The 144,179-nt window shown below is 39.6% G+C and overlaps 1 non-coding gene and 1 pseudogene across 1 annotated transcript; both read right to left on the bottom strand.

Moving 5' to 3' along the window:
• Positions 1-29,694: 29,694 nt before the first annotated feature.
• On the bottom strand, positions 29,695-133,612 carry LOC143389367 (short transient receptor potential channel 7-like; annotated as a pseudogene).
• Positions 46,890-46,992, bottom strand: LOC143389417 (U6 spliceosomal RNA). The gene has a single exon (XR_013090135.1). It is a non-coding gene; the product is annotated as a U6 spliceosomal RNA (small nuclear RNA).
• Positions 133,613-144,179: the final 10,567 nt, after the last annotated feature.

Here is a 144,179-nt window from a genome sequence, read left to right as displayed (position 1 = left end):
TTACTGTCATCTTTCTCATTTAAATATATTATCCTTTTTACTTCCTGAAGAAGGAAGAATCCTTTGATAATTATTGAATTCAGCCTTCATTGATGAGTTGCAGTTTTGGACCTATTTTAAGAACTCTTGATGTCTGGAGTATGAATATAAGTGTTCATTCTGATTTTTTTCATCAGCAAGATAAGCAAGTATCTTTTAAGGTGAGATAGTGTGGTGGTCTTAGAATTGTTTAATGGTTTTTATGGGAGTGAGTTTTCCTAAGTGATTTTCTCAGATATTAACTAAGACAGCTATTTTGAGGGTAATTTTTCTTTTGCTGCCTGTTCTCCCCAACAGCATTATTTGAACAATATTATTTTCTTCATTGATAGAGGTGAGATTCTTGAATGTACTTGCAAGGCATTTTTTTCCTCCCCTGCATAAACAAATCTTGCTGGAGAGAAATCTGGATAGTTCTTTAGAATTCACTGGATTGCAGTTTAGTATGTCCTGATTACAGGAGGTAAAAGTATTATAAAGCCTTTGTTAAACTGGATTATTGATAAAAGAAATTTGCTTTCCTGGCTGTGAATGGTGGTCAGTGGTAGACATTTGCTAGCATGTGGGAGACCCTGGATTAGATCAACCCATGGGTGGGTGGGGAGAAAAATACGATGAAACTCATCTCCAAAACAAAATACAACTGCATTATAATTGAAGCGACACTCTAAACTAAGTTGGTATATGCAAACTAATAATCAAGATTTAATATATTCTGGTTTTGTTTATTGTTATTTTGTAAGAGTACATGCTGTAATATTGTTGGTAGCATTTGCTGTAAAATAAGTAATGAGTTATTTTGTTGAAAATAGCAGGATCTTTGATCATGTCAGTGTTAAAAGGGTTTTATGGTTCTTGTCCATATACTCAGTTCTTAAAATTTCTAAAATAATCATGAACCATTATCATTTAAGGATTTATTTGAAGTTGCTGTAATTTTTAAAAGTTCAGAATTTTGTATAAATAAATCCCCACCCGCTATTGGTAGATATTGCCTGTCTTAAAACTAACTGGTGTTAGCTATAAGAGAACTCCAGTTAAGCCAAAGAATCCCAAGTGTTTTGTAAAAGAAAAAATCTTATAGTGTCAGATTTTTCTGTATAATACTATTGGAAATGATGTTGCTTTGACTTTACTAGAGGAACTCTTGAGGATGATGATTGGGCTAGAGATATTCTTTTTAACCTGGTTGTTTAAAGTTGCAATTCAAAATTCACTTATTTTAAATTCGGTTAAGATCATTGAAACTGAATGTATGTACTTACCTACACTCTGTTTAAAAAAGATCTTTCATATGTAAATGATAAAGACCAAACCAATGGCTGCACTGTAGGACTGTTTTTTATTTGTTCTTGTTCTGCTTCTGTTCATGTTATAGAAAACGAAATTATAGCATGATGCTTCAATTCTGCTATCCTTTTGATACTTATAAAAATATATTATGTTTTACTATACTGTGCATTTCAAAGCCATAACTCTTAAATTTGTTTTTGCATTTTGTTTGCTAATACTTTATTTTAATAAACCTCAAAATCTGCTTAATGTGTCTTTTTTTCTTTTGGTAATTTTTTCTGATTTATGTTCATTGAATGGAGTTATAGAAGAGGGATGGGATTATCGGTTGATACAACCTGCTGAATTATCTGTGTGCTAGTGATAGAAAATATGATATACCATGCCTTTTCACTAAGCGTGAGGGTTGCTCAGTATAATTGATTGTTTTTCTTTCTCTTTGTAAGGGAATTGATGTGTTTTTCTTTGTTATGTTTTGATAGAGGATTTGAACCTAGACTCTGGTTTTGTTTTGTTTTTTTTTTAGTTTAATCACTAAATTTCCCTTCTCTAGATGTCATTGTAAATGAGGGGGTTTGGCTGGGTGATTGGGAGGCAGAATAGGAAGACAGATTTTACAGAGCTGACTCTAGAATATGCATTTGAGTCCTGGGCTGCATACTTCTGTGCCCTTTTGCAGGTTGCTTTACGACTCTGCCTCAGTTTTCCTCATCTGTAAAACAAAAGTTCGCTTTATAGAAAAATGAAGTAATAACAATAAAAGTACTTAGAACAACCTGGCATGAAAGAACTCATTTAGAAATTAATATCTTTTACATTTCTATTATTTCTTTGATTTAGAGAAATTATTTCTGAGGCTGCTTGTCTTTGGTAGATCAACACTTGATTTTCCACTTTGTGAATTAGCTGTGCTTTTAGTTTCTGATTATCCTGTTTTGAAAAAATATGTAAATCATAGACTAGCTTTTTTATCTCCCTCACTGTGATGCATACTTTTACCACCCTCTGGATTACATACACAACAGGTACAAACTCATTCCAAGTGGCTGGGGGCAGGGAGTGGCATGCACCCTGACTAGAAAAGTAGAGAAAGCTAAACTAAATATTTTGACTCAAAAGAATAAATATGAAAGCTCTTATTCTTGTCTTTAGAGAAAAGACTTCATTACAAGAATCAATTATTGCAAATCAGTTCATTCTGTCATTTCCTTTGAAAGGCATTTAGTGAGGTACTTGGTAGCAACTTCATTGGCTATTTTAGAGGCATTCCTTAAAAAAAAAAACACTTTTCCTGGCAAAAGATTTCAGATTTAAGGTAATTAGTTTTCAAACTGCTGAAGCCCAAACATTCAGATGATGAGTACAGATGGTGAGACTCAATGACTATTACTATTCCCTATTAAAATCCAGAATGCAATTTTGGTGCACGTCTCTATTTTATAAACACTTATAAGAAGTCTGTCAGATTGGACAATGCCTATAAGAAAGTAATTATTTAAAGGTTATCATAGTCTATATATGGTTAGAGGGAGGAAGTATTTTTTAAAAACCTTCCCACAATTAACATTATAAAATATTACTGTGATTTTTGTTGTCAAATTTATAATTCTTCAATAAAGTTTAAAAAAAATTCAGCCTCAATCATTTTTATCACCATATTTTGAAGCTTAGGGTAGTGGGGCTATTGGGAAATTTTAAAGAGGAGCTTTTGGCCAGCTTGCTGAACCAGCTCCATCTTACAGTATGTCAGATGGGAGGTGGGAAAGGGGTGATTTTAATCTGGTGGTAAAGACTCTTAGAATCCATATTGTACCAAATTATGTGAATGTAATTCCTGGTGAGGCAGTTTATTCATGTTTGGGCATGGATTTTTGAAAACTCCTTAAACTTTCTTAATCTCTTATCCCTTCTACATACAATAAATCTCACCCATTAGCTCATTAAAAAAAATACTTTTATCTGAGATAAATGGTGAGGATTTAACAGAACAGAAAAGCATAAACTAAAACCTTTCTTCCAATAGCTAACCACTAGACATTTACAAATTTTGTTTGTTTTGTCAATACTGGGAATTGAGCTAGGGATATTTTACCACTGAACTACATCCTCGCCCTTTTTATTTTGAGTTGTGTTATCACTCACTAAGGATCTGAGAATCTTGCTAAGTGGCTGAGGCTAACCTTGAACTTGCAGTCTTCCTGCCTCAGCCTCCTGAGTCACTAAGTGACTGGTCACTGGTGTGTGCCATCATGCCTGAGTATGCACATTCCTTTCAAACCAGTTCTGGTAGTCTGCATTTGTTTGTTTGTTTGTTTGTTTGTTTTGCATTTGTTTTAATGTTCTTTAACAAATATATAGCCGATCATGGGTGGGGCTATTGCTCCTTAATTTGAAAGGATTCTCAGAGAAATTGGCTTGGTTTCCAAGTTTTTCCTCCTATATAACCAAGAGATCATTCTGCATAGCTTTTCTCACTATTTCACACATAAAATATATCTCTTTACCCTTTTGTCACCTCATGAGAACATAAGATCTAAGGACAGATCTTTGTCTCTGCTAGAGCAATTCCTGACACGTAGTTAGTCAGCACACCAGGACTTGTTGACTGAGCAGAGTGGGTTTTCCTTTTTAATAATATAATTCACTTTTTTAAATGTAATATGACAACTGCTAGTTTAATTGATTCTGGCTCAGTAATTTATTAGTTATTACCATAACTCATGAGAAAGCTGGAAATTCAACTAAAAAATTATAACACTCTTAAATTCTTTGTTTTTGAACTTTTGGGTCAGGTAATCAAGTTCCTGAATTTTTTGCTCAGAAAACATATAAAATTGCCAGTCGAGTTGGAGCTTTAACCTGTTGCCATTTAATATTTTTCAAGAAAAAGGAGAAAGGACAGTTTCTTCCATGTAGAAGACAACAGAAAATAACCCAAATGGTGCACTGTATTTCAGAGCTTACAGAGGTGAGGGTTTTAAAAAACAAACTTTTAGTTTGATTTTGTTGTCCTGGCCTAGGCCCCATAATGTTCTTCCCTGACTATTATATGTGATGGACAGGCCTGTTGCACTCAGGTGGGCCACTTTTGGGAATGCCTTTGAGAGAGAGAACATATGACAGACCAAATATGTGACTCATATTTTGCACTTGAGAATAAAAAATTATTTTTGCTGAAGAGTGTGTGTGGGTGATACAGGGGAAGAAAATTGGCAAGAAGAAAAGCACTGGGGTCTGGAGGGCTTTGACATATTTTACCCCCATCTACAGTTGTGTCAATATTAATTAAAAACATAGTTAATGGTAAACAGTCCCTTATTGCCTTTTCTTTTTACATAAACTGTGAAATGTGGTTTTCATTAACCTAGAGTTGTTTAGGCCAAGTTAGTGATGTCAGTGGATATGAAGATGATGAATGCAAGCAGAGATTTACAATATATAAATAGTTCAGAAATGATGTTTATATGAAAAGGCCCTTTATTGTGTGATAAACTGCTAGAAGTTTTACAAATCCCTGTTCACCCCTTCTTTAATTGTAGACCACCTACATTCATCTGGAAAACACATTTTTTCAGTCCTTGGGGCTTCGAGTTAGGTTAAGTCATATGCCTGAATTCTGACCACATGTGAATGAATTCTAGCCAATAGAATATAAGCAGAAATGATATGTGCCACTTCTGCTTGGAAGAGGAATGTTCTTTCTCCTTTACAATGGCTAGAAAGCAGATATGACTTTGGGAAGTAAAAGTGGATATGGAAGCCAAGGGATGAATATTTCAGAGTTTTGCTGCCCCTGGGAGGTTACTGTAAGAAAGGACCCCACAACCTTGCACCACAGTGATATTGTTTCAACTACTTAGACTATGAGCTAGTTGAAACTACTTACTCTTTCAGTTACTCTCATCGAACTGTCAAGTACTTTGTTCAAATCAAGCCTCATTCTAGATGGTACAGCTGGAGTTGAAGTTCCTGCCTCATTGAAAGCAAAGCTATAACATGGAGTATTTAATTCTTGGCTAGTTAGGGATTAATCTGATCAGTTTGGGAGGGTGCCCACAAAGGAGCACCCTCCTTTGTTGTGGAATATCTGTGGGTTTTGTTTTGTTTAACCCTGAGCAGTATCAGGTTGTATATTCATTCAGTTAATATTTGAGAGCTGTTAGATGTCAAGTTGAGGATAAATAGGATAAAACAAAAGCAATTTTCCTGATAGTTTTTTATTTTGGTTGATGGATATACCAAAAACGTAAATAACATGCATAGTAAATTTACTGGTGAATTCTAAGGAAAAGGAGATGTCAGGGTGAGAGAGGAGAGTAATTGCAATTTTAGGCATAGCACCCAGGGAAGATCTAATTAGAATCTAGTTTAAGTGCAGAAAAAGGTAAGTGATATGTGAAGTAGATTAAACAGATTTTTTGTTCAAGGCAATTGACAAGCATGTGAATGATATTGCTAAGGTCTGTGCTTTGCAATGGAAACAAGTATTTCATGCAGAAATAGCTAAAGGTACAAACTTTAAAAAATTGTATGTTCTTTAGTCTCTTCAGGAGATAACAGTAATACCTGAGGTGTTGCACAGATGGAGACAGGAAATGTTACTTGCTGACAACTTTTTGGATTACTGCCCCAGGAATCTGGCTACTTGGAAGACCAATAAGTAAGGAAGAGTTCAAGTCAATATTTTATCTGATAAAGTTTTTGTTTAAGGTGGAAAATCAAAGGAGATATGTTCAGATGAAGAATATACAGATAAAGCTCTAGCACTGTTTTCCCACCATGTTGCTTTCAACAAATACCAAGTACCTGTTTTGTGGTTAAAACATAGTTTCTCAATAAACAGTGAAAAGAAGATGTTGTCCCTGACTTCATATAATTTACATATTAGTAGGAAGAAAGTATGCTTATATAAGTATGCTTATAATTGCATTGTCATTTAATAGCTATGAATACAGAGATGATTTGGGGGCTATTAGAGATTTCAGGAAAGTCCTTTATGAGGAAGAAATATTTAAGTAGAGTTCTAAAGGATGAAAAGGCATTAACCGAAGGAAGGTGAAAGAAAATAACTTAGGCAAGGTAACTTAAGGACCAAGAAGGCCACTGTCACTGTAGCCTGGAGTACAAGAGGGATGTGAGGAGATGTGGGTGGGGCCAGATGATTCTAGGCCTCATAGGCTAAGATTAGGGTTTTGTATTTAATCACAAGTACTAGGAAAAACCATTAGAGTGGAGGCTGCTGGAGGCAGATATCATGATCAGATGTGTTTTGATTGGAGACGTAAAAGTGAATGTAGGGCTTTGAGCTAGGGTCGTGATCGTGGAGACTGTGTGGATTTGATGGGGTAGAATGGAGTGCAGGTGATGATTGCATATGGGAGGATGCAGAAGAGGTTGGTGTTAAGAATGACCCCCATGCTTTTTTTTTAAATCTCCTTTGGGCAGTCATATGTTGCAATTTATTGAAATTGAGAAGACTGAAGGAGCATCTAATTACAAAAGATGAAGAGTTTTAGACTTGTTGAGTCTGAGGTTTCCTGTGAGATAGCCAATAGAGATATTGAGTGGGCTTGTGTAGCAAGAGTCATCTGAAAAGCAACTGAAGCCATGAGAATGGATGAGATCCAGAAGAGATCTCCAACTCTGGGTACAGTGGCTGTGCAGTGGCAGACCTCTGTACTGTCTTGTGATAGCACATTCCTGAAAAAGGACTGCAAGTCACTGATAGAAAGCAGTTACTGTTTGTACTGATGCAAGCGCTTATAAATGATCATCCTATTTAATGATGATTGCTCACATTCAGAGCACTTCCTGTATATCAAACATGAGTTAACACTTCACCTACAATGTCTCACTCAGTGTTGAAAATCCTATGAGACAGTTAGTATTATTATCTCCATTTTACAGCTGAAGAAACAGGTTAGCAGAAATTCAGAAACATGATGGAGACCTAGAGTAGATGGTCAAGCTCAGGTCACCTAGTCCCAGGAATCAGCCTTTTGCCTCTCTCAAGTCTGCAGCTCAATTATAACGATAGCTTACACTAGTATCTACAATCACTTTGCTGTTCCAATTTCGAACCTCTCACCCACCCATCACTTATCAAAAGTGTCTTCTCCTTAACCCCCCTGCCTGCTTGTAGTGGCTGGTTTTACCAGAGGAGCCCAGATACCTATGGCAATTCTATTCCTATTCTTAACTTGCCATCCCCAACTGCATAAAGATGGTTCCAAGGCATCCTGGAATTATTAGGGTAGCAAAAGGCAGGAAAGTGTGTGTTCAGATCGATGTCACAGATAGCCATCTATCTTAACTTGAGTTGCCAGAAAAAAATACCATACACTGGGTGACTTAAACAACAGAAATTTAATTTTTACAGTTCTAGAAGCAAGTCTAAGATTACAATTCTAGATGATTCAGTTTCTGAGGGCCATTTTCCTGGTTTATGAATGGCCAACATCTCACTATGTTCTGTCCCACTATGTCCCAGGTTTCATAAGGACACTAATCCTATAGGATCATGGCCCCATCCTATGACAATATGTGACCTTAATTAATATAGTTGTTTTGGGAGTTGGGGTTTTAACATAGGAATTTTGGAAGAACATTTGTATTCTTTTGGTCTATAACATGGTCTGAATGTGTCATCACTATATTGTATTTAGTGGCAGACATGAACTTGCCATGTCACTTGTTTAGGGGAGAATCTAAGGCTGGATCCAATATGAGGAAAAACCCACTGCCACTCAGCTAGTCCAACACTATCCTAGAAAAGGAAATGAAGTTACTCAGGTTTATAGTGCTGGCAAACAGCACTCTTACAAAATCGGCTTGCTTTCTAGATTCAAGTTCTATGCAAGTTCAATTACCCAGGAATTTATTTCAGAAGAGTCTGTTTATTTGAAGTGGCCAAGCCTTTGCTTAGGTGTTGGGGTCACTGTAACCCAACAGAGATATCAAATACCTTCCAAATTGTATACATCTTAGCACTTTTTGGCTTACTTTAAGGAATCCCAAGAGTCTCCTGGATCACTCTGATTCTAGAGGATAATGGTCTAGGAACTACAAGGGATTTCTAAGCCATTGAAACCTTTCTCCCATGAAAGGACCAGCTCTTGCATTTGTTTGTGGTCACAAAAGGCAGTGGGCTTTTGTGAGACTGTATCATGTTTGGGGTTCAGCTTTTCCCATCAGTAGTGCTGCCTCAAGTCTGCAGCTCAATTATAACGATAGCTTACACTTGGGTGGTCGCTTTGTACAAGCATTGTGCTAGCATGTCACATTGGTCATACTACTTAATATTCAACCCTGTAGAACTAGACAGTATAATATCCATTTCACAGCTGAGGAAACAAGCTCAGGTTAAATAATTTGCTCAAGGTCACATAGCTATAGAGAGGTGAAGCTGGAATCTAAAGCTAGACGGTTAGACTCTAGAGCATGTCTTCTGAGCCATCTTTCATACTACCTTCAAGTCTGTGATATGGTGGAAGAACATCCTGTTCATACATTAGTCTCCTACCTCTCATAATCCCACATCAAGGCTGAAGGATCCCCCAGATCAACAGCATGTGCTTTTGGTACACCAGCCAGGGGATTGTATTTTGTACCTTTTTTCCCATCTAATCCTCTCTGCAACCAAAGTTGGTGCAAATGAACTGGGTCACCCTTACTGTAGACTGGGGAAATTTGGATATGGTTCCAAAGACTAAGTTATGATGCTCTGTAAGATGTCCGCAGAATTGGGGTTCTTGGTTTCTATTACACTTCTCCATTGCTTCCCAGAATAGGAACCCAGGGTCAATTTTATGCTGAGAAGTGGTGATGGGAGCCCTGGCTAGTCTTTTCTGCACCCCAAGCTTGGCCTTCAGGATGTTTCAATGTCTGTCAACCCTTATAAATGTTGCAGAATTGCATGGCTATATGCATCTTGCCAGGGACAAGAGTCCTTATCTTGTTCCAATTCTCAAAGCCCAGTGGCCCTAAATATTTTTGAATTACTGAATTAGATAATCTGTCATTTTTTTTTCAGTCCAAACTTCTCTAAGTTCTAGTGTCACATTGAGCCAGATGACTCCCAAAAATATTTAATAAAAAGAAAGACTCCTTAGAATAAGGCTAACTTTGAAACTGGTAGGTGCTGAGTGAGTGCTGCCGCAGCTCCGCACTGGACACAGAGTGCACCGAGGGAGGGTGGCACGGAGTCCTCAGGCTCTGGCGCCACCACCTTGGCAGCTATCAAGGCAGTCCTGCAATCCCGCGTTCTTGTCAAGACATCCCGGTGTGTGTGGCCAGCTTGTCCTCACTCCCTCTGCCTGCTTGGCTCCTGTTTGAGCTGGAGATAGCTCTGAGGCATCTCTGGGCGCTCTTTGGTGTGTGTGGGGGACGGGATTGGTGGTGGCTGCTCCCTGGGAGAAGCTGCAAACCAATGAGGGCAAGGGAGGACACGGCTGTGACTGCCCACTGCCCGCCTCACATCACTCAGGAACACAGAATACGGAAGAGCAAGAAAGCTGATCTGGGGCATGGGGGGGGGGGAAGGGTGTAGGGGGAGGGTTGGTACGGAGGGGGGGCTGGTATGGGGGGCAGGGGGATCCAGAGCAAGCTAGCAAGCACGCACATAGGGTCGCAGAAAGAGGGAGGGTCAAAGACATAGCTATAGACTTAGGAACAGAGCCACAGGGAAAACAGACAGTTGAGGGATGCAAACTCAGAAACAAGGTTTAGCAGAGCATGGACACCTGCTTTGTTCACTTGATGTCTTCTTTCCAGGCAGAGCCGGTTTGGGTGAAGCCCCCACTGGCTGCTGGATAGCTTAGGCAGGGCACACCTGAGTAAAGGCACAGACTTTTGTTCAAACTGGAGCCTGTGGGTACGTGTGCTTCTCCACCAGGAGCTCACTTGCTCAACAGCATTTGCAGCCCTGCTAAAAAATAGAGGGGTAAGAGGAGGACATGGTGCTGGCCATGACCCACCCACTTTGGGAACCCCTGGAAAGGACTGGTGGCCAGGACAGAGGTGAGCAGTCAGTTGGACTGGGAGTGGCTAAGTCCCCTTTTCCAGGACTCCAAACTCCTCACTTCCTGCTAGAAATCTTCCAACCCCCAAGCCAGAAGGTGAACCCTGCCCTGGTCCACCATGGATCCCGTGCTTCTTCTTTGTAAGTGCTGGAGATCATTGTCCAGCAAGATCAAAACTGGAGGCAGCAGGTAAGAAGCCTAAGGAACCAATCTAAAGGAGACTTGCTCTCAGGTTAATGCAAGGTCAGGGTCAGGAGCAGGCATCTCCTTCAGGTTTGCACCGTAGATGTCCCATGCCTCACTGTAATCATAGCCCTGTTGCCTGGTCACTAGTCTGAGACTCTCACTGAATCAGCCAAGTTCATATCTGTGTCTCTCTGCCCCTTTCTTCTTCCTCTAGGGAAAGTACCTGGGGAGAGCTTGGTGACATTCGCTGAATGATGAAGAGATGAATTACTTATTCCCCTCTCCCCTCTGCATTTTGTGCCTGGTCACCAGTACAGTAAGAACCACCAAGTTGTTCCAGGCCACAGCTCATCCTCACAAATCCCTGTGATACCCAGAAGATACCTCTGTGAACTCTTCATCTGTCTTTAAAACTATGGTCCCAAGTACTGACTTCAAAATGTTTGGCTGCTGAACAAGATGCAAAAAATTTGCTCTAAGAGGTTCTGTGTAGTGTTTTCCATTTAATTCCATGGGTAGGTCCCTGAGGGCCTCCCCAGCCAGGGGGGCATTGCAAGGAGGGCAGGACCCAGCAGAACTCAGCATGGTCCCATCTGCTCAGTCACCAACCCAGACAGAGCCTACCTTGGTCCTGAAAAGCTGCTGGCCCTACTCTTGGCTACTGCTTAGGTTAATACCTCATTTTTGTGATGGGAAAACTGGCTCTGAGAGGGGACAGGTCTTATTCTTATTATCACAGGACAGTTACCATGTAACACTGATGTGGTAGCAGCAATAGCTGTGAGAAGGAGTCGCTTTCTCTAAAGATCTGACCTATTTGGACACTCAAACAGCAGGATCCTACAGGAAATTTTGTAAAACCAGAGAAGGCCTCATTGGCTCTTTCAACTATGGGGAGCGACAGTATATGGACCATATATGGACAAGGATTACAAACTGTCAGTAACTTCTGGGTCCTAGTTTGAATGCAGAGCTTGAGTAGCTCAGTTTGGGGGTTGGCCTGGAATTTTTTCCTGGAGTCTATATGGGTAGTAACAAGGCCCTTTTCCCTACTTCTTTTCAACTCCATCCATGATACAAGATAAGAGGTGGGTGGCTCAGTTGAAAGGTCCATATGGAATCTGTGCAGGCCTCAACTCACTGGACTGTTGAACAAGGAGTGAAGGTAGTTGGCTTCCAGTCCTGCTCTGGAAACAAGCTGTGATCATCCAGGAAATGATTGTGGAACAGGAAGTCTGCAGAGGGTTTGGTATAGATGTGGTTGAAAGTTCCACTGGTGGCAGGACAATCTCTGAACCTGGGGGTTCCTAACACTGCTTATTTCTTCCCCAAAGCTGCTTTGAATCCCCACACTGCATCTAGGAATGGAGGAGCTGAGGCTTGAACCTGGGCTTCCCCAGTTCTGGAGTCCATGCACTTGACCACTATGACAAAACTTCCCATGAAGGAGCAGCTCTGGTAGATGCTATTCATGGCCCTTTTACCATAAGCAGAGCACCAGGCTTCAGAATTCATCTTTTCCCTTATAGCAGCCTGTGAAGGCACTGCTATCATTCCCACTTTCCCCAGGAGGAAGCTGGAACCCCAAGAAGTGGTGTTACTTGGCAAGCTCTTGGAGTTGGGTGGTGGAGCAAGCAAGCCACAAACTTGCATCCTGTGCTCAGTCACTCAGTCTTAGCTGCTTTTTCTCCTGAGGAAGAATGTGTGGTCAAAATGCCTTTCCTTTTGGCAAAGTTGGAGGAATTATATCCCCCCTTTGTGTGTGTGGGGTGTCTTTTGGTCCTGAAGTAGAGAGGGCACAATTTCTTTTTTGAAAGATGTTCAGAGCCATGAGAGGGCAGTCACATTCCCTGCACATGCCTGGCAGGAAATTAAACAAGGCCAGTACTGAGTAAATGCAGAGATGAAGTTTACACAACTTTTTATACAAACCAAGTGACCTTCCATTAAGGAAGAATTGTGTACTCATACATTTAAATCTTTGGAAAGATTATAAAAGGGGCTCAGAGGTCAGCTTTGACAGGTAGAGGTCACAGTACTGGGACCTTAGAGCCACCTCTTTCCCATTATGTAGTTGTTGAGTGACACACACGTGCCTTCCTGTTCTGCCTGTCTGAGAGAAGCCCAGGGAAGCAAGGCAAGGGCACTTTCCTGCCACATGAGAGCCATTTGGCAGCTGTTGAGTGGAAACTTTGGAGACAGACAGGGAGCATTGGAGCCCCAGGATTTTGTAAACTGTGCTTCACAGGCCTGTGGTATTCAGTACAGCCATTTCAGTTTCTTCCCCATGCTCTGGGAGTTAAACCACTAATTGTCACATAGAGGCTGGGACTGAAGGTCAAGCTTAAGAGTGACTATCTCAAGGCTGGAGTTGGATGCTGATGCATTTGGTGTCCCTGTGTATGGAGAGAGGGTGGGGTTAGACTGCTCTAAAATGGAATGACCCCTCCCTCTCTGTGAATGTTGCCAGTGCTCTTGTTTGCTGAAACTTTTTTTTTTAAAACCATCATCCCTGGCAATGGCTTTTCTCTTCCTCCTCCCCCTCCTCCTCCTCCTCCTCCTCCTCCTCCTCCTCCTCCTCCTCCTCCTCCTCCTCCTCCTCCTTCTGTTTTTACAGGTTACTTTGGCAATTGCCGTGGTTGGTGATTTAAGGTTATATTTTCGAATGGCCAATTTAAGAACTAAATAGCAAGTAGCCCAAGGCTAGATTCCAAAATGAAACTTTTCCCGATGAGAGTAGGCAATAAAGGATTTGGGAAATGGTAATGCTAGGTGTTCAAGGTGGCTGTAGTTTGGATAGTGAAGTGGGGCAATTGGAGAAAAGATGGGGTGTGAGGGAGAGATGGTACTACGAGGAGAGAAACCACAAAATGATGTAGTCTCCTATGTCAGAAACAGCATCTCTGGCTCTGTCATCCAGTCCATCAGTCTGTGGGTCTCTGGCTGATCAGATAGTGGGATGGAGAGTCAGTCTTGATATGAGTGACAGGGGCACTAAAAGAGGGCACAAAATTGGACTTGCAGGCCAAAGGTTTGGCTCTAACTCTTGTGATGGCTGTTACTGGGTGTGCAACTTTTTGGACTAAATCTCCCCACCTACTGGATATTTCCTCAACATTTTTCTTATTGGTTTGAATGACATGTGACCTTGCCTGCCTCTCTGGATCCCTTCAGATGTGTGGCTTCAAGCCAAATGGGTCCCAGTGATACGAGGCTTCCAGGTCACTGAGACTGAGAGTTGACTGATCATCACCAGCCAGAACCCCATCACCTCCCTTCTCAGGGATGGGTGGGGGTTTTGAAGGGTAGTGAAACTATACTTTCCCTCCAGCAGCCTGACCCAATCAGGGATGCTTGGGTGGAATCATGAATGGGATCACTGCACACTAAGAGACAGGCCACCACTCTGACCACTAATTAGGCAGTTGTCTGGAGCTGGGATAGAGCTAGCATGTGACAAAAGAAACGGGGGGACTTGGTAACAGGAGGGTTGTTTGGGATTAGTAGCTTGTCTCAGGGGAACCTAGTAGTCTAGTTTAAGTTCCCTGTCCCTATGCTCCTATGTGCCTGACTTGGGAGGTTCTGCTTGGAGGAGGCTGGGAGCCAGAGGAAGTTCTCCAACACAGAGACAGGTAGCAAGGAAGGGGAGAGTGGAGCTTAGTGGAGGAAGAGGCTCCTCCTCTCCGTGGCACTGAGGGAGAATGGCTTCAAGGACAGCTCTGAGGTCAGGTTGCAAGGCTGGGGCCAAAGAACTCATTGAGGAAATACCTGAAGCACCAGGCAACAGGGAGGCTTCAGACCATGGTGCTGATGGGAGGCTTTAGGAAAGGAGGGGAGGGGAGGACTTGCTAGGAAGAGCCTCAAGTTAAAAGTTTCTCTTCCTGGCCTACAGATGCTTTTAGTAATCCCCTGTCAGGCAGGATGTATGAAGCTGGTGGCAGCACTGGGCTCACTAATTCAGGGCAGGATTCTCTTTCCTCTGCTGAGGCTTGGGCTGGTGACTCTTTGCAGAAGGCTGTCCAGTCCTGGAGGAAGAGGCAAGTGCCAGGGGTTGAAGACTCAGCAAGACTCACCTCTCCTCAGAATTCTCCTCTCCCAGGCTCTGACCCCAGCTTACCCTTCCTTCCTCTCTTGGGCTGATTACATCTTGAGACAGTCCAAGCTGCCCTCTGCTGGATCTGACCATGTTCCTCAGATTCTGCATTCCTAGGCTTCCAGTCATAGGTTTGACCTCTAAGTCTGGGCTGAGGTCAGAGTCCAGGAGGTTTGCCAGCTCCCCCTTGAAGCCAGTGACTCACTGCTCTCTTAGGTGATGTGAAGCCCAGATATGTTGCAGGCTTCAGGTCCTTGCTGGCCTTATTTCTCTTCCTGCCATAAGTATTTCTACTGGTGCAGCTATTGCCAGGCCCAAAGTCCTGATACTGGATACTGAAAAGACAACAGTCTCCTGCCCTTTGCTCACTCCATGGTCCAACCTCAAGGGGATATCTGGGTTGTCTGTAGATTATTCTCAAAAGACCTCTAAGTTGTACAAGCTCAGAAGACTGTAGAATATTACTACAGAGAATAGACATAGAATGAGATTCCTGAATAAGGTTTTAAATTGAATACTTATTTAGTACAAGAAACAGAATCAAAATAAATTGAAAACATAAAAAATTGACAAAGATTCCAAATATAAAAGCGAACAAAACCACCATATCTGGATTGGCTTCCAGCCACCAAGGGAGGACTGGGAAAGGACATCTGACTCAACCTTCTTTAGGTTCCGAAACAACCCCCTGACTAGAAAGAGGAAAAACATCCAAGTTTCCAAAACTCAGAAGCACATTCCCCCAGGATTTCAAAATATATATCTGTTTTTTTCTCCCCAAAGTTATAAAACAACAACAACTGAGTTTCTCTCCCACAGAACTCCAGTCGGCCTTCTGTAGCTGCAGGTTCTGCATCAGGAGAGTCAACCAATTGCAGGTGGAAAACATCCCAAACCAAAAAACGGGGCCTGTATTGACAATGTTCAGGCATTTTTGTCCTTGTTATTCTATAAGAAATGTAGTCTTAACAATGATGTCCTTAGCATTTATAACAAATTAGGTATTTTAATTCATCTAGAGATGATTTCAAGCACATGAGAGGAGGCACATGGAGAGGTTACACACCTGTTTATATAAGAGACTTGAGCATGCAAGGATTTTGCTATGGGCGGGATGGGGGGGTGGGGGGTCCTGGAACCTATCACTTGGAGATATTGGGGGAATGACCAAAGATGGACTTCATCCTCCTGTGTTTGGATAAGACTACCTACTAACAGTCCCCTGCTGCAAACCTTCCCTTTGGCCACCATCTAAAGGAGCTCTCCTTTCTATCCTTGTTCTTCTTGTGCCAGGCTTATTTCTCCCTCTGGGAGTGGCAGGGCCATAACTGGTGGCCCTGAGGCCTGGGCAGAAGGGACTGTAGATGTGGGGAGGGGCAGATAAAGTCCCCTGACAAAGAAGCAGCTCATGATAAGCAAGAATCCAGAAACATGATCCCTTTTTCTTTGTTACTCCTTCATAGGGAGAGAGGGAGGGAGGAACCCAGAGGCCCGTGGCGTGATTCATGAGGAAATGTGAAAAAGTTTTGAGTGAGAGAACCAGAGCTGTCCTTTAAGTGGCATTTTAAAATCTAAATTGGAAACTACATTAGCATTGCCATTTTATGCAGAGGCTGTAGGAATCTATGGTGCTCCTCCTCTCAGGTCTAGAAGGGACCTTAGGTTGTCTCTTCCTCTGGTGAGGTACATGTGGTATTCTGTACCCCAGCTTTATTGGGGAAGGGGCCTCTCCCTCCCCTGTGGGCCCATGTCTGGGGGATGGAAGAAGTGGTCTGAATGACTTGGAGTCATCTGGCCCCTTCTTGGAAAAAGCCTTTAAGATCAAACTCCCCCAGGAATGGTACTGGGCCGCACCAGTGAGCGGGTGGAACCAAAGAAGACACTCGGGGGTTTTAAGGGCATTTCAAGATATGACAGGCTGCCATTCAGTCTCGCTATACTGTTCTTGAATTCACCTACCTAGGCGAGAAAGGCAGTGTCCTGCAGATCCCCCAATGGGTGCTGAAAGGCTGGGGCTAGCATTCTCCAGGGACTATCCCTAGTTTCTCCTCATGGGGCTTTCTGTACACTAGCTCCTTCAGATTATCTGTCATACTTTTTGAAACTCAGGTTTTTGTTCTGAACCTTAAGATCCAAACTCAGCATTTGGAGCTGTGAATGTGCTTTGCATTTGCAGTATGAACATATCCACTTGTGTGGGTGAGTATGAGACCGTCATAAACCAGGGTGTTCCTCCTGCATTTGCTGATACCTGTGATCCTTTCTTGCAGTCAGTCAGCAACAGCCAGACTGTTCAACAGTAATTGCCTCAGGGAATGCACAATGATGACTTGGAGTCATCTGGCCCCTTCTTGGAAAAAGCCTTAAAGATCGCACTCCCCCAGGAATGGCACTGGGCTGCACCAGTGAGCGGGTGGAACCAAAGACGACACTCGGGGGTGTTAAGGGCATTTGAAGATATTGCAACATTCAGCTAACAAATGAATCAAATTATTGGCATTTCAGAAGTCCAGGCTGAGGATTAGAACAACATTCACCCATGGGTGTCTAGTGCATATGACACCCATGGGTGAATTATAATTGGCTTCCTGTTGCATCCATTTTAGTCAGACATCTTTGCATGATGCACACACTGTTCAACCTTATGTGGCAGCCCTGAGTAGGGGCAAATATTTTCATCGCCGAAGTTATAAACTATCTCCTGCATCTTGGGACAGGTTAGAGTGGGAGGTAAGGAGAATTGATAGGGAGATAAGGAAACCTTAGCTCTAGGTGGATCTCTGGGAGGAGGCCAAGAGGTTCTCTGGCTGACCATGCACAGCCATGCTGAGAGGTCACATACTGGTCCACGTAGCAGCAGCCTGCAGGCCCAACCCTTAGGAAGCAGATTGGAAGAGGGGTATGATGATGCCAGTGTAGACATAGAGGCCAGTGGGTGGGAGGCAGTGACCATAGCCACGGAGGTTACAGCTGTGCTAGATATGCTGGGTGGGCTCTCCAGCCCTGCTGAGATTTTCCCCGTCTTGGAGGAATGGTGGGGGTGGGGGTGTGGGAGCTCTTGACAGAGATTAAAACCAAACCAAACCTTATACTTCTCCCTCACTTGTGTTTGCAGATATAAATATGCAAAGGAAGCCTCAAGCAAATATCCACTAATTGTTATCCCTGGATGATTGGATTAAGAGGTGATTTTCATTTTTTTTTCTTAGTTGCTGAGGCTTTTAGAAAATTACTCCAGTGACCATGGTTTATTTTTGTAATGAGAATAATATTTTAAGAAAACAGTATAAAACAAAACAGTAAAAGCAATTTGCTTTTTTCTTCTTTTTCCCCTCTTGTGGTCTTCCTCATTCCTCAAGGGCCTCATCCACCTGCCACCTCCAGCCCCTCTGCCTGCATGGCAAGGGCTTCCGGGAGGAAGACTGTGGGCCCCAACTCATGATGATGATGACAGTCACATCACTGAGGATACTTTTCCACCCTCCTTGTGCCCACTGGAGAGGACAACCAGGGTAAAAGAGAAACTTATCATTTTGCTTGGGATGGTCCAGGGCTGGCTCTGCTGAGCCCAAAGATGAGTGGGCTCAGAGCTTCATTCTGAATCATGACAGAGGAAAAGGGCCACCCTGAGGGCCCCACCAGGACCATTTAGAAATGGAGGGAATAGATGACAGGCCAGCAGGGCCCCTTTAAGGAATCCACACCTGGGGGGAATGGAGATGAAAATAGAAGCAAAGAGACAGGAGGAGGTTTAGTAGGCTAGAGGGAGCAGCCTGCTGATTATTAAAGAGCAAATTACCTGGCTCTAATTATGAATGCATTTAAACAGCACATTTTCTCCTGATGCAGAATGGAAGTGGCTCAGTTTCAGTCACAAAGAGTAGGAAAGGGTGAGAGAGAGAGAAAAAAAAGTAAATCTCTGGTATGAATAGCCAGATCCTGTGTCTCCTACAAATTGGGGTAAGAAGAAGAATGGACCCCATCCCACCCCTGTCTCTCACCCCCACCTCATTTGCTCAGCCTGTTGGACCTTCTCATTCCACCATCTTTATCCCAGGAACCAAAAGGCATGATAGAGATGAACCCCCTCTTCACGTACCCCAGCTGGTCTAGTCCCAGGATGCCTTGGTAGTCTGTCTCAGGACTCTGCTCAGACTCCAGGTGAGTCCTAAGATCCAGGACAGAAGTGGGAGAGGACGCTGCCCATGTCTCTGTACATGGATGACACTTCCTTGTCGCGACCCCTTGCCCGCAAGGAAGACGCACCTCAGGAATCTTCTTTCAGCAGTTTATTCAGGCCTTGATTAAAGTATCTTTTAGTGACCTTCCTCTCTCTCTCTCTCCCCGAGCGCCCAAGCACAGCCTAATAAAGCCTCCCACGTACCAATCTTAAGCCGCCGCGTGGATCTTTCTTATAGGGTGGCAAGGGATAGCGTGCCAACTCTCCACAAAAGAATTTGTTTATCACAGGCCACAGTGGAAGCCGGTGCCATCTTCTAATGGCGGCCACAATCTACAACAATGGCTTACCACAGTTCCCCCTTCTATTTTATAAAACAATGCAGGCGAAAGTAGAGGTCCTATCCCACTGTGCCGAAGTGGCTGCAATGTATGGATCAGTCCTAAGGAGGCGCCTTCCCCAGACCTGACCCCATATCAGCCGACGCCTTTTTTCGTAGGGCGGGGGTGTGGACGTCAAACCCGCATGCAATAGGACATGCTTTCCTTGAGGTCCGTTGAGGGATCACTCAAGTGCAGTGCTTTGCCTCGCATCCTGCATCGTGATGAAGGTAGACGAAGGGGGACAGCTGAGGCTGTTCTGTGGCTGTACACAACGACAAACGAGTTGACAGCACCCTGAAAGAAAGGCACGGACTTTAAGGCGATAGAGAAGCATTAGTGTGGAAACCCACCTGCGTGCAATGGCAGCAAGACCGGCAGAGTGCAAGGGCTTTCCAACACCAAGAGAATAACGCGGAAAGACATGCCGATCCCAGTGCAATGTTATAATAACTTGGGGTGCAATGGCCATGTCAAAGATTTACTGTTTAAGCTGCGCAAGCCAGACTTGAGGTGAATTGCCATTTTCTAAAGCTGCAAGAGCTTGGATGATCATAGCCTTATCGTGAGCATTGCGGGCCTTGAGGCGACAGAGAAACCACAAACAGAGAAACATACCGAAGCAACACATTGCACCAAAAATGCCTACCCCCACCCACTCTTTAAAAAAGGAAAAGGCAGAAGATATCCAATCGGTGAATAGACCCAAAGTCACGGGATCAACACGGGTGCTATTCAAGACAGCTATCTGGGTTAGTTGAGACTGGATCATGTCTTCCGCTTCCATGGACCAATTTCCAGCCAAATATTCGCCAATGATGCGGGAAGCATTCCTGGAATCATTAAATCTGACAGAGGTTATGCATAAATGTGCACGTTGGTCAACACAACCCAAAAGCACTAAGTCAGCCAATTCTTCTACCTGAGCTTGGAGTAAATCTATTCTTTGATTGGCAGCTAAAATCCCTGACAAAATATGTTGATTAATTGTATTTTGGGATTCAAGTATGGTGGAAGTTTGTTGGACAACTTGATTAATGGTGGCAGCAGTTTGTACTTGATTGGCCATAGCCACTCCGGCCGTAACCGCTGCAGCAGCAGATATCGCCACTGCTGTCACTATAGCTGCTGTGATCCCAAAATCTCTGCGGACTCTAAGTAGCTCAACAATAGGGAATTTATCAGGATCCGCAGTGACCGGGATTGGGACAAAAGTTGGAATTTTCATAATCACTGCTACAGTCCAGGAAGCATTCCAACACTCAGATAAGAGACAGGTAGTATGAGAACAATCCAGCATCCCCGATGAGGTGGCCTCAGCCAAAAGGAATAAGAAGGGGGATTGGACACAGACCATTGCAGGAGGCAATGTGGCATTATACAACAGAGAGTTGAATGAAACAGATGTAAGTCTATTACCTTGTTCACTTTCCCTAACAGTACCAGAAATATTAGCCAGCCAACTTTTGGCTCCTAGCAACTGAGCCAGTGCAGAAATATCGGCTGAAGCCCCCTTTTCATTGGAAATCAGCCATTGAAACCAGGACCAACCTACTCCTGTAGAGGAGCTGGCACTATTGTTAAAGTTATAAACATACCTATTAAGAGAGGGGGAAAGGGAGAAACCTTTAGCAACTTGATGTTTCTCCCAAGAATGATCCTGACAAGGCGTAAATATTGGGGGGAAACCAAGATTAGGGGAACAGTAAGGAGAGGCCTTGAAATGAGTGGCATTATAAATACTACTAGAAGAAGGAGGCACTGGGATTAGTACCTCGGAGATAATAGCCAAGGTAGTTATGTTAAGAGCAGAGCTGCTGTTTGCGGGGGTCCCTGAGCCTGATTGCTTCCCCTAAGCTACCTTGCTCAATACATCACTGATAATGCTTCCTGAGACCTGATTGGACCGCAATGGGTCCTCCCAGTTAGTCAAATTTTTGGTCTTAAGGCTAATGCAATTAGCGTTTCTAAGTCTGAAACAAAAAACTCCTGTGAGATTAACTTGAGATTGATTAAAAATTCTCTCCATGTCCCCTCTAGGAGAGGCACAGGGAGCAGACATCTCACATGAGGTTGAAAAAAGAGTGGGGAGGACACTAGAATTACCATGAACCGGCATCGGCATTGGCCAGGCCCGTGCCACTGCCCACCACCGCATTGGTGTCGCCTGTGCCATCGGCACCAGCACCAGAGCCAGAGCACTTAGCAGAATGAAGATCTTCATCACAGGATTGTTGTGGTATCTCTTGTTGCTGGTCAGCTGATGTCGAGACTCTTCTTGTCAAGCGTTCAGGGACCCACAACAGTTCCGTACGATCCTGGGGAAAAACACATACAGATCCTCGTGCCCATGTCAGCACGGGGTCAGGGCCGTTCCATTGGCCCGTAAGAACATCCTTCCACTTAACATAGCCAATCACAGAGGGCTGAGGGGACACATGTCTATCGGCCGCAGAGCGACCATGAATATCCAAATTCAAAAAATTAATGGTAAAGAGAGCTAAGGACAGGCGTTCTTTAGGAGTGTGCTCAGCTCCTATTCCCCCTTTCTGTTTTTGTAAAGTTTCCTTTAAGGTGCGATGAGCACGCTAAACAATGCCTTGTCCTTGAGGATTATAAGGCAAACCATGAGTAAGTTGCACTCCCATAGTAGAACAAAAAGCTGTAAATTGTCTGCCAGTATAAGCAGGTCCATTATCAGTCTTAAGGGATGCAGGTGCACCCCATGCTGCCCATGCCTCTAAACAGTGAGTAATGACATTACGTGCCTTTTCTCCTGATAAAGCAGAAGCATGGATAATTCCAGAGCACGTATCAATGGAAACATGCACATACTTAAGGTTACCAAAGTCAGGTATATGTGTCACATCCATTTGCCAAACAACCAATGGCTTTAATCCCCGTGGTTTTACTCCATAATTAGGGGGATGAAGACATGTGACACAATGGGGACATTGCAATACTATCTGCCGAGCATCCGCTCTTGAGATGGAAAAACGCCTGCGCAGCGTTAATGCATTAACATGGAAGTTTTGGTGAAACAACTTAGCCCCCTCTAAGGAGGAAGCCAAGCATATCAATTGCCCTATAGTGGCTAAGTCCGCACAGGCATTACCTTGGGATAACGGACCAGGAAGAGAGGTGTGAGCCCTGATGTGCATTGGATAAAAAGAAGCAGTGCGGTTAGAGATAAGCTGTTGAAGCTGAGTAAAGTAAACAGACACATTGTGGGCATCACTAATAGTTCCCACGGCCTCCAGGACTTTTCGTGCTTGTACCACATAGCTGGAGTCCGAAATAAGATTAAAAGGAAAAGAACACTGTTTAAAAACTTCAATAACAATTTGTAGTTCTACCCATTGTGGATTTCCAGGAGCAAATTGATGCTGGATAGGGGGAGAGTCATTAATTACATAAGCTCCCATTCCAGACTTGGAACCATCAGTAAAAATGTTAACAGCCCCCGGAATTGGACTGGATGAAGTTACCTTAGGGAAAATGATGGGATGTTCTTTAACAAAATGGAGTAATGGATGAGAAGGGTAGTGATTATCAATACTCCCTTGAAACGAGCAACACAGAATAGCCCAGTTGTCTAGAATAGCACATAAAACATTAAGTTGAGCTTTAGTGTAGGGTATGATAAGAGAAGAAGGTGATTGGCCGAAAAATTGAATGCTTTGTTGAATCCCTTTAAGTGCCAATGCTGCAACAGCATCAGGATAATATTCTAAGGATTTTCCTGGGGATACATGTGGGTGGATCCATAGTAAAGGCCCATCTTGCCACAGTACTCCAGTAGGCTGCCGCATAGTGGCAAGCACACATAACTGGAAAGGTTTATCACTCTGGAGCCTGCATAGAGTGGCATGCTGTATAGCTTGTTCTACTTTTATAAGGGCCGCTCTAGCCTCAGTAGTGAGGCTACGAGGGGAAGCAAGATCTGGATCACCCTTAAGAGTAGCATACAAAGGCTGGAGCACAATATTAGGAATATGTAAATATCCTCTTATCCAATTAATATCTCCCAGCAATTTTTGAAAATCATTTAAAGTTCGGAGATCTTGAGTCCTGATGGTAATTTTTTGTGGTTTTAATTTGTCATACCCAATTGTCGCTCCCCAAAACCTGATAGAATCCCCCGTTTGAACCTTTTCAGGTGCGATGTGCAGTCCATGTTGAGCCAACAGCATCACGAGTTCTTTATAAGCCTCATAAACTGTCTGTTCTAATTTTGCGGCCAATAACACATCATCCATATAGTGAATGATCTTGGTGGAGGAATACTTATGTCTGAGAGGTGCGAGTGCCTTCCCCACATACATCTGGCACATCGTGGGACTGTTAGCCATCCCCTGTGGCAACACCACCCACTCAAACCTTTGATCTGGTTCCTCTTGATTACACGAGGGAAGGGTGAAAGCAAAACGTTGTGAATCTTTAGGATGCAAAGGAATGGAAAAGAAACAGTCTTTAATGTCAATAACAATTATATGCCAGCCTTGAGGAACAGAGGAGAGCAGAGGCAGCCCTCTTTGAATGGGCCCCATAAGCTGCATCTGAGCATTAACTGCTCGTAGATCATGCAGTAGGCGCCACTTCCCTGATTTTTTCTTAATGACAAATATGGGAGTATTCCATGGAGAAGTAGAAGGTTGGATGTGACCCAAATCAAGTTGTTCTTTGACTAGATCATGGGCTGCTGCCAGTTTAACCGAGGGAAGAGGCCACTGAGGCACCCGAACAGGCTCCTCGGTGAGCCATGTTATGGGTATTTGAGCCCCAGTGGCCCCTAGGAAAAACCCAGACCAAACCTGTTAAGCTTTTGATGACCTTGCACAGGATGCTTACGTCCCTGTAGGTGCCTTCCTAGTCCTAGACCTGGCCTATACCCCATATTTTGCATGATATGTTGAGACACTGGGGAATAGTCATTACTAAGAGTGAACCCCATGTCTTTCATCAGATCACGGCCCCATAAAGAAATAGGTAAATCAAGTACATAAGGCTGAAAGGTACCATCGTGTCCTTCCAAGTCCTTCCAAGATAGATGTCTACAGCTGATTTGAGGGGCTTGGGCATATCCAAGTCCTCTTAAGGATTGATCAGAAGCCTGCACTGGCCATCCCCTAGACCAGTCCTTAAGGGCTATGATACTACGATCTGCTCCTGTGTCCAGCAGTCCCACAATAGATTTACCTTCTATGCTTAATTCCAAAGTGGGGCGATTGCTCATATCCAGTGATAAATAGGCACAATTTCCTCCGGTGGTACCAATCTGATTTCCTGTCCGTGACCTTGAGTCAGCAGGGAAGTGATTATGCAAACTAGGCAAAATTAGCAATTGAGCAATCCGATCCCCTGGGGAGATAGACACAATGCCCCTTGGAGCTTCCACCATAACCTTTACTGCCCCTACAGTATCAGGGTTTATAACTCCGGGGAAAACATGAAGACCTTGTAGGATAGAGGATGCACGTCCAATTAACAAACCTACACTGCCAGGGGGTAAAGGCCCTTTGAACTCAGTTTCCACCAATTGGACTCCCATCTTAGGTGTTAATACGAGTCTGGAGGTGGAACAGAGGTCCAATCCCGCGGCACCTGTAGTGGCTCTCCGCATCTTGTGGGATGGCACAGAGAAGGCCATGTCTCGGGTTCGGGTGTGACATTCTCCATTGCCCCATATATTCATGGGCCCTGGGGTCGGGGGCCCCTTCGGCCGTTTTTTGGCCCAGCTGAAATAGGCTGTCCATGGATGTCCCTCACTGATCTACACTCTCTTGCCCAATGCTTCCCCTTTTTGCATTTTGGACACAGCCCCGGTTGACGAGGGCCATTAGAAGGGCCACCGCGAGGAGGTCCAGTAAAATTGCCTTTTTTGGGACAGTCACGTTTGAAATGGCCGGATTGACCACAATGGAAGCATGCTCCGGCACCAGGACCGCCCCCTTTTGCAATCCGAAGGACAGCAGCTGCAAGACCTGCATTAGTTAAAGGTCCTCCAAGCTCTCTACACACTTTCATCCAAGCTTCTATGCCCTTGTTTTTATAAGGAGCGATTGCTGCTTTACATTCTTTGGTGCATTGCTCAAAAACAAGTTGTTTAATCAAGGGCATTGCTCTATCAGGGTCACCAAAGATTTTTCCTGCGGCATCCACCATCCTAGCAACAAAGTCCGAGAAAGGTTCTGTGGGGCCTTGCATGATTTTTTGTTAAATTGCCAGACACTTCTCCTCTATTTGGGAGTGATTTCCATGCACGGATACAAATGTTATTGATCTGTTCATATACCTCAGGGGGGTATCCTGTTTGTTGATTAGCAAATCTGCCTTGTCCCAAAAGCATTTCCTTGTCCCAATGGGGGTGTCCCGCCGCATAGTTTTGGGCAGCCTGCTCTACAGCACCCTCTAGCACAAAGGCTCTCCAGTCCAAATATTTGCCTGGAGAAACACAAGCCCGAACAAGGCTGGCCCAATCAGAGGGAGTCATAGAGTATCTAGACAGACTCTCCACCTGAGTTAATGTGAAGGCGGCATCCACCCCATAAGTGCGCACAGACTCTGCCAGGGTCTTCACAATTTTGAAATCTAAAGGCTCATGGAATCTTCCCCTATTGTCATCCTGGAAAACTGGATAAGCAAGACCCATCTCAGCGTTAACAGCCCTCCATGCTTGGGCATGGAAAGCTCTCCTCGAAACACCCTCACCGTACGGCGGCGGGTCCGGAGGATCATTTTTCTTGAGCTCCTGTTTTTCTTTGTTCCCTTCTCCCATAGTTAAACTCCCTAGCTGCCGAGACAGTCTCCCGAGCTTCTCCTGCTCATCCTCCTCCTCTTCTGACCCACTTTTGCATGGGAGTGTGCGCAGTGTACTGAGATCTGGATACAAGCGTTTCCTCCCCCGTTTCTCGCTCTGCACATTCCCTTCCTCCTGAAACATTTCACTCCGTGCAAGAGACAATCACCTCCTCCCCTGTTTCTCGCTCCGCACACTGCCATCCTCCTGAAATACGTCACTGCCTGCCGGAGATAATTGTTTCCTCCCCTGTTTCTCGCTCCGCACACTCCCACCCTCCTGAAATACCTCACTGCCTGCCATTTCTGATCTTTCTTCATGTAATTGCTCTAAAACTTCTTGTCCTTTAGTAAGTGCTTCCTGACATCTGCCATCTGCGAGGTAACTACGGATCATCTTCCAAAGGGGTATCACCCCACCCTCTAATATGCCCTGCTCAGAAGCAAAGTCAAGATCTGTGCCTAACTTATCCCAGCTAGGTATATTGAGGCTGCCAGAAAATGCGAACCATGGGGCAACAATATCTGCCTTCTGTAAAAATCTCTGTAAAGTACTACGTTTCACTTTTAGGCCCTTGGAACGTAACAGGTTATCTAGGGCCAGGAGAAGCGGACTTGAAGATATGGCACCCATGACACAACAAAAGACACACAACAAACAAAAGTAAAAGTAAGAGCGAAAGTACACAGTGCAGCTGCAATAAAATTTAATGCTCTCTCTGGCTTTACAGAGGAGCTGCCGCTTTAATAGCGGGTCCCAATTACCTAGGACTAATCTCCGCTTTGACCGCGGGTCCCAATTATCTAGGACTGATCTCCGCTTTGATAGCGGGTCCCAATTAATCTGGGACTGATCTCCGCTTTACCTGCGGGTCCCACTTACCTGGGACTAACTGGTGCACCACCCCTGACTGCTGAAAGTTCTGGTTCCCGGGTTTTCAGCACCACTTGTCGCGACCCCTTGCCCGCAAGGAAGACGCAACTCAGGAATCTTCTTTCAGCAGTTTATTCAGGCCTTGATTAAAGTATCTTTTAGTGACCTTCCTCTCTCTCTCTCTCCCCGAGCGCCCAAGCACAGCCTAATAAAGCCTCCCACGTACCAATCTTAAGCCCCCGCGTGGATCTTTCTTATAGGGTGGCAAGGGATAGCGTGCCAACTCTCCACAAAAGAATTTGTTTATCACAGGCCACAGTGGAAGCCGGCGCCATCTTCTAATGGCGGCCACAATCTACAACAATGGCTTACCACACTTCCTCAGCTCCAAGAAACTGGAGACATAATCCAAGTTAAGTCATCCTTGGACTCTGGTGTTTACTGTCTCTTTCACTGTGAGTTTTCACTTCATAGCAAGGCTGTCTGATGATGGAGATGCTGCATAGGATAAGGTGGATGGGGGTGTGTGAGCTCTCCACCTCGATTTCTTTTCTTTTCCTTTACTTTTCTGTTGCCTTCATATTTTATTCCCTATATTTCCTGCATGCCCGAATCCTAAATAGTTCTGCCTTGAGCTAGCTAGAGCTCTCACCCGGCTTTGGGTCCAGTCCTATCTCTACCACCTACCAGTCAGGTGACCCGAAAACCATGCCATCCTACAGGAGACCTCTATGGCAATATTGTCAAATATAGTTGGCCATCGGATGAGAGCATTTTAACCCAACCTCACTCTGTGGATCTATCTTAGTAATGTATGTCCTAGGGGATCCTCAGCTGGAAGTCCCAGGGCCATTTTGAGAAATACTCATCAACCAGTGCTTCTTCTCTCCAGGCTGCCTTCTAGGGACACTGCTATGTACTCCTTGCTCAGCCTAAGGGCATTTCTACAATTCAGTCTGTTCATTTGCTGCTACTCTTCACCCAGGCTAGTTGAGCCTTCAGTTCTTAGGGGATCCCATTGGAAGATACCCCTGTTCTACTTAAACTTTTTTTTTTTTTTGGTAGTGCTGGGGATTGAACCCAGGGCCTTGTGCATGTGAGGCAAGCACTCAACCAACTGAGCTATATTCCCAGCCCCTCTACTTAAGCTGTGTCTATTAGAAGAAGGTAATGAATTCTGCCTTAATTGTTGTTCCAGTTAAATGAGATAAAGTATGTGAAAGTGCCCAGATACCTGTAAGACTGGAATTTCTAAGGGGAAGTTATCAATTACCAGTGGGTAATATCTTAATCAGCTTTCTGTCACTATAATAAAATACCTGAGATGATTAACTTATACAAGAAAAGGTTTATTTTGGCTCACAGTTTTGGAAGTTCCAGTTCATGAATGATTGGACTCAGTTTTTTGGGCCTGTGTCAAGTCTGCACAGCATGGCAGGAGGAAGGCAGTGCAGAACAACTTACTTTATGAGCCATGGAGAAAAGGGAAAGAGGCAGGGTCTGGGATCCCACAATCCCCTTTGAGGGCACATCCCCAGTGACCTAAGGACTCCCACTAGAACTCCTGTCCTAAAGATTCTACCACCTCTCAATAGTGCCATCCTGGAGACCAAGTCTTTAACACATGGGCCATTGAGAGGCATTCAACAAACTATAGCAGAGAGTAACCCACTGATTTCCTTGTGACATCTCCTTTCTTTTGCCCACCCCACTCTTATTAAAAAGCTTCTGCACAGAAAAGGAAACAAGAATGTGAAGAGGGAACCTACAGAATAGGAGAAAATCTTTGCTAGATACTGTTCTGTAGAGGATTAATATCTAGAATATATAAAGAACTCCAAAAACTTAGCACCAAAACTCCTCCAAATAACCTAATGAACACTTCTGAAAATAAGAAATACAAATGGCCAACAAATATATGAAAAACCGTTTCACATCATTAACAATTAGGGAAATGGAAATCAAAACTACACTGAGATTTCATCTTACTTGAGTTAGAATGGCGACCTTCAAGAATACAAATATAATAAAAGTTGGAGAGAATGTGGAGAAAAAGGAACACTTACATTACTGGAGGGGTTGTAAATTAGTACAACCACCAGGTAAATCAGTATGGAAGTTCCTTAGAAAACTAGGTATGGAACCACTATATGACTAGGCTATAGTTTTCATGGTGTTTATCCTAAAGAATTAAAGTCATCATACAATGATGATAAATGCATAGCCATATTTGTAGCAGCATAATTCACAATAGTAAAACTATGGAACCAGTATAGGTGTCTATCAATGGATGAAAGAAAAAAGAAAATGTGGTATGCACACATAATGGAATTTTATTCAGCCATAAAAATGAAATTTTGTCATTTGCAGGAAAATGGATGGAACTTGAGAAAATGATGTTAAGCAATACAAGTCAAAACCAGGATCATGTTAATGGTCATATGTTTTCTCTTATATATGAAAGCTCTTTTTCCTCTCAACAAGAAAAAAGCTTTTTTTTTTTCTTTTTTCTCTGTAGAGAGAAAAGAGGAGAAGAAATGTGGGGGTTATCTCATGAAAATAGAAGGGAGATCAGTAGAGTAAAGGAAAGGGATGAGGGAGATGGAAGAAGGGAGAGAAAGGAGAAATACTGAAGAATAATATTGACCCAATTATGGTATTATATTGTGTGTATATGCATATACAACAACGAATCCCACCACTATACATAACTATAGTGCACCAATAAAAATGTGGTGCATTTTATTTTAATGTAATGTGGTTCAATATATTTCAGAGGAGAAAAAAATCTCTTAGAAATCCACTTCTCTGTCCCAGGATCATTCTGTTCTCTACAGTGGGGCTGCAAGGTTCTCAGAGTGGGAATTCCGAAACCCATCCTGTCCTTCATGTGCTGTGACCTGTGACTGAGCTGAAGCCAGGGTTAACTGGTCGCATTCAGCTTGTTCATCCTCCCTTAAGATGGCTGAAGCTAGTTTTCAGGGCAGGGCAGAGGTTCTACTAGTGTCTAGAAACAGGGTTTCTAAGTGGAGCACAGCTGACCTGGGTAGGTGGAAACCCTGAATGCAGTTTCATTAACACCTGCTCACTTGCATTTGTTAGATATTATTGGTTGAGGCATCAGGCCTGAGGATTCAGGAGTAGATCATTTTGGGGGAATGCATGGGTAAGAAATTCTCTCCTATAAATGGACTGAGTATGATGTGAAAAGTTCCTGAACCATCTTAAGCCCCTGTGTTTTAGTTATCTATTATGGGGTAGCCTATTACCACAAAACTAAGGGGTCTGAAGTAACAGCACTACTATTTCTCATGGTTCTGTAGTTGGAAAGGCCCAGCTGGGCAGCTCTTCTGTTCCACATAGCTGAATCACTCTTGTGGCTGCTCTAAACTGGAGGCTCAATGAGGCTGGAAAGTATGTGAGGCCTCTGGTCCTCTGAGGTTTCTCTCCATATGCCTCTGCACATTCAGTAGTGTAGTTGAACTCCATTACAACATGGCAGGTGGCATGCTGTAGAACATGATCCAGTGGGCATGTATTTATGAAGCCAATGCTTGTGCTATATTTGCTAATGCCCAATAAATTAAAGCAAGTCCCATGACCATGCTTAGTGGCCATGCAGGAGGAAGTGCACAGTGCATGTATCATCTCTCACTGGGGCCACAGATGCAATAGTTCAGCACAACTGTATTTTCCTTTCTTGTAAAATCATGCCAGCTCTTCACAGAACAGAATGGTGGTCATGCTGGGCACATAGAGCATCTGCTCCCAGAGAGCGAATCTCTTTTAACTGGGACCAGTGTACTGGCCCCACCAATCCTGAACTTAGAGGCCTATGGTGTGACACAGAGAGGCCACCCAAGTCCAGACTTCCCTACTCTGCACTAGTAGTGGTTTGTTCCTGTGGGTAACCATAGCTCATAAGGAGGAGACATCAAGGTCTGGGCCATGTTCAGATTCTGTGCGATTTTCTCTTTTCCATAGAGCATCCTCACATGATTCTGCCTTTTGCTCAGGGTTTTCTGGTGTGCATTATAGTGAGTCCTACAGGAGTCTCTGCCCATCAAGAAGGCGAAGCCATTGACTTCTGCTATATATGTCCTCAGGTGGCATCCAAGTGGGCTTATGTGGGAACACTTATGGGCCCACTTTCCCCCTCCTCCTCTTTTTTTGTGCCTCTGTGTTGGAGGCTTGGGCCCAGTCCTATTCTCACCTCCAACTCCACCTCCTTATTTCTGCCCACGCAGCAGAGACCAGAGGTAGTCAGCTACATTCCATGGGCTTGGGGAACATTTTCAGTCTCTGAGAGTTGACCTATGGCTTTCAGGCTGGGTGCAGAACAATAATTCCCTTGGTTTCTTCACATGTCTGGGTTAAGCTGTTAGCTCCCTTTTTCAGAAAGTATCCCTATGTTTTGCCTCAAGCTGAATTTTCCATATCATATGTTTGCAGGGGAGGGCAGATCAAAGGTCTTTAAGAATCAGGAAAATGGTATTTCTACCCTTTGGGAAAAACACTGAGAATCTACAGAGTGACTAGAATACTTATCTGTAGCATCCTCACACTGCATTCTTAGCACAAGGGAAGTCACTTGCCTCTGAACTCAGGCTTGGAGACTAAGAGGTTCAGGGGGCCTAGGGCACAGAAAATCCTGTGGATTTCAGAAGGAGCAGGGTCATGAGATGACACTCTATAATCTTTGCTGAAGCACAGAATATGCATTCTCCTCATGCTCATGTCACCAACAATGAGAATTCTGTGAACAGCTTTATGTGAAGCTGCATCTGAAAAAAAACAGCCTGGTGTCAGAGAGACAGCATGCTCCCCTTCCACAGGGCTGGCAAGGATTCAGGGGCATTGAGGTTAGTTCTGTGGATTGGGAAGGCACCAGGGGCTCTTCCTTGCTGCAGTGTCCTTTGTGTGGTTGATTTGAGCAGAGCATAAAATCCTGGAGTTGTATTTTGTCTATCATTAAAATGATCCAAAAAGCCATTTCCTTTCTTTCTCAGGTCTGGGGTGGTCTCTGCTCTCCCCCTAGCATCTAAGTCAGTGGTATAGCTGTTGGGATTCATGCTGCTCCCAATGATCCATGCTCATGGAAAGCAGGAGAAGTTCCCAGAAATCCAATATTAGGTTGCATTTATGTAACTGAAATAGTTCCACATCGCCAAACTGAACCTAAGAAATAAAGCTATGTATTTCCTATTTATAGCAGCAACCTCACCGGCTAGAAATTGGTTATTCTCGAAGTGTTTACTGGCTATTTCTGAAGTCTCTGAGGGTTCACCCTCACCAATAAGCACAATAACTGTGGTCACCATGCCAGCATCCTTGTCCCACCTTTCCTTTGTATTCTTGTTGGCCACATTCTTATCTGCTGCCTCCATAGCGGTGGAGAGATACCTCACAGGAATGCCCAATGTGCTAGTTCTGGATCTTTCCAAAGCTGTAGCCTGGGCAGAGTAGGAAGACTCTTCTCCCAGGTATGGAGGGGCTGTTGTCCCTGGGTCCTATAGCAGTCCTGCCAGGCCCCATGCCTTGGTTATTCTCTCTTAAGCAGTTTAACCTGGACCTCCTCATTGTCCAGAATCTCACTGCATCTCAAGACTAACAGTCCTGGCAGATTTTGGCCTTGACACTTCTAATCACAGAAGCTGAAGACCAGACCCAAGGAAAGGGTGAGGAAAAGAAGCCCCAGAATCACATCTGTGTTCATCAGGAGTCTGAGGAGGTAAGTAACAGAAAACCAATTCAAATTAGCTTAAGAAAAAATGGAGTTTATTTGGTGGTGAACTGAAAGGTCGTCTGGAACAGATCACAGGGTTTAAGAAAGATCCAGTAGGAAGCATAGCATCAGGGGTGAGCTTGACCCAGGGTCAACATTATGCTATACCCTTTCCTTACCTCTCTTTTCTTCTCCCTCCTCCTCCTATCTCCTCTTCTCCCTTCTATTTTTCCTTGATATTTGATGTCATTTATGGACAGTCACTCTCTGGATGGCAGGAGGTCTACTGTGAACCAGATGTACACTCTCTTGTTCTGCAATTCTGTGGCCACAGTCCATGTCATTTGATAAAACTATAAGTGCTTTGAGGGATAAACTGTTTCTTAATTGTACAATTAAATCCTCCTCACTGCACAGCTGGCTTCTGAAATATGGATGGAAAGATTTAATTAGATACCTGTGTCTGGAAGATGCTAAGTCTGTAATTGCTCCCTGTGGGAAGGTGGCACCAGGGACATGTCACTTCAGCCTAAAGGAATGCTCAGGACACCTTTAAATTCACATCTGACAAGAAATGATCAGTTTGGATGAAACTCCTGATGGAGGAGAAGTGGGAGGTAGGAAAAGAATGGCCTGAACTTTTATAATCTAGTACCTGTAGTTAGCATTCATCACTAGCTCATGAGCTGGTTCAAATGAATACAGAGATTTAGCATTCTTTTCTAGAAGTAATGTAAGAATTACAAGCTCAGAGGGTTTTTTTTTCTCCAATTTTTCTAACATACTGGGCTAGCTGGCAGTCTAAGGGCAGGTGCCCACTGAAGACAACAATATCTATCTTGTTGCTTAAGAACCATACCTGGGAGTCATGCTGGGTGCTCCAGCATGTCCACCCCAGCATCAGTTCTTGGTTGGTTGTCCAGAATGTACACTTATCCTGTCTGCTTTTCTCCACTGTCCTGCTCACATCCCTTATGCCCAAACGACTGTCAAATTCTCTTCACTGATCTCCTGTGTCTTTTCATTAAAGCATAAATATGATTTTATCATCGCTTCTCCCAGCAAAATTCCCGTCCTGCCCCTCGGACCTTCTTAGATTACTATAATACACTCTGCATCCATAGTGGCCAGATGCTGCCTTTCCACTGCCCTCATCTCCCTCTGCTCTCTCTTCCAGCCACTAAGGACCTATCAAGCTTCTCCAATGGATCTCTACAAATGCTCTGCCTCTGCCTGGAAGTCCTCCATGGCTGCCCTTTTCTTATCCATGAGGTCTTGGCCAAGAGTCCTCTACTTGAAGATGCCCTTTCAATTAGGTTTTCCCTAGTTTTCTCTATTTTAAACCCTATTGTTTTCCTCTAGGCTCTTTAGCCAATTTGATGGCATATCCTTATCTGTGTGTTTATTCATTAATTGTCTCTCCTGTCACTAGCCAGCCTGGAGGTGCTGTAAGTTATGAACCACATCTGTACTCTCAGTAAGCAGCACAGTACCTGGCATGTAGCAGGCACTCAATAAATATTTGATCAGTAAAGGAAGGAAGGTAGGGAGCTGTGCTCTGAGGGCATGACATAGCCATGTGACTAAATCTGTGTCTTTGTGGTGTCTGCTCCTGCCCATGCTTAGGAAAAGGGTGGTTACCTGGTATCTGGTGGGCTTGCTGAAAGTCCTATTTGCTGTCAGGTTTTCAGAATTCCTCATGCCAGCCTGGTCCCGAGTCTTCTGGGGAAAAAAAACAAACAAACATATATACACTTATGGCAGGATTTGAATGAACAATATCCACATATGGGGTGACTCTATAGAAACTTTCTGGAAGCCGTTTTGTACCTGCTGCTTGGCTTTATAGAGCCATGGGAAATTTAGTTCTGTGGGATGTTCACAAGGGTTAAAGAATGTTGTCTGGTCAACCAGATTTGGGAAGCTCTAAGTTAAAGTTATGTGGGTATCTTTTCTCAAGGATTCCTCAGAGCTTCTGATAATGGTCATTGAGAATCTACAGGAGGGGAGAGTGGGTAGGGAAACTTGCCCAGAGACCATTCTTTAGATACTTTCTGGGGAAAGCTATTCCATTTCCAATCCACTGAAGAGTCCCTGGTCACTGGGGTCATGGCTCAGCCAGGCTGCAGGCAGCAGGCAGTGTGCTAGGTCCCCAGCAGAGCACTCTCCAAGGGAGGAGGGACAGTACTGCAGGTAGCCTCTGATGAGTTGGGCCTTTGTGGATGTGTCCAGTAGATTCTAAAAGACACTAGCCCCTCACAGCTCCAGGCTTCCCTTGCGTAAGGGGCCACTATCCAAATTGAAGATACACAATTCCCTCCCCCACCTGATGCTTTTTCTAGCCTCATAAACCAGATACTACCTACCCTGAATTTGGAATTCAGCATGCCCATTTCAAGGTCATTTTCACAGCTTTTGGCCTTAGATTTGCAGAGTTTTATGAGGCACATCTTGATTTTCATCATGAGATAATAAAATGATTTAGTATTTGGCACTAGATTAAAAGGAGCAGGTAGAGTTCTTTCAGAGTTTTGCTCGGGCAAATTTCCATTCCACGTCTGCATCCTCCTGTGGAACAAAAGGATCAATGATATGCCATCAAAGGCCAGGACCTAACAACGGAGCTCAGTGTGACAAACAGAGATACAGTCTACGCATTCTGAGTACAGACTTCTAAACAGGACTTGTGAGCTCTTGTGGATGTTCACTGTCTCTACAGATAGCATAAAGATGGGGCTTGTTCTCTCTAAGACCACCTGCATTCATCAGTCTTAAAGCTCTCCACCTACCTCCCTGAAATTCTTCATGGTGGAAGAGCCTTGGCCAGTGTATGCTACCCTCCCCTATTTCCTATGGAGTGTTTTCACCAACATTCTCCCCTTGCAGCTTACCAAAAAACTTTTCTCCCTGCCACGTCGTCTTGCTATCGATTAATTTTTATAGTTCTGTTAGCAGATTCACCAACTAGTGCAGCATCAAGGTATTTATTGATTGTTTACAGAAGTGCTGCCCAATAGAAATGTATTGTGAATTCACAATATGTAAACTGTGGAACCAACCTAAATGCCCTTCAGTAGATGATTGGATAAAGAAAATGTGGTGTATATACACAGTGGAATATTATTCAGCATTAAAAGAGAATTAAGTCATGGCATTTGCATGCAAATGGATGGAGGTAGAGAATATAATGCTAAGTGAAGTGAGCCAATTCCAAAAAGCCAAATACTGAATGTTTTGTCTAACATAAGCATGCTGATTCACAATGGGCTTGTAGAGGGGAGCATGGGAGAATTAGACAAACTCTAGATAAGGCAAAGAGGTGGGAGGGGAAAGGAGGGGACATGGGGGTAGAAAACATGGTGGAATGAGATGGATATCATTATCCTAAGTACATGTATGAAGACATGAATGGTGTGACTCTACTTAGTGTACAACCAGAGATATTAAAATTGTGCTCTATGTGTATTATGATTTGTAATTCATTCTGCTGTCATATATAACAAATTAGAATAAATTTTAAAAAAAGAATTTGAAAAAAATGTATCATGATCCATGAAAGTGAGCCATTTAAAGTTTAAATTTTCTACAGGCCTTATTATAAAAACAAAATTCAACAGGTAAAATTATTTTCACTGATATACTTTATTTAATCTAATAGATTTAAAATATTGTCATTTCAACAATTAATCATTATAGAAATATTGCTGGGTGGTAGAATGTATGCTTATCATGCCCAACAGCTGGGTGTAATCTCTGGCAACACCAGAAAAAAAAATCATGGGAGAGCTTTCCATTTTTTTTGCATACAAAGTTTTGAAATCTGGCATGGATTTTATACTTAGAGCACATCTCAGTCTGGACTAGCTTCATTTCAAGTGCTCTTTAGATAAATGTGATTAGTGAGTTACCACATTGGGCAACAAAGTGTATATTAAAAAAGCATATTTCTTATTGGTCAGAGCAGTTCTGGGGGCGGCATGTTAAGAGATCTAGCATATGTCACTCAAGGAGAACAAAACCAGACCATGGTTTGTAGGAGGTGATCCAGCTGCATTCTTTTTCTGGGGGAGAGGGTGGGTTAGATTAAAAATGAGTATTTTTTTCTGACTTGGTGTCAATCCCAGAATGCTCAGTGGCTCCCTGAAGGGTAGTGGTGTATTTTTTCCTATAGATAGGCTCCTGAAACCTCTCTCCTAAGAGAGAAGTTAAAGGACAGGGAAAAAAGGATAGGATTTGAGGTGTTTTTTTTAAAATATACATTTTTTATTTATAATTATTCATGATCTCACTCATTTGAGGATAGGGTTTAGAATCAGAAACCATAGATCTTGTTTCAAAATCCTTTATTAGCTGTGTGAATTTGGGTGAGTCTTAAGCTTGCTTATACAGAAAATGAAGACATCACAGTTTCCTCACAGGGTCTTTGGGTGGGCATACTTGGTTCCATAGGCAATAGCTACTCTCCAAAGGGCTGTGAGGCCAGCAAGTGTCCACAGAAGACTTCTGGGATGTACCATGGAGGTATGAGGTTATAACCAGTAGGCTCAACCTCTTTGCTTTTATTGAGGGTCAACACCTGGCCTAGTCTACTCAGCATCATCCTATATGGATCTTTAGACTGGAAGCTTTGTGAGGGCTGGGTCACTCGTTGTCTAACAGTATACTGGAACACCTTTACTGAGAGGATGGGTGGTATAGTGCTAAGAGCATGGGCTGTCGAATCTGCTTGGGTTCAAATCCTGCTTCTGCACCTCTCTAGCTGTGAAAAATGGCAGCTGATTCTAGGCCTCAGTTACCTCATTTGTAAAATGAGAATAATAGTACTTTACTGTGCAGTTTGCCTGGGCACGAATAACTGAGCCGCCATAAAGTCTTGTAGGTTCAAACAGCAACTACTTTATTTCAACTCTCACCGGCACTGCACATGTGCTTTTCCACCAACGCCACCCATGTGGCCCTTCCAGCAACCCCCCCAAACCGGAAATCCCTCCCCCAGCACTTCCCAACCCATGGGAAATCTCCGGGAATCTCCACGAGAACTTCAAAGTAGCGGGCGCCCGAGGCAGCAAGAGCCGCCCCATTGCCCGAAAGTAAAGGTCAAATATACAATACAATCAATCCAGCATCACAGCAATTATATATAGCTTAACTCAAATCATCATCTCAATTGTTCTCTGGCTTCACCTTTCAAAAATTCCCTCTGGCAAATGCCAACCGTCATTCTGACCAGCGATGGCTCTCAACATCTCCCCTCTTCTGTTTAATAAAACAACAAGCAATGTGGCTTAGGGACTGTGTCTGTTAGGTTGTCCAATACTATATATGGTTATTACCTGTCATCAGATGAGCTGACCTCAAGGTGTCAGCCTGCTGTCTTAGGTTTGTACCACTGCAATTGGATCTTATCTGTCACTGACTACTGGTCCAGCATACAGCCGTACTTGTGGATAGGCCTTTGCACCAGTGGGGGTGTGAGGTTCTTTGCCTCACCTCTGTTGGCCCCCAAATTTGGCCTTGGTGGCAGCAGAAGGGAAGAGGATGCAAAATGCCATGACACCAAGCCAAATGACAGCTCTTTTTGGAAGAATTGTACCACCGGTGACACCATCATCAAAGATACTACAGCACTACCACAATTTGCTGCACCAACAGATAGTTCACAATGTGTACAAGTGATACATAGTACAGGAAAGTTCTGCAAGCAGTTCAAAGCAGAGGAATCTATTAATATGTTCATTTCCTCCCAAAGTAAATTAACTCCTTGATTGAGCATCACTTGTTCAGTTACATTATTCATTGATCCATCAGTTTATACAGTTTGTTGTGATAGCTATTGCAGAAGGTGTAGTTTGGTTTTATCTTTGTCTTCAGTGGCACTGGAATGAATATAAGAATACTGGCAATGATGGCTAAAAAATATGTAATATTCCAGCAGGCACTAAAAGAAAGCAATTTTCTAAACAATTTAGTATCCTGAATAGATTTAGATATAATGAAATGGAAAGGTGAAAGTAAACAAACAGATCTGTTAACCTCCTTATTTGTTCACATATTAAAACAATCCTCAACAGCTGTTTACCCAATTTAAATTAAACCATTTAAATCACGTGAATAATAAAAATATTTGGATCCATTTATTCATGAGCGTTCCTCATATATGATATATGGACGTATGCACATACAGACATACAACACAAAACACAAGTGTGTACACATAACATACAACACATAAAGCAATAGTAAAGGCCTTGTAGCTTTACACAGGTGAAATTTCCACTGCAATGTTTAAAAACTCCACACTCAAAAAATAGAACTGATCAGAAAAACATTAATCTAGGTCTGTATGACCTCAAAAAATAAAATAGAACTTTATGATGTGAGAAAGGGCAATAATAAAATAGATATTGAAAAAGACATCCTGGTTACCAACTGGGTTTGAGCCTTTTTTTAATATCCAATCCTTTTTTCTGTAACTTGCATTTTGGGTCTGAAGGTATTCCCACAAGCAAACCCCAAGGGTTTTTACGTTTGAAATAGGCTTTAATGGTGTTCATTATTCATTAGCCTCCAGGTGTTGGAGAAACACTGTTTCAGATGTAAGAGTAGCAAAGCTGGAGCTCTGAATACCAACTGTTATGTATTTGAGTCAAATCATCTGCTTTTTTGGTCTATAGAAATCACTTTAGTTAGTCTCTCTGGAACCCAAATTGGCTGCTGTTCTCCCTGTGGAAACACACAAACAGAACCCCGACTCCAGACTATCACTGGGTCAGGACCTTTCCATTGTCCTGTTAAAATATCCTTCCAAAGTACCTTAGGCTTATGTACATTTTTGGGATACATATGTCTTTCTGCAGCACTAAGCCCTGATGAATCCAAATTTTAAAAGTTTAGAGTAAAAAGGGTTATTTTAAGTTTATCTTTGGGGTATACATACCCCTTTCCAATTACCTCTTTTTGCTTTAGTAAGCACATTTTAATAGTTTGATGAGCTCAGTCCTATAGGATTGACTCCAAGATTAACTTGTGATAAAAAGGTCACACAATTTTGACATAGTTTTATTATTTGTCTACCTTGTTCCTTAGATATTTTAAAATCCATTTGTAAAGTATTAGCATTGACATGGAACTTTTTATGAAAATTTATAACTTCTTCTATTGTAGAGAAAATATGTATGTCATGCGTAGTTTTATCTGCTAAATCATTGCCCAAATTAAGGGCTCCAGGCAATCCTGTATGTGCCCTGACATGCCCTATAAAAAATGGATCTTTTCTGTCCCAGATTAGGCTTTGTATAGTGGAAAAAAAGAGAAAATAGTAGAGGAAGGGGAGATCCTACCAGCATCTTCAAGAGATACTATAGCATTAACAATATACTGAATATCAAAAAATAAATTAAATACAGAATCGTTAAACATCACAAAAGCTTGTAATACTGCATTAGGCTCTACATTTTGAGCTGATTGTTACTAAAAATGTAAAACTTTGATCAGGGGTAACTACTGCTGCTGTACCATTACTTGTCCCATCAGTGAATATATTTGGAGCATTCATGATAGATGGTTTTCTTGTCATTTTTGGAAAAACTACAGGATATGAAGACCAAAAAGACAACAAAGGATTAGATGGTAAGTGATTATCAAATGAGACATTAGATTTACACTGATTAATGCCCAAGTATTTAACTCATTAGCTAACTCATCAATTTGATCCATAGTATAAGGAGTAATAATTTTTTGGGGAGTAATTTGCTGCTTTTATTCCTTTGCGTATTAATTGTCCTACAGTCTCAGGATAACTAGTAAGACTAGTGTTAGGAGAATAAAATAAATGTGTCCACAATAATGGACCTTCTTGCCAAAATACTCCTGTAGGAATATTTTTTGTTGGTATTACAAGAAATAATAAAGGCAAACTTATATCAATTCTATTTAAATGCATATTTTCCATATATGCTTCAATAATTTTTAATGACATTTTTGCTTCAGGTGCTAACATGCAAGGTGAATTTGGATCTGATGTGCTGGGAGCCATCAGCCAAGTAGGTATGACAAATTCCTTGCCAGCTTACTCCCATGCTGTCTAGTGAAAGGACTTCTGAAAGGTGACCTTGCTCAAGGACCAGGGCAGGATCCGTGTTTAGGGTGTTCCCCCTTTAGAATAGGGCGGTTTAGCATAATAGGAGATTTGGGTGTTCCCCTTTAGAATAGGGCAGTTTAGCATAATAGGAGATTAGGGTGTTCCCCCTTTAGAATAGGGCGTATCCTGCTGCTGAGTTCCTCTTGAGTGCTTAGGGTCAGACAGTATATTTTGGGAGACAGAAGCCCATGCGGAGTGGATTTGGGCAGAGTAGTGGATTTGGAAGTGGATTTGGGCAGAGAACGTGGATTCCCCCAGAAGGTGTTTGTAGACGGCCGGTGTGAGATCGGGAATAAAGAATTGCTGTTTGAATCTACAAGCTGTGTGGAGACTCGTGATTTGTGCCCAGCCAGGGACTGCGGCATTTGGTGGCTCGTACGGGGGAACATCTGAAAAGAAGGTAAGTGAAATTGCTCGCCCCTGAGGAAGAGCGAAAGAATGGGTGAGCATTTCAAAAAGCAATGTGTTTTTTTTTTGATATATTTTGTTTTTATTTCAAGTTGCCTGTTCCTAGAACTTTCTCAGGCAAAATGGGGAAAATGGTTGACTCAAAGTTTGAAGTTGTTCACCCCCAAGGAAGAGAAATTGTTAGAGAAAGGAGGCACCCCAGTAAGACCAAGAATAATTAGCACATATGTTGATAAAATACCATCATGGTATCCTGTAGAAGGATTTTTCTTCAACAAGAAAGAGATGGCTAGTTCTGTTTACTACATTTGTCTAAGATCTTGGTTTCTACAAAGTTCTAATTAATTTACAAAACTAAAGTGTTAAAATATCAACCACTAAATATGAAATCAAGTACTCTTTACTTATTAAGTTCCATAAGGTAATATATTAATCATTATGTGTGTTTTCATAAATTGGTGAATGGAAAAAAGTTTAATATTGCTTTGGTCTATGTCTTTGCTGAAACAAGGTTACTAAGTGTTAAGATTATATCAGGTGTAATTTACATACAAAGAGTATAAGAAGTTTCAGTTGGGTTTCAATTATGGTATTATAGTACCATAAAAAACATGAAAGTATTTCATCTTATTAAAGTGGAGTAATTTGTCTAAATCACAAATTTTATAAGGGTTATTTCAGAATGTGAATTTATAAAAAGGGTTAATGGTTAAAAAAGAGATATAAAAAGATTCAAGATGTGAAAATATATTTTAATATAAAGGTTAAAAAAAAGAAATGTTTCTAGATGAGATAATCTCTGTGTGGTAAAGTAAAAAGTTGTAAAATGCCATTTAAAAAGATTTTGAGGAAACTAAACTTACTTTAAAAGCTTGAGAAAGGAAAAAAAAGGTATTTGTACATGGCAGATTGAGACAAAGCTTCTTAATGGAGTAAAAAAGGCCTTTGGTTGAAGGGCAGCCATGTAAACTAATATTAAGTGATTTAAACAGAGTCTAAGCCTCGTTTAAAAGAGTGAAGCTATAGGTGGTGAAAAAGTACATTTAAAAGTACAGTATAGATGATAATTAAAAGGCTTTAAAAGGTTAATTTGAAGGTGGTTAAGATGCCTTCATGACGGAGGAAAGATTGCGTCATTCGAAGCCTAGTTAATCTTATAAATTGGAAAGGGGTATATATCCCCCAAAGATAAACTTAAAATAACCCTTTTTACTCTAAACTTTTTAAATTTGGATTCATCAGGACTTAGTGCTGCGGAAGGACATATGTATCCAAAAAATGTACATAAGACTAAAGTACTTTGGAAAGATATTCTAACAGGACAATGGAAAGATCCTTACCCAGTGATTTTCTGGAGTCGGGGGTTCTGTTTGTTTTTCCACAGGAGAACAGCAACCGATTTGGATTCCAGAAGACTAACTAGAACGATTTCTACAGATCGAAAAGAAGATGATTTGACTCAAATCCATAACAGCTGATATCCAGAACTCCAGCTTGGCCATTCTTACATCTGCGACTGTGATTAACCAGGATGCTTTTCTCAATATCTATCTTATTATTGCATTTTTCCACATCATAAGGTTCTATTTTTATTTTTTGAGCTCATACAAACCTAGGTTAATGTTTTTCTGATCAGTTTTATTTTTTGACTGGAGTTTTTAAACATTGCAATGGAGATTTCACCTAGGTAAAGCTACAAGGCCTTTATTATTATCTTATGTGTTGTACATTTGTTTGCACATTTGTGTTTTGTGTTGTATGTCTGTGTGTGCGTATTTCATATATGAGGAGCACTCATGAGAAAATGGATCCGAATTATTTTTTTATTCACGTGATTTAAATGGCTTAATTTAAATTAAGTAAACAGCTGTTAAGGATTGTTTTTAAAGGTGGTTAACAGATCTGCTTGTTTACTAATTTAAATCAGGTAAACAGCTGTTAAGGATTGTTTTTTAAGGAGGTTAACAGATCTGTTTGTTTACTTTCACCTTTCCTTTTCATTATATTTAATAATTCTTTTCATGTTAATGTCTTTTTAGCATCATTGCCAGAATTCCTATCTTCATCCCAATGAATATAACTCAACAAGTATGCTCAATCAAGGAGTCAACTTACTTTGGGAGGAAAGGGACTTTGGGAAGAGACGGACAGATTCCTCCCCTTTGAACTGCTTACAGAACTTGCCTGGACTATGTAACTACGTTTAGTGCAGCAAATTGTGGTAATGCTGGCATATCTTTGCTGATGGTGTCACCAGTGATCTTTGCTGATGGTGTCACCAATGATGCAATTTTTCCAAAGGAACTGTCAATTGGCTTGGTGTCGTGGCATTTCTGTATCCTCCTCCCTTATGCTAGTGATGGCCTAAAATTTGGGGGCCAATGGCTATATGCTGGACCGGTAGTCAGTGACGGGTATGATCCAATTGCAGTGGTATCAACCTAAGACAGGAGGCTGACGCCTAAAGGTCAGTTGCCTAAAGGTCAGTTTTCCGATGACGGGTAAGAACCATATGTTGAATTGGACAACCTACCAGGCACGGTCCTTAAGCCACATTAACCTCACTCCCCCACTGGCACCAAGGCCAAATTTGGGGGCCAACAGAGGTGAGGCAAAGAACCTCACCCCAACTGGTGCATAGACCCATCCACAAGTATGGCTGTATGCTGAACCTGTAGTCAGTGACGGGTATGATCCAGTTGCAGTGGTATCAACCTAAGACAGGAGGCTGATGCCTAAAGGTCAGTTTTCCAATGACGGGTAAGAGCCATATGTTGAACTGGACAACCTACCAGGCATGGTCCTTAAGCCACATTACTTGTTGTTTAATTAATCAGAAGGGGGGAGATGCTGGGAGCCATCAGCCAAGTAGGTATGACAAATTCCTTGCCAGCTTACTCCCATGCTGTCTAGTGGAAGGACTTCTGAAAGGTGACCTTGCTCAAGGACCAGGGCAGGATCCATGTTTAGGGTGTTCCCCTTTTAGAATAGGGCAGTTTAGCATAATAGGAGATTAGGGTGTTCCCCCTTTAGAATAGGGCGTATCCTGCTGCTGAGTTCCTCTTGAGTGCTTAGGGTCAGACAGTATATTTTGGGAGACAGAAGCCCATGCGGAGTGGATTTGGGCAGAGTAGTGGATTTGGAAGTGGATTTGGGCAGAGAACGTGGATTCCCCCAGAAGGTGTTTGTAGACGGCCGGTGTGAGATCGGGAATAAAGAATTGCTGTTTGAATCTACAAGCTGTGTGGAGACTCGTGATTTGTGCCCAGCCAGAGACTGCGGCACTGATGGACCTTTTAGGATATCAAATAAAGGTCCCAACTCTCCTGTTGGTATGCCTAGATAAGGCCTTATCCAATTTATGTCTCCTAATAACTTTTGAAAGTCGTTAAGTGATTTGAGTTGATCTACTTGTATATGAATTTTTGGTGGATGGACTATGGTTGTGAATAATAGAACTCCTACATAATTAATTGGAAGATTTAATTGTACTTTATCTATTGCTATCTCTAGATTATAATTTTTTTTAAAAGTTTGTAAGTGTGGTATAACATTCTAGCAATGTGTTTTTATCTTTAGGCGCTAACAATACATCATCCATATATTGATATATTTGTAGTTCAGGATTTTGATTTCTAAGTGGCTGGATTACTTTGTTAACATAAATTTGACACATAGTTGGGTTCTTAGCCATCCCTTGAGGGAGTACTTTCCATTCATATCTCTGATCAGGACCTTCATGATTTACTGCAGGGATAGTAAATGCAAAATGTAGACTATCCTCAATATGAATTGGAATTGAAAAAAAACAATCTTTAATATCAATAGCTAAAACATACCAGGTTTTTGGCAAAACAGACAATTGGGGAATCCCCGATTGAGCTGGTCCCATAATAACCATCTCATTATTAATGGCTCTTAAATCTTGCAATAATCTCCATTTACCAGATTTCTTTTTGATGACAAAAATGGGAGTATTATGGGGAGATACAGAAGGTTGTATATGTCCCTTCACTAATTGTTGTTTGACCAGGTCATGGGCTGCTTGTATCTTTTCTTTAATCAGGGGCCACTGAGGAACCCATACTGGTCTTTCTGATTTCCAAGTAATTTTTATTGTCTCAGTGACCCGTCTGAAAACCTAATCCATGTCTATTTATTCCTTGATCTATTTGAATTGGTGCTTCTCTACCTTGTTCTTGTTCTCCTAATCTTTTTTCTTTCCTAGAACCTTGTCTAGCCCTAATAGTGGGTGAATTTTGATTGATGTTATTTGTTAATGTCAAACCTAATTGATCTAGTAAATCTTGTTCCCATAAATTTATAGGAAGATGATCCAATACATATGGCTGTAGAGTTCCTTAACATCTCTCATGATCCTTCCAATCTAATACCATTGAACTTCTATGGGAATTAGGCCTCAAAGCATTTGAGTGGCTCGTTGTAATGGCCAATGTTTTGGCCATTCTTGATGAGATATGATGCTAAAGTCTGTACCTGTATCAAATAGCCCATTAAATTCATGTCCTTGAATATTTAGTTTTACATGGGGTGAGAATCTAAATTTAAAGACAGTGTAGCCCAATCTACACCTGTGGAGCCTAATCCCCTGGGTCCTCTTTGTACAGTAAGACTGGAATATTTTCATGCAGGTTGGGTATTGTTAATAACTGTGCTATTCTATCTCCTGGTGAAATTACTGATATACCTCTTGGAGAACTAGCTATAATTTTTATTTCACCTTCATAATCGGGATCAATTTCCCCAGGACTTATCATAAGTCCTTTTAGTGTAGAAAAACTGTCCCAATAATAAGCCTACTGTTCCTTGGGGAAGAGGTCCTTTTACTCCTGTGGGAATGATTTGAACTTTCATCTCTGGAGTTAGTACTGCTCTGGTGGAGGCGTAGATGTCCAACCCTGCACTCCCTCTGATTTCTTTGATGAGGGATCTAATGGATAATGTGTCCTGTGAACTACCCTGATGGTATTGCTGGGTTCCTCCATTGCCCCGTATATTTGTGGTTGTGGGCCCCAGAGCATTAGCCCCCCCCTGTCCATTTTTTGGCAATGGAGCCCAATGCTTTTCTCCATGATATCATGGTTAAATACCTGGTCCTTTTCCATTTTTTGATAACGGAGTACCCTCTATGGTGGTTTGAGAATGGCATTCATTAGCCCAATGTCTCCTTTCATGGAATCATGGGCAAATACCCAGTATTCTACTCCTTTGATACCTAGCTTTTTTAAACCCTCCTCCTATGGGGCAACTCCTTTTAAAATGTCCTGTTTCTTCACAATTGTAGCATGTTTTTGTCTTGGCATCTAAAGCCTGTTTTACTGCAGCTGCCAGGACTTTCCCTTGTTCATTAATGTCTCTACATAATTTGATATTTATGTGTTTAAATCTCCATGTTTCCATGGTCTAATGGCCTCCTTGCACCATATGTTTGCTTGCTCAAAGGCTAGCTGTTTAATTAATGGCATTGCTTGTTCTGTATTCCCACATACTCTGGTAGCTGTTTGAATAAGCATATCTACAAATTCAGTGTAAGGTTCATTAGCTCCGTGTATTAGCTTAGATAATTGACCTTGTAATTATGACCATATCCTTGTAAAGTCTTCCATGCCCTAACTGCATCTGCAGCAATTTGTGAATACATAGCAGGATTATATGCAATTTGTTGCAGCTGACCATGATAAGGTCCTTTTCCTAACAACATACCTAGATTTCTCTGAGGATAACCAGCTACTGCATTTCACCTAGTTGTCTCTGTGCAAAATTCCTCATTGGTGCAGGGGCCATGCTAATCTTCTCTGTATCGTTCAAATTTTAGTATATGTGCTGCCGAAGCAAGAGGGAAGATCGGAGGGGAGGGGAGGAGGATAGTAGGGGATAGGAAATGTAGCAGAATACAACAGTCACTAATATGGCATTATGTAAAAAGGTGAGTGTGTAACCAATGTGATTCTGCAATTTGTATTTGGGGTAAAAATGGGAGTTCAAAACCCAATTGAGTCAAATGTATGAAAGATGATATATCATGAGCTTTGTAATGTTTTGAACAACCAATAAAAAAGAAAAAGAAAAAAAAATCCTCATTGGCAACCTTTCATAATAGATATTGTCCTCCATTTAGCACAGCTTTACACATACTAGTCCAATCTGCTGGTGTCATGTTCAAGTTGGTAATGGATTCGACCAAGCTTATGGTGAAGGGTGCTTGAGGACCATAGGTTGTTACATCCCCTTTTAGCTGCTTCACTGTTTTGAAATCTAAAACATAGTGATTTTGCTGCCCTCCTGCCGCCTCAAATAAAGGGCATGCTAATCTTTGAGGTCCTGTCTCATGTTCCCATCTATCAACTACGGGGGTTGAGGGCCACTCAGCATATTTTGTCTCCATTGGCGGAGCTTTTGGTTGGACACTTATGCCATCTGGTGATAGAAAGGTGTTAGTAGCAGCCTCCTGTTGTAACTTTTCCCCTGATCACTTTTTCTGCTCTAAACTTTCTTCCACTTTCTGACTATCTCGAGAGGACTCCTCTTTTTCCTGATCTAATATGTCTTCTACCATAATGTGAACTGAAAGATTTGGACTAGGCAAACAAAATCGTATCATCATCCACAATGGCAATGTGCCAGCTGGCAGAGTTCCTGGGTTTTTCTTTTCCCTGTCCCTTAAATCTTCACCATGATAATCCCATTGTGATATATTCAACAACTCCTCCTTAAAAAGCCATGGGCTACTTTTTTGTATTGTATCAACATATGCCCTGACTGTTTTTGGTTTTACTGGGGTGCCTCCTTCCTCTAACAATTTACTTAACATTCTTTTGTGTTTTTTTTTTGCTAATTTCTGACCCCATATTTCTGCTACAAGGATAACACAACTCAAACAGATAACTCAAAACCAAACCAAAGCAAAATGAAACAAAAACAGAACAAAAAACCCTACCAATTTTTCTGTTTTTTTTAAATGTGTATTCGTGATCTATCTCTATCTCTTCTTCAGGCCTGAGCAAATTCAAACCTTGAGCCAAACATTTTTCCTAGTTTGCCTGAGAAAGTTCTAGGGATAGGCAGCTTGAAACAAAAACAAAACAAATCAAAAGAAGAACACATTGTTTTTTGAAATGGTCACCCATTCTCTTGCCTTCCCTCAGGGATGAGCAATTTACCTTATCACTTACCCTCAGGCATTCCCCTTATGGGCCACCAAATGCCACAGTCTTGCTGGACACTAATAACTGAGCCACCACAAAGCTTTGTAGGTTCAAACAGCAACTACTTTATTTCAACTCTCACCGGCACTGAACACACGCTTTTTCGCCAACGCCACCCATGCAGCCCTTCCAGCAACCCCCCACACCGGAAATCCCTCCTCCGGCACTTCTCCAACCAATGGAAACTCTCCAGGAATTCCTATGAGAACTCCAAAGTAGCACGAGAACTCCAAAGTAGCAGGCGCCCAAGGCAGCATGAGCCACCACATTGTCAGACAGAAAAGGTCAAATATACAATACAATCAATCCAGCATCATAGCAATTATATATAGCTTAACTCAAATCATCATCTCAATGGTTTGCTGGTATCACCTTTAAAACATTCCCTCTGGCAAATGCCAGGGATCATTCTGACCAGCGGAGGCTCTCAACACTTAACTCATAGGTAGTTGTGAGATGAAGGAAATTAATACAAAAAAAGACATTTAACAGTGCCAGCCACTGAGTAAGCTCTCAGGTAATATTATTTTAATTTCCATAGCCCATCACAGGCCTAGTCTTCAACCTTCAGTTATTTAGCAAACATTTATTGAGCACCTACCCTGGGCCTGACAAGTGCTAGGGAAGAACACACCCTGGTGGAACATCTGGTATGGCCAATGGCACATTTGTTAAAATACCTTTGATGGAGAGATGTGCTAGATCAGTGGAAGGATTTCATACTGGCCCTGACCTGGCCTAAGCCTGGGAAGGCTGCCCCATGGCTGATGTTAGAGCTGAGCAGTTCTCAGCCAGATTAAATAGGGATGCTTGGGATAGATAATGAGTATGAGTTAACAAGTGGGAGAGGCAGAGAGAAGCATAAACAACTCTGGAGAAGGTTGGCAATAAAGAACAGGGGAAATAAAAGCTGAGAGCTCAAAGTAAAAATCCAGGGAGAATTTTTATAGTTGTTGTTGTTCTTTTTTTAGAAAAAAGATCAAGGGACATGTTTAAATGCTGACAGGAAGGATTAGGTAGAAAGAAAGAGGGTGAAGACACAGGCCAGGCTTGGCAGATATATCATGCAGAGGAGGAATAAGAGTGCAGGAGGCAGGAGGGAGGGAGCCCCAGCCAGGCAGGGCCACTCATGGTGGAGAAGGCCCTTCCTGCTCGGATGGGAGGGTCGGGTGTCAGGTGCAGGTGCATAAGAGTTTCACCTGGAAGGATTTGCAGCTATTCATTTCATCAGAGCTAAATGTGGCCAAGAATCACTGGCATTTGTCATAGTTCAGTGAGGTAGGTGGTTACGTGTGCTCTCCCCTGGCGGAGGAGAAGTTCAGAGCTCCCAGGGGACTTGTGGTGCTGCAGTGTGTTCTCTCCATCTCAGGCACCATTCATGCAAGGGAAAAGACAGCACAGCTGTGAGCTGGCCCATTACTGTGCTAAGTTGAGGGGCATCTCTCAGCCAATCATGGGAATTCCCATGCCTCAGTTATTAGGACTGAAGCAGTCTTGCTTGCTTGTTAGGATGGCACATACCACCCTGTGACTACTGCAACATGCCAGAGGAGCTGCTGAACTCCACCTGGCAGCGCCAGGAATGGCTTCATGGAAGGGGTCACCTTAGGGAGGATTTTGGAGGATAACTAGAAGGCATTCCATCCCCCTTACCAGTGTTTACACTTGACACCCAGGTGGTCTACCACTCACTGGGGAAGCAGCATGAGGAGGTAACACAGGAGCACCTATGAGCAAGGGTTTGGAGTAGGTCAACTAATTTTCTGGAGCCTTGTTCCCCTCATCTGTACATTAAGGATCCTATCAACTCAGTACTATGAGGAAGATGAAATAAAATCTGATATTCAGTGCTCATCATGGCACCTGGCACATAGTGGGTGTTGATGAATGCTTGTTAAATGACTAAATGAACACAAGTTTACAATAACCACAAGTTGGAACAAATGAGCTCACATAAGGATCAGGGTTAGAACTAGGAATGATCAGATCATGCCTGAGAAATTACTCTTAGGTTTTGTTCCCCAGGTGGTATGTGCCAAGAATGTTGCTTCCTTATTTAGCTAAGCCCCCGCACAACGTGGTGACCAGTCAGGCATGTTAGCCATAACAGCTATCTGTTCTGGCTGGGTAAGAGGCTGGGACCAAACCTGAGCTGCAGAGACTCTGCTTGCAGTCACTGGTGACCACCAGGACTTCAACTGTTTTCTGGGCATTCTTGCAGCAGAGCAGACTGGCAAAGTGCTTTTACTGCAGTTCTAATGCCACAAGGAGCAGTGTCTATCACATATCAGCTGCCTACTATGTGTCAGGATAGTCATCCTCAAGTGAGGGCAGTACCTCTCTCCCAAGAGAAGTGTGTGGGGCTGTCTGTGGTCATCACAATAACTAGGTAGTAGTATTTCTGGGATGCTTAATATACTGCAATGCCCCAGACAATTCCACACCATGGAAATTGCCCTGCTGAAGAAGCCAATAGTGTTACTGTTGAGAAATGCTAAGTGAAACTTAAATTGAGAAATATTGAGAAAACTAAATTAGCTCTTACACTTACATTAGCTGTAATTTTAACTACAGCCCTGTAGAGTAGATATTATTATTGCCATTTTTAAGGTTGGATTTGGGGTATGGGGTACTTTTCAGAGCCTAGTAAGTGCAGTTAGCAAGGATATTGCATAGCAATTCTTGGCACCCCAAGGGAGATGGAAGAGGAAGAATTTTATTCTTCATTTTCAAAGCTAGATTCTGTTAAATAATTATAATAATAGAGAGCAAGCAAGAAACCTTAAGTAAGGGAAGCAGGGCCACAAAGTTTCATGTAGCACATTCTAAATTACATTTGGAAATATAACAACATTATAGATTTTATGTTCTCATCAAGGCCATAACTCAAAAGTTCATGAAAGACAACAAAGGAGAACAAATTATGTGTTTTCCAATATATCTGTCACTCTCCATGGATAAGTAACACATTTGAATAACATGAAATAGGATGTGACTTCTTCTATTAAACAGACACTAAAAAGGATTTTTTCCTGCCCACCTATTTAGCATTTTCAACCTCAGCTATAACTATAAAAGCTACACCAATAATCTATTAAGATAGATTTAGCTGTTGTCAGATCCTAGTGACCAGGTCAGAACTTTTAGTGAAAAATATCCTGTCTGGAATGACCTGTAAAAGTTATAATGGGTGTAAAACAGCAGCACTATGATGATTTAGACCTAGGTGTTTTCATCTAGGAGCCATTTCCATGAAGAAAATGGCTTTATCACAACCTGAAAATTTGGGGTCTGTCTATATGCAGCTGTAGAGCTTGGAGAGAACCATTGGTTTTCTGGCCACAAGGGGGCTCTGTTCTCCCATAACTGGAGCACAAGTGAACGCTGAGAGATGCAGATGATTTTCAAGGGCATGGGGTGAACCACAAAAGCAAGGACAATAATGTGCTATGCTTTGGGTTGGGTGAGACTTAATACAATTCATAAAGAAATAGAAGTCACAAATGAACAATACTGCAGCCTGAATCGTGGCATTAAGAAACATCTCTCATCTTTCCTTGGTGAACCTTGAGCCACACGGAGGGGAAAATATACAAGCTTATTGTGTTTTAAGAAAGTCAGAATTTTCCAAATTAACAAATAGTGGTATGTGTGTGTCAGCCGGGTGGGTAGTCGAGGAAAGAGTAGATGATTTGTAATACTACAAGACTCTTCATTTCTCAATGGGGGTGTTTTCCTACCAAATTTGCACATAATAAAATTTATGTTGATAGTAAAGAGCAAATTGACTTTTTAAGTGACAATCCTCTATAGATCATTGTTGTACTGATCATGAAGATTTTGGAGAGGCAACAGCCATATGGCTTCATGTAACAGAGACATTCGACACTTAAACCCTTCAAGGTGTAGTGGCTGCCATTAAGGAAGACTTATTAAGCATTCAGCTATATTTTACTGGTGAAAATAAATAGCTGTTGTTCCTTCACTCTCTCATCTTTCTTTTTCACCATAGAAAGTATTGTGTTTGAAAAAGAAAATGACCCAAGAGAATATACTGATAAAACTATTACCATTTAGTGAAAATTTAGTATTTTTCAGGGCATAGTGCTAAATTCTTCACAGGTACTATTTAATCTTCAAAACAAACATTTTGACATAGGTTTTATTATTTCTGTTTTACATATGAGAAAAATGGAAGCTCAGAATAGTTAAGTAAACACATGTTATAGGAAGCTACAGAACTAGAATTTGAATTCTGGTCTAATACTAAAGTCTGGGACATAAGTATGAGGCTATTCACCTTGACTTTCAATTCATCTCAGGCCAGGATTCCCTGCTATACAAAGCAATCCTTTATTTCTGATTATAGTATTATTCCTGCCATGAAAACAACTTTCTTTTTCAGCTGTAAAATAGGAACAAAGAAAACAGATTAATTTTGTAGTACTATTACAAGGACTGGATTTTATGTGAGTCAGATATCTACACAATTCCTGGCCATAGTAAGTCCTCAATAAATGGATGCAATAACTATTATCATTATTATTCTTAAAATATCAATTTACTGCTTCAAACCACATGGCTTTGTGGTTCAAAGGGTACTTAGAGGACCTATATCCATGAGGAAAGAACTTTTGAACTAGCAAAGAAGGCCTTATCTTTGTACAAAGCAGTGATCCAATATGGAAGGAAATTTTTTTTTGGTATATACATTCCTTTTAGAACTGGATTCACATCAGAAAAAAATGTTTTTAAAAAACCAAAGCCAAAAGCCTACAGGAATACCCCCAACAACCTTTCCAAAACAAACTCATTCTTCTTAGTACAGAAAGATGCATTTCTAAGTCACTAATTAACTCCACGTTCTGTTCAGCTGGTTGCACTGAAGGAAGAAGGTATTCTGGGGGCCTCTGACCTGGCTGTCAGTCCACAAGACCCAAATTGGCCAAATTGCAAATTGCAGGCTGTGACACCGTCCTAGTCAAGGGCCAGGGCAGGGGCTCAGATGCACCCAGGCTGATCCAGACTCACCGTAGGTGAAGTAGGCCACTTCCGGCGGAAGTGAGACATTGTGCAGCATGTCCTGCACGTACTGGTCCACGTACAGCTGGGTCTCACTGGCCTTCAGGAAGCCATGAACCGTGCAGTGAAGGAGGCTACGAAGATAGACAGCATCCCGAAATCCAGGAGGTTCCACAGGTGCAACACATACTCCCGCAGCCCCTCCTCCCAGATCTCCTTACATTAGGACCAGATCATTCCTGCGTGAGGCAGAGAGGACCAGGCCCGGTTTTCAGTTTCTTTGGCGTTTGTGACCACAAGAGGGCAAGGAGGGAACCGAGATATGATAGAAAAGGTCAACTCTTTGGCGCTAGGAATGTTGATGACCAGAAGCAAAGGGAAATGTGCCTTCAAAGAAAGGCTTAGAATCAGGAGATCCTTAGATTGGGAGAAGACACCTCACTGGTCCCTGTCCTTACAGACAATCCTCTTTTTTGGAAGAGAGGAAAGAGTTCTTAACCATTGATAGTTTATTGGAGGCATAATAGGGGAAATATGATTGCTGACATTTACACATGGTAGACGTCTTAAGGGATCATTCAGTCATTGATTAAATATAGGGAAACTGAATCTAGGAATTTCTTAAGGTACCACATATGACCTAAAACCCAGTTTTTCTAATTTACAGATTAGAATTCTTTCCTTTATATTTATGTAACTGTTTCAATGAGCTTTAGTATGTGGTTATTAGGTGTTTTTTGGAACCAGGAATTGAACCAAGGGATGCTTAACCACTGAGCCACATCCTCAGCCCTTTATTTTTTTATTTTGAGCCAGGGTCTTGCTAAGTTGGTTAGGGCCATGGTGAATTGCTGAGAATAGATTTGAACTTGCCATCCTCCTGCCCCAGCCTCTCAAGCTGCTGGGATTTCAGACATGAGCCACCCCACTTAGCAGTTATTAGTTATTAAAAAAACAATTAATTTTTAATTTTCAGTTATTGGTTTTTGAAAAATAATTTATTGGATTTTAAAGGCATAAACTATGTTAATAGTTCCCCCATCCCTTTTCCAGTTCAGCCCTGTAAGGTGGCCTGGGCTAATACTTTGGTGGGTATTCTTTTAGATCTGCACTAATATTGTAGTGTCAGGTGACTATCTTCCTACTTCTTCTTAAGAGCTTCAAAGCTGAATTCCCACCCTGTGGAGACTGCTGTTAGTGACTATCTTGCCAGTGGCAGAAATACCAACTACTCCAAGCTGGCCTCCCTATCCTTCCCATCCTCACTTTGTCTCTCCATTGCCCAGTATTCTCTACTGCATCTCTGACTCCTCTGGCTGTCATCAGTGATCAAAGTAGTTCTGCACATCTTTCTCTGGTAGACTCTCAGATCCTTCCTGCCCTTTTGGTTTTCAGCTCCATTCTCTTACCTCATGAAGTACAGATAACATTATGGTTACCTTTCCTTTTCAAACACCTGCGATGTAGCCCTTATTTAACATCCAAATTCCAAAGCTAGACTGTTGATCTTTTCGATCTTCCTCTATCTCCATACATTCTGCACTCCAGCAGATCAGGTCTACCCATCAGTCCCCAACAGTTCAACCCCCAGTCATTTGCTTATTTACTTTTTTTCTTTTCACTACACTTCAAATGCACACACATTGACAGATACCCACATTATAATACACTGGTCTTTGAGAGTTCAGCTGCTGAAAAGCCTGGAGTCAAAGATGATGCTTGAGCAGAGAGAGGATGATGGTGGCACTACCCTAGCCAGAGTCCGACTGACTTGGTCATAGACCCAACTCTGCTCTTGTGTGAGTGATGAGCTGATTGCCTATACTCTTCTGGGACTCTTAACAGGAACTGTTTTGCCAGAATTTTTCTTTTTTCTGGTGGAAATGGCCCATAAAATAAAAAGAATTGAAATGTTTTTCTAAGCAAAAAATAATTTGAGAGCAGCTGTTTAGAGAAGAGTCATGGCATTGTGTGCTGAAGATCAAATTGGAGTTCCCACAATATTAAATATCCCAAAACACTACAGATCTGTTTACAAGACTTCCCCCAACCGCTGCCTCCCTCACTCTCCATCCCTCCACCCTGCTTTAATAAAGCTACTTCTAAAGCATACCCTCTCAAAATTTGCATGATAATTCAATGAAATAATAATTTTCTTAAAACACTGAAATATACTTTCATTTTGCCTGTCCAAATAGGTATTTTTAAAATGTTATTAGAAAAACCATTACAGGCTGGAAAACGTTTATTGATTTCCTCTACCTCCAAATTAAAATTCCTAATGTTTTAGTTAAATTGCTTTTAGCTGAGCCTTAGGAGAATCACAGACTATCACTTAGAGTGATTGGCTTTAATTTAGGAAATCCTGGAGTCAGGTTATAGCTTCAACATTTAATGACAGTGTGACTTTTGATAAGTTCCTTGATTTGCTGTGGGACCTCAGATTTTATATTTGTAAAATAAATGAATTGAGATTTTGGAGTAACTTCAAATAATTAAGAGCTATTTGAATCTGAAATGCAAATTATGTACAGAAAACTGATTTTCCTAATGGGTAGTGTAACACCTCATTGCGCATTGCAAATCACTTTCTCTGTGGTCAAATGTCTGCATCAGTTTTCCTAGATTTATATATTAACTTTCCCAGACTAATTTAAACTATTCCAAGGCCATAAGTAAAAGTAACAGGCCCAAGTGTTTGAGCAGCAGAAATGCTTAATAAAAAAAGAAATGTGTGAAATTAACTACTTTAGTGAGTGAAATGAGGCCCCCTACTTCCAAGTTACCAAGGGTAGTTTAGGATTTGATACAGGAGCTGAGCCTCAGGGCCTTTTGCCTCCAGCATGCCAATCAAAGTATCCAGAGCCCAAGAGATCAAGGGCTGTGGATACTGGGCACGTGAACCTACTTCAGGCCAAATTCTCATCACTTAGGGATGCCTAGAGCTTAGAGAACAAGGTCTGAGATAATTAAGAAGGGGACCAGGCCAAGGAACAGGCTGGGACTTGCCAGGAAGCCTCAGGGGAAATGAGTAGCTTGATGTACATTGCTTCTGAATAATGACCTGCAGGCTGTGGAGATGGAGTTTGAGAGCTAAAATAGCATTCACTTCCATCCAGGCTCAGATGGCATTCAGAAGGGCTCCACTTCGAAGTTCTGCGTGGCTTAAATATGCCCAGTCTTTAAATGGTCATTGCTCCCAGGGGTTCCTCTTCTCCATCTCAGGGCCCCACATTTGCTTTTCTGTTCCCTCAGGCCAATTTCTTATCATTGGTCCAGGATACCGAGGTTCTGTGAACTCACAGAAGGGCAAATATGCCTGAGAGTTCTGTATCTACAGGCCCTAATATCCAAACACTATCTCAATAGCCAGTCATTTGAAAATCTCTGGATCTTAGACACTTTCATGGTTTAAAAGTATCCCAAGAAATTCCTTCTCTTCTTTGTCTTCTTTTCTAATTATTGTAGCCAACAATTATTGAGTTCCTTCTAGATACCAGGTCCTGTGCTAACCACTTTATAAACACTGCATCTTCATTCTAGTTGAGTAGATAGTACTATGATTATCTCCACTCTACAGGTGAGGAAACTCATATATAAAGGTGGCAAGTGAGGTGTGCAAAGTCACACAGGCAGTCCAGGCTTCTTTTTATCCACTGTGCTGACTCCACTATGCCTTTCACTAAGTACAAGCTTACTCTGATGGGTCAGCAACTTACTTATCCATGGACCAGATGTTGACTTTCACTTCTGTGCCAGGCGCCATTCTGGGGATGCAACAATCAACATAATGGTAGTCTTTTGTAACAGTGGTTGACTTTAATTTTTTGAATATAGCCCTTGCCATTCTGCCATGGCAACTCATTTTTAGACTGGACATGTTTTGTTCTTTTCCTCTCTCCCTGCACCTCTTTAATCTCTCCCCATGCCTAATCTTAGTTTCTGGGAAACTGATTTACCTTTCTTCCCCATTTTAGGCAGATTTATCTGTTCTTGAGTACACATCCACCATAGGAGCAACGTAATCTAGACTTTGGGGATTGCACCAGAAATCTCAGAAATGACTGCCTTCCAAATTAACAAGTGACTTAACAGAGGACACTTGTAATGTAGCCTTTTCATCACCTTTTTGAAAGGCCCTATTCCTGCTGATTAGCAGAATTGCTGTCTCTAGGACAAGAGTCCACTGTGTTTCTCCTTTGCTAGGTAAGAAATAAAACTTCTTTTTCCTCAAATCTGTGTCCTTGTTATTAGATTGGCATTGGGGACAAGGACTGAGCTTTTGATAATATTTTCATAGTAATTTAAGTCTAGTGCAGGAGACAGATGTGTCCACAGGTCACAGAGCTATAGGGTGACAGATGTTGTAATGAAGAATATTCAGGAAAGTCAACATTACAGTCAAATGACCTTGGCATAACACATATCCATTGACTCAGTGAAGGTGTGAGTCCATGAAGGGGAACTTAGGGCAAGGGACAAGTGGTTGACTAGGTGAAGGGGCAAGGGCTGGCAAAATGTTCCAGATGGTAGCCATAGACATAAGGGGGAGTGGGTCTTTCCAGGGAACTGAGGTGCTCCATAAGATTCAAGGGTTAGGCAGTAGCTTCAGGTGAAGTTACTGAAAAGCTCTCTTTTAGGCAGTGCTAAGGAAACTGGGGTTCATTCTGAGTGCCTAGGAACCCCATAAATGTGATATGCAGGGCAGCCACATGGCCTGGCTTTCTGGAATATACTTTGGAAAATTGTTTGGGATATTTTGATAGGAAAACTTACCTAGATGTAAGCAGAGTCCGTTAAAATAACTCAGTGCACATGATTTTACAGTTTTACTCTTGGTCAAGCCTAAGAGTGTGATTTTGGAGCTAAGATGTAGCACTGCCCTCAGAGTTTATAATCCTAGGTGGGTTTGGGTGAGGCAATAGCTAGACTTTCATATTTTACAGATGTGGAAACTGAAATCCAGAGAGGCAAGGCCACTAAATAGAGGGTGACACAGTCAGGATGGGCTTCCTGACACCTGGTACCAAGCTCATTCCCCTAACACTTTTTTTGTTTTGCTACTGAACTGGACATTTACATCTCATTCCAATTGAGTGTGCAGTACTGTAGCATCTGTTTAAGAATACACTGCCAGCTTTTCTAGGAGATTGGGGCAGAGTGAAATGATTCTATTCCTATATGGAGGTATCACGTTAGGCGAGGTTTCCTGACCTCCAAGACTGTAATGGCTTTCTGGGAACTACTAACATTTTATATACTCCCCTGATGAGCAGATACATGCTCCAGTTGAGAAGCTTATTATAAGTTCTTCAACTACTCTAGAGTTACTGCGTGTAATCAGGTAATAAACATAGGACACTGATATTGGGAATTCTTCAGGCTGTAAGGAGTTATAGTCTCTGGTTCACTTTATACTCTGCAAATATATAGTTCTAAAGAATATATGTGCCTACCAGTAAATTTGTCCTTCCGTACTCAGTCATGCTTCTTACTTGACATCCTTGATGTTATGTCCTCCTGGATTTTCTCCTACCCTGCTGGCTATATATTCTTAGTGTCTGCATGGCCTTAACCTCTCCATCCAATGCTTTACATATCTTGGGTTGACAGAAGTTTCTAAAATTCTGCTGATAACCATGAAAAGCATTTGGAGTGAAGGAAGAACATATTTCTAATTGGGTTTAACCATCCTGTGAAATGATACAGCAGAAGAGGAATAATCAATATGCTCAATCGGAGGAGGCTGGGAAATATTGTAGAGTATTGCATTATATGTGGCCACTGAAATAGGTCATTGAGAAAATTAAATGTCCATACGGAGAGAGGACTGCAATTAAATAGAATATGAAAAGAGCAGCTGCAAATCTGTGTGACTGCAGAAATAATAATGTTAATTTAGACAAGAAACAGTGAGCATACATAGAGTCTTTTCAGAGGTGGTAACTATTATGAAGAAAATCAGAGAAGGGAGGAAAACCAGAAGAGAAGGAAGTAGGATAGGGATACTTGCAATTTTATACAGGTTGACTCAAAAAAGGCCTTATTTTCAGAAGGGGGACTTCTGAGCAAAGACCTGAGGAAGTAAGGAGTGACTCACCCAGCTCCCTGCAGGAGGAACTCTCCAGGCACAGGGGCCAAGCCTAGTCAGGACTTCTGAGGCAGAAGCAGTGAGGCAAGGAGACCAGTGGGCCTAAGACATGGTGAGTGAGAGGAAATGTGGCAGGAGGAACCATAGAGATGGGGCAGAGAGTTGAGGGCACCATGGGCTGTGTGATAACATTAGTTGTCACACGGAGGGAGATGGGAAACTACTGAAGAGTTTCTGAGGTCAAGTGACAAGACTTGTGTACCTTTTAAATGGATCACTTTATCTTGTGCAGAGAACAGATTGAGGCATGTGATTGGGAATGGCAGAAACTGGAATACTTGGATAAGGTGATTCACCTTCCTATGGCTAAAATTTCCACCCCTGCATTGAGCAGTTTGGACTTGTTGGGTCCTAAGCTTCTCTTCAATTCTAGAGCTAATTCTGGCAAAGAGGGAACAATGACTTGGGTCTTTTCATAACCATTCTGTATGAAGTACTACAGTTATGAGTGTGATATGTCATGGGGAGAGAGGTTTGTGCAGTTGTCTTTGTAACTGATTCAAGGCGTTCTTGGCAGTGTCTGGGAACAGAATTCTAAGATGCCATCAGCAGGGGTCTGGTACAACTTTATGCTCTGCTACTTGTGAGCAGAGAGTGGATTAGATACATGTTAGATCTCATAATGGACCAGAAAAAGAGCCTTTTGTATGAACATAAAGGTTATCTCTTAAAGTTCATCATGATTATTTTTTTTCATAATTAAAGAGCTCTAGAAGATATTTAGAACAAGATAATACTACTCTTATTTATAGTTGCTTCCTTAGTAGTCCTTAATAACTAAATGCTTAATGCAAATGCTTGATAACTAAAACATATTTACTGAGAAAAATGGATAAAATATCAGAAAAGAACATCTACATGTTCCCATCACTGCATCCCAACACACCATCTGCACTATACCTTCACCCTCCCTCCTGTTACAATAAATGAAGTTTCCATGTTCCTGTTAAGGCCAAATACTCTAATTGGACCCTGGATCTCATTGCTCCACCTGTTCAGGAACTTTGCTTCCAAAGCTGATGGTCCATAGATCTCATGTTATTTGATCCATCAGCAGTGTCTGACATAAAGGATCACTCCCTGGTTCTTGATATAGTTACTTCTGGGTCACCAGAAGTCTGTGAAGAAGGTCTCTTGCTTATCCTTTTACCTCATCTCTTTTTCTGTATACTTCATATCTTTCCATACCTAAACCATTGGCTTGATCCTCAATTCATCTGTCTATATTTAAAGTGAAGGTGATCTCATATAATTTACGTAAATATACCGGTATATCCAATTTTTTGTTTCCATACTCATTTCTCCTCTGAACTTCAGACATATATATATATATCCATTTGTTACTTGATGTTTACTCTTAAATGTCTAATACATAGATCTCAAGCTGAAGTCTTGATTTCCATTTCTCTTCCCTGTCCAAACTGATTTTTGTCTTTTCCTATCTTAGTAAATGGCTTTGTGCTATCCCATTGCTTGAGCTAAAATACTTGGAATTGTCTTTGCTCTCTTTATTTCATATCCCACATATAATATAATAGTAAATACTATTGGATTTTACCTTCAAAATATAATCACCATCCCCTGCCCCCTTAAATTAATCATTGACCACTTGGATAATTGCCGTGGCTTCCTAACTGGTCTGTTGCTTCTGCTATTTGTCCCCCAATCATCTGTTCTTAACACAGCAGTCACTGACTCTTTACTGAATTCACATGATATTATTTCTGTGCCCAGAATTCTGCAAAGCTCTTCTCCTGCCTTCATCTCTACTTTTCTCCTCTGTATTTATGTATTCTAGCCACATTAGTCTGCTTGATGTTCTTTGAACATATCCAGCTTGTTTTGGATTCTAGGCTTTAACCTATACTGTTCCTTCTGCCTAGAATGCTTTTTACCTTATCAGAGAAGGGGGATAAGTGTACCTGCTCCTATCTGCTCAATTACTCTGAAAGGTGAAATGTGAACAGAGATCTGAAGGAAAAGAGGAAGCAAGTCATGCTGTTACTTATTCAACATACCTCTCTCAATCAGAGGCATTTGTTACTAATTGGATGTATGAAGACATTAAGAAGTTTTTAATTTTCTTTTAAGACTGATAGTGTTTTTCTGATTATGCTTTAAAAAAAACCATGCTGATTTCTGTTTACAGCCACTCTGCAATAACAGAAGAAAAAAAAATTATTTTTAGACATTGGAGATAGCATAAGTCTGTGATTCCTAAGCAATGGGAACCACGAGATAAGTCATATGAGGACACTGGCTGTCTTTCTGGAAGCACATTCCAGTCTACCAGGCATAGGAGGGGGCCCAGAAACAGAGCAGGCAGTCTCACTGAGTGAAGAGGCTGAGATTAGAGCTCAGACAGAGCTCCAGAGAGAAGGGTACTGTGCAAACACAAGCAAGCAAGCAAGCCAATCAACAAAACTCCCTGAAGGAAACAAACAAAAAATTCCAGAAATTTAAAGAATTTGAATGTTCTTGAATAATAAGTCATAAAAACAAAAAGTGGATTTCAAAGACAATGGTCAGGGAGCTATAAGTTGGACAGTTTCTAGAGCTCTGACCATAAGAGCTGAGAGTCTTTACTGACCAACAGGACTTTCAGTAGAGACCTCAGAAGTGAATCTCCATAATACAAAGGTAAATAATCCTTAGCTTCTCCAGATCCACTCTAAGAACAAGTGGAAAGGAATGAAAATGATGTGCAAATATCCTTTCTGAATAAAGTAAAACCCTCTTTAATCTTTTCCCCTTGTAGTGTACTAAGGATTGAACACAGGGCCTCACACATGCCTGGTAGTGCTCCTCCACTGAGCTACACTGCAGCCCCACTCTTTAATGGAAGACAATAGCTATGATTGAGTATGGTTCAAAACTCACATGATCCCCAGTGTATTGGGAGATGGGGCCCCATGTTAGGTATTTGGGTTATGGGGTCCTCATGAGTGAACTGATGCTTTCTCACACAAGTGGGTTCTTGCTCTGTGGGACTGGATTAGGTACTGTGAAAGTGAAGTTTCATAAAAGTGACATTGCTCCTAGTGTTTTCTCTCCTTTGTGCATGCCCACTTGCCCTTCCACTTTCCACCACAAGTTGACATAGCACAAGGCTGTCAAGCAGATGCAGCTGCCTTATCTTGGACTTCCTAGCCTCCAAAAGTGTGAACCAAAATAAACCTCTTACACAAATAATGAGAAAATTTTACCCTCTAAATTGTATACTTATATTTATTATCAAGATTTTATGTATCTGCCATAACAAAAATATTTTTAAAACTATACAATTTTCTATCCTTTTTTTAGAAGCAGAACTTTATTTCTTAAGGCTTTCAGGAGACTATTTTTAAATGATCAAAATAAGGTTTCCCATGCAAACCACTTTTCAATCATTTTTAATACATTTTTAATGACAAATACTTTACAAAAATTTCCCCAAATATTTTCTTTTAAAATTGGGAGTTATTTTACAAGCCTACGCATTTTAAACATGAGCTCACATAAAAGCTGACTTTGACTTTCTTGTTGGTCATCCACTTGCTATTTTGTCTGCCAAGAGTATATTCATGAGGGGAGGTTGAGTTGAGAAATCAGAGTTTAATAATGGCCTATTATAATTTGGGGGGGAGAATAAAAAGAAAGAGCAACTTGCTTACCTAAGACCCACTTCATGATGAGCATTTCTGCCCAGGAGAATTGTGTAGTTTTCACTCTGAAGATCTGTTTTGGGTAGTCTGGAAAGGTTTCATTGGGCAGGGTTTTAACACCTTCATCTCAGTCAGATGAATTTACCACTAACAGTCCCAAGAAGATGGTAAAAAAAAAACTGCATGGGCTACAAACTTGATGAAAGGGCTCCTCAGGGTTTGTCCTAGCTGAAAACAAAATGTGCACAAGATGCGTTAAACTGGCAGCTCTAGGTGGGTGTAGGTCTTTCTTTAAAACATTGATTTCATCAAACCATAGTTTAACCAGAGAATCTTTCATCTTAGACTACTAACTGAGCCCAGACAGTGTTTTCTCTTATATATAAATTTGAGATGCTGCTTGACCAAATCTATTTAATACTGACCTCATTTTTTTTCTATTTAACAGTCTTAGAGGGGCTAATAGAAAGGAATGGAACACAGTGATGTGTCATCATGTTACATCTGATTGCATAGATACTCTTGATTGCATGGATATGATTTTTATGTCCTTCAGATCTGGAAAAAAATTATGTCTGAATAGAACATACAATTTCAAAAGATATATTTGAGGTATATCTCTGTTATATTGCTGTTTAAGTTTTCAACCTTTCTTCTATCTTGATTAACTTTTTAAAAATCTATATATTTCCTGCTAGGTACTGCTTTAACTGTGTTCCCACAAAATTTGACACTGAACACTTTCGTTGGTAATTATGCATATTTTAAAATTCTCTTTTGATTTAATTTCCAACTTAGGTATTATTTTCTTTCCATACAAGTAGGACTTTATTTTTTCCTGCTTTCAAAAATTCTAAATTTACTATTGCATATTTACAGAACATAGACTATGCTACTATTCTAAAATTTATTGAAGTTTTTCTTATGGCCTAGTGTTAATTCTTCATTCCACATGAGTCTGAAATGGTCCAAAATTTGCCCTATTTGGGAGCAAGTTTTGGTCACATTTTCTCAGTTCTCAGGGCATCCCATCCAAAGATCACTTAGATCTTTGAGGGATAAATTAAGGGATATACATTGAGTCCTTGCTGAATCCCTATTAATAAACTTACTTGCTTTTCTTCCTGGTCACTGTTGTCACCCTCATTTAAGCACCAAACCTTAGCCCCCATCCAGGTATAATAATAATACAAGAGTTAAGAGGAAAATATTTTCTGAAGCTCAGCTCCTTCTCCAGAGAAGATATTCAGTTATAATCTGTGACTGATTAATTGATGCTCACAATCTGCCTCATTCAGGAGTCCTAGAGTGAAATGTCACACAGGAGCTAGAGTATTGGTACAACAGAAAATCAACTACGGGGGCTTATCTAGGTAAAATTTTTCTAATTATGACTATGTTCAACATAGCATTTGTAAATCAGATTCCCTGATAATGTTCTTTAAATGTGCTTCAATATGATAATCATCTTCTTTTAATTCTAGTCTTTCATTGAACTCAGGAGCACTTAGCAACTGGGGCATATACCTAACCCTATTTTATATTTTATTTAGAGACAGGGTCTCATTGAGTTGCTTACTGTTTTGCTTTTTTTTTTTTTTTTTTTTTTTTTGAGGCTGGCTTTGAACTTGTGATCCTCCTGCCTCAGCCTCTCAAGCTGCTGGGTTTACAAGCATGAACCACCATGCCCAGCCCTGCAATATTTTTAAGAAGCTGCTTTTATCTTTTAAAAACAACCCTATATCTCAGATCCAGACAAAGGGAATCCCTGATTATGTTAGAAGTTACTTGAGTTCACGTGCATATTGTTGTATGATATTTGAAATAACTTCAGAAATGTAAAGAGTGGCTTAGCTGATAATCAAAGACCCACAAACATCTTACAAATGAAATTTGTATAAACTATAATGCTTATCTTTATTATTTACAAAAATAGTAGTATAGTTTTGGCAACAGGCAGATGTACTAATTTCAGAAGGCAGAAACTAAATGAAAGGACTAATAAAAATATCTCACATAAATTCTGTAAATATATGAATCAATTCAAGTCTAATTTTATTTATATGATATTAGATATCCATTTTGAAAATCTCAGCATTTTAGCTAATGATGTTGGCATCTTGGAGCCCTATTTCCCAATCAGGACCATGGAATATTTTGGTATACCCAGGAGATATCCTTAAATAGTCTTCATATTGTTTCTTATTATTGTGTCAAGACTTCATTCAGGACAAAGTAATAATGGAAGATATAAAAAGACCTTAGGAGGAGAGTGGGAAAGGGAAAGAGAGGGCAAGGTATCCCCATATCTTGTATATCACAACAGAACCACAGGAATGTCAGAAAAAAAGATGGGACACTTGGACAAAGACACAGCTCTTAAGGGATTGTCAGCCAATTTTCCTGACCCTTTGTCTATGTACTCTACATAGTGTCTTCTGTTGATCTGGTGTACACCTTTCCATCTTCTCATCCAGGTGAGGCATCTGATTGAATACATTTGTGACTAAATCCAATCTGACCTTGGGATTCCCTAGAAGACCTTGGTACTAGAGATTTATGTTCCTTTTGATACCTCTTTCAAGTTGGTATCCTATGGCAGAAGATGAGTGTGTATAAATCATTAGTGCAAAATGTAATTAAAAAACCCTGATAACACCCTGTGGTGATTTGGAAGTTTATTCTGGGCTCAGTTCCCACTTGATCTAGGTCATAGTGAAGAAAAGTGAGACTAGGAATTGATTTCTTTTTCTTTTTGTTTTTCTGGGACAAATGCATCTTTTTACCTGGTAAAATTTTGACAAAGGTCAGATGAAATCCAGTTATTATAGTGGCTTTCTTTTTCTTTCTGTGTAAAATTTCTTAATTTACACATTAAGACAATTTTTGAAGCAAATTACCCTTGGAGAAAATGTTCCCCTTCACAAGACCATCAGATGGGCCAAAAGAAAAATAAATTCAACCAATATGTGCCAACAACTTTTAGTTATGGAATCATTAAAACTGGGTCAGGTCACAACTTTTAAAATGGATGTTAGAGCTTTGGAAAATGTAGTTGTTCATTCCACTTTCAGTGCAGAACCTGTGAATCTGACAACATGCTGAAAGCAGCTTAGGACCTTATGAGCTGAGAACATCACAGAAGATACATGTCTGTAGAATCTAGTCTCTGGCTTGCCTCAGACTTCCTGGGCACTATTCTTTTACTCTAAGAAATATATGAATTTGAGAGCAACTGAGTATGCCCTCGAACTGGTTCCAAACAAGTTACATTCACAGATCCTCAGGGATTGACACTTGCATTTACTGGTTGGCATAACTTTGTTCCATGCCACCGAACTATTGACCTTAACCACTAGTGTAAGCACTTGGTGGTATGGGGGTCTACTATGCCAAGAAAGTAACCTATGACCATGGTTTTAGTAGATCACAAGGAGAATGTTTCCTGTACCTCTTTCTAGTCTTTTACTACCAGAGTCTCCCTAACCAAATGTCATCCTCACTTTCAGCCAGATGCCAATGGTTTCAAGCTCAGTTTAAAAAGGCTCAGTTTATAAGTTGGAAAGTTGAACAGATGCAAACTTTGGAATCATTCCAAAAAGAAATATGTACTTCTTTACAGTTTAGTTGTTCTAAATGTTAGAAAGATCCTGGTTAAATTACTGGTAGATTCCTCAATATGCTTCTTCTAAATTCTTATTCAAAATATCTAACCTATGGATTAGGAATCTCTCCTTTTGAGGGGAGTATTCATTTAGGTGTCTCTAATCAGAATATGCACACATTTTAATGTGAAGTCACAGTTTGTACTGTGGGCTGAAGAGGTGCTGAGTGATAATGGAATTTACACGGTGAGACTTTTAATGAAAGAAAGGAAAGGATAGAGTTTATCCTTTAGAGGTTTTCTTTTCTCCTTTCTAGAAAACTCCTTCCAGCTCTAACATTCCAAATCAAGTCTAAGGTTAAGATGTGCACAGTAGGCATTGAAGGTCATAATACTGTTGATGTAACCAGAAAATTATGTGCGTGCATGTGTGTGTGTGCATGTGTGTGTATACGTAGTGGCTATGGGAATATTTCTGGGGTCACAGATCCCAGGTTTCAATCACAGCTCCATAGGTTTTTGGCAAGTTGCTTAAACTGTTAGTGTCTTAGTTTATTCAGTAAAATGGAGACAAAAGTAGTACCTCCTGCACAGGATTGATGCAAGCAATGAATTATGTATTGTATAATGTGTGTATCGTGTATCTCAACAGGTGGCCCTGAGCAGCTCAGGGAATCCCCTCAAGGGAAATTTAAAAGAGACCTGACTAACTCTTGAAAAGCTCAGCATGTTCGAAAGCTCTTTAATGACTCAATCTTTCCTTATTATGAACAATGCCACCAAGAGTCATCTTAATACCACAGATGAAGACTTGTCACTCAGCCACCAACAAGCCCCAAACCCTGAATTGAGCTCAGACCTGAATTTACAAAGTACACAGAAATGACAAGTACTTAATGATCAGCCCATGTTTATCTTGAATGCTTTAAATTTACTCTAAATGAAAGTTTTGGGAGCATCAAATATCAATAAAACAATATTTGAACAAAGGAGAGAAAGCCCCAGTCATGGGCCAAACTTTCCTGTAATCATTTTCTCCAGAATATTCCAGTAGACTGCTACAGATCTGACCCTTATCCCCTTTGGGTGGTATCAGTTTTCTGGATTTACGGGGCCTGAGAAATTCCAGAATACCCTTCCTGTACTATATACATTTTTGGTGGGTCTTATATGCATATTTGCAAAGATTCTTCTCAAACCTACCAAAAAGCTAAAAAAAATTCATCAGCAGCTGGAATATCGGGTTTTTTTCTGAATTGTTTTCCATGCTACCAGGCAGGAAGAGGCAAATCAATTTGCTGTTGTTGACTAGTTCCAGGTTCTTGGAAGCTGTCATATTTAGCTTTGTAGCAAAGTGAGGATTGGCAGCATTTTCTCCACAATGTTGTTATTTTAATTATTGAAAAGCCTAGAATCAGTTTTGAGGCTCAGAGAGAGCATAGGCAAGTGTCTCTATCCATGCAGTCTCTGGTTAAAGGCCAGGATCCAATTTCCACTACATACTAGATGATTCCAGCATCAAAACACTTGCCTGCAACCAATGACCAGCTCTTGTCCAGCTCTAAATCTGGTTAGTTTCTTTTTGTTTTCTGAGCTTTTTTTGTCCATAATAAAATTCAGAACAAAAGTGGTTTTATCTACATATGTATTATTATTTAGAAGTACATAGCATGAGACTAGCATAGAAACAGAATTCTCAATAAATATAAGGTCAAATTCTGTGAACATTCAGTATTTGGCTTTTATTTTCAATATTGTCCATAGGAGATGGTGTTTGAGGCCTGGCCTCCCTCTATGATTCCTAACTCACTCTGAGACAGTCAAATGATTGCCTGCCTGGTTAGGTGGCCTCTTCTGCACCCCTGGAGCCTCAGGCCTATTATTCTAGACTGAGTTCTCTATAAATGGACTTGACAAGAGGGTCAGCTCACTAATGACACTTTTATTAAGCACATTAGCTGATCAAATTTCTTGTGGAACTAATATCTCTGTAGTCATATTTTCTCTTGAGTGTTGATTACCTTAATTTCTTTAAAAATCTATCACTAGATAAATGTCACTTTGGAACTTTTGAAAGCAATCTTAAACCCATGAAACATATTTTAAAATTTCTGCATGCTTTTATAGGAAAGAAAAAAAACTATATTCATAACTGGGATGAACTGTTGTTCAGTAAACTGGGTGATGGAGGGAGTTTAGGAAGTTCAACTGCTAGGCAAGATAGAAGAGTACTGTGAGACAAAATTCTTTATAATGGAAGGGGAAATGTAGGATTAGCCAGACTGGGAAATAGGACCTGAGGGACTGGAATTTGTGGGCTGCTGGTTCTTGAAACCATCCCAATTCATTTGTCCTGGTGGCCCATTTTCACCAGCCTTCATGGATAATGAAACATTTGTACTGGTTTCTGGTAATATCTCATCTAAACTTCTTGATCCTCCTAGCCACAGGTGCATTCTGAGAATATAATGCTAGTTTTTCTGGATTTTGGAGGCATATTGGCTGGACCTTGGCTCTTATTTATTTTTAATTGGCTCATAGGCTATTATTTTTCTTTCATAACCCAAAGGAAAACCACCGTTTGCTCTTTTCTCTACTTATATTCATCCACAAGGAAGTAGCTACTGTTTTAAATTAGTCGGTTTTGGAGAAGGTACAAAAATTCCTTAACTCACTATTGAGTTTTTAAGGGCTGTTTTATGCGACATTCAGACTCATAGCCCATACATTAAAAACAGGACATAATACTTCTATGATGGTGGGTGGGTTAAATACATGGATTGCTGTAGTGCTACCTGGGTTTAAGTTCTGTTTCTTCCTTAGGCTGGCCAGATGCTATTAGGTTATTCTTAGTTCTTCACATGCTTAGCTTTCCCTCTTCTGTAAAATGAAGCTGATAATGAGGATTTAATGTTATAGTTTAGATATTAGATGTCCTCCAAAGATCATTTGTGAGACAATGCAAGAAAGTTTAGAGGTATTGGGTTACGAGGTCCTTAATCTAATCAGTGCATTAATCCTCTAACAGAAATTAATGTGTGGTAATTATAGTTAGGCTGAAGAAGTTGGGCCATTGGGGGTATAACTTTGGGGTATATATATTTTGTCAATAGTGAGAGAAAAATTCTCTCTCTCTGGCTTCCTGGTGCTATGTCCTGAGCCGTTTTCCTCTACCACACTTTTCTGACATTCTCTCTTGCCTAGGACCCAGAGCAATGGAGTCATCTCTCTATAGACTAAGACCTTTGAAATTGTGAGTGCAAATAAAACTCTGTCCTCTAAAATTGTTCTTGTCATGTCTTTTGGTTGCAGCAGTAAAAAAGCTGACTAAAATATTTAGTGAGTCAGTATTTATAAAATGCTGATAACAGTACCTGGGAATAATAAGTTGTATATTACTTTTAGATAAATAAAAACAAGCCAATGGCTGTTCTTTCCTTTCCATTTTTCTTCCCCTCTTCCTCTTGTTTCTCCTTTCCTCCCTCCCACTCCCTACCTCACCTTCCTGCCTGTATTCCTGACTGCTGTTTTGTTGGCAGACATTTTCTTGAAGTATCCATGTAACCTAAGCATGCAGGTTAGGCTAGTCCTTCTCTATCCAATTCCTCTTTCCTCATCCCCCACTGAAGGTGGAGCTTGACTTATCCAGGCTATTAATTCAGAATGGGTTATTTTTCTTTGATGGGGCTGTCAGGGTTACCATCAAGTCTATTCATCAGACACACTGGTACTAGCTCCTCTAATGATTATGGAGCCCTCTCTCAATGAGAAGCAGCGCAGATTACAGACAGAACCTGCAGAAAGCTCTTCTCTCCTTCTCCCTCCCTTAGAGCCTCTCCTCTTCATCACCTTAAAAGCTGCTAAGTCCTGCATGTAGCCCTTTTGGGGGGGAAAGGAATAGGGCTGCCTTGAGACTATATGATTTTCATATCACTTAAGCATAGATTTTCCTCTCTGATACTAGGACTTATTTATATAGTAATGAGATGTGGCAATGCATGTTATGATAAGCTGAAGAATAACTTAGCTGGAAAAAAATTCATGAGATTCAATGCTTATAGGGAAGATAACTTTCTTTAATATAGATATGCTATCAAAGCACCCCTCCCCCGACTATGTCTCATGTAACTTTGGTCAAGATTTTCCCCTTTGCTTTTCACTAACATTAGTTATAGAAATCCTGTCTTCTGGAAACTGTCTTCAGAGAGAAAAGAAGACAGACACTGCATCAGCCATCAAGTGGTTGTTCTCAGTGCAGGGCAGGAAGTCCATATGAATTATAGCAATTGTGTGGTGTCATTTCATATTTAGAGCATTATATAGGATTAGGTTCCATGGTGCTAATATTCTTCCCTTCTTTTTTTTCTTGGCAATGCTCTCAAGTCATGGTGGTTGGGAGGAAAGAAGAGAGTTGGAAAGGTCAGTCATTTACTGGTTTATTTTGTTGGTTTATTCACTTGTTCATTCCCTCATCCACTCAACAAACCTTCCCAAGGGAATCCTCTAGTAGGCACTGTCCTCGCCACTGGGGAAAGGTTGCAGTCTTTGTCTACAGGGAACTCTTAGTTTTATTATTGGAAGTGGAGCAGGACTTAATAGCAACTCCCCATTAATTCCTGAGCAGGCCCTTCATGGTGGGTGAATGAATGAATAGCAAGTGCTCATTGGAGCATGGATCATTAGATGGTGGCATTAGTGCAATTTCTTATGGGTTTCTCTTTATTTGTTCCCCACATCTTCAGAGAATCTAGTTGCTAGAATCTAACATGTATTATCATTTCCATGTTTTAGTTGAGAAAATTGAGACTAGACTATATCAAATTAGCCACAGTGTCATGGCTAGAAAGTTGAGGTTCTAATTCTCATCTGCCTCTAAGCCTGAGCTCTTTTCACTTCACTAAATGCCACCATCCCCTTGAATATTTTTGATCTGATTGACTTAGATTTTACCCTCTGCTGGTCTTAGTTCCCTGTCATAAATAAAACATTAAAAATTAGATATTACTGAGAACTTATCATTGTTCAGGTTGAGCACTTTATAAACATTTTTTTTCACTCATTCCTTGTCATACAATGTGGTGAGAACAATCATGCCCATTTAAAAGCTGAGAACACTGTGACAGACACTATGTTGTAGAGACACTATGTTCATTACCACCTCCTTATGTTGCTTCTCCCAACTGAGGCTTCCAACATCTCCTCTGGGTCAGGCCACTGTCCCATTCTGTCCATTAGGCAGGAGAGCATTTCTGTGAGCCTGTGGATTTCAGATGTGCCACAGAGAGGCTTGTATGTTTTTCAGCCAGAGTTCTGGTTGCTTCTCTTGCCCTGTGATAGTGAACTATGTCCTTTTGGGTTGAACAGTTGATTTATAACTTTCATCTCCAGAGTAGTAGAAGTTGCTATGCTAATCCCATATCCACTTCATTTATACTGTTGTGATATATGGAAGGATAGAGATATAAATAAATGGAATTTTAGCTTGGGATAAAGGAAGTAACTCAAAGAAAATGGAAAGAAGAAAAAGAAAGAAGAACAAAGCAAGGGAAGGGAGAATGGAAGTGGGAAATAAAGTTCAAAACTTAACCTCCAACTGTTATTCCAACTTGGTTTCTACTCTTTTTCTTCTCATTCCTAGTGTCTAGTCAAACTGTGCCAAGCTAGTCTCTGAGCTTGCCATAAGCATCCTATCTCTGAGTCTCTGCTCAAGGGATCTGCTACTTTAAATGCTTTTTCTAATATATGTCCTTGTTCAAGTTTTATCCAGCCCTGCAATTATCTTTTCCATGAAAGCTTACCAAGATTCTTACCAGTCCGGTGAGAATCTTTCTTTTCTTTTATGTAATTCTTAGTTTGTCTCTCTTACATTAAACATATGCCTGTATGACCCTCTGCGGGACAGCAGATTCCTCCTGGAGGACTCCTGTTGTGCACAATGAGTGGGTTCCATTTGAGTAAATGGCAGAGTCAGAAGTTCTCAACTTTTAGACTGCAAACCTGGTATTATCCATAGGATCAAAGTAGCCTTCTTACTCACTGTCCCTGTGGTGTGGCAGATTCTCAGCACTACTGGCTATGGCATCACATCTGGAAGAGCCACATGGGTACAAAAGGCTGAAGGTTTGCTTGCTTTCCAGGGGACATGCTGAATAGATAATGATTGAATTCAGGTCTCTGTTGAATTCAGTAGAAGTGCCAGCAGATTGGAAATAATAACAACAACTTCCTTAATTCCTAAAGGCAATTGAGTTAGGAGTTTAAAGAGCCTGCCAGGAAAAAAAATATAGAACCATCTGGAGAGGAACTTTAAGAATGAGCCAAGGAGGAGGATTGAGTTGGAACTCAGCCCATGTTAACTTTTGGCTACACTTTGGGATTCTTTATTTCATATAATCTGCTTAAACACTCTGCCTGTACCCTTTTCACAGTATTGCTTTAGAATTTCTTGCTTTTTGTTTTGGTCTTTATTTTTTGGTACTAGGGATAGAATCCAGGGCTTCACGTATCCTAGGTAAGCATTCTACCACTGAGCTATATTCCCACCCTAGAATTTTTTGATTTTGGACCACTATCAGAAACATCCTCCTCACTGTTGGGAGGTTCCATTTTGATACATGTGTCAATGTCTCTCACTTGTTTCCAGCCTTCCCTGACTCCTCTCTCATGTGTGGACCCCAATCTCACCCAGTTGTGGCATGCTTCTTGGTTATTTCCACAGCTGAGAGTCGGGCCAGGCAGCTGCTCACTGAGCATTCTGGAAGTCTGCCAGGCAGCCAGAGGATATGGGGACTGCTGAAGGGTCTTCAACTCCTGCAGATACTTCATTTCACCTGAATTTTAGTTATGTAGCTCTCTCCATTATTCTCAAAGATGTATCTCTATTCCAGTTTCCCTAGCAGAATGTAAAACAATCTCTCTCAGCTGTCCTTAAACAAATCTTCAGTTTTCTAAATCAAAAGGAAATACTTATACATATGCCCCAAATTGGTGGGCTGCTCTGAGGACTAGTGACTCAGCAGCATCTCTCTCACCAAAGAAAGAATGATTTTCTGAAAATCATGAACCAGCCTATTCCTCCATCTCAGAGATGCAGGAACCAAGACAAATGTCATTGGACTTCTCCCAGAGCTGTGGGTGAGCCATTTCCTGAGCACAGGTGCCTAGGCAGCAGGCCATGGATGAACTTCCTGGAGTTGGATGAAATGATGTGATTTGCAAGTGCTCATCAGGTTCTCCGACAGCAGTGAATCCTGAGAGTACAGATGACATGACCAGAGTCCTACTGCTCTAGATGATTGCCTCTGTTCTTTCACAGTGTCATAAAGAAGCTACTCTGCATACCTACCTAGCATTTTTTTTTACCCCATGTAGTGCTGTGACTTATCCTGAAACTACAGAAGTAGTAGAAGTTGCTTCTAGAAAACTTTCCTGGATTATTTCCAATTACTTCCCTTTTTGAGACTTTGCCTCTAGCCAAGTTTCTGTGAATACCATTTCCAAACATGGCAAATGTATCTAGCCAACTGTGTTCAAAGAACTTCCATTTAGCTCCTCTAACATTCGGTTCTAATCAGCCTTTAAAATCCAACTTCTTCTTTACCTCCCAGTTCCACTAAGTACCTTGATCTCCTAAGATGTCTTGGACTCCCATGGATCTAATTCTGTGGCCCCTTCACTTGTCATCATTTCTTGAGTGTGGATAGCTATACTCCTGTGTTTATATCTGGTCTTTTCTATTGTTTTACTCTCCTTGAGAGAACCAACTGTCTGTGTATGTCCAAGAGTGTGCAGTCTTATGTTTTGCATGTAAGGGGTGCTCAGTAAACTTCTGTTGAATGATCAATAAATTGAATGTTCTTCTGAATCCATTTAAGATTTGTTCCATGATTTTCCCTGTGAGTCATCATGCCAGAATAGTTTCAAAATATGAAAAATCCTCTATTACTCAAGGTCTGATGAACACTTAACTGTCTTCACGTCTTTACTAAAAAGTAGATAGGAAAGATGATGAAAACTAAATGGGGCTCTTGTCTTGTGCAAAAGATTGAAATATAATTCTAAAATAGGTGTTGAGGATCATTTCTTGATCAAATGAGGATTATTTAATTTCACTGTACATTATGTACTACTGAAAGCTTATATAAATTCAATACTTTAATATTAATTCAAATATTTATATAATAATAATAATAATTACAATGATAAGGAATAACTAATTTTTTTGAGCACTCTTCTCTGCCAGACTTTGTGCTTAACAGTCATTGTATTACCTAATCCTGTATTAGTCTGCTTTCAGTTACTATAACAAACTACTTGGTACAAAGAGGCTTATTTAGTTCATAATTTTAAAGGTTGTAAGTCAAAGCTTGGGTGGCCCCATCAGTTCTGCCTCTGATGAGGAGTTTTTGTTTATATCACAGTATGGCAGATGACATCATCATGGGAGCATGTAAAGAAGGAGAGATCACCTGGTGAGAGAGGAAGCCAGAGACCAGGGAGTGGGCCAGACTTGCTCTTTTATCACAACCCAATCTTTTGAGAAATAATTTATTCTGCAAATCCACCTTCAATCCCTTCTGAGGGTTATGTCCCCAATGCCTAATTAACTTGTACTAGGCTTCATCTCTTAAAGGTTCTACTACCTCTCAATATTGGCACACTGACAACCAAGTTTTTAGCACATGAAATCTACAGGTACACACTCAAACTATATCCAATTCATAGAAAACCCTTGCATCACTTCCTTGATGTTCATATTATTAAATATTTATTTTAAATTTGGGGCTTAAGACACAGACTAAGTACCTACCCTGCAATCAGGCACAAAATTGATTGTTTATTAAAAGCCAATTTGACTTCAAAAATAATGTTTTGAACTATTATCTGTATTTCCACAAGGGAGAAAAAACACAGTCAGACATACCAAAGCACAAAGGACCATGATTTCTTCAAGTCTGCAAAGGCAGATGATCTCACCATCCAAGATGTGTTAGAACTCCTATGTCTCTTCATTTCTACCTATTAGTCTCAGTGGAGAAAAAGATCAGGAATACACAGAAGAAAGACTCAAAGTTATTGCTCTTAACAACTCTATCCTCTTAAAAGGAGTGAGAGGTCATGCTAAAGATGAAATCCTGGGTTTTTTTCTTCCACATGTGGAGAGGAGTAACAGTGACTGATTCTGTGATGGCTCAAGTTTCTGGTTACCACTTTGTCAGGAACCAAGTTAATGTAGAGGCACCTAAGCCCAGATTTATAGCCTTGAATAGTGCAAATGATGCTCAAAAAACTTCTCTGTTGAGGGAGCAAATTAGAGTCTCAGGCCCTTTTCCAAATCACACCTGACTCTGATGTCTGACTAGGAAGAGCTGCAGTTCCAGGTGGTTCCCCAAGTCCCAGTTTTGATTGGGTAATTACTTGTTGTTTGCATAACTCTGCAGACCTTCCTGGCTGTTCTGTCCTTTGGGTAACAAGATTCATGGAGTTGAGGACATGTGGGCTCTGTGGTCAGCCTGCTCAGTCTTAGCTCCATCCCTGACTTGTGAGGGACCAACTAGCTTAAATTCTCAGTTAACTTTTCTATAAAGTGACCATAAACATGACTAACTCAAGGGAGTTTTCAAGGGCTTAGGAAATGCATATTCCTTTTTTTGGTACAAATTATGGTGCAGTTCTTAAGTAGCAATATGGTATTTTTTTTGTTGGTGGGCTATTTTATTTATGAAATAAATATCATAAGTATAAATCACTTATATCATGCATTAAAAGTTTTGATCAATCAAAATATGGTCACTAACCAAGAACCTGTTTATTTTTCATGGTTCTTAAGTAGAGAAAGAAACTTGGTCATCAATAAAAGGAATAATTATTATTGTAGTTCAAACACTTTATCAACAAGGATAACATAAATCCAAAGTTACTGATATCCAAACAAGAAATCTACATAGGAATTTGTGTCCATATTTAATTAAATGAAAGAAGACAGAAATAGACTGCACATGCTTTCTTCAAATATAAACCAGAGCTTCCAAGCAATACAAAAACTGTAGTTCTAGGCTGATATAACTGAGAATAATATGGTTTTAAAAATGACTTCCTCAGCCACATTTGGTGGTTTATACCTGTAACTCCAGCTTCTTGGGAGGCTGAGGCAGGAGGACGACAAGTTCAAGCCCAGCCTGGACAACTTAGTGAGACTCTGTCTCAAAATAAAAAAATTAAAAGGACAGGGAATGTCGCTTAATGGTAAGAACACTCCTGAATTTAATTGCAATATTGGGGAAAAAGACTTAATTATATTATCAAATTAAATATTAGGTGAGTTGCAAGCAGATGAAGAAATCAGAGGGCAATAGTTGGAGTTTTCTTATCTCTCTGTGATTCCAAGTTTAACAAATTATTTTTGCAGAGAATAATATATTTGCTAATTTTCCTTTTAAAAACCACATTATGTTTTATTATTAAATTTACATTTTAAAGTAATGCTTTATAATTAATTTCATCTTTGTGAATTTATATTATAATGCTGATGTATATATAACATATTTTATACATATTTTATTTTTACTTGATGTTTTATGTGCATATGCAGTTTTATGATAGAAATATACTCAAGATTTAGTGCTACTAATTTAAATATAAAATTTTGAATTTTCAAATTTATAAAATGTTACTTCTACCAGTATTTTGATCTTATGAGACTTAAAGGCTGAAATAATGCAAAGTTACTGGTTTAAGGTTAAGGAATAACACGTATAACCCCATTGTTGTAGGTCTTAGCAGCAGGTGAGAAAAAAACCTAGTTTCAGTGGTTGATAGTCATTTTTCTATTCCTCAGACACACAGTACATGCTTGTTGATACCAGGTGTGTGCCTTTGGGAATGAAAGATACTTTAAACAAGATGGTCAATGCTGTGTCTGGGAAGGATTTTAATCCCCCAAACTTGAGTCCTTCCAAACTAGATGGCAGGGAAGTTTTTTAAATTACAGCTTTCTCCTATGTTTTCACATTTGACTTAAAGTTCTCACTGAAGTCACTTTACCTATCCTTAAATATACTAAGTGCAGACATCAGCAACTCCCTTCTCATTCTAAGTAGGCCAGCGCTGCACTAGGAATAGCTGCAGCTCTTTCTATAACTTTGCTCTATTGCCCCAGCATCCCCTCTCCACTTGGTGCTTCTGTTTGCATTGAAGCCTCCTTCACAGGCTGGGCCCATATTGCTGGCCAAGTAGACCAGCCCTCAACTCTTTGCTCTGCCCTTGGGTTTTCTCCTGCAGTTCTACTGATGGGCCAGCAGGGACCCCTGTAGTGCTAGATGCTGAATTCCTTTGGACCTTGATGTCTCATTGGCCTGTGATATCTTCTTTCTCTTCAAAGCTGCCTAGATTTGCTCTCCTTTGTTCCTACCTCCAGATCTCCACTATTTGTACAGAATGACAGTCTCGTCTCATGCTTTTTTTTCTAAAGGGCAATCCTCCAACGGAATTGCTGGTAGTGATGCCCAGAGTAAAGTATGATCTGTTGTTCCATAATTTCTTCTTCCCAGGCTTCAGGCCTGCATGTTTTTGCTTTCAATGATGCCAAGTGGGGTTTTAATGATTAATTTCATTTTACCTCTATCTTACTATGTGTGGTCACCTTCCAGTAAGACTGGATGGAGAGAGGTATAAAATCCTGATGCATACTGAGTTCATCTTGGCTTATAGGAAGGGAGGTTGAGGAGAGTTCTGAGTTCAGAACCACTGTTCACCCATCCCACTTAAGTCTTGTCCAGATCGATTACTTTGGGAATTTTTCTCTCAAATTTTCCCTAAAAATTAACTTTATGTCCTGCTCTTCTACTTCCTAACACCAACCTGATCAATAAATTTGACCCAGCTCAAGTTCTTTTTCATGTGGTCTGGATTCTATGCAAATATTAGAGGAATGAACATCCCTTCTCCTCCAACAACCACCATAATTCCTCACATACATTGCTCGCAGGACACTTTTAAGGGATGTCTCCTAATTTTCTACGTCATGCTCCCTGTTCCTATTCTAATACTTTAAGAGACATTGTTACTTAGACAAAGAACCTGACACATATCTAAGCGTGACACTTAGTAAATGTTGGTGGCTCCTCCTCCTCCTCCTCCTCCTCCTCCTCCTCCTTCTCCTCCTCCTCCTCCTCCTCCTCCTCCTCCTCCTCCTCCTCCTCCTCCTCCTTCTTCTTCTTCTTCTTCTTCTTCTTCTTCTTCTTCTTCGTCTTCTTCTTCTTCTTCTTCTTCTCCTTCTTCTTCTTCTTACCCTCCTCCTCCTCCTTCTCCTTCTCCTTATCCTTCATCTTCTTCTTATCCTCCTCCTCCTCCTCCTTCTTCTCGTCCTCCACCCTCATTCTCCTCCTCCTCCACCTCCTCCTCCTTCTTTTTGTAGTGTTTGTGGGTACTGTGCCACCTGGGGTTTCTAGATTGGACAATTTCAATTGCTGTCTTCACTTTCTCAAGAAATGTGGAAATTTATCACATCCCAAACACTGGGGAACATTCTGGTGAAGGTACATCTTAGTCATGCAGATGACCTCTAGCTTTTAGATGTCAAATGAGCACATGAATATTCAGCATCCAATGCAAAGGTCCCCTAGCCACTTGGGATCGCTAGTTGAAGACTAAGTAGTTCCATTTTTCATCTAGGAGCCAGTTCGGTGCCATGATATAAACAGTACATAAAATTTATGAGTTGGATTAATTGTGCTGATATTTTAATGTTTTTTATTAAGCTATTATAAATACAATTTCTCTCTTCATAATCATATTCATATTCTTCTTAATAGGAAACTGAGATTGAGTCTCACAAAATGTTGCAATATACTTGAAGTCACATCTGCCTACACTCAGATTTATCTAATCATTTGTGTTTCATTTCCTCAGCAGATATCTACTGAACTAGGCACTAGGAACACTAAGGTCAATAATAATGTCATGGCTCTCATGGTCCTCTAAATATAGTTAGGGAAACAGTCCAACAGGCAAATTTAATGTAGTTCATTCAGTGCCATGGCAGAATATCATGAATTCACGGAGAAGAAGAACCCAGCCCAAGCTGGGATGAAGAGGGTCAGTTAGTAAAGGATTGCTAGGGGAGGAATTTTTGTGTTGAGTAATGAATGCTATACTCAAGCCACCAAGAGAGTTGGGAAGAGCATGCTGAAAAGAAGGAGCAGCAAAGCATTTGGGCTCTAAAGGGAGACAGATTTTGGTTTAAATCTTGCCTCTGACTGTGACTGACTGATATTTAACAAGTTATGTTACCTCTGAGCTGCATCTGTTTTATCAGGCTCATTGAATGAGAAACACTAGGCATAGTAAAGAACGTAGATTGAACACTTAATAAATTGTCATTGTTGCTACTGAAGCCTTAGAGCACAGAGTGTCAGAAAAGTTATAGGTAACTCAGGGTCCATGCAGGAATGAAAGAAGTTGGGAAACCCTAAAGGACTTGTGAGTCATGCTGAGACGAAAACTGAATGTGACATGAAAAAGCCAGGTGCCTGGGAGTTAAAACTTGTAGTAGACTTTTACGTTTTGATATATGGGTTAGATGGCCATAGTGTAGGGTTTTGTGCACCCACACTTGCCCCTGCTGCACCCTCAGGTACTAAAGAGCAGAACAACATCCTCCATTTAAATTATAGCATGAGACAGTCTTAAAAGGCTCCAGGGACACTTGTTTCATGGAACCTGCCCAGTGGACAATGATAATTTATTGCAGCATCCAGTATTCTGTTTGCAGACTCTTTAAATGTTAATGACCAATAATGTAATTATGATGGGGAAAGTTCCTGGGCCAGTTGTGGGTTTAATTTAATTTACAAAGCCATTTGGAGCTATGCAAAATTCTTTTTTACATTTTTCCAGACCAAATTTGTATGGCTTGTAGTCATTATGATATCAAGCCTATAGCATAGGCATTACCCTCAGTCTCTGAGATCCAGAAAGAAGCATGGTGGCTTGTGGATGAGTTTACACAAGGATTGTGGTGGATTTTATAATTTCCCCTCGCCCTGCCTCTCCAAGTGCAGGGAAGGAGCATTATTTGGTTAGTAAGGATGGGTTTCTGTTAAGAACTGAGTCTCATTCATCTGTCCAAGAGGCCCGAAAAATGGCTATTTACTATGCTTAGGAAAAAAGTTCATATTTATTCCTATGTCTATAAAGACTTTGGTAATTTGGTTCTTTACATCCAGTCATTTTCCCTTTTGCTCTCTATGATCTAGCCCTACTGGCCTCCTTACTATTCCTAAAATGCACCAAGGCCCTTTCTCCCCCCTCCCTTTCTTTCTTCCTTCCTTCCTTCCTTCCTTTTTTCCTTCCTTCCTTCCTTCCTTCCTTTCTTTCTTACCAGGGATTGAACTCAGGGTCACTTGATCACTGAGCTACATCCCCAGCCCTACCCTGTATTTTATGTAGAGACAGGGCCTCACTGAGTTTCTTAGTACTTTGCTTTTGCTGAGGCTGGCTTTGATCATGATCCTCCTGCCTCAGCCACCTGAGCCACTGGGATTACAGTCATGCTCCACCTTACCCAGTACACCAAGGCCTTTCTTGACCATCCTGTCTAAAATATAAGTTCCTCCTTTCTTATTAATTTTCTTTCTGTTCTTTCACCTGGCTTTATCTTTCATCACTTAGCAACTACCACAGTTTATTATACATTTAAAGTCTGTGATTATTAAATGTACTAAAATAGAAGACCAAGGACCTTTTTCTTTTTGCTTACTGTATTTTATCTAGTGTCCAGTACATGGTAGCAAATTCAACAAATATTTGTTGAAAGAATAAATTCATGAATGAATCCTGTGGCTAATGTAACTGATTCCACAGTGCATTCCCACAAGTAGGAATGCTAACTTTTCTCTCCTCTGGGAAGGGATGGCATTTCTAAACATGGCAGCAATATCTCCCATTCCAATTGCTCTGGAATTCTATCTTCATGCTCTTGGAGTTGGCTTAACATTCAGTGACCTATTTTGATCAATAGAATGCTGCGGAAGTAATGCTGCAAAACTCACTAGGTAAAAGCATTAGAGATCTTTCAGCAGTTGCCATTATTCCTAGGAAAGCCTCTTAGAAGTCCAAATCCCCTGAGACCACCATGCTTTGAGGAAGCTCAATATGGCTATGCTAAGGGAGACCATGAATTCTTTGTCTTGGAAGGAGTCAGTTATTTCAGGAAGGGATCTCTAACTACCATGTAAAGAAATGTCAGGATATTTGTATACTGTTTGTAAATTTAAAAACCCATAAAATTATGATAGAATATTATATATAATATAATATTATATGTAATATTATATATATATATATATATATATATATATATATATATATATATTCTTTTCCCTCCCCATAGTACAAGGTCAGTTTTGTCTGGGTAGTGGTTTATTATCAGCTAAGAATCTGTAACTGGTGCTAATGAATTTGTTGAAAATTTGTTCTTGAAAACCCTCCCTAATGGGTTTTAATTTCACTAAATTCAGCCTGATAGCCATTGGAAGTATCTTCCAAATTAGCCAATACTTTAACATCTCCTTTTTACCAAGGGAATGAAGGACCTTATTAGAAAAGCAAGTACTATGTTTATTTAATTTCAAGTATCTGGGGGAATCTGGATAAGGAAGGATAGTTGAGGATCTGGTGAGTGTAATATTCTGAGGATCTCGGTGGACTGGAGAAAGAGTGTCCTGCTCTGCAGGTTCACATGTCTCTCCCCACCATGGGAATTCCTCTGGCAGCCTACATGACTGGTCCACCAGGTTAAGAACAAAACTCAGTACAGGCTTTGGAAAGAGCTGGATATGAGTTGGAGTCTCTGCTTGGCTTCTTGGACTTTAAGTGACTTGCTCCTCCTCTCTGGGTCTCAGTTGCTTCACTAGTAAAACAGAGAAAGCATGACAATGGCTGATGTGAGGATGCAGCATGTACAAGAAGGGCAGAGACACAGCTCCTGCTGGCACTTAATCAGAGAGAACCACTCAACCTCCCTTCTTTGTAAGCAACCCTCCCAAGTTCCATTTCCTCTGTCTTTGTTCTTTGCTCCAATATTTTTCCCATGCACTATGGGCCTAGGCCTTCTTTGGGTTCTTCAGAGCTCTGTGCTGTGCATTTTACCACAAAGTCCTCCAAGTTCCAAAGGGGCCTCTAATTCCCCCTGCCCTCTTACCAAAAGTATACCTCTGTTAGTGTAATTTAGGAACATGAGTAGTTTATTCTAACATGAGTTAAAGAGGAAGGCAAGAGCCAAATCATGCAGCAGCTTATAGGCCATAGTTAGTGGTTGAAACCTGAGTACTTTAGAGCATGAGGATATTGGTTTCTTGCCAAGATCCCTCTTACTAGTAAAGAGCACCCAGCCCTACATGCTGGGGTGCTGGATGCTGAGGGCTCATAGATACACTCTTTTTCAGAAATTTCCTCCAGCCAATGGGAACCACTTTGTCCAGAAATATTTATGTAACCCCCCACCCCCCGCCCTGGGAGACCTGCAACTGGTGACTGACTGATATAGGTATACAAATAGGTAATGGCCAACCCTTAGCCTTAATAACGTGCAAATTTGTGGACCTACCACACACTCCACTCTGAGGCACCTCTCCAGATCAAACTGAGGGTTGACTTCTTTGAAACCACCTCTTAATTTAGCTTCTTCTCCTTCCCCATCCTACTCTGCCCCATCAATGTAGGTTTCTCATGTGATCATGATTTAGTAAAACAGTACTTTCAAGAGCCCTTATCTTAGGCTCTGCTTCCAGTAGTGATTAGTATCAGACTATACCTGGCTTATAGATGAAAGATATAAGCTGGGACATGAAATAATTCAATTATTTAATTTTTTTCTTGGTGTGTGTGTGTGTGTATGTATGTGTGTGTGTGTGTGTGTGTGTGTGTGTGTGTTTGTTTGTGTAGGTATGTGTCTGTCTGTCTATTTGTAGGGAAAAGAGAAGAGGAAGGCAGACCTGTTAATTATACGCTATTGTCATCTTCTAGGCATTATATAACTATGGCTTAGATTACATAAAGTATCCTTATTAAACAGAAATTTTCATCTACAATTATACTTACAAAACTTGCCTTCTATCAAGAAAATGTGCAAGTGACTTTAGGCAGATGAATGTTAAAAAGAATAATGCACTTTGGCATATAATGAGATGAATATGTGAAAGTTAAAGTGCTCATTAAAAGTCTAAATCTATTTATGAGCATTTAGTACAAAAAAATGTGATAGAAATGTGCAGTTGATCTTTAGCTTAATTACTAGAGTTAGTCACGGGTCCTTGGGGGAGATTGTAGTTTCTAAGATCTGTTTAATTCTGGGATAAACGTGACAATTTGAAAATGGCTTTTGTTATCTTTCCCACTTTGGGCTAGTAAATATTTCTGACTGCATCTTTTCTGGAGGGCAGTAAGTGGGTATATGTTTCTGTCTTGAATGCTAAATAAAAATTTCTCTTTCTGATAATCCACAAATAAGGAGGTAATAGTAATCAGACTCTGACTTTCTTAACAAACACAGCACACAATGAACATAGTTTGATTAAACAAGCTAAGTCCACATGGTTTAGGAAACCTAATAACCAAGGAGAAAAACAATGCTTTGAAGAATTATCCTTTCATACAAATATTTATGTATGACAAGAACTGAATGAAAGGCAGCAAAATATCCAAAGGTAATCATATTCTGCCCTGCTGTGACAACCCTTACTTTAGAGATCTGAAATCTCTTTTGCAAATTCACAGTGCTATCAGTGTATTAGAGAAAGTCTTGTCAGGTGATTTGCAGCATGCCTGAAGAAGGGCAGAGAGAAAGCATCAGACTCTTTCTTCCCTTCCTCTTCACTCTAAGTGTGGTGGGATGTGGGAATGGGGCAGCAATGAAGGCTAATAAGAGGAGGGAGCATTCTCAAGATCCTCTGCATAGCACTCAGTGAAGCACTCACTCAGTGATCTGCATGCAGTTGGCAATGGAAGGACTGTATATGACAGACCCAAACTCTGGGGCCAGTCTCAAACATCACCTGGATTCTAATGGGTTTTAATCACAAGTGGGAATTACAATTGGAGAAGCAGTAAAGCCTTTGATGTCCCACTGAATAAACCAACTATTTATTTAGTCAAATTGGAGGCTTTACATTATATATAGAATGTGTATTGTTATCAGCTATCAGAGATCAAGATAAATGAAGAGAGGCCCCCACCTTGTAGGAGCTCCATCTTTATAAAATTTGAAATAATTAGCACATCTTTAGAAAATACCAGCTGCTGTGTGCCCACCCAGACAAACTGGATTAGACAGTCTGTGGCAGTGGCATTTTTAACAAAGCTCCCAAGTAGTTTTCTTACTTGGAATTTGGGCCCATCATTTGAGAGCCACTGGTCTTGAGAGATACAATATATTCCATATAACTACAATCCCTGCCCCCAGGGCCTTAAAGTTAAGGGGTCATGGCCTAGATCCTGAAAACTAGCCCAGAGGTTCTCAGCAGGGAATGATTCTGGCTTCCCAATTTCCCCAAAGACATTAGAGATAGTCTGGATGGATACTTTTTTGGTTGACAAAATTGAGGGGAGGGTGCTATTGGGTAGAGGCCAGGGATTCATCTAAAACTCTTGTAATGCACAGAAGAATCCCATGGCAAAAAATTATATGGCCTAAATATCAGTAGTGCTGAGGTTGGGAATTGCTGATTTAGTCTTAAAGGTAGTTCTCTTATAAAACCAAGATGCCAAACAGCTTCCTTTATCTAATTTATTATGTACTTACCATGTCTTAGGGACATTATGTGTGGTAAGAAACATTGACCATTGTTTATTAGGTACTATAATTTGTTCCTGTTATATGGATGAGAAAATCGAGGTGCAGAAATTAAATAATTTATTCAAAGGCACATAGCTAGTAAGTAAAAGACTTGTAACTCAAACATGGGCAGTCAGGCTCTGGCCACAACAGTTTAGCACTGCCCAATAGGTTCTATTTTTCTTTGGGGAATTTTTCCAGGCAAAAGGGTATCACAATTACATAATATATTTTTTCTTTTGTTTTTCAAGATTTTTTGTTGGATGAAAACAAAATTTCCTCATGTAAAAGATAGCCCTTCTGAGCCAGGTGATTAATAAACTGATCATTTTTATGCCACATGACCAGGCTAGAGCCATGAAAGTGCTCAGAGGAATCCCCAAAGAGGATGATGATTGATGCTTTTGACACTAACAGTGTTTGGCAGCTACTGGCATCATGCAGCGCAGTTGGGGTAGTGCCTGACCAGCCAAACTGTCTGTGACAGCTCTGATCTCCTTAACTCTGAGCATCTGTTAGAATGATACCTCAGCAGGACAACACAGTGGGGAATGTCTGCTCAGAGCATGTGAGTGTCTGACTGGTCCCTCAGATTTCCTCTAGAAAGGCCTGATGTCCCCAGGTCTCTTGTGCTCACTGGCTCTGCCTTGTGCTTTGTGCAGACAGAGGAAATGAAACAGGACCCAGCAGAGGTCATTTACCCTCTCTCCAGTGTCCTACCCATGGTCACCACACTAGGGAGAGGATGTATGCCAGTTGTGTATCTGCTCCTGGGCATCATTCTGTCTCTGAGAGGCTCTTGAGGGTTACAGAAGTGTCCGCTCTGTCTGTGAGGCATTCAGGCTAGCAAATGAAATGCCTTGTCTGAAGCCACGTATCTACTAAGTGGGAACTCAAGCAGCCAGGCTTCCAGCCATAACACTATACTTCTACTCAACAAATTTTGCTTTCTACTAGGAGTTTTCCCAAGTAGAAAATGGGGCCATTTATGGCATGACTGTAAAGTGTGCAGAAGATGATCATTTGGCTCAATGTTAGACAGGCAATATAGATGGAAATGGTCCTTCCACCACTGCCCTCCCTCCTTGACATTCTTCGCTGAGGGAAACCTTCCATGGGACACATTTTCTGTTCTTCTGGCTCCAAATGTATAAAAATAATCTTGAAGTTGGCATCAGGAAATAGAAGTTTATGGAGAACACTGGCTTGGCATGTTACCATCCTTTGTGGATTCCTTCCATTTCTATTAAGAATGCAGGTGACTGACAAAGGATTACAGTCTGCAGTCTTATTCAGCTCTCTCTGCAGTATCCCACAGAACTTTTCATGAACATTATTTTCTTTTTACTTTCTCAGTCTGCCTTCTACCTCAGGTGGTGATTCTGATTCTTACTTAGAGAAGTTGAAGCTCTCAGTATGAATTCCCTCAGCTTTTCTCCTGTGGTGATCATTACTGCTATTTCCCAAATTGCTCTGTTTTTCTCTCCATTAAAATCATGGCATGATTCTACTCCGTGATCCTTCTGGAGGTAGTGTAGGAGGTCTGACTAATTCTTCATAAAGTGCACAGGAACAAAGAGTGCCACATCCAGGTAAAAGCATGTGATTGTTGGGGTGAGTCTCTAGGTCTAGGCTCTAGGTTTCTACCTCTTGGCATAGTGGAAACATTTGACATGTTGGCTCTTCTATCGGCTTAAATTCCTGGAGTGGATCCTGTTCTAAGATGGAAATAGGATAAACAATGAATAAATATTAATTTGTCACTGCGATGTTGGTTTTCTTTGTCAACACAGCACAAGTTAGCCTATCTTGACTAATATCCTGTCCCTTTCATCCAACAAAATGCTGTATCCACATCCATCCTTTTTTGTTTTAAGACTTTCTCAGAGGATAAGCTGTCTCCCTGGATATCCCAATCTTTAAAATCACTCTTGATTAACCCTCAAAAAATAAAATAAAATAAAATAAACCAGAAAACAAAAAGCAAACACCCAACAACAACAAAAACCAAAACAACAATAAAAACCAAATTATTTAGAACTTTGCATTGTCTGGAAGGCTGCATTGTCTGGCCTGTCTTTAGCCTCATCCCACACCTCACTTCCCACGCCCTCTAACTTGGTCACATTCTCTTTCTTTTGGTTCCTCTTACTTGTTTTCTTTTCACCTCAGGACCTTTGGATATACTTTAAATATGATCTTTCTGCCAGAAATGCCATCCCCACCACTGGTTGACTGTTTATATTCTTTTGCTCTTGAAGTATGAGTTCCTTAGAGAAATTTAATTGACTTTTCTACTTATGTCATATCTGCTTTTAGAAGCTCTCATAATTTCATGTTCTTCATAATACTTACAATTGGAGTATTACAGGTTATTTGTGTGATGCTTCGATTAAGGTCTGTCTTCCCTCTTGATGGCCAAGATCATGCTACTTTCATTCATTACTATGTCCCCAGTGTTTGGTAAATCACACTTTGTAATCATTCAGTAAAAGCCTGTTGAAGGTACAAATGAGGATACACAGCCATGCTGTACAATTTGGTAACCACAGGCCACATGTTGAACTTTGAATTAATTAATTTATAAAGATATAAATAATTATTCCATAATCACACCAACCTCAATTCCAATGCTAATTAGCCACATGAGGCTTATAACTCCCATATTGGAAAATAGAAAATAGAACATTTCCACCATCATAGAAAGTCCTGGCACTATCAAGTTCAGGAGACAGTACCTGGCATGAATGCCTTCAAGTGTCTGGTTCTTGGCAAACTTTCAGCCTATTTCTTTCCCTGTAATGATAAAGCCACAGGGAAGGATCACTCCTCTAAACACATTACCTGAACATGCTTCTCTTTCTCAGGAATCTGTGGCTTTTTACTTTTACCTCTCTCTGCCTAAATTGCCATCCTATTTAGCACTTCCCATTCATGAAGCCTCTCCCACTGCCCCCCGCCACAGATATTTCTGTGAAACTATATCATTGGGAAAATTTTACTAAGGTCCCAAACAGTGATAGCCAGTATTTCCTTTGGCCTCTATATTGCACCTTTCCCATTCCTTTGTGCCCTGCTCAGACAGGATTGTATCATTTGTTCACTATTTCTGCTATCACTACATGAGCCCCTCAAGAGCAAAGCCTGGGCCTTGGTCTTCCAGTGTGATGAGCACAGAACTGGTGATATGTAGACATCATTGAGTGTTTGTTAAATGAGGAATATGTAAGTGAATGAAAATCATAGAAAATACTATTTCCTTAATTCAGTAGCATGAGGAAAAAGGGAAGTGTGTTATTGAGGTAGAGACAGTAGGGCCTTCCCAGGACCCTGTGCACTTATCTTCCTCCCCATGGACATGTATCAGACCCTTATTTTGTGTGAGAATAGCTTCTGAAATCAGGAATAACCCCTAAGTTCTTGGGTCTTGAAGACTTTGGAGCAGTGAAACTGTTTCTTGAGGAGAGTGTGAGCCTCTCAGCTGAATGAAAAGATGGCTCATACCATGATCAGAGTCCAAGCCAAGCTGCACCCCACAATGATAGAACTGGGAACCAGCTGGAAGTCTGAAACAGAGATTAGACAGTGAATTTAACTTTTCTCAGATAGTTAAGTAGTTAAGGGACTCCCTCCTGTGCACAGGTTGCTGCTGTTAAAGTCATGGGATATTTGTCCCAACTCACTATACTGATAGCTTACACACTGTCTTATTCTCCTTGGGTTCTCTAGGAGGCTGAGGTCAGTGTCTGTAGATCCTATGGGTGGTGGCTAAAATGATTGATTAGATGGAACTAATTACCCTTGTTGGAAATGCTGCATGGTAACAGATATGCTTTCTGTTCTGATAATAATCTATTTTACCATAAATATTTTCATGTCTTCTTGTGATTTTTTTCAGTAGCAGGCTTTTACTTAATTATGTCTATCTCCTTTTAAGATAAAGTTATACCTTCTGTCATGCAAACAGGACATTCTGAGTTTCTTTGCTCCATCCTCCTTGAACAATTGAGCCTACAGGACTAATGACCACATAGTTCTCTTGTAGTGACTAGGATATTCACCTGATCCTAATTAAGGCAGACTGGAGGAAGGAATGAGAAGAGATGATATAGGGAAAGGAAGGGAAAACATCATTATGGTAAGTCCAGAGATGGAGAAGCAACAAAGAAGACTGAGACATGTTGTCCAATAGACAACTGGTCCATTGAACAAGTTGAACAGGACACCAAGACCTGGGTCTTGATGTCTGTGACATGTCACTGAGCACAACACACACTGGGTTCACTTTAGGGGTACAGCCTGGGTCTGAATGAGCCAAATTGGGATCCAGACTGGGTCTTCATAATTGGTGGGGCTAGAAATCCCCTATGCATTTATTTAGAGTCAGTTTATGTTATGAGAAGAAGGCCTTTGAGAAGGAGATTTAGGTATGATTTCCCGGGGCTAAGATAGAGAGATGGAGAATACTGTTATCCAAAATAGCCCTGGATGAGGAGGTCTAGAGTAGTGATGTACATTAAGGACTCAATAATGTCTTTAAGCATAGAAATCTGTTTGACTATGTTAATTTAAGGTCTCCAAATCTATTTGAACACAACACATTTTCTTTCACTATCTTTTTCTTTTTAAGGTACCACCTTATTAGCAACTCAAGGAACTGCCAAGATAAACTAGGTTATTTTTTTTTTTTGATACTGGATTAATGGGTTGATTTTTACATCATGTAGACAGAGCCATAGGAATTTTTTATGGTTTAATACTCTAGCTTTATCAGGTATAAAAGGCAGTATATTTGTAATTAGGCCTTGGTGCTAGTTAATTTATAACTCAAATATCCAGGTTAGATTGTGCCTACGCAAGCATGGTAAAGTTAATAAATTAAAAATGGAAGTGCATTATAATATTAGTATGCCTTTTGGCATTATATATTTTCACCAGTAATTCATGATAGAATAAATGTGAAGGAAAGCTTCGAGTCTGCCTACTATTGCATAATGGTATACATGGTTTGAAAGAATTTATCCCCTGGAAATGAGCAAGGCTGGCATTTTATGCTGGTCATTGATCATCTTTCTGCCTATGGATGACAACAGACATTTGACATTCATGATGGATATTTCCTGAGACCTTTCTGACTCTCCTAATTGGAAAATACCCCTAGAGCAAATAATTTCCCTCATGAAACATTTTTATTCTGAACTAAACCATCATGCTTATGGAGGGCTTCACTTTTTCTTGTCATTAATTATCAGGGCCATTTGTACTTGGTAATTGACAATGAGAGGGAACATATAGCTGTGAGGAAGTGGCAAGACTTCTGGCTTTGCTGTGCACTCTACCATTGGTGACAGTTTTGCTAGACTTATTTTATGTTTCAGAAAAATGGCTAATATCTGCATGCCATGGACTCTTGAAATTGTTCATGAATAGCTGAAACTGTGACTGTAAATTTTCAAACATCAAGCATCATCTCCTGTTCTCTGGCTTTTCAAAGACATCTTCACTTTTCCCATGTGCTAAGTGGCAAAAAGACACTCTGGCTTGGGGAGGGAAGAAAATATTTGCAGTTTTGGAAATTCAAGCTCACCTTTACTAGTGCTGTGCAGCCTCTACCGCAGGTTTATGTGAACTCAAGGGCATGGATATCTCAGCAGTTTCAGGAAGTGATTGCCATGCTTCAGTAAAAAACATCAGGGAGTTCTTAGCTTAGTTTAAAAAAAATGTATTTCCCTGAGCTAAGAAAATATTATTATACTTGAAACCACAATCTGACCTTTCCAAGCACCGCAATAAACTCTCTGCTTTCTAATATGAATCTCAAGGCTACCTTTTCCATGGTTTATCAATATGATCTTTGGGACTCAGAGTCTTGGAAAAAATCAATTTTTTTCTTCGGATTTGTGACTATTATTGAAATAAAATGGCAGAAAGATTTTATCAAACTTGGAAGCTCTTTCTAGATGAATCCCAAAGATCCATGTCATTTCTTGAAGACTGGTTGACCTCACACAAAGTAAGATAATCAGGGGAGAGGAGACACTTCAAGTGGCCAATTTGTGAGGTATTAAAAATACTTTTTATGTTTTACATGTGAAATAGCCACCCCCCCCCAAATAAAAACAAATCCTCAAAGACAGATCCACTCTGCCTTGCTCATATAGAAAGTCCACTGACATTTAATCATACAAGTTTTTGGAGCTTTCCAGTTTTCTGTAGTAAGCCATTGTTGTAAATTGTGGCCGCCATTAGAAGATGGCGCCGGCTTCCACTGTGGCCTGTGATAAATCAAATTCCTTTGTGGAGAGTTGGCACGCTATCTCTTGCCACCCTATAAGAAAGACCCACGCGGCGGTTTAAGATTGGTACGTGGGAGGCTTTATTAGGCTGTGCTTGGGCCCTTGAGGAGGAAGAAGAGAAAAAGAAAGGGAGTCACTAAAAGATACTTAAATCAAGGCCTGAATAAACTGCTGAAAGAAGATTCCTGAGTTGCGTCTTCCTTGCGGGCAAGGGGTCGCGACAGTTTTCATCAGGACGAATAATGTCAGCCAACAGAGCAGATTCTACAGACTTAAAATATATATAAAATGGAAATACAAGTGATTTTTGCTCCTTAGGACCTAATCTGATCAGACACTACGATGCAAGGGTTATTGGGTGACAAGAATCATTACAGACATGTTGATATCTATTGAGTAGGTGGAACAAGCTTACTTTTGGGAAAGACTACTTAAGCTTCCCACTAAGGGATTTCATATGACTTTGAAGTAAATTTCTCTAATCCTTTGAGGACCATGGATGCCACAAATCCTTTACTCTAAACCATTTTCAACACAATAAATGCTATTGAAAGACCTGAGTTATTTGTTTCTCAAGATTTGGAACTGGCTTTCTAGTAATGGGATTCCTCACTGTGACACTACTGCCAGTAGTCTGGAGTCTGAAAATCTCTTCTGTTCTCCAGGTTAAAGGTCTAGTCATGGGCTGAGTCATGATTCGTCTCTCTCTATTTGGAGGCTGGGAATTGAGGTGGGAAAAGGTGGTGGGATGTTAGCAGCCCTGTGAGACTGTCAGATCCCTGTCTGGAGAGAATTTGGGTGTAATCACAGTCACTTTACAGGAAAATAAAATATGAGCACAAAGCTAGGCCAGCTGCCCTGTGAAGTGAGGCAGGAAGGCCAAGAAAGATGGGAAATCTTACCTTCTTGACTTCATATTTAATGGCAAGTTTGATCCGGCTCAAACTTGAATGGTGGTAGTTGGACCAGACTTGGAGGTTCACATCACCATTTAAAATCACCTCTACCTCTTCTGTGTCTCAGCACAGGTCCAGCACACCCACCACAAAATCCTTGCATTGCATAGATAACTTCCTGTAATCATTCTAACAAAATAAAGAAAAATCAGGGGTGTGTCACACTGAGCCCCACAGATAAGCTTGTCCAGCACAGCAGTGTCAATCAGCAATTGTCCACCAAGTGTGAACTTAATGGAACACATTGGAACCAAGGGCAATTGCTGGATTCAGAAGACAGGGATGTTTCTCTTGACACACAACCTAGAGGACATCTTCTCTAAGTCAGCACTTGTCAGAGTGTAGTCCACAGATCACTTGCATTAGAGTTACTTAAGATCATGCTAAAATTGTAGAATCCATGGGAATGAGGCACAGGAATGTATTTTTTTTTAAGTTTGCTCTTTAAATGATTTGAGTACCCACCATAGCCCATCCAGGCTTTTTCAAAGCAGCAAATATTTGGGCCTAATTACTAGCCAATTGTAAGGGAGGAATAATAAAGAAATAAACTTTTAAGATGCTAGAAATAATACCTTACTCATTTAGCACCAACCTAAAATAGTGACTGCTCTGCATAGGAATTTACTAGAAAGATAAGGCTGACACACTGAAGTTGGAAGAAATTTATACACAGGTATGATTTCTATATGTGCTAGAAAATTGCTTGTAACTTACACCTTTAAAACTCCAATGCATTTTACACTTTACAGGATTCTTTTTTATTACAAATCCATTTGTATGGCAAATCATGGCTCCTTAAATTACTTGACTGATGAGTAGACACTTTTCGTCTTGAACTTTTTGTTGTTTCACTTTTTTAATGAGTTTTCCCTGGTATACTCTTTTCCTTCCCCTAGGTATATCTTTCCAACTATCTTTGAGAAATTTCCTCCCTTCCTTTCTTAGCAACACACCAACTTCTCTCCCTCCCAAACACACAGCTTAATTTCTAGATAATGATCCAAAATGTTGGAAAAAAGAGTGTTTCATGTCACTCTCATACCACTACTTTCCTCCAAATATATCCTCCTGAGGCTTCCTTATTGCTTTCTTGGTTGAAACCAGTCTATTTAGAAACTACATAAGGACCAGATGTCACTTTCAATGTTAATCAATGTCAACAATCCTCAGACTCATAAATAGTAGTTGGCAATAGAAGAGAAGTTTTGCTTATTCGGAGCCCAGATTCTTCAGCAAATAGGTGGGAGCCTGGCAAACTGCAGGAGCTCAACTATTTTTCTGAGTTAATGTTTTTTGTCTCCTTCGAGGGCTGCTGCATTAAAATGTCACTTCACATTAGAGAAAGAGGTAAGTAAATGCTTGCTTTCTGGGAAAGGGAAAATGATCATGAAAATATTTTCAGATGAGAATGGATACCTTTCATTTTTATGTATAATTTAGGTAGGAGAAGGAAATTTGAAAATTACGAGTAGAAAAAGGACTGCTCAGCTTAGGCAGATTGTGATGGAGAAAAATTGAGGTGAGATACTTAGAGTGTCCTAGGTTTGGCCATCTATTGGGTGGTGGTTGGGTGGTGACATGAAGAGCTGTAATTCTGTGCTTCTCCATCCATTCACATTCATTCATCATTGAGGAGCTACTGTATACCAGACACTAAGTTAGCAGAGAATGAGGTCAATGTGATTTCTAAATAGTGAGGGCTGAAGGAGGCTGGGGATCCATCCTTAGGGTCCCATAAAGGGTAATGCCAAGTAAAACTTGCACAAAGTTTGTCCTGGTTAAAACATTTTGCAGAGTGCCAATGAGCCAAAGTTGGGAATCTCAACGTATAATACACTGGGCTCAGCAAAATGGAGAAAATGGTTCACCTCACCACATTGACCCTGACCCATTCAACTCTGGCAGTCCCTCTGTTACAACTGACTTTTCCTGAATCTCCTTGCCCTGAAGCATCAACCTATTGCCTCTTCAATGAGAACCAGAATTGTCTTTGAATGTTAGTTTTCCTGGTAAAATGGAACCTGTTGGATAGACTATACATCAAATCTTGGTGGAAACTCCTACCTGTAACTGAATGCATGAATGGGTAGATTAAGTAGAAAAGGCTTGCCTTAGCCCTGGTCTAAGCTCCCACACTGGGAACAAGTCAGGCTATATGGCACTATACATGTTTGGTTTCTGCAGAGTTTGAAGCAGGAAGTGCTCCTTCATTAGAAGCTGTCAAATTCCTGGGCTCTTTTACCTAGCCTGCCCATCAAAAAGGAGAAACCAGAGCAGCCAAAGTGTATAAATACATTTTTGTCTTCTTAGACACAGGCTGTATGTCAATAAGGCTGGTATCTGCAGGTAGCTGGAGGAAAAAGAGAGAACTCAGGCCTGCCAGAGAGGAGAATCTATGGTCATGTATGGTGGCAAAGGGTTATAGGTGAAACCTCTAAAGAATTATGATGAGTATGCTTAATTGGGCCAACCCTGAGCTCTTGAGCCTTACAAGACATACCCCTCACTGTAGTTGAGGTAGCTGAGATACATGTTCAAGACATCAGACATGCTCTTTAAATTTTTAAAAAATATATTCCTATATTCTGGGGTTCCCCAGTCCCAACGGGTGACAGGAGTATCATCTAGCTCAATTCTTATAAAAAGTCATGATGGAAAGACTATCACCATTTTCAACTTAAAGATGAGGAAACTAAGACAGAGAGATAAACAGGCTGAATACACTTCTCTTTCTTGTATTAGTTACTGATCGGGTCACTCTCTCACCTTTGGTGATTTGAACTCCTATCTCACTCCCACTGTCCCTTCATTACTGCCTTTGTTATTCTTGGCAGTTTCAGTATATTGAAAGATGATTTTCCTAATACCCTGTCCTCTCACTTTCATCACAGATCCTTTTCCAGTGAGCTCATCTTAATCCAAACTCAGCCACTCAGTGTGTTAGTTATTTCAGTAGTTGTGTATCATCCATGACTGCAACTACAAATATCTTTCTTTCCAATCACCGCCTCCCTATATATCCAGCTCACTGTTTCTGGGACCCCAATTAGTAATCTTTTAATTTCACCAGACCTACAAGCAATTGACCATTATCTTTTACCCTGATTTATACTCCCCTCTTTAGGTTACTGTTCTCCTCCTTAAAAAGGTTATATTTCAATGTTAATTATATGATAACCTCTGTACACATCATCAACTTTTCTGGGCTCCACTTTATTTTAGCCTTCACTGGATAAAAGCCTGGTCTTAGTTGAGTCTAATTGTCTACCACTCTGGTCCTGCCTCTGTACAGTAAATGTGTCTGAGAAGAGACAACTGCCCTGATGCATCTTCCTGTTAACTGTCTCTAACCTCAAGTAGTCCTTAGTGCTCCTGGCAATTTACTCTTTTACTCTTAAACAAGCATTTCATACCTTTCCCCCCTACACCTTCAAAAATCTCTACTTCTTCCTAACTCGTGGATGAGGACCTTGTTTTCTATTTATTAAGAAAATAGAAGTTATCAGCAGGGAAGCTCCCCATGCTCACACCATCACATATATGTACCCACACACATCTGTGTCCATGTATTCTGTTTTCCCTCTTTTTACTTTGGATGAACTGCCTCTGCCCCTTTCTAAGATCAACTCCTCCACTTGCATTCTGGAAATCATCCTCTTATGCTTACTCAAGGACGATGCTCCTACAACCTTCCTTGTTCTCTCCTGTGCTGTTAACTTCTCCTCTCCCTACTTGCTCAGCACACAAACATGTGGTTATTTTTCTTTTCTTAAATAGAAATTTATCCTGACCCCACTTCCTCCTCCAATTGCTACTCCAATTTTCTGTTCCATTCTACACCAAAATTCTTCAATAGAGTTTTCTACATTTATTGTCTTCAATTGCCCTTTTTGTACTCTTTATTGTTCCATTTAATAAGGCTTTCCTACCCACAGAATTTACTTTGACTCTTCTCGGTAAAGTCATAAAGGATTTTCATGTTCCTAAATTCAACAGTTGGTTCTCAGTCCTCATTTTACATATCAAGTGCTTTGATATAGCTGATCACTTCCTCTTACTTGATATACAGTTACTTGGCTTCAAGTATAACATATATTTTTGTGTTTATTTTTCCTGAATTACTACTTTTATTTTCACTCTTTGTTGATTCATACTCATTCTCCTTATGTCTTAATTTGGGAATACCCCAAAGATATGTCCAGTTCTCAAAAGTCTCCTTTTATCTATTGATAAGATCCTTTAGTGATCTTATCTAGTGTCATGGCTTTCAGTAATGTACATATACTGATAAATCTGAAATTTATATCTTTAATGCAACCTTCTCCCCTGAACTAAAGATTCATATATCTGACTGTTGACTTTATATCTTCACTCAAATGTCTAATAGGCATATTTCAAATTTAACAAAAATTTTGAATTGAGTCTTTATCTTATTTTCTTTCCCCCACAGTTTCAGTTATTCTAGACAAACAATTCTTAAATCTAGCCTTGATGTCAATCTTTCTCTTATAACCTGGAAACTTAGTGAAACTTTGTATAAAAATGAAAAATAAAACAGGGGTGGAGATATAGCTCAGTGGTAGCATATCCCTGGATCCAATTTCCAGAAAACAAAATCAAGGAAAGATAATGGGGAGTTGAGGAATGCTATGGTTTGGATCATGTGTTAGACTTAGTTCCAAGGGTGGTAGTAAGGGTATGCCCCCAAATTACCTCAGGACCTTCTACTAGGCCTCACTTCTTAAAGTTATTACCACCCTAGGGACCAAGTCTCTAATAAAATCTTTACCCCTCATATATCAGATAAAGCACTAAATTCTAGGGTACATAAAGAACTCAAAAAGCTAAACACCCCCCCCCAAAAAAAAACACCCAAATAACCCAATGAATAAATGGGCCAAGGACATGAACAGACATTTCTCAGAAGAGGATGTACAATTAATCAACAAATATATGAAAGAAATGTTCATCATCACTAGCAACTAGAGAAATGCAAATCAAAACCACTCTAAGATTTCATTTCACTCCAGTCAGAATGGCAGTTATTATGCATACAAATGATAATGAGTGTTGTCAAAGATGTGGGGAAAAGGGCACACTCATACATTGCTTCTGGGACTGCAAATTAGTGCAGCCAATATGGAGATTTTTTGGAAAATTGGGAAAGGAACCACCGTTTGACCCAGTTATCCTTCTCCTCGGTCTATAACCAAAAGACTTAAAAACAGCATACTCTAGGAACACAGCCACATCAATGTTTATAGTGGCACAATTCACAATAGCTAGATTATGGATCCAACCTAGATACCCTTAAATAGATGAATGGATTAAAATAATGTAGCATATATACACAATGGATATTACTCAGCAATAAAAGACAATAAAATCATGGCTTTTGAAGGTATGGATGAAGTTAGAGAAGATAATGCTAAGTGAAGTTGGCTAATCCCCCAAAACCAAGTGCTGAATGTTTTCTTTGATATAAGGAGGCTGATTCATAGAGGGATAGGGAGAGGGAGCATGAGAGAAATAGGCAAACTCTAGATAGGGCAGAGGGGTTGGAGGGAAAGGGAGTGGGCATGGGGTTATTAATGATGGTGAAATATGATGATCATTAATATCCAAAGTACATGTATAAAGAAAAAAACTTATTTTTTTTCTCTGTTTAACATCCACTATATGTTTCTATCACAATTTATATATTCATTCACTGATTGATTGGTTGTTTCCAGTTCTTGGCAATTAAGAAGAAGGCTGCTATAAATATTCACATATAAGTTTTTGTGTGAAAATTAATTCTTATTTTTAGAAAAGCTATATAGGAGTGGGATTGTTGAGTATATGGTAAGTGCATGTTTAACTTTGTAAGAAACTACAAGTTTGTTTCTGGAATAGATATACTATTTTACATTACCACCATCAAATTATGAGAACTCCCGCTACTGCATAGTTTTTTTTTTTTTTTTTTTTTTAAAGAGAGAGTGAGGGGCAGAAAGAGAGAGAGAATTTTTAATATTTATTTTTTAGTTATTGGCAGACACAACATCTTTGTTTTGTATGTGGTGCTGAGGATGGAACCTGGGCCACACATATGCAAGGTGAGCGTGCTACTGCTTGAGCCACATCCCCAGCCCTATTTCATAGTCTTGCCAGCATTAGCTATTGCCAAATTATTTTCTGTGTCATGGTATTTCATTGTGGTTTTAATTTGCATTCACTAATGGGTAGTGATGTTGGGCATCTTTTTCTGTGCATCGTTACCACCTCTGTATCTTCTTTGAGGAAAGATCTGTTCAAATTCTTTGTCCTTTTAAAAAACTTGAATTGTTAATTTTCTTATTGTTGAGTTTTGAGAGTTCTTTTTATATTTTGGATATAATTATATATTTATATAAGAATTATGTAAGTTTTCAACTCTTTTTGTCTGTGACTTATTCTCTTAACAGTAACTTTCAAAAAGCAGATGTTTTTAATTTTGGTGAACTCTATTTTATCATGTTTTCTTTCTATGATCATGCTTTTGATGTCACAACTAATAAATATTTCCTTAACAAAGAAAATTTTCTCTAGAACTTTCATAGGTTTATTTACATATTTAGCCATGACCCATTTGTGTTAATTTTTATATAATATGTGCACATAGATTTTCACTTGTTCTAGTCTCATTTGTTGAAAAATAATCCTCTTTCCATTGAATTGCTTTGACACAATTGTCCAAAATTACTGACTATATTAATATGTGTTTATTTCAGTCTCTCGATTCTGTTCCTATACCCTATCTTTTCCTACGTTCACTAATACCCAGTGTCTTTATTTTTGTTGCTTTCTGTCAATTATCAAAAGTAAATACTTTTAGTCCTCCAACTATGCTCTATGTTTTAAAATTGCTCTGACTTTTTTTCATTCCTTCCATTTTTATATAAATTTTTTAAAATAAGATTATTCATATCTAAAATAGATTTCTTTTTAAAGAGAGAGTGAGAGTGAGAGTGAGAGAGAATCTTTTTAATATTTATTTTTTAGTTCTCGGTGGACACAACATCTTTGTTTGTATGTGGTGCTGAGAATCGAACCCAGGCCACACACATGCCAGGCGAGCGTGCTACCACTTGCGCCACATCCGTAGCACACTCTGAGATTTTTAATGGAATTTTATTGAATATATAAATCATTTGTGGGAAAATTGACTTCTTTGTTGAGTCTTTCAAACCATTAACATGATATTTATCTCCATTTACTTAGGTGTTCTTTGATTTCTTTCACTGATGTTTTGTGGTCTCAAACATATGGGTTTTACATATGTTTGTAAGATTTGTATTTGAGTATTTAATTTTTCAACTACTAAAATTTACTTTTTTCTTTTATATTGTTCATTAAATAGTAATATGATTAACTTTTGTTTGTTTTCCTTATGTCCTATGACTTTGCTAAATTCACTTATTGGTGCTTTGTTGGTTTCTTGAGATTTTTCCATATGAACAAACATATTTTCTGAAAATATTGATTGTTGACCTTCTATGAACACATAGTTTAGACACATTTATTAATATGACTGATAAAATGCTCAGAATGATTATTTCACATTTTTTTGACTTATGAAGTATTGTTTTAAAGAAGAAAATGTTGTCAAAGAATGTTTTTTGTTATCTTTCAATTTTTAATATTTTTTAGTTGTCAATGGATCTTTTTATTTTATTTATTTATATGTGGTGCTGAGGATTGAACCCAGGGCCTTGCACACGCTAGGCAAGTGCTCTACCACTGAGCCACCCCTCATCCGTGTTTTTTGTTATCTTTCAACTCAAACTTATTAGTTTCATACTTTTTATGTAGTCAACACATTAAACGGTTTTAAAACTACTCACCCTTTATTTCTGGTTTTCTGTTCAACAGATATTAGCTGAAATTCTTTGGTTCTTAGTAGCCTAGAATTTCTTTTCCTTTCTTTGTGTTCTTAAATTTCACAAGCTTATTTATTACTGAGATGCATTTCTAGTCCTAATACAAAGGACAAGCTGAAACCATCCAACAAGGTAAATTGATATCTTGAACTTTTGGTGCTGAGGCTATGGTTTTGACAGCATCAATTTAAGGAAATGATTAGTTTGCTTGATTTTGGTTAAAAAATTCCAACTCTACAATTTTGTAATAGCTATTGACAAACTTAAAACAAAAGAGGGAGAGAAGCTCATTACACTGATGGGTCAAAAGTGAAATGATTTTCTCAGAAGGATGCTGTAGAGACACCCACACAATACAGAATAATTAACACTCATTTCTCAATGGAGACCTTAGAAATTAGATTTTAAAAGAGTGTGGGCTTCAAATACATTCCCCCACCCCTCCCTTAAGGAATGTAGTTATTTGAAAGGAATGTGTATGGAAAGCTTCAAGTGAAATATAAAAGGAGGTAAGTCAGTAGATGTGTGTATGCTGTAAAACCTTGGAGATGTTTCTGCTTTTGACATTAAGGTTAAGTTTAATAAATGGTTGTTATGACAATAATTAATAATAAATATGTTCTAAACATTTTAGTGTGTTACTAAACAGTCACAAGTGTCTTATATAGCAGATAAGGCCATTAACCCTAAATGAGAAAAGTGAGAATTGACTAAAATTGGAGGTCACTGGTTACCTTGACTGGAGTACTACTGGGAGAATAAGGGGCATCACCAGTAGATTAAAGAAGTATTAGAGCCAATAGTTTATACAGCCCTGGTGAGAAATTTTATTGCAAAGAGAAATGAATTAGTAGCTGATGTGAGAAGTAGGGTCAAGAGAAGCTTTTCTTTCCTTTCTTTTCTCACTTCTTCTTTCATCCTCCATTTCCCCTTCCTTTTTTCCTTCCTCCTCCTGATGAGAGAATATTTTTTCATGCTGATGGAAATTTTTCAGTAGATAATTATGCTAATCATTGCCTATGATATTAGTAGATCATTATATGAATCCAGTAGGCTTAGCAATTTAGAGCATTGAATGTAGTGTATAAGTAGAAGAATAAATTTATATAGAATCACATATGGTTTATTTGTAGTAACAGGAGGGAAAGTCAATTTGTAGGTGAGGAAGCTAGTAGGGTTAATTCATGAATGAGGAAGATTACAGATACTTTCTTCCTATTGCCTTAATTTCTTTCAGTGAAATAGGACTAAGAAGGATTAGTTGAGATTGGAAATAAAGAAGGTTGTAGTAGAAGTTCAAGGAGAGGAGGTCTGATATAGGTTTAGGAGAACATAAAAATGCAAAGATTGGTCAGTTAGGATATGAATATGGAGAAAAATAAGAGCCCATTTGAGAATGATGGTCCTCAATTTAAATAAAGTCAGTCAATGTGGTGATTTATTTTCCTACCACATTCATTTTCTTGGGTGCCAGCATGGAATAGATAAAGATTTTACCAGGGTTGTTTTTTGTATACAAATTAAGAGAGGGGCTGAGAAGTTAAACAGTATATGAAGGAGTGCTTTTGACTACAGTCATGGAACTGAAACTGGCATGAAGAACTTTGAGGGGAAGTTAAAAAATGAAAGAAGGGTTATGTGAGTTTGGGGTACTGGAGGAGATAAGAGACTGACAGAACTGGTGTAGTCAAGGAAGATGGAAACATTGGAGCTGCTATTCTGAGAGTGTGATTGGTGATGCTTAGATGATGGAGGATTTACATTCATTGATCAGAACACGTGAAGGCTCAAGTAAGCTGCTGATGACCAACAGAAGTGTGGAATATGAAGAGATGAATCCAACTGAGTCAGGGTGTTGGAAGAACAATCTATGTGTATGTTAAAATGCCAAGAATTTAAACAGATGGAACTGAAATTATGGGGAATGATTGGGAGTGACCCATTATTGCAGACTGTACCAAAAAGGGAAGTGGCAGATGTACTCTAATGAAATATGGCTCAAAGATGGATGCTCTTAGGGAGGAAAGATGGAGAAAGGTATGGAGAGTCAAGGAATAACAAGGGGAATCCCATCCCATTGCCAGGCCCAGTGCTATGAAGACTGTGGGAACAAAACCAGCCCCAGTTATGAGGACTTCAGGGGAGACTATGTCATTAGGGGTAGCCAATCTTTAGAAAGAGTAACAAGGTGGAGTATCTCTCAGGGAAGGAGTCAATGACAAGGGTCCTTTGCTGAGGATGGACTATGACTTCTAGTGGATGAGGTGAGAGGGTATCTGGGAATGAAGAAAAAGGCAGGTATTAGGGTGGAGTATGGGAAAGGAGGAATCTTCTGGAGAATCCAATACAGGTTCCAAGAGTGATCTGGGACACAGTGGCTTCCTATGGCAATTACATGGAGAAGCTTAGTTATGTGATGTCTTAAGGATTTGTGAAGTGAGGTAAATAAAGCAGGAAGCACAGTGCTGGACACACAGGTCACACACAGTAACTTTTAGCTCACAGGACTTCAGTGCTGCATCCTACCCTAGCACACTCCCTTCTGCACATCCCCTCACTTGTTTTGTTGATGAGAAAACTCTGAATGCTAATATTTAACAAATATGACTGAATTCTTATTAATTATAACTGGAATCATTGAAATAATTAATGAAAGTGAAATGCTGGGTAAGAATCTGAGCCTGGTGCTCATTTTTGCAGATGAAAACTGAAAAGCTTCAATCCATGTTTTATGTTTCATGCATACAATTAATTGTTTCATTAACCTTCACCATATCACAAAACTCATAATCCAAAGGATCATCAAAGCAAATACTCTTCAGTATTTAAACTCCACTTAGGAGCACAGATCTAAAGAATGTGGTTCAAATTTTGTATATGATACACAAATCCAGTACTTCTCGCAGCTTTCTCAGGGAGATTTAGATAACTCCTTGGTTCTCAGCATCCAGGGTTCTGCCCTGAGGGTGGGGTCAGGTAGACCTAGGTCCTTGCCCAAGACCCCCATAGAGGCTCTGCCATTGCTTACTCACTGTCATCCTGAGTTGATATGCTCTCTGCAGGAAGTCTTCTTTTGTTCACCCTAAATGTAGTCCCTGCATTTTCCAAATGCATCTCTGTGCATCAGGGTTTCAAGATCTGGGAAAGAGTAGTGTGTGTGTGTGTGTGTGTGTGTGTGTGTGTGTGTGTGTCTGTGTGTGTGTGTGTGTGTGTGTGTGTGTGTGAGAGAGAGAGAGAGAGAGAGAGAGAGAGAGAGAGAGAGAGAGAGAGAGATTGGTGATTTTGGAATTTTTACTGATTAGTTTTTTTCATGAGAAGGATAGCTGGATAGTTAGTGTTCGGGTTCTAATCTCAGCTATGCTGCATGTGGCGTGTATATTTTTGAGTACAAAATTTCACCTCAGTATTTTCTAGTTAAGTCTACATAACAGGGATGATAAGAATGTCTACTTTGTAATTCGTTGCAAAGAGAAAACTGAAAAAGATAATCTAAATAAATTTCTTAACACAATAAGTGACAACTGGCCAATATTACAGCTATCTGGACTTTCAGGTTAGCAATATGGCTAGTTGTCAACTTGAGTGCCTTTTCTAATACAGCTGACAAATCCTCTTATTGGATTCACTCCCAAAGTTTACTCTGTGTGAGTCCTTAGGTAAAAGGTACAAACAGTTGGACAGAAGATTAGAGTATGGAGATTGGGGCAGAGTTCTGCTAACTCACAATGCAGGAGCAGCACCCAGATACTGAGCACTGAATATGCAGGGCACTGTGTACCACCTTCTTCTGCCAAGCAGAGTTGACAGTGCCTCTGTAGACACTTCAGTTTCCCACCTGGTTTTTGGTTTACTTAATTGGCAGCTACTGACATTGTGAGCAGCTCTTAGCACTTCAAAATGATATTTGTGAATTCCCAGAAGTAATGGATTGTTCTCCTTGTTGATTTTTTAACAAGTCCCTTCTGTTGGATTCAGAAGCTTGCCTAAGAACATAGGCTGTCTTTTAAGGAAGCATCTCAGGTATTTCATTAGCAACTCAGGTATAATGTCTACTGATTTAGCACACACAGTGCTGGGCTCTGGGGATACAGATCTAGATAAAAGACAGTCCTCACCCTTGATGAGCTCAGGGTCTTCCTGAAGAGGATAGAAGCAACCAGATGAGAGCCACAGGTTGATATAAGTGCCTTGGGGAGAAAGACAGGGTGGGGACACACTAGCTTAGGTACAGATATCAGGGGCTTCAAAGAGAAGGCAGAGTGTGAACTGACACCTGAAATGAGTAGATGTTAGTGGGGCTGAGGCAAGTGAAAGAAGAGGTAGCAGAGAATAGATATTCCAGAAAAAGGGAGCTCCCAGTGCAAAGGTTCCATGAAGAGAGAATATTCATACATGTATGGCTTAGCTGACTTTAACCAGAGCATGGTCATATGCACAGTATTCAATATTTTACATAATTTCTCAGAATTAAGTGAACATCAATATGCTATGTATCTGGAGAGGAATTTGTGTACACTCTGTACATACTTATCCGGATTAAAGATGCTGCTTGTGTCTCTTATGGAACTTTCAGAAGTACCTCTAAGCTTTCTGCTCTTCCTGCTAGAACCACAGTGAACCCAAACTGGGAAGAAGGTCTACCTATGGGAGCTTTGCCCCATGCTGTTACCACACATATCTCACTCTAGCCAACATAGGTATGTGATCAATGGCAGAGTGACTCCTCTAAACTGTGACTTAGGAAATATGCCATGACATGTAAGTTGAAAGAGGAACCTCCAGCAGTCCTGTGGTTCACTTAAATAGAAGCAACTCCACCTTTTTTCAGGCCTGCCTCCACCTGGGTTGGCCTAAGTATGATTGATTGGTCTCTGCACTTCTCACAGTGAGAAACTATGGTTTGAATGTTTCCTCCAAAGTTTATGTCTTGGACATTTAATCCCCAATCCCTAGTGTTGGGAGATGGGGTCTAATAGGAGGTGATGAGGTTATGAGATCTCTGCACTCATGAATGGATTAATGTCATTATTGGGGGAGTGGGTTAGTTATGGCATGGGTGGGCTTGTTATAAAACCAAATTCAGTCTTTTCTTACTCTCTGGCACTCTCTTGCCCTTCTACCTACCACCATGGGATAATGCAATCAGAAGGCCCTCACCAGATGCTGACACTTTGACACTGGACTTCCCAATCTTCATGGTTCTGAAGAGAACCATGAGAAATTAATTTCTTTATAAGTTATCCAATCTGTGATATTCTATTATAGAAACATAAAACAGGCTAAGAGACAACATTAAATGATATGAATAGTACTATTGTTGCTACTATTAGTTATTATTTATTGTTTACTATGTACAAAGCCTTGAGCTGATTGTTTTACATATTTAGCTCATTAAATTCTCACGGGAAACCTAGGAACTAGTTTTTATCATGTTTCTTCTGTGTAGACAGGGGAACTAAAGCCCAGAGACTTCAGTAGCAGCTGAGATCTGAACTCAGGTATGACTGACTCCAAACCCATGATTTTAACATTGGTAAGTACTTATTTGATAAAAATATCAACTGCCCTACCTCATGACTTGAATATGACTCTGCAGGCCAGGGTGTGATAGGGGTGTTAAAGGTCCTTCCTGATGAAAAGAAAGAGAAAGATGAGGGACTATTGTTATGAGACAAAAGTACTGAATTTAATAAGGCAATCCCTTTTTTGATATACCTAAGAGATGGTTAGCGAGGGGAGGCCAGCTGAATCCAGGGATCTAAGATTAACCTTCATACTCTTAGGTTACCAGTAGGTATGTTTATGATCAGAAAGACATGGGATAGAAGCTGTCCCTAATAAATAGGCCCATCCTATTGTTCCCAAGGCTCTAAGCCTCTGAGAAAAATGTCCATCTGTCCACTCCCCTGTACCCTCTTTGGTCTCATGACTCTTATCAGAGTGTTAGTTACTTCTATTCTGCAATGAGTCTTCCAGTTCCATCAGTGGTGGTGAAAAATTATGGAAATAGATGGGGGTAAGTAGAGGGATTGCTGAGGTCCCTCCTGATGTGACTTGGGGAATCATGGAGCGCAATTCTCAGGCACACAGAGAAACAGCATGGTAGGATGAGACAGCATTACTTATGTTACTTCAGTCCGTCAGGGGGCAGCATGGTGACTGTTGTTCGTGATGCACTGGCTTCTAACTGGCACATTTGGGGGTCAGTTTGCTCTACTGGGCTAAAGCATACAATCTAGTTTCATAGTGGTGCTAAAGTAGAAGATTTCTTCATCCTGGATCCTTCCAAATTTTTCATCCACAAAGCACACAGCTCAGCCACATCAGTGCATGGATTGGCTCATGGTAGACCTCATGTATAAATTCATTCATTTAATCATTTATGGGATAAATACTATGCTGGAGTCCTGACAGTGCAATGGATAGTGAGGCAGGCATAGTTTTGCTCTCATGGATGTGGCAGACTTGAGGGCAAGGTAGACAATGAGAGTCCAGTTATGAAGTGGCATGGTGAGCTCTCCTCTTTACAATTTAGACCTGAGTCCCTCTATATCCAGCCTCACATTTATTTATTAGGAAGACATTTCCTTCCAAATAAACCCAATTGCTAAATTTCAGAAACTAGGAACGAGTCTGTTAGCTCAACGGTTTGAGTGACTTCTAGGAGTCACCCATATGGAGACGTTCTGCTCTATTCAACATGGGCTTACTGAGTCTCCTGTGTGCCAGAAATTGTGCCTTGCATTGGAAACAAAAGGAGGAGTAAGATGGCATTACTGCTCGCCCATGAAGTTATTGCACAAGCGGATCTCTTTAATATCATGTGGTGAGTGCTAGTCATTCAGGCAGCATGTGGTCATTAAGTAACCATTTTGTGCCAGGAGCTGTTCCGTTTTAGAGGTACAGTGATAAGCAAAACATATAGCCTCTACTCTTTGGTACTTTTTATTTTATAGGGGAGTAGGGATTGTAGAGAGGGGATCACTATTTTATATAGATGGTGAAACAAGAACTCAGTGGGGGGACTTTTTTTGTACCAGGGATTGAACCCAGAGATTATTAACCACTAAGCCACATTCCTAGCCCATTTTATATTTTATTTAGAGCCAGGGTCTTACTGAGTTCATTATGGCTTCATTAAATTTCTGAACTCTCAATCCTCCTGCCTCAGCCTCTGGAACCACTGGAATTACAGGCCTGCACCACTGGCACCTGGTCCTCAAGGGGATTTTGAATAAAGAGTTGAAGGAGGTAAGGAAGGTAGTAAAACAGATTTATGAGATGTTCTAGGCAGTGACACAGGGAGAAGAGTGTAAAGGGAGAAGAGGGAGAGCTTTAGGAGTTCGTTAGAAATAGCTGGGGGGCTGGTGACTGGGGCAAAGAGGGCCAGAGGAGAAAAGGAAGAGATGAAGCCAGGAGAGCAGCAGGGAGGAGATGGCCCACACCCTAATAGGTACTTGTCAGGACTGTAGTTTTTCCTCTGGTTAGATGGGAGTGTCATTAGAAGTTTCAGGAAGTGAAGCTTACATGATCCGATTTATGTTCTGAGAGAGGATCACTCTCGCTGCTGGGATGGAGTAAATTATAGAGGCAAGACTAGACCAGAAGGACCAATTCTAGGGCTGTTGCAATTATCCAGAGGAGAGAAGATGGTGGCTTGTATCTGAGAAGTGAAAAGTAAATAATCAAGGAGATGAGGAGTGTACCATTCTAAATGTCTTTTAAAGAGTAAAGAGGATTTGTTGATGGACCACATATGAAGTATAAAAAAAAAAAAAGAAAGAAAGAAACAAGGATGAATCAGAGGTTTTGTGCTTGAACAACTAGTAAGATAGAGTTACCATTGAAATGAGCAGTAGTATAGGTTAGATAATTGTTTGGCAAATTTTTCCCTCCTTCCTCTCTGTCTGCATGAGAAGGATCTACATTGATGTTGGCTTTGGTCATAAGACTTGCTTAGGCAAATGAAATGTGGGTGGAAATGACGGTGTGTGGGTTCTTGGCCTAAGAAACATCATGGATTTTCTGTTGTCCCCTTGAGAGCTGACTGCTGCCAGGAGAATATGTCCTAGGTAGATATCCACTATCTACTGGGCTCCACAATAAGACTTAATACTGCCTCCTTTACTAACCCTAGAATTTCAATTATAAAAATAAATGTTAATTTCGTAGACAACTGAGTTTTGAGGTCGTCTGTTACATAGTATTAGTGTGGCAATTACTGACTGATAAAAGGGACACAGCTTGGCTCCGTTCTTTCAGACGTCAGTATCAAAGACAGGTTCTCAGCCATGTCTGTGTCCGGGAAGTTGCCCTGGAAGAAATAAAGCCATTGCTGAATCCTAAAGATTCACTTACCCAGTGTGAGAGGTGGAGATAGCCAAACTGAGGGCATATCACAAGCTGAGGAGCAAGTAAATGTTGGTATGTGGCTAGAAGAAAATTGACCTGGGTGCAATAAAGCAGTATAACTTGGCTCAAAACTATGATCTTGAAACCAAAGCTGGCTGCTAACCGCCATTATGTTATGCTTAGATGTTTGCAGTGACTTTCTAAAAGTCCTAGAGAAGGCAGAGGTGAAAAATGAGTAAGGATTGCTTTTAAATAAGTTTTAATCTAATTAGGAAAATGAGATTTCATATTTTTGCTTTGAACTGATTTATTTAATGAAAGACTGGATAACACTTGGAAGTAGTTCTTATAACTATTGTGTAAACTCAGAGACTGAGGCTTTGACATGATTTAATTTATTTCCACAGTGTTAGTGGTCACTTATGTGCTTATTCCTAGGCTTTTACCTCCAAATCCAGACTGTATATTTTAAAACTATTTTTAAAATATTTATTCTTAAGCTTTAAGTGGACAAATATCTTTATTTTACATTTATGTGATGTTGAGGATTGAAGCCAGTGCCTCCTGCGTGCTAGGCGAGCACTCTACCACTGAGCCACAAAACCATCCCCTCCAGACTGTATTTTAAAGATCAAACTTGTGTATTCAACTGGAAAATGCTCATCTACACTTGTAAGTCCTGCATGCAAATGGATATTCCATCTAATACCAAAACCAGATCTTCTGTTTCCTGTTTAAGGAAAGAGTCCCTATATACTCAGCCTCTGGAGCTAGAAATTCTGGGTTTATGGTATCTCTGACAGTTACTTGCCAAGATGTATGTATTCTTATCCAAATTATCTTTTTTTTTTGTTTGACATCTAAACATCATACTCACACTATTATGTCAAATTCTCACCATTTATTGTCCAGACATTTGTACTAGCCTACTAATTGGGCCACTTACTAACAAGAGTTCCTTTTGCTATCCAGATGTTAAAACACCACTCCCTTGATTCAAAAGCTACAAGAGCAAATTTGGGCCTTTTATTATCACACATTATTAACATCAAGCTCCTTCCTGTAACACAACTTCCCTTCAGCAGCACCTATCCTCCATAATTACTAAGCCTATTCATGCCTTTGTACATACTCATTCTTCTACCTTTATGCCTTTCTTTCTCTCTCTCTCATTCATCAAATAGAAGGATGCCACTTTTCATCCTTCAAGAATCACTTCAAACTATTATCTCTTCTGAGAAGGCTTCTCTCATATTGCCACGTAGCTTGTTGCACTCTTTTCTTTTCTCCTAGCAGTTTGCTCATGTTACCCTATAGTGATGGTCTTGTTACAGTCCAGTCTCTCCCTTTCTTTGGGGTTGGGGCCTGGAGTTCATTCGTACTTGGTATTCCTAGGACCTAGCACAAGGTTGGGCATGCAGAGGTAAGACTACCTTGCTAATACTATTCTAACCATTCTTATTCTGTTTCCTCATCTGTAAAACAGGAATGATAATCTGTTTCTAAATTTCAATTTAGATGTTGTTATGGAAATGTTCTGCTGGAGTTGAAGAAAGGGCAGAAGAAGTAAGGAGTTAAGGGATTATTTAATCCATGCATTTGGCTTTATGAATGAGGAAGATGTGCTGCAGAGCAGTGAAATGATTCAGCAAACCTCACACAGAAGTTCATGGCAGAGCCTGGATCTCCTGACTCAAGGTCTTTTTATTCCATTTCTCTGCTTTTGGAAACTTCAAGGACATATCCTAGTATTGTCCCAAAGGACAGAAAGGAAGTTTTAAGTGCATAAAATATGAAGTTTCTGATGTCCTTTGGGAAAATACTGGGTAGATTCTTTAGAGTATAAACAAAATAATTACCAGAGAAGAGAAATTGTCATCAGAAAGACTTTTTGTCCAGAAGTCCTAAGTGAGATGGAAAAGGGCTCAAAGTACTATTTTCAAAGAATGTGTGTGTAGGAGAAGCTGTTAACTCAACAGTAAAGAACATTAATTCACATCATGCAGAATGTTGGCAGCTGCAGGCTACTGCTCCTAAGAATTAAAACATGAACGCTGACCTCCAAGCAATTGCATTCTGAGTAATGATACTGGAGATAGAGAGGGAGAGAAAAAGGAGGAGGGAGAGAGAGAGAGAGAGAGAGAGAGAGAGAGAGAGAATATGAATATATGAGGAGGGGCAGGGGGAAGAGAAAAGAGATGAAGTGCTTAGCATTTCAATGTGTCCCTTCTGAATTTTTAAAGCTTTTGTCAATCAATAACTAGCAATCTTTATGTGAAGTCAAGAAAAGCAGGCTATTATTATTAATTCCATGATATAGGTATGAGAGATGGAGAAATCACAATAATATGAAAAATGATCATGCTACCAAGAATTTGGGTAGCCCATTTCTATTTGAGAACTGATAGTACTTAGAAAAATTTAGCTTTAATAATTATTATATTCCAGTAATTTTAGTAATATTTACAATCTAAATTTTCTTGATTTTCTATATCTTATACAACATGGCCTCAACTGTTACCTGAGCATGTACCCCTACTCATCTACAATTCTTGGCCTTGAGGGGTCAAGAAAAGAGTGTATATGGTACCACACGACCTGATACATTTTATTTGGTGCTGATAGAAAAGTGTATGACCTTCTGTTGCTCAGGCAGTGCATATTTTGAAAGAAAGTCTGTGCCAGGATATTAGAAGACTTTATTTCAGAGTTATTTATTGCTACACTGTGTTTTAATCTGTGACATCTATGGTATATATCAATCACATAGTTTGTAAGTGGTAAAGAGAGATACACTTAGTTGATCAATCTCAGGAGAGATTTCTGGCTTGTTACATCTGAGTGATGGAGATTTTTTTCACTTTTCAGTTACTTGCAGTTATCTCACTTTTCTTGATTGGCATTAAATAGTACTATACCGTGGGTCTAGAGGCTGCAGTGGCATTCAAGAGCTTCTTATAACTCATGGGCTGATGGGCAAAGAAAAGAACTATGACTTATTACTGGTACTGCACAAATACCAAACACTAAAATAATCTAAAGCCTGAAAAAAATGTTAAAAATGAACTGAATAATGCTTTTGACTTCCTGTTTAATATTTGTGGATGAAAAGAAATTTCCTAAAAATAATGAAAACAATTTTATTCATAATAGTCCCCCCCTAAAAAATACCTGAAAATAAATCTAATAAAGATTTTTTTTTGATTTTTTTTTATATAATTGGGCTGTGGTTGTAGTTCAGTGCTAGAATGATTACCTAGCATGTGTTAGGTGCTGGGTTCAATCCTCAACACTACATAAAAATAAATAAAAAAGGTATTGTGTTCATCTACAACTAAAAATATTTTTAAAATTTTAAAAAATATTTTTAAAATTTAAATTTAAAAATAATAACAATGAAAATTATAGAACACTAAAGAAAGAAATTGAAGAAAATATTAGATGGAAAGACCTCCCATGTTCTTAGATAGGCAGAATTAATATTATTAAAATGGCCATATTATCAAAGCTGATAAACAGATTCAACTTAATACCTATCAAAGCACCAGTGACATTCACAGAATTGGATAAACTAATCCTAAAATTTATATAGAAGATTAAATGATCAAATAGTCAAAGCAATCCTGAGCAAAAATAGCTGGAGGCATCACAATACAGAATTTTCTTTTTTATTTTATTTTATTTTGTTTTATTTTATTTTTTTCATTTTTCATATATTTGATTCAAGTGAGTTATGAACTTCCATTTTTACCACAAATACAAATTGCAGAATCACATCAGTTACACATTCACAATGTTTACATAATGCCATATTAGTGACTGTTGTATTCTGCTGCCTTTCCTATCCCCTACTATCCCCCCTCCCCTCCCCTCCCATCTTCCCTCTCTACCTCATCTGTTGTTGTTCAGTTCTCTCCTTCCCCCCCCCTGCTTTCCCCTCATAACCTCATATATGTGATTTTGTAATTATACTACAGAGCTACAGTGAGAAAAACAACGTGATATTGGCATAAAAACAAAATGTAGACCATGATTAATTAGGATAGAGGATGTATACGAACCCACATATATAAAGTCTTCTGATTCTTGACATTGTGCCAAAAAAAAAATGCTGGAGAAAAGACAGCTTTTTCTTTTTAACAAGTTTTGCTGGGAAAAACTGGACATCCATATGAAGAATGAAACTAGATTCCCATATCTCACACATAACAAAAATCAACTCAAAGACATCGGAATTAGACCAGAAACACTGAGTGTATTAGAAGAAAATTATCAGGTCAACATTTCAACAGTTTTAGGCATTGTATTTCTCAATAAGACTCCTCCAACTCAAGAAATAAAATGAAGAGTTAACAAATGTAATGGCATCAAATTAAAAAGCTTCTCCACAGCAAAGAAAACAGGGTGAAGGAAGAACCTACAGAACGGGAGAAAATATTTGCCAGCTACTCTTCTGACAGAGGATTAATATCCTGAATACATAAAGAGCTTGAAAAACTTACCACCAAAAAAATAAATTAAGACAACCTTATCAATAAATGGGCAAATGAACTAAAGAGACATCTCTGGAAGGAGGAAATGTAAATGGCCAACAAATATATGAAAACATGTTCAACATCTTTAGCAATCAAGGAAACGTAAATCAAAACTGCACTGAAATTTTATCCTCTCCAATTAGAATGGTAATCATTAAGAATACAAATATTAATAAATGCTGGCAAGGAAGTGGAAAAAAGAAATTATTATACACTGTTGAGATTGTACAACCACCATAGACATTAGAATGGAGGTTCCGTATCCCAGTTATACCACTCCTTAGTATTTATCTAGAAGAAGTAAGCCAACATCCTATAGTGATATATGCATATTCATGTTTATAGCAGCACAGTTCACAATAGCCAATTTATGGAACAAATCAAGATGGTTTAGATATTAGGTGTCCCCCAAACGCTTGTGTATGAGACAGTACAAGAAAGTTTAGAGATGAAATGATTGGATTACAAAAGGTTTAACTTCATCAGTGTATTAATCCCCTAATAGGGAGACACTTGTTGGTAACTGTAGAATGGTAGGGTGTGACTAGGGGAGGTGGCTCCTTGGGTGCATGCCTTTGGGTGTTATATGTTGTCCTTGTTGAACAGAGCTCACATGATCTTTCTCCCTTTCTCTCTGTCTCCTTCTTGGGTGACATATTTCCAATTGCTTTCCTTTGCCACACACTTGTGCCATGATGTTCTGTCTTACCTCATGCCCAAAGAAATGGAACCATCTGTCTATGGACTGAGATCTCTGAAACTGTGAGCTCCAAACTAAACTTTTCCACATTAAAATTATTCTTGTCAGGTATTTTGACCACAGCCACAAAGAAACTAGCTAAAACAGTATCCATCAAGAAATAAGTGGATAAAAAATATGGATAAAGAAAAATACACAATGGAGTTTTGCTCAATTATGAAGAATACAATCATATAATTTGCAGAAAAATGGATGGAACTGAGAATGTGATAAGTGAAATAAGCCTGACTCAGAAAGTCAAGGGTCATATTTTTTCCCATATATGAAAGTTAGAGGGAAAAGGGGAAAAAATGATTGCATAAAAATAGAATGGAGACCAACAGAGTAGAACATGGGGACTAGGGGAAGAGAGTTGTGAAAGTGAAGGGGAGGTACTGGGAAATAAAATAGACCAAATTTTGCCATGTACAGGTAGGAATATTGTTTTATTTAGCTTTGTCACTGCTGTGATCAAAAGACCTGACAAGAACAACTTTAGAGGAGGAACAGTTTATTTTGGAGCTCATGATTTCAGAAGTCTCATTCCAAAGAAAGTTGGCTCCACTTCTAGGGGCTCAAGGTGAGGCAGAACATCATAGAAGAAGAGTATTGTGGAGGAAAGCAGCTCAGGACATGGAAATCAGGAAACAGCTCTTGCTCACCAGAGACAAAATATATACCACAAAAGCATATCCCTAATGACTCACCTCTTGCAGCCACACCCTACCTGCCAAAAGTTAGCACCAAGTAAATCCCTATCAGGGGATTAGTGAACTGATTAGGTTAAGGCTCTCATAACCCAATCATTTCACCTCTAAACTTTTTTGCATTGTCTCACACATGAGCTTTTGGGGACACATAATATCTAAACCATAACAAATATATCACAATGAAACCTACTATTACATATAAATATAAATCACAAATAAAAATATTAAAAATTATTTGTGAATTAAAGATATCTGTGCTTTGATTGGCAAATTAGTAGTCCCTTTTATTGGTATCCCCCTTCATTCTTCTTAACTAAGTTCCCTTCCCTGATCCTCTTAAAGAATATCCTTCACCGAATAGATTTGTCTCTGCTTTAGCACCTGGGGCCCACCCTCACCCTAGCCTGAGACAGAAATGTCCTAGGGTAGGAAGTCACCACAAAGTTTTATTGATTACAATGTAAAAATTTGACAGGAACTGGTATTTATCAAGTGTTTACATAACACAGGGGAAATGCCAAAGTTAAAATATTCAGTGAGAAAAGTAGGATTCCAAATTGTCTATATTGTCTTGCCATAATTGTAAAAGACAAACAAATCTTTTCACAGAAGGAAAAAAAAAGCCCTGATTCTTCCTACTTGGTTAAGGTTATAAAAGAATCTAGAAATGAAACTGTAGGAGTAATACTTATACTGAATACTGGAATGGAATAGAAATCCCAGAAACAGAAACTTGTGCATTTGGGAATTGGTCTTTAATGAAGGCGACTTTGCAGATGAGTGGAGAAAATTTGGATTATTTAATAGATGATGCTGGGAAACTATGTGGAACAGAAAACCTTGTAAAAACTTGCTCTGTAAACAAAAGGAAATTCCAATTTGACTAAAGACTTAAATGACTGGTAAATCTATGAAAAGAAAAGAAAGGAAAAAATATATGTCTTTATGACTTTGGGCGGGGAAGAATGTTTCAGCAAAACTAAACACATAAAAAATTTCAAAACTAAGGGCTTCTGGAGCTGAGCTTGCCTAGCACCTGTGAGGCACTGGGTTTGATCCTCAGCACCACATAAAAATAAATAAATAAAATAAAGGCATTGTGTTCATATACAACTAAAACTATTTTTTTTTAAAAAACAAACATTACAAAAAGATAAGGGTTTCTGTTCAAGAAATGATGCAAGATGTTTATCAGAAGTTAGGGCTAAAAAGACACTATCCCAAAAGACTTTGAAGTAAAAGACATTGGGAGGACCTCAGAGGCAAGAATGACATCAGACCTTCCCCTCTCTCTGTGTAAGAGCTGCCATCAAGTAATTTCCTGCCCTAACCCACCCCCTAAAATTATGTCATAGACCCTCATGTCAGAGGGGTCCTACCTTATATTAAGGGGAAGGAATGGTACACAAAAGAGGTCACAGAGAATCTAGAAAGACCTTACTATTACTATTAGATATTATTCTTGTTCAGTCATACTTTCCATTCTCCAATGAACCTAAGCATAAAAGTAGAATGGTTCTCCCAGGTCTTTGAGTCTACATTTAGTAAGAATCCTATGACTTGTGAAACTCTGTTAAATAAATTTGTCATGCTTTTCTTTTATTTTCCTGTCTTATGTTACAGGAATGTCAGCTGTGACCCTTGTGATAGGTTAAGAAGACATGACACTCTTTTTCCTCCAAAATAGATAAGTGACAGACTATAAGAAGATATTTGCAATGTCTGAAATAGGCCAGGAAATATTATGTAGAATATGTAAGGAACTCTTGCAAGAAAAATTTGAATACCCCAAGACAAGCTGGGTGTGATGGTGTATATCTGTAATCCCAGTTACCCCATGGGCTGAGTAGGAGGATCTCAAGTTCAAGGTCAGCCTAGGCCACTTAGTGAAACCCTGTGTCAAAATAAAAAGAACTGGTGAGGTAGCTCAGTGGAGCACCCCTCAGTTCAATCCCCTATATTTCCAAGAAAAAAAAACACTGCAAGACAGAAATAATGTTGAAGAGTGTTAAAGGGCCCTGCACAAAACTAAACTCAAAGTGGATCAAGGACCTCGGCATTAGACCAGAGATCCTGCTCCTCCTAGAAGAAACAGTAGGCTCAAATCTCCATCATGTTGGCTTAGGAACCAAATTTTTTAACAAGACTTCTAACCCACCCCTTAAAATTAAATCACAGACCCTCATGCTAGAGGAGTCATCCCTTATATTCAAGGGAAGGAATGGTACACAGAAGAGGCCACAAAGAATTTAGACAGGCCTTACTATTACTATTAGATCATATTCTTGTTCAGTCATACTTTCCATTCTCCATTGAACCTAAGCATAAAAAGTCATAAGAAGTCAAATCAGGAATCAATAAATGGGATGGTATCAAACTAAAAATCTTCTTTATAGCAAAGGAAACAATAAAGAATGTGAAAAGAGAGCTTATAGAATGGTAGAAAATCTTTGCCACATGCAGCTCAGATACAGCATTAATCTCCAGCATATATAAAAAACTCAAAAACTTAACAAAAAAGCCCAAATAACCCAATTAATAAATGGGCAAAGGAACTGGACAGACACTTCTTAGAAGAAGATAAATGATTGGTTAACAAATATTTGAAAAACTGTTCAACACCACTAGCAATTAGATTTAATTGTCAATTAGAAATGCAAATTAAAATTACACTGAAGTTTCATCTCATTTCTGTCAGAATGGAAATTATCACGAATTTAAGTAATAATAAATGTTGGTGAGAATATGAGGAAAAAAAACTACACTCGTATATTGCTGGTGGGACTGCAAATTGGTGCAACCACTCTGGAAAGCAGTATAGAGATTCCTCAGAAAACTTGGAAACACCATTTGATTCAGTTATCCCACACCTAGGTTTGTTTATTTATTTATTTATTTTAAATGTTATTTATTTGTTTAATATTTTTTTCATTTGTTATACTTAGTTGATCATGACAGCAGAATGCATTTCAATTCATTGTACACAAATGGAGCACAACATTTCAATTCTGTACATGATGTAGGGACACACAATTCGTGCAATCATATGTGTACCTAGGGTAATGATGTCCATCTCACTCCATCATTTTCCTACCTCCATAATCCCTTCTCACCCTCCCCTTTGCTCAGTCCAATGTTCCTGCATTATTCTCATGCCCCACCCCCATCATAAATCTGCATCCACTAATCAGAGAAAACATTCAGCCTTTAGTTTCTTTGGGATTGGCTTACTTCACTTAGCATGATATTCTCCAACTCCATCCATTAACCTGCAAATGCCATGATTTTATTGTCTTTTAATGTTGAATAATATTTTATTGTGTATATATGCCATATTTTCTTTATCCATTCATCTACTGAAGGGCATCTAGATTGGTTCCACAATTAATCTATTGTAAATTGTGCTGCAATAAACATTGATGTGGCTGTGTCTCTGTAGTAGGCTATTTTTATGTCCTTTAGATATAAACTGAGGAGTGGGATAGCAGGGTCAAATGGTGGTTCCATTTCCAGTTTTCCAAGGAATATCCATTTTGCTTTCAATATTGATGGCACCGATTTATAGTCCTACCAGTAATATATGAGTGTGCCTTTTTTTCCCACATCCTTGCCAACACTTATTGTTGTTTATACTCTTAATAGCTGTCATTCTGACTGGAGGGAGTTAACATCTTAGAGTATTTTTGATTTGCATTTCTCTAACTACTTGAGATGTTGAACATTTTTTCATATATTTGTTAATTGATTATATATCATCTTCTGAGAATTGTCTGTTCAGTTCATTGGCCATTTATTAATTGGATTATTTGGGGTTTTTTTTGATGTTAAGATTTTTGAGTTCTTTATATATATCCTAGATATTAGTGTTCTTTCTGATGTGTGTTGGAAAAAATTTGCTCCCATTCTGTAGGCTCTCTATTAAACTCACTGATTGTTTCTTTTGCTGAGAAGCAGCTTTTTAGTTTGGATTTATCCCATTTATTGATTCTTGATTTTATTTCTTGCACTATAGGAGTCTTGTTAAAAAAGTCAGGGCCTAATTTGACATGATAAAGATTTGGGCCTTTTTTTTCTTCTATTAGGCATAGGGTCCCTGGTCTAATTCCTAGGTCCTTGATCCACTTTGAGTTGAGTTGGTGAGATAGGAGTTTAACTTCATTTTGCTACATATGGATATCCAGTTTTCCCAGCACCATTTGTTGAATAGGCTATCTTTTCTCCAATATATGTTTGTCTAATATGAGATAACAGTGTTTATGTGGGTTCATCTCTGTGTCCTCTACTCTGTACCATTGGTCTAGCAGCTTTTTCTATTACCATGAGGAATATCATTAAGATTTTGATTCGAATTGCATTAAATCTGTATAGTACTTTTGGTAGTATGGTCATTTTGACAATATTAATTCTGACAATATTTATTCTGCCTATCCAAGAATAAGGTAGACCTTTCCATCTTTTAAGGTCTTTAATTTCTTTCTTTAGCTTTCTGTATTTTTCATTGTAGAAGTTTTTCACCTCCTTCATTGATTCCCAAGTATTTAATTTTTTTGAGGCTATTGTAAATGGGGTAGTTTTTCTAGTTCTCTTCTAGAGGATCTGTCACTGATTACAGAAATGTCTTTGATTTATGGGTGTTGATTTTATATCCTTCTACTTTGCTGAATTCATTTACTAGTACTAGAAGTTTTCTGGTGGAGCTTTTTGGGTCATCTAGGTATAGAATCGTATGGTCAGCAAATAGTGCTAATTTAAATTCTTCTTTCGCTATACATATCCCTTTAATTTCTTTTGTCTAATTACTCTAGCCAGAGTTTCAAGAACTATGTTGAATAGATGTGGTGAAAGTGGGCATCCCTGTCTTGTTCCAGTTTTTAGAGGGAATGCCTTCAATTTTTTTCCATTTAGAATGATGTTGGCCTGGGGCTTTACAATGTTGAGATATGTTCCTCTTATCCCTAGTTTTTCTAGGGTTTTGAACATAAAGCTGTTCTGTATTTTGTTGAATGCTTTTTCTGCATCTATTGAGATGATCATATGATTCTTATCTTTAAGTCTATTGATGTGATGAATTACATTTATTGATTTCCATATGTAGAACCAACCTTGCATCCCTGGGATGAATCCTACTTGATTGTGGAGCACGATCTCTTTGATATGTTTTTGTATTCTATTTGCCAGAATTTTATTGAGAAGATTTGCATCTATGTTCATTAGAAATATTGTTCTGAAGTTTTCTTTCTTTGATGTGTCTTTGTGTGACTTTGGAATCCGGATGATATTGGCCTCATAGAATGAGTTTGAAAGTGTTCCCTCTTTTTTATTTTATGAAATAATTTGAGGAGTATTTGAAAGTCTTATAGAATTCAGCTGTGTATCCATCAGGTCTTGGGCTTTTCTTGGTTGATAGGCTTCTGATGGCATCTTGTATTTCAATGCTTGAACCTGAATTTTGTAACTTGTATATATCCTCCTGATTTAGTTCAGGCAAGTAATATGACTCTAGAAATTTGTTGATGCCTTTGATATTTTCTATTTTATTGGAGTGCAAATTTTCAAAATAATTTATAATTACCTTCAGTATTTTTGTAGTGTCCGTTATGATATTTCCTTTTTCACCATGGATGTCAGTAAACTGAGTTTTCTCTCTTCTTCTCTTCATTAACATGGCTAAGCATTTATCAATTTTATTTATTTTTTCAAAGAACCAAAATTTGTTTTGTCAATTTTTTAAATTGTTTCTATTTCATTGATTTCAGCTTTGATTTTAATTATTTCCTGTCTTATACTGCTTTTGGTTTTGATTTGTTCCATTTTTCTAGGACTTTGAGATGTAATGTTAGATCATTTACTTGTTGACTTTTTCTTTTTCTTCTCTTAAGAAATGAACTCCATGCAATGAACTTTCCTCTTAGTACTGCCTTCATAGTGTCCCAGAGATTTTGGTATGTTGTATCAATGTTCTGATTTACCTCTAAAAATTTTTTTTAATATCCTCCTTAATGTCCACTGCACCACATTGTTCTTTTAATAACATATTATTTAGTCTCCAGGTGTTGGGGTAGCTTTTATTTTTTATTTATCTTTGATTTCTAATTTCATTTCACTATGATATGATAGAATGTAGGGTAGTATCTCTACTTTTTTTTGTATTTGCTAAGAGTTGCTTTGTGGCATAATATATGATCTATTTTAGAGAAGGATCCATGTGCTGCTGAGAAGAAAGTGAATTCACTTGTTGATGGATGACCCACTCTTAGGTTTATATCGAAGAACGTAAAATCAGCAAAATATAATGATGTAGCTATACCAATGTTTATAGCAGCTCAATTCACAATAAGCAAGCTATGGAACCAACTTAGGTGCTTTTCAACAGATAAATGGTTAAAGAAAATGTAGTAAATATACACATATTACTCACTTATAAAGAAGAATGAAATTATGATTTTTACCAGTAAATGGATGGAACTGGAAACTATCATGCTAAATGAAATAAGCCAATTCCAAAAAGCCAAAGTCCATATGTTTTCTCTCATATGTTAATATTGTCTCACAATAGGTGGGGGTGAGGGGGTGAGAGGGGGGAGGTTCACCAGATTAGACAGGGAGAGTGGGGGTAGGAATGGGAAAGATGGCAAAATGAATAGAACATATCTTTCATATGTTCATATACGATTACATGACCAACGTAACTCCACATCATGTACAACCACAAAAATAGAAAATTATACTCCATGCATGTATGATGTGTCAAAATACATTCTACAATCATGTATAACTAAAAAGAACAAATAAAGAATTTTTTTAAAGTGAGTGAAGGAAAGATGGGAAGAGGCAATTCATGGTAAGGAGAAATTCACATGACTAAACAGTCTGGGAAGTACTCAGCTTCATTAATGATTAGAGAAATGTAAATCAAGTGACTTCACATTGCTCAAACTGGCAGACAATGGAAAGCAGAATAATACTCAGTGCTGGCATCATGTGGCAAACTGCAGCCCCAAGAGAGTGTAACCAGGGCAGGCCTTCTGGGCAGCAGTGTATTTGGTGAAGTTAAACATGGATGTTCCTTCCTGAATCTGGAGTACCTTAATGAGATTGTAAGAGGGTACAGTGATGGCTTTGCAGCGTCATTTGTGGTAATAAGAAGTTAGAAGCAATGTAGGGACAAGAAGAAGTTAGAAGCAATATATGCTATCCCTGTGGGAAGGAATAAGTTTAAGACTGTACAGAGGATGAAAGACTAGATGGTAGACAGAAGAAATGAACCATTTTTACCCACAGCAACATAGAGACAACAGGGGAAAAGGCACTGGGTGACAGAGAATAAAAAGAACAACTTTTTATGCCATAATACCCTTGTATGTAATTTATAAACACACATACATACCCAATCAACAGTTATTTTTCTGTAACCTGCAATAAAATATAAACTTCAAGAGGGCAGAGATGATGTGGTTTTTAATGATCTTGAGGTATTCACAGTATCTAGAATTTGAGAGTACTGTAGAGGCATCAGATATGTTCCTTGAATGAATGATACATATCAACATTCTTAAATATATAAATACATTGCAATGTTTGACTCTTTTAGTATGAGAGAATGAGAATGAAGAGAAATTATGAAGGGTAACAAAAATATTGTGGTAATATTCCATCATCTGATTCACAGTAATAATTCAAATTTTGCACCTGGGATAGGAGAAACTCTAGGCAGAACAATCTGAAACATGTAATATTCTTAGGTGCTGGAATTAGTGCTCACTTCTTTGTCCCCTCTGACATTTTATATTTTCTAAAAATTCTAGAATTAGTAGTATTTTATTTTTATTACCCCAAAATCGAACACTTGAAAATGCCTTCCTCAGGCTGGGGCTAGCTCAGTGGTAGAGCGCTTGCCTAGAACATGTGAAGCACTGGGTTCAATTCTCAGCACCACATATAAATAAATATAACAATGGTCTATCAACAACTAAAAAAATATTTAGAAAAAAAGAAAATGCCTTCCTCATACTTGAAAGGACCAATGCCCTCAATACCAAGTTTCCCTCCATTGCTTTTGTCCCTACCTTCCCACCTTTTATCCACCCTGCCTCCTTCCCCCAGCACTCCCACCCCCACTCACTTGTATGGAGTTGTAGTATAGCATCCTTGGCTGTGCTTGTGTCTCTGTCAATGAGTGGTACCAGCAGCCTTACCCTTTTCTTTCAGACTGACCTCCTAGTGTAGGACTGACTTTGGTTATCCAGAATAACTGATTTATGACTTTTTCTCTTCCTTTCCTTTGAAGATTTGCCTTGTTTCCTGGTCTCAGCCTTCTCTAATTCATGTGAACCTGGTACTTCTCCCAGTGTATTGCTCAATAGTGTCCCATACTCTAAGGCCTATCCTTAGTAGAAATTCAGAAGGTGATCTTATTTGATAATGGGGTAGTTACAGGTATAATTAGTTATGATGGATTCCTACTAGAGTAGGTGCCCCCTTAGTCCAAAATGACTGCCACCCTTATGAGAAGAGACATAGAAATACCCAGGAAAACCACCACATGCTGACAGAGGCACAGACTGGAGGGATGTGTTGATGAGATAATATTAGTGGCAACTGCCAGAAACTAGGAAGAGGAAAGGAAGGCTTCTCCCTGAGAACCTTTGGCAACAGCATGGCCCTGCTAATGTCTCACCTTAAATACTGTAATACAATAAAGTTCTCTTGTGTTACATCACCAAATTTTTAATAGTTTGTTATGGTAGCACTAGAAAACCAATACACCCACCCTGACTAAACTGGGATTTTGGTTGCTCAGAAAGCCTTGCCCATATTCTGTCCCCTTTTAGTCTGTCACAACACCAAAAACCTCAAGGGGAAAGGAGGAGGAAGAAAAGCTCTACTCCATGCTTATATTTATTCTAAAATGAACTCCAGTTTAACACAAATTATAGATATGACTCAACAATTTCTCTCACTTGAATGAAAAATTAAAATGGGACAAAGATGTATTCAGAGTCTGAAACATGCAGTGCAAAGATTAAAAATCAGTGGGATCCTTTCAATACTGGGATTATCACTTTTTATTCCACCTTCCAATATCTCTGTGCTGCCAATGCTTTGCAGAGAATAATTTGGCCAAGTCTGGAAGTCAACATCTTTTTCCTTCAAAGGTCAGGGTGGCAGATTGGGATCTACCTTACTCTCTTGCCCTCTTCCTATTCCATTGGGATTCTGAATTAGAGGAGAAGTTAAAGCCCTGGTATATTCTGTTTCCTTTTCCTGTGTTTCTCCACTGCCTGGTGCACCCCTGTGTAGCCCCAATAGATACCAGATATGAGAGAAGCAGGGCCTTGGGAAGCTCATAACAACAAAGATGTCTAGGAGGCAATCACATCCTCTAACTGTGCTGTGGGTCCATCTGTGATGATTCACTTACTGATTGAGATGTGCTAGTCCTTCTGGAAACTCATGCCATTCACCATCGTTCAGGGGTGATCTCATCTTCCTCAGCAATCTTTAACTTCTTCCTTTCTTTTCCTCTCTAATCCATTTTCTACAGTAGGCAGATCGGATCTTTCAAACTGTAGATGTGAGTCACTTTTTCACCTGCTGAAAGCTTCCAATGACTCTCCAGATTCACCTTACAATGAAGTCCAGCTTTTTACATGGTCACTAAAGGTAAAGCCCTGTCTGAGGTCCTGGTCAGCATCCCTATCACCTGCTTATTTTTCCTTTTATTCCCTGCAATGAATCCATACCATGTAACCTGCAATTTTCTGAATGAGCCTCCTTTTTACTCTCAGCAGTGTGTTATTTCATGTAACTTTTCTATGCCCAGAACCCTCTTTTCCATTCCTTGATGTCTGTTTTATTCTTTTATGCCCTTGGGTTTCAGTAAAACATTGCCTTCTTTGAAAATCTTCAAATATGTGCATAAACACACACACACACACACACGTGCATGCACATGCACACATACACACACACACACACACACACACACACACACATCTGCATCACTGACTCAACTCTCTGAAAACTATAGAGTTTATAGTTTTATGGTTTATAGTGTATAATTCGTAATGCTGTGTTTATTTTTGTGGTTGTATGAAGAATGTCTGTTTCTTCCATTAGATAATGAGCTCCTTGATGGTGGGAACTTTACCTTCATTATTTATTTGAGCACCTAACCCAGAGGCTTGCTTAGGCTAGAGACTTAAAATGAATCTGTCATGGCTGGGCACGATAGCTCTTGCCTGTAATCCCAGTGGCTGGGGAGGCTGAGGCAGGAAGATTGTAAATTCAAAACCAGCCTCTGCAACTTAGCAAGGTCTTAATAAACTTAATGAGACCCTGTCTTTAAATAAAAAATAAATTGTTTGATGGTTAAGCACCCTGGGTTCAATACTGGGTACCAAAAAAAAAAAAAGAATTTATGGCATGAGCGCTTGGGTTTCAGACAGCTCTATAAATAGGGTTCATCTGGTTCTGATACTCTGTGAGTCTATAGACTCTTCCCCTCTCCCAACATCCTGACATGTATCTCCCCATTTAATCTGAGTGTGAATTTATTGCTAATTAAAATGCATGCCTCCATGCCAATGATAAGTGCAGCATACTTGATTAATGCTACCCCCATTATGATTAATTTATATAGCATTGTGACTTTTCTCTTTCAGAGAAATAATCCTTGTGGTTTTTTAAATTTAATTTGTGCTACTATTTATTGGCTAATTTTCTTGAAGAACCATCTCCATTTTTCTCTGTATCTCTGATAATTCATACAGATAGTTTCACTTGTGTAGGAAATGATTTTCCCCTTTTTTTAGTGTGTGGTGATGAATCTTTTCCACAGATATTTTTTAAAATCTCTGTTTGCATTTGTCAGGAGCTCTGCCTGCCCATTTCCTCCCACTCTCTTTTGCTTTTCTATCTTTCTAGCCCACATCACTTCTTTTCACAGTAATATTTGAGCAGCATTCTTAGTTTATTTGGTTTTAGTGGTCTGCATTTTTCCAATTGGAGAACATCTCCCTTGGCCTATTTTTAACCACAGAGCTCACACGTACAACCTAGGTCTTTTCTTTTTCTGAAAAGCTCTGCTGAGGGGATAGGAAGCTTAGCCAAAATCAAAAAGACCCTATGAATAGAGGAGGTGCTGAAATGTAAGCTGTATTAATGGTAAAAAAGAAAAAAAAGTTGCAGTGCTTACAATTCAGTGGGCTTTGGGAAAGGAATTGCCACTGAGCTCTCTAGTGAAAAATTAATAATGCTTATTATGTGTCTAGTTCTCTTCACAGATATATTCTTGATCTCATTTAATCCTTACCAACACACAGAGGCTATTATTCATAAATTTACCAACTTATTTATTTACTGAGCACCACATTTGTGCCAGCACTTTCTTGAAGTTAAATGGGATAAAGTACACAAAGTTTTAGTAAATCATGGCGTCCCTGGGATTAGCAGATTAGGGTAAGAGAAAATGTTTGGGTGGGGGAAGAAGCAATCCATTTTGAAGAAGTTATGATTGAAGTATATAGTCCTTCCCTCCCATCCTTCATTTTTGAAATACGACAATTAGCTTCAAGTAGTTGTCCAAAATTACATGACTTGTAGGAGATGAAACCCAGGTCTGACTGGCTCCAGGGCCAAGCTTTTTGCTCTCCACTCTTCTGTGTCCAGGAAATGAAGCATGACTACACTGTGTGATCACTGGAGCCTGACTCTACCTATTTTTTAGTTTAATAGCTTCCTTCATCTCACCTGAATAACTCTAACACAATTTTCACTGTCTCCCTGTATTTCAGAGGCTGATACTCTTGGCAGAAAGCTAGAAGAGCATTCTAATTTTAGGCATTATTTGTGATCTCAAAAAACTGTCACTAAAGGATACATTAATTAGCTAATTTTCCTGTTATGACTCTTTAATGAATGCTCTATCAAAAGTGCTCCTCCAGATACTTAGGCAATGAAATAGAAAGACAAAGCTACCTTGGGCAGAGTCACCTTTATCCCTTTTCATGAAATAAGCCAGTCTTCTCAAGTACAGGGGCCTGTGACCATAGCCCCAGGTAGACCAACAATAGAGCATACCTCATTGCATGTGCTTAGTGAGGGCCAGGCCCTTCCACTCATCACCTGCCTTCTGTGGTCATTCTCTCCTCTGCTCATTGTGCATCATTAGATGTTCAAGCACAGGCCTAGAGTGGCCTAGTCAGATTCCTTAGTGTATCAGGGATGATACATAAGTGAGTGCTTTGAGGGCTTTTCTGCCAGATTCTCTTATACACACATACACCACACACTTGCACCTTCACAGCTTGAAAAATATTTCCCCAGTGGAAAAAGAAATGATTTTCAAATCATTTCCTGCATGCTAAGCAGGCATTTTTTATACTACCAGCCAAACTTTCAAACTTCAAGGAAATATATTTTCCTAGGGTGTTAGTCTATAATATTTAAAAATCCTGAATGTATTCGAACCATATGAGAAACTAGTACAAACACTGGAAGGTGGGGCATAAGACTTACTCAATTTTGGGGACTGCTTCCAGCCTAGGCTGGGCCTTCACTCAGCTTTTTGTCTTCCTAGCCCCAGATGGCCAGAGTTCAAGTGTACTCTGAGCACTCAGCACCAAAATTCAAAGTAAATCCTCTTTCTCTCCAGCTCTTCCCTTTTCTGTCTTGATAAGTTTGCAAGCAGATTACAAACTGCCATCTCAACATCTTCACCTTCCACAATGGGATCTCACTAAAATCATAGCAGGTGGCAAATTGGCCTGATTTATCATTATTTGCATTTTTAATTTGTGGTATTTCAGGCCTGGAGGGTTTTTATGGGTCTTAAAATGACAGCACAACATCAATATATAATTTATTATCTATTTTTCATAATATCCGTGGTTAACTATCCATTGAAAAACACAAAGGTCATTAACACTTAAGGAGAATCAGTCATAACATTAGCTTTCTTGATTCCTCTCTGAGGTCTGTCAGAATAAATTGCTGTGACTGAAGCACAAGTCTCCATGCTGCTCTTGTGTCAACAGGAAGATCTTTCTCAGCAGCAGCTTTTCTAGCCTTCAGAATGGGCAAACGTTAAATAACTGAGCTGCACTGTTTGTTGGGCTTCCACAGTTCTCTGACTTGGTGACAGTAGATGCTTTCAAATTGAAGCAAAATTTAAGGGAGCAAGAGGGATCCCTCCATCCCATCCTCCTTTCTTTCCTAAGCCCTGCAGTATTCCCTTGTCATCCTTTTCTTCCTCATCCCCTACCCTGCCCCTAGGGCACTGCTGTCACCTACTCTAAAATGGAAGAAATACTGACTTCTAATCATTTTGAAACATCATTTCCACAGATGAGCAACACATATAGACAAATCGCCTAGGAATGCATTTAGGAAGATATCAACAAAATAAAGGGGTACCTTGAGCAATTTTATAAGAGAATGATCAGCAAAGAAAAAAAAGCAGACTAATTCAGGAAAGATACAGAGGCCTCTATATTCTTGGTGGCAGGAGTTACAACCCAACCGAGATAGACATATTCTTTATTTTTTCTTGCTAACTCAGATGCTTCTACACAGAGAGAGCCCATTCCACCAGGGTAAAGCACCCTGAATAGTCCAGATCACACCAATCTTCCCTTTCTCTGGCTCCTAGTGCATAGATAAACCAATCAATCAAAATGTCAGTTTTGGGCAGTGCTCTCAAACCCTATTTTAGGTAAGACAAAGAAGACACACAACATATGATTAGTCTTCAGTCATTGAATGTGAAGGTTTTATCCCTGGCTACCAGCTGTAGTCTTCTTTAGAACTTTCCCATTTCACCATGTTCATCAAATACTACTATGAAATCCATAAATGTATTAAGTTTGAGCCATAGATAAAAGTAATAATTTGCTTCAGCAGCTGGAATGATTATTCTTTTAGGATTTATTTCATTCCTTTCATCACGTATTTCTGGAATGCTTACTAATTTACTGGGTATATTTAAGGCACTGGGATACTCCACTGACCGGTTGAATTTTAATATCTTTCTAGACCCAAGAATATAAGAGAGACATATGCAATCCTTGAACAACTACACAATTTCCCCACCAAAAAATATGGCTTTCTAGTAGGCATCTGATTCCAGACACAATTTACTGGAAACCTTGACATTGGCTGCACTTGTTGTGAATGACTAGCCTCTATTCTGGTAGTAAATTAAAATGACTCCCCAAATTCAAGCTTATCCTGGATGATATGTACTAGTCAGGACATGTCACTCCAGAGTGAGCATTTTAGAAGATATGGAGGATGACGTGTAACATATTTCCAATGAAACACTGATAGTATTTTACATAATTGATGACACTAGATCATCTCCATAACATGTGACAACAAGCAGCCACATGTAGTCCCTAGAAAGCAGAACAGACTCATCAAGAGTGCAATTATAACACATTCACTGGTTCTTTATTCTTTCATGACAGTTTGACTTTTTTCCTGCTAAACTGCTCTCTAAGAAGATTTATAATGTCAGGAATGAACAAACAAGGATAGTTGAATAAGTAATAAAATTCTAAAAGAACTGTTATGTTAATTTATAATGCACCATTTGTCAACAATCTGAAAAACATTATTTCAAACAAACGTTACTAGGTGGATGTTAACAGCCAGCAAATGTATTTATGCTAGCTCTTATTCTGAGTAAATGACTGCATTATAGAAAGGATTTGCCATTATGTTAGTAGTGTTCTTAATTGTTCACAATTTCCATAATTTACTTTTGAAATCATAGAAAATTATTTCAACAAACTTCCAGTTTTAGATATTATGTACACTAAAATATGTCAGACTTTGGGTTTTAGTAAATGAAACAAATGGCTCAGATGTGTTTACAAATGTTAGCATAGCATTGTTTTATTTAGGGTGGCATGATCCCAGATGTGAGATAAGTAGAGAATTGTGCAATTATCCAGATAATCTAATCCAAAGCACATTTTTTGCTTGTTTTTTTTTCCTTCTTGGCCAGAAATATCTGAAGTAATTGGCTTAGCTGTTTCTTTTATAGAGCCTGTTTAGGATTGGTCTGAAGGCTGGGGAATAAGAAAAGTTCCAGTAGCCTTGCTTGGGAAATCATTGCCCTTGGTGTGAGAAAAGAAGAGACAATAGCTATATTTCTTTGGAGTTTCTTTGGGTAATCTCGGCATCAATAGCCACCATGTTTTCTAGATGAGGCCATGAATAATGTTAAGGAATTAGATAAAATAAAATGAGCTTAATTATAGGGTGTTTTATCTATTCACAATCTGTGGTGCCATGCTACCTTCTCTTGGCCTAGTTTATCTATCCCTAGCTGGTGGGACAAGCCTTTTCTTTCTGGCTTTATGTATGCATTCCTGAATTTCTCCTCTCTTTAGTCTTAGTGCCCCACCCAGTCCCAGTCCAAATCCTCCATTTCATCTTAGGTTAATAAATTTCCAAAACTCTGGTTTTCACTACTTAGTACCTGAATCATCAACTTTTAGTGGCTTTCCATTTCCTCCTACAGAATAACATTCAGAGTGCTCAGCCTTACATGAAGAGCCCTCTGAGATCTACCCCCCACTTCATCTCTTCAGCATTCCTCTTGGGTGCCCCAGCAAGAAGTCGGTATTTTGGTCACATGGAGTTCCTCATCTATCTCCTCCCTGCTCTGGGCTTTGTTGGGCCTCCATCTTCATTTGTTCATCCAAATGCCACCAGATACTTCTTTCCCCCTGGGTCCACCTCCTACTGCTCAGTAAGACCTGATCTCATTCCATCCTTTGAGATCTCCATGAACAACATGTCCCAGGAGAGCCTTCCTTGCTATGAAATGGTACACATCCTTGGTCACCTAATTGTATTCTATGAAGGTATAGCTCTTGCATTGCATCACTTTTGGATAATGAAATTTTTACTTGCAAATGACATCTTTTCTAAGTTTGATGGCCAGCCCCCATGTGATGCCTTTTTGTGTGTTCCATAGCCAAAAGGGGAAATAATGAGCCCAATTGTAGTTACTACTCTTCCAGCCACACCTGGAGTGAGGAATCCCTTCATCATTCAGGTAAAGGCCAATAAAATTTTGAGAAGCTCAATGTATGAACAAGACCTCTGGCACAGGTTTGCTGGAGTGACTGAATCAGCTCTGGATGCCTAGACTAGAACAATGGTTTCATTACTTATTTACTGTGTGCTTTCTGTCTACTTCTGTGCTCTCATACAAAATGGGGATAGTAGTAGTACCCACAGCATACTGGTTATTGTTAACCAAGAAAAAAAAGTAAGGCAGTTAGTGCATGGCATATAGTAAATGCCCACTAAGTGTTGTTACTTTTATTAAACATCATGTCAAAAGAGTTTCTTACATTATGTCCTAGTCTTCTCTTTCAGGGGAGTGTCAGTTGACAGTAAAAGCACAGGACCACTCTTAAATAATGGACTTTGGAAATGAGTATCCATCCTTTGGCCAGATAGGTAAGGTGCTCTCAGGGTGGCTAAATTGTAGGGCTTTGCCCTAGACCATTTACTGGAATGACAAGCAACTGTACAATTTTATTTGCTTTTTCATGTGATGCCATCTCAGCCCATTGACAAGAAAATAGCAATAGCTGGTGAGGTTTAAGAAAGGCGATCCTGTGTCTTTTAACATTGGGCTGAGACTGAACCTAAGATTAGCACAGTTCAGCATGGGATAGAGATGTGAATGAGACAAATCAAAACCATGCAGATGAAACAATCATGAAGTCTAAGACCAGACCAGGAAATAACCTTGGTATCCTAGACATTCCTAAGTGACCATGGATAGGGCTGAGGTGTCTTCCCCAGCACCACAAATTCCTTGTTTTTTACCATATTGATTTGTGCAAAGTCACCTTTTATTTACATTTATGTGTTTGTTTGTTTTTTAATATTTCACCTAGTGGGCTGCTTTTCCCTCAGTTCTACATCTGATCCAGGTGAGATGTGTAACCCTTTCCCTCTGTGAGCCTGAATGACAAAAGCCTGAGGCTTTCACCCTTTCTCAGACCAGAAGACAACCCATTTTGATACTGGGCACATGTAGAAGAGCCCACTGGGTCATCTGCCCTCAAGAGTGGGAGAGTTACCTTGAATTCAGTCTCATTGTTGGCTAGTCTGGCTAATTCGTTGCTTAGCTCCAGTGCGGTGAGGATGGGGTCTTCGCTAGGCAGTGACAAATAGGCAGCGCTTGCCCGTCCTTTGTAGGCATTCATGCAGGAGCGCGAGTGACTGAAGGAATCTTTCCGCTGCTTCTTGGTGCACTAGATGCACTTGCAGAAGTAGTCGTGGGGCCGCTTGATGCGGGTGCCCTTGAACAGCAGGATGTGCAGGATTTCCTACTCCTGGCAGTGGGCCGCCAGGATGATGGGCGTGATGTCGTGAGAAAAGCGTGTGCCATCCTCATCATAGGCGTAGAAGTCGTCGTCCTGCAGCTCCTGCTCCAGTGGGCTAAGTGTCAGGCGCTGGCACTGTGCGAAGGCCGGGTGGTTGAGAATGGCCTCCACAATGTGCACGTAGTTCTTGCTGATGGCCAGCAGCAACGCAGCCCGCACCCGCGCCAAGTTCTCTTTCATGAGCAGCAACTCCGTGATCTCCAGGTGCTCGTTGCCCACGGCCAGCTACAGCGCATTCTGTCCCATGTAGTCCATGCAGTTGAAATTGAGGGTCTTGGACCTCTCCAGCAGTTTCCTGACCACTGTAATGTTGCCATACTCGCCTGAGTCTAGGAAGCGCTCTTCCTCAGGCGTCAGGCACGTGCCCTTCTAATTGAACATGTAGGCGGGACCCCGAATAGCCTACCGGGGGCCCTTCTCCCTCAAGGTCGTGTGCCTGCGCTGCATGTTTTTGAAGGTGCTGCTCCCCAACCTGTGGGACAATGAGGCAAAGAAGTTCAGTTACATTCCCAGAGGCCTGCAGATTCCTCAGAGGCAGAACAAACAAAAATTGTTGAGATTAAAAAAAAAAATCATGATTGGAACGTTATTACAAACTATGAAATCTAATTAGAAATCATAGTCTTTTACACCCAGATCAAGACAAATAGTTGCCTGAACTTTTTTTTTTTTTTTTTTTTTTTTTTTTTTTTTTTTTCAAATGGAGAATCTTCAGTTATCCAGTTTTTCTACCCTTGGGTACAGGAGTCCAGCAGAGCTGTATGTGGGTTGATGTGGAATGTAATGGGAGATGGAGGTAGAGTGTGGGGAGGGGGAGGGGGAGGGGTGTGGCAAAGGCCTGTTTCATCCATTTGTGTAGTCAAGCAAGTCACTTGTTTCCCCTGTACTTTTGTTTTCTTATGTACAACATAGAAAACTTTCTGCACCATAGGGTCCATGGGGGGATTAAATGAAGTAATTTGAATGGAGAAAGTAGGCAGTATTACTTTTATTCTGTTCCTTTGCATCTACCCCCATTCTACAAGGGTTGTGTCCACCACAGTTACTGCCACATTTGCCTCAAATGTCTTGCCCCAGTACATTGCCATACTGCAAGTATGATCACATAGGCCTGCTTATATATTTCTCCATGAAAATGAAGCATCTAAGAGAAAAAAAATGTGACAGGGAGCAGGACTAGAGTCATTGCCACTTGCTGATGGCTGTAATCAGCCCTCCTGAAGGAGTTCAGTTGTAACTTCTTAAGACTGAACCTGGAGTTTTATATGGGGTGGGGGGAATAGATCAACTTAAATGTTGGGTTCACTTTTAAATATTCTTTCTCACTGTTGTGTAATATAGAGGTTAATATTAATACCATTAATCATAGCAGTTAATATTTATTAAGTACCTATTATGTGGCAGGTGCTATGCTAACATATATAGGTGCTAACTTCACATATATTAATGTGTTAATTCTTGTATCAAACCTATGAGGAAGGCACCATTATTATCCTCATCTCGAATAAAGAAGGTGAGTGAAGCTAGGCTCAAAGACAGCATTTGAAGTCAGAAGGTTTAAAGTAGGAATTCCAGCTCTACCATTTGCCAGTCTGTGACTTTAAACAAGTTACCTAAGAAATTAATAAGGTTTTAAATGGCAAATGAGATAAACTAACAGCTATCATGTAATTTGAGCTCAAGTCAGTATGTTCCATTTCCAGCTAGCCTTGAGTAGAGAAGAAGGGGCCTGGGCCAGATGATCCCTCAGCTTCCACTGAGTTATACATCTTAAACTTTTCTGATTCTCCAGTTGACCCTTCCTGAATTTTCTATTCCCTTTCTTCACTCTGCTTCCATGGACACTATTCAAATAATATTGAACAGCATCCATTTTAACAAGACGTATCTATTCTAAAGATAATTTCTTAGGAATTTGTTTCTAAATTATTTTTCATGATCCAAGAAAATTATCTTTTTGTTATCAGTTATGTCTTAATGCATAAAGAATACTTAGTGTTTCACTTAAGCCATTTTTAATATTTTTCTAGTTGTAGGTGGACACAATACCTTTATTTAATTTATTTATTTTTATGTGGTGCTGAGGATTGAACCCAGTGCCTCACATATGCTAGGTAAGCACTGTACCACTCAGCCACAAATCCAGCTTAACAAGCCATTTTTAAAAGTAATCACAGAGCAAGACTTTTAAATTAAACCTAGGGTTTTGAAGTTTTAAAAAACTATTAATTAATCTTACGAATTTTTTTAATTTTGGGCTTCATGTAGTTTACTTCTCATTTTACCTTTTGACCTATGCCAGCATGATTTTTGGTATAAACCAAAGATTGGAGGCCAGAGCTTAGACCTCTAATTCTGCGTTTAGCAGAGTCCAAGGGAAAAAGCTGCTAAACTATGTGGTAGAAAATATTCTTTATCTGCAAAAAATAAAAGGAATAATTATGGGCAATTCAATCTATTTGGTTTTTCATGGCTTTCTCTTTATTTCCTAAGTCAGGGTTTCCCTTATTTTTCTGTCCTTATTTACTCTATTCCCTAATTTGCTTACAAACCATGTCATTAAGAGCACAGATTTTTGACCATAAGGAATGGTTTATTTCAGATCCTTATAAAAGCTAAGAAGCATGAAGGCCAGAGAAGTAACTTTGACAAGGTTTCAGTTAGTGGCAGAGCTGGAACTGGTATTAAGTTCTTTAGATTTCCAATTTATGTTCTTTTTCCATAGTATCAAGAAGTATTTTAGAAATAACTAGATCAGACTTAGTATTTGCTTTTGAACTCATTCTTGTTTTTTTATTTTCTTCCTTTAACATTTAAAGGAATTTTTTTCAGTATCATGCAGAGGCACTTAACCACTGAGTCACATCTCCAGTCCTTTTTTGTTGTTTATTTAGAAACAGGGTCTCATTAAATTACTGGGGGCCTCACTAAGTTGCTATTGCTTTGAACTAGTAATCCTCCTGCCTCAGCCTCTCGAGCTGCTGGGATTACTGGCGAGTGCCACCATGCCCCACTGAAAGGAAAACTTAAAGTATAGTTGAATCATTAAAAAGCTCATTTTATTCATAAATTTGATTTCAGTAACAGACATTTAGATTTGTTTTAGACATCTCTGTGAGATTGAGTTAAAAATTGTTTTAACCCTTTATAGTTACCCTATTAAAAAATGTTATACATTTGTAATATTGTTGAAATGATAAACATGGTAAACACTGAAAATTAACATTAACATTATGCAAGCTAGCACATTGGTTTTGTAGGTTATTAAATATATTTACCTTTTTATTATTTAAAATAATTCTTTAAATCTTCTAAGTTCTCTGTGGTCTTTGGCTAATTCTAATTTTTAACATTTGACTTAACATTTTAATGTAATCTGTTCAAAATTATAAAAATTATTTATTTTGTGACTAGTCCAGGTACTTTTTTTCCTGTTTTTTTTTTTTTTAACCTCACCATTTAATCTTCAGCTATTTAATTTATCAGCCCTTAAGGAAGGAATAGGGTAGGATATAGAGTTGGTGAAACTCAAAATTGTCAGTTTGTTTTTTGTTTTTGTTTTTGTTACCTTCAATAGTAAAAAAATATTTGAAAATAGGCAAAATGTATTGAAATAATGATACATGTTTAGGACCCTCTTTGGAGTTTGGTTTTCCATAACCAAATGTTTACTCTATGGGAAAATAGCTATAATTCTGTTGAAATTCAGTGGTGTACCAGAAGACCACGCAGGGGCTTTTGGAAAGAAGACTCCTGCCGTATCTTGGAGGAGGCCTGCCTCGGTGGTGAACAGATGGAGCCATTCAGCATGGGAAATTCTAAGCGGAGCTAGCCTTGGAAGAGAGGGTAGTGCCTGAAATGTGATGTATATTCTGGGTAGGCAAATACTTAGATAGACATTATAAGAATACAGTACTATTCAGGTCAGTGGTAGCATTTTCTAGGTACTTTTGGATCTTTTCTTTATTATCCCCTATATCAACATTAACTAAAATTTGGCATTCATAAAATAGTAATACAACATCTTAATTTACCCCCTTTTGAGTTACCTGAAGACTATTAAAAAGTATATAAATGTAATCAATTATGCTTAATCATACATTTATACTTTCCTTTAAAAGAAAATTTAGAACTGGTTTGGAAAATCTTGAATGTATAATTGACAGATTTATATCTAGCCTTTTACTATATGTATATTTATACACATGAATATACACATACATACACACATGCATATCTGCACACCCACACACACTCTGTGTGTTTCTTCTTTTACTTGTTTTCTGGCACAAGTCCAGACTGTCTTCCCCTTATAAGGTATATTGTCATAACCTTCTAATCAATCTCCCTCAGAATTGTACTGATCATTTCAAACTCAGCCTTCAGTCTTAATAAGAGCTCTAAATCATCCCTTTTGACTTGTATTCTTCATCATAGTGTTCAATTTACTGTCTTCAAAAAACCTCTTTCTATCTAAAAAGGAAATTAGTATCACACTTTAAATTAATCATCATCCCCACCTGCATCTTTCACTTCTTTTAAAGTCATCTTCTCTCACTATTTTAAGAAACTGCTCACTTCTGACTATCCTGGTTCAAACCATTTCTCTTTGTCTTCCCTTTTCGTTCTTTTCTCCAAACTCCTGTTTTTATACCCAGTAACTCACAGTGTAGCTCTTTATTCTTTGGTATATAGAGAAAAGATTAGATGAGAGACTTCTAGGATTTCATCTTTCTCTCTCTCTCTCTCTCTCTCTCTCTCTCTCTCTCTGTGTGTGTGTGTGTGTGTGTGTGTGTGTGTGTGTGTGTACACACTCAGTTCTTGTTAGATCAATAGCAGGCACTCAATTAAAGTGTATTGAGTGAGTAATGAAGGAATAACAGCTAGAAGGTAGTGTAGAATCCTATCAAGGTGGATAATTGTTTTGTGGGATATGGTATTTCAAAGTTTGAAGATTTTCTAAGCAAGATAGGGCAACTATTTTTTTTGCAGTGGAATTTTAAGATCAGAAGTCATGGTAAACAAGTAACTTTTGATTAGTTATTCTAAAGTGCAAAAAAATATGTTCATGGTGTAAAGTTTTATCTTCATTTAAGATCCTGGAATTAACCTGAGAGTTGGAAAATTTCTCATGGAGGTAAGTATTTGGGAAGAAAGAAAATCTGGGAAAGAGAAAGGGGGACCAATGGAAGATTCATAAATGTATCTGATTATTAGTATCTAAGGAAGGAAGAAAACTAACCAGTAATTATGATTGTAGAGTCCTAGAGAAGTCTAGTTTGAACAGCTTTCTCAACTAATTCCATAATTTAGCTGATGAGTGACAGAGTGGTGGCATTCAACTTGTAGTTTTATTTGGTCATACCTTCCACATTCTTTCTCCTGAGGAAATGCCCAGACATGTAGATTCTGGTGACAGCAAGGCAGTTAAATAATCTGGGGTATGAATTTGGTTTTATTTTATATCCCAGCAGCTATAAAATCTGTGAAGAAAACTCTGATTCTTTTTTTCTCTATGGAAAACTGAATACCTTCTTTATATTTCTTCTTTGGTGTAACTCTGAATTAAAATTTTCATTTAGGGATTACTTAATTTTTATTGTTTATCTTCAGCAAGAATCTTGAAGCTTTTTATAACTGTAAAAAAAGTTGCAATTCTCTTGAGCTATTGCCAATAGCTTACAGTGGTGCCAAAATTTAGGAGTGGGAAAGTTGATTTCAATGAGGGAAATTTAGCTGAAGTTTAGCTAAGAAACTAGTGTTTTGCTGCCAAGCAATTATTTGCATTTCTATAAAATGACTTATACTTTTAACCAATGCTTTCTTTCATTGTAGAATAATTACTTAAGTAGTTTATTATCAGTAGTGGTATATATTCTATAATGGAAACTATATTCTTGTTTAATTTGGTTAAGCTTAGTCTTTTTTAAAATACGTGATTTGGGTACTTCCATTAAACATTGCCTAACATGCTTAAGGCCATGGGTTCAATTAGCACCATAAATTAAAAAGTAATAATAATAATAATAATAATAATAATAACAACAACAATAAAACATTGCCTTTTGTTTAAATGAAATCCACAGGAATTAAATCAATACCTAGAAAAAAGAAAAAAAAATGGAAGAATGTGAAAAAAGAAAGGTAATTGCTGAAGAAAAGCACAAGGAATGAGTTCAGAGAAAGAATGGACAGGTAAAAAGAAAAAAAATGCATATACATATTCTAACATCTCTTTTCAAAGTCTTTCTTCCAATTAGTTCTTAGCTAGCTAATTTTACCATGTGAATCAAACATAATTGTTGTTTTTCTAAGAATGTAAGATACTGCTGAGTTATATATGATATATACTCACTGTTTTAGTTGTAGTACACCTAATCAAATTATTTTTGAGGAAAAAAATCTTTTGGAGTAAGTGGCTTGCCATAACATAAATCATTAATTATTGAAAGCAAGATTCCATAAGGTAGAAAATGACTCAGAGATGAACCCTGAAAAATTAATTTACCTATTCTTCAGCATTCTTGCACAAGTTAAAGAATAATCGATCCCTCCTTTTTTTTCCTTAAAAACTATCAGATTTTTTAATTAAGCCTTAGTTACATTTACCTGTATTTGTAAAGACTGCTCTCCTGGTTCTTCTCTTCGTGTCTGGCATCTAGCTTTCTGTTTACATTTCATGGTGTGTGGTCCTCTGCTGCCTCCAGCTTCATTTTAGTTGTATCTTGGGCTGCTATTTTCTCTAAGTCATTTTCACTGTGTTTTATCAAAAAATAAGACAAAAAGAATTTATGTATACATTAGTAAGATTGCTTTCTTCTAATATGACTGTAAATTGTGAAATCCTTTTAAAACAAATGGTTTATCTCATTGAGTACACTTAATATTTGTGTTGTTATGCTAATTTATTTTCCAAATTAATTTTTTACACATTAATACAAATTTTGAAAAAGGCCTCTACTTTCAATGTTTTAAAAGTTATTTAAAAATAAAATTGTTTTTAATTCTCAAAACACACTGATATTTTACTTGAAAGACTTAATTCAAATCAACAAGGTGTATGATTGATAACACTGTTATCAGTGTATTATTCATACTTTCAACAAATGTTTACTTAGCTTTTTATATGTGCCAAGTAGGCCCTATTAGAGGAATTAAAATAGAAACTCAAAAACTTTAAGTAGCCAGTTGTTCATTTCTTTTACTTGTAAGAAACAAAGTTTCTTTCAGGGCACCATTTTAGAAAAGAAAGATTGCCGCAGTCTCTGGCTGGGCACAAATCACGAGTCTCCACACAGCTTGTAGATTCAAACAGCAATTCTTTATTCCCGAACTCACACCGGCCGTCTACAAACACGCTCTGGGGGAATCCACGTTCTCTGCCCAAATCCACTTCTCCCAAATCCACTACTCTGCCCAAATCCACTCTCTCCCAAATCCACTCTCTGCCCAAATCCACTCCACATGGGCTTCTGTCTCCCAAAATATACTGTCTGACCATAAGCACTCAAGAGGAACTCAGCAGCAGGATATGCCCTATCCTATTATGCTAAAATGCCCTATTCTAAAGGGGGAACACCCTAATCTCCTATTATGCTAAACTGCCCTATTCTAAAGGGGGAACACCCTAAACATGGATCCTGCCCTGGTCCTTGAGCAAGGTCACCTTTCAGAAGTCCTTCCACTAGACAGCATGGGAGTAAGCTGGCAAGGAATTTGTCATACCTACTTGGCTGATGGCTCCCAGCATCTCCCCCCTTCTGATTAATTAAACATCAAGTAATGTGGCTTAAGGACCGTGCCTGGTAGGTTGTCCAGTTCAACATATGGCTCTTACCCGTCATTGGAAAACTGACCTTTAGGCGTCAGCCTCCTGTCTTAGGTTGATACCTCTGCAACTGGATCATACCCGTCACTGACTACCGGTCCAGCATACAGCCATACTTGTGGATAGGTCTATGCACCAGTGGCGGGGTGAGGTTCTTTGCCTCACCTCTGTTGGCCCCCAAATTTGGCCTTGGTGCCAGTGGGGGAGTGAGGTTAATGTGGCTTAAGGACCGTGCCTGGTAGGTTGTCCAATTCAACATATGGTTCTTACCCGTCATCGGAAAACTGACCTTTAGGCAACTGACCTTTAGGCGTCAGCCTCGTGTCTTAGGTTGATACCACTGCAATTGGATCATACCCGTCACTGACTACTGGTCCAGCATATAGCCATTGGCCCCCAAATTTTAGGCCATCACTAGCATAAGGGAGGAGGATACAGAAATGCCACGACACCACGCCAATTGACAGTTCCTTTGGAAAAATTGCATCATTGGTGACACCATCAGCAAAGATCACTGGTGACACCATCAGCAAAGATATGCCAGCATTACCACAATTTGCTGCACTAAACGTAGTTACATAGTCCAGGCAAGTTCTGTAAGCAGTTCAAAGGGGAGGAATCTATCAATCTGTCCGTCTCTTCCCAAAGTCCGTTTCCTACCAAAGTAAGTTGACTCCTTGATTGAGCATACTTGTTGAGTTATACTCATTGGGATGAAGACAGGAATTCTGGCAATGATGCTAAAAAGACATTAACCTGAAAAGAATTATTAAATATAATGAAAAGGAAAGGTGAAAGTAAACAAACAGATCTGTTAACCTCCTTAAAAAACAATCCTTAACAGCTGTTTACCTGATTTAAATTAGTAAACAAGCAGATCTGTTAACCACCTTTAAAAACAATCCTTAACAGCTGTTTACCTAATTTAAATTAAGCCATTTAAATCACGTGAATAAAAAAAAAAAATTCGGATCCATTTTCTCATGAGCGCTCCTCATATATGAAATACGCACACACAGACATACAACACAAAACACAAATGTGCAAACAAATGTACAACACATAAGATAAGAATAAAGGCCTTGTAGCTTTACCTAGGTGAAATCTCCATTGCAATGTTTAAAAACTCTATAGTCAAAAAATAAAACTGATCAAAAAAAACATTAACCTAGGTTTGTATGAGCTCAAAAAATAAAAATAGAACCTTATGATGTGGAAAAATGCAATAATAAAATAGATATTGAAAAAAGCATCCTGGTTAATCACAGTCGCAGATGTAAGAATGGCCAAGCTAGAGTTCTGGATATCAGATGCTATGGATTTGAGTCAAATCATCTTCTTTTTGATCTGTAGAAATTGTTTTAGTTAGTCTTTCTGGAATCCAAATCGGTTGCTGTTCTCCTGTGGTAAAACAAAAACAGAACCCCGACTCCAGAAAATCACTGGGTTAGGATCTTTCCATTGTCCTGTTAGAATATCTTTCCAAAGTACTTTAGTCTTATGTACATTTTTTGGATACATATGTCTTTCTGTAGCACTAAGTCCTGATGAATCCAAATTTAAAAAGTTTAGAGTAAAAAGGGTTATTTTAAGTTTATCTTTGGGGGATATAGACCCCTTTCCAATTTATAAGATTAACTAGGCTTCGAATGACGCAATCTTTCCTCCGTCATAAAGGCATCTTCAGCACCTTCAAATTAACCTTTTAAAGCCTTTTAATTATCATCTATACTGTACTTTTATATGTACTTTTTCACCACCTATAGCTTCACTCTTTTAAACAAGGCTTAGATTCTGTTTAAATTGCTTAATGTTAGTTTACATGGCTGCCCTTAAACCAAAGGCCTTTTTTACTCCATTAAGAAGCTTTGTCTCAAATCTGCCATGTACAAATACTTTTTTTCCCTTACTCAAGCTTTTAAAGTAAGTTTGGTTTCCTCAAAATCTTTTAAAATGGCATTTTACAACTTTTTACTTTACCACACAGAGATTATCTCATCTGGAAACATTTCTATTTTTTTAACCTTTATATTAAAATATATTTTCACATCTTGAATCTTTTTATATCTCTTTTTTAACAGTTAACCCTTTTTATAAATTCACATTCTGAAATAACCCTTATAAAATTTCTGATTTAGACAAATTACTCCACTTTAAGAAGATGAAATACTTTCATGTTTTTTATGATACTATAATACTGTAATTGAAACCCAACTGAAACTTCTTATACTCTTTGTATATAAATTACACCTGATAGAATCTTAACACTTAGTAACCTTGTTTTAGCAAAGACACAGACCAAAGCAATATTAAACTTTTTTCCATTCACCAATTTATGAAAACACACATAAAGAGTACTTGATTTTATATTTAGTAGTTGATATTTTAACACTTTAGCTTTGTAAATTAATCAGATGTCTGTAAAAACCAAGATTTTAGACAAGTGTAGTAAACAGAATTAGCCATCTCTTTTTTGTTGAAGAAAAATCCTTCTACAGGATACCATGATGGTCCCATTGATATACTTAATAACTTGTCTTTAAAAAGCCATGGGCTACATTTTTGTATTATATCAACATATGCCCTAGCTGTTCTTGGTCTTACTGGGGTGCCTCCTTTCTCTAACAATTTCTCTCCCTCCCTCGGAGGTGAACAACTTCAAACTTTGAGCCAACCATTTTCCCCAGTTTGACTGAGAAAGTTCTAGGAACAGGCAACTTGAAATAAAAACAAAATAAATCAAAACAAAAACACATTGCTTTTTGAAATGCTCACCCATTCTTTCGCTCTTCTTCAGGGACGAACAATTTCACTTACCTTTTCTTCAGATGTTCCCCTTACGGACCGCCAAATGCCGCAGTCTCTGGCTGGGCACAAATCACGAGTCTCCACACAGCTTGTAGATTCAAACAGCAATTCTTTATTCCCGAACTCATACCGGCCATCTACAAACACGCTCTGGGGGAATCCACGTTCTCTGCCCAAATCCACTTCTCCCAAATCCACTACTCTGCCCAAATCCACTCTCTCCCAAATCCACTCTCTGCCCAAATCCACTCCACATGGGCTTCTGTCTCCCAAAATATACTGTCTGACCCTAAGCACTCAAGAGGAACTCAGCAGCAAGATATGCCCTATCCTATTATGCTAAACTGCCCTATTCTAAAGGGGGAACACCCTAATCTCCTATTATGTTAAACCGCCCTATTCTAAAGGGGGAACACCCTAAACACGGATCCTGCCCTGGTCCTTGAGCAAGGTCACCTTTCAGAAGTCCTTCCACTAGACAGCATGGGAGTAAGCTGGCAAGGAATTTGTCATACCTACTTGTCTGATGGCTCCCAGCAGAAGATTAATCATTGTCCTCTGTGATATAGAACCAGTGTGCTAGAAAATCTGAAGCCACTTAATGGCTGACTGCTTTCTCATTAGCAGTGACTATTCTGACTGCCTGCTGTGCAATGTTTGTTTGTTTGTTTGTTTGTTTTCTACTTACCTATGGGATCTGGGTGAGCACGCAGCAAGTAAATACCAATACAATGTTATAACAATTTGTTTTGATGAGTCGATTACCTCCTGAGAAGTCAGTCTCATTATTGGTCTAAAAAATAGTAATTTGAATCTGGTTCTTTATGAAGCAATCTGAAAGTACTTTATTTTAAAGACAGAAACATTTTGGTTAAGATTTTGGGAATCAAGCTCAGAATCAGTTTTCAAAGGATCAGTTAATTAGGCAATTTGATATACAAGAAAATGATTCCCCCACAGAGAAGGTTAATGGATTTTTCAGTGTAAAATTATTTGCCTAGAACTAAGTCCTGACTAAA

Source organism: Callospermophilus lateralis, unplaced genomic scaffold, assembly GCF_048772815.1.
Source record: "Callospermophilus lateralis isolate mCalLat2 unplaced genomic scaffold, mCalLat2.hap1 Scaffold_160, whole genome shotgun sequence".
NCBI classification, from domain to species: Eukaryota; Metazoa; Chordata; class Mammalia; order Rodentia; family Sciuridae; genus Callospermophilus; species Callospermophilus lateralis.
Note: the sequence above shows the minus strand (reverse complement) of the source record. Positions and strands in the feature narration are given on the sequence as shown.